At 44.8% G+C, this 121,896-nt stretch overlaps 3 protein-coding genes across 8 annotated transcripts; 2 read left to right on the forward strand and 1 right to left on the reverse strand.

The window, feature by feature from the left end:
* Window positions 1–1,204: 1,204 nt before the first annotated feature.
* Window positions 1,205–7,670, reverse strand: RSPH1 (radial spoke head component 1). Its single transcript, XM_041487941.1, has 9 exons — window positions 7,608–7,670; window positions 7,147–7,260; window positions 6,940–7,045; window positions 5,861–5,951; window positions 5,493–5,628; window positions 5,126–5,197; window positions 3,512–3,680; window positions 3,002–3,097; window positions 1,205–1,268 (listed from the first exon to the last, which is right to left on the reverse strand). The coding sequence occupies exons 1-9, from the start codon at window positions 7,665–7,667 to the stop codon at window positions 1,246–1,248; spliced, it is 867 nt and encodes a 288-aa protein (XP_041343875.1). The 5' UTR covers window positions 7,668–7,670; the 3' UTR covers window positions 1,205–1,245.
* A 9,902-nt stretch (window positions 7,671–17,572) lies between these two features.
* On the forward strand, window positions 17,573–53,729 carry SLC37A1 (solute carrier family 37 member 1). 5 transcript variants are annotated; one of them, XM_041487888.1, is made up of 21 exons: window positions 17,589–17,714; window positions 18,515–18,609; window positions 21,912–22,188; window positions 23,851–23,932; window positions 24,739–24,859; window positions 26,732–26,810; window positions 27,614–27,749; window positions 29,362–29,438; window positions 31,253–31,419; window positions 32,351–32,388; window positions 36,963–37,046; window positions 41,053–41,163; window positions 42,718–42,808; window positions 43,714–43,776; window positions 44,621–44,706; window positions 45,345–45,393; window positions 46,203–46,276; window positions 47,555–47,633; window positions 48,585–48,682; window positions 50,520–50,572; window positions 51,216–53,729. In XM_041487888.1, exons 3-21 carry the CDS (start codon window positions 22,133–22,135, stop codon window positions 51,229–51,231), a joined length of 1,560 nt encoding a protein of 519 aa, XP_041343822.1. In that variant the 5' UTR covers window positions 17,589–17,714; window positions 18,515–18,609; window positions 21,912–22,132; the 3' UTR covers window positions 51,232–53,729. The 5 variants fall into 5 exon arrangements, with proteins under 5 accessions (XP_041343821.1, XP_041343822.1, XP_041343825.1 ...); XM_041487891.1 differs by having other exon boundaries at window positions 21,915–22,188; XM_041487890.1 differs by lacking the exon at window positions 17,589–17,714 and adding an exon at window positions 17,813–17,997.
* Window positions 53,730–65,759: 12,030 nt separating this feature from the next.
* PDE9A (phosphodiesterase 9A) lies at window positions 65,760–117,133 on the forward strand. 2 transcript variants are annotated; one of them, XM_041487954.1, is made up of 18 exons: window positions 65,760–65,887; window positions 79,878–79,948; window positions 81,982–82,059; window positions 82,932–82,975; window positions 89,577–89,631; window positions 90,474–90,544; window positions 94,855–94,939; window positions 99,001–99,082; window positions 101,267–101,341; window positions 104,385–104,471; window positions 107,990–108,094; window positions 109,682–109,764; window positions 110,733–110,889; window positions 112,008–112,121; window positions 112,776–112,880; window positions 113,630–113,758; window positions 114,500–114,595; window positions 116,181–117,133. In XM_041487954.1, the coding sequence occupies exons 1-18, from the start codon at window positions 65,819–65,821 to the stop codon at window positions 116,229–116,231; spliced, it is 1,557 nt and encodes a 518-aa protein (XP_041343888.1). In that variant the 5' UTR covers window positions 65,760–65,818; the 3' UTR covers window positions 116,232–117,133. The 2 variants fall into 2 exon arrangements, with proteins under 2 accessions (XP_041343888.1, XP_041343887.1); XM_041487953.1 differs by lacking the exons at window positions 65,760–65,887; window positions 79,878–79,948; window positions 81,982–82,059; window positions 82,932–82,975; window positions 90,474–90,544 and adding an exon at window positions 87,997–88,014.
* The last annotated feature ends 4,763 nt before the right edge of the window (window positions 117,134–121,896 follow it).

Raw genomic sequence — 121,896 nt, forward strand, 5'->3', positions numbered from 1 at the left:
GAGCAATGCTGTTTGCACATTAAGCAACAACTGCAGAGTTAAATGAACAGCCCCACACATCTTTTCATGCGATAAAGAACCCTGCTAGTGTCACCTCTGGGCACTGGGCTTTGGCTACCAATGGGCCTGGCTTTCTCCTCCAAAATAGAAAGAGCACAGAATCTTTTGTGTCCAGGAGGCCAAGGCCTACTCACCTGGCTTGCGGCAGAATTACAAAGCCCAGTGAATAAAATTGCAGTGCTGCCCCTCAATACCCAACAAATGCAGGAAGGCACCCCTTAAAGTGACCCTTGTGGTTCTGGTATCAGCCTTCACATCCTTGTGGGAACAACTACAGAGATCACGAGACCTTTCCTCCCCCTGCCAGGCATCCTGTTGAAGGGTGAATGCAAGCTGCTCTTTTCTTCCTGCTGCCTCCTCTCCTGAGGATGTCAAAGTAACTGGAAGGAGGAGAAATCCCATTCCATGTTTCATTGTGTCCACAGCCTGCAGCATCAATTCAGAACTAAGGACTTTCTGAAAACTGTGCTGCATGATTGTTGTTATCAGGAGGAGGTTTGTGATAAAGGGAAAATTTGCATAGTAATCCAAAGTTTCAGATTTCTTTATTTCTGTCTCATTCCTTTTCAGGAAGTTCCGCTTTGGATTTCAGAGTGGCACCTTCTCAGCTTAGTGCTATTTGTGTCCTTTCTCTTCTTTCTTTCTTTGCCTGCTCTGTTTCTTTCATACTGTCTGTCTTTACCCAGTACACCTCCCAGTGAAGGACCCTCACCTGATTTTTTTTCCCAATCCACATGCTAAAACAACCCTTGATTAAGTTATGAAAGCTGGTCATGCAATGTCATTACAAGATCTTGCTCCATTTGGCTTTCAACCCCTTCAGAGCTTTGCCTTAAAGGGTAGGAACGTCTTTTCCTTGCTGGAAACTAAAATTCCAGACCATTTCAGTGTGTGCCATGGACCACAGAGGAGAATAACTCTACACTGGATTTGACACCTCATTACTGGCTACATGGAATAAAGGAAGTTGCTGTGAGAATCTGAGAGTATAAAAAGTCCAAAGATACACATTCCAGACAGAACACCGGCAGAAATGCTTATTCAAAGCACCTAGAAATGTTTATTCAAAACATCTTAACATACCCTTTTACAAACAAGAATATTGCAGGCTTACCACACTAAATCATCTACTTAGAAATTTCATTTTTGGGGTCTTTTCCTTTAGTTGTACCCAATTCCTCTGTTTCATCCTCCAAAATCAGTAATTTCTGGGGAGTAGAAGGAAAGACAGAGCATAGAGATGTATTTTATTATAAAACACTGCAAAGTAATCCCAGTAATCTAAAACATAACTCTAGAACTCTGCTGGCCACCTCAGTCCTCCTCACCCACTGCCTTTCAATGCCAGTACTTGAAGCTGTTTACATTGTTTGTCAGCTGGCAGACAGACTCAGTACACCCACACTGACTGCCAGCCAGCCCATATGTAACTCTGAACAGCCAAAAAATGCCTCCTGGTTAGATGACATCACAAGGAATGCAGAACAAAAAAGAGGGAATTACTGTGTGGGAAAAGAATGATGGTAAAGGGGCAGGGAATACCAGGCTGCAAAGAAAACAGATTTTGTTATATCTGCTCTTCACAGGATGCATATTTTCTTCAAATCATTCCCTCTTCCTATAACTTAATCTTGCTAAACCTAAAGACAAGGGGAACAATATGTTGCATCATTAATTATTGATGGAGACCTATGCTGAAAAATGTTTAAAATCATCCAACTCCTTGATTCTGGAAATAAAGAGTTGGAGGGAACTTTGAATCTATCACTTTGCTGTGTTTTCAGGCATTGGCATCTGCCTCTGTGCCATATCTGACAGCCACCTGAGCTCATTTGTTCCAAAAAACACCCTAGAAAAGCCACTGGGAAAACCAGAACTGCTTTGTTGTGGTGGGCCAGAAAATTTATTAGAATCAAGTTCCGTCCAAAGGGTTATTTGAGTCCAAGGGTCTTTGAGACAAACCAGGCTCAATGCACTTTTGCCAAATCCAAAGCAGAGCTATAATCTGCTGAAATTTCTCATGGATTTGACCCAAGCCCAGGAACCCTGTAAGATGTCAGTCCCACACACCAGGTCAGCCAGCTGCCTGTTCTGCCCTGAAGCTGGAGAACACCTTCAGAGCTGGTGCTCAGAAAATTAAAAGCAAATAAACTGAAAACTACAAGAGCTGACCTAAATGTTTCGTGTATACCTCCAGGCATTTTCATATGGTTTAATGTATTTTCTGATCCATACAGGGAGTGGTTGGCTTGGATTTATTGTAAAATGGACTGATTACAAATAGATACATTTATCTGATATTTTCATATCCTATAGGTAAGATTGTAAATTTTAATAATAAATGAAAGAACACAATTGGTTGGAGGCTTATAAGCTAAATATGAGTAAACATGGATGCATCCCTGTTGCTGCTTGTAACTGTGTATTTAAAACAGGCTTCTGAACTGCCTGGAAGAAAACCTGAGCACCTGAATTTCAAATCTCCTTGGTTTGTAGAGGAAACAAACCCTATTCAAACCAGAAGGTATAACAACACCAAAAATCTGTTTCTTCATATTTGTTTCGCCTGCTTTTGAACTGCACTTGGAAGAATTAAGAATACACAGTTGTATTCATGAGAGAAAAGTGAAGTGCTCAAAACTCCCAGACTTCTCAGGGTCTGATATATTTTCTCTCATTTTTGTTAAAAAAAAATAGTTTGGAAATTCAATCTCTTACAAATTGTCAAGTGTATATGCACAGAAGTGTCACTTCTAATTTGTTCTGTTGCAGTATATGAATTTAACTTCTCATAGTTCACTTCTCCAGAGGACTGCCCTCCGTATGAAAGGCAGAGATTCCCATGGTCTCCCAGCAGCAGCATGGCTTCAGCTGATTGACATCCACAATTTCAAACCCTGACTGCTAATTAAAGAATGAGCACACATGCCCCTTTTCTCACCTTGATCCTCCTGATTTTGATTTACTTCTTCTTCTCTCCTTCCCTCACCTTCCTCTCCTGCATCACCTGCTCGGTGATCCCCACCCTCCTCAGTATCTGAAATACAAGAAATTAGAAATACCAAAGAAAACCAATTTTACAAATTGGCATTCAGCCTTTGTTTCTATGTAATAGCTCCTAAGTACTACTAAAGGCTGCAGTTGTTGTTCACATGAGAAATCCCACAAAATCTTCTCTGTTTATAATCAAGTTTGTATAATAAGCCATGACACAGAGTTAAATAACTCACAGGCTTCCCAAGACAGTTGTATCTCATGCTATGTGAAATAAAACACATAAATACATATTGTGCAGTTTATGAATGCACTTGGAAATTCCAAACATTCAATACACAGAAAATCACAGGAAAAACAAAACAAAACACAACACAAAACCCCTCTCACATCACTTGATATTAAACCCATAAAACAATGGTCACCACAGCCAAAACATGAAGTTTCCAGAACAAACCTATAGCTGATAGAATTTTCTCCTCTTCAGCTTCTGCACCTGCTGTTTCTCTGGGGACTAGTAGCTCCTCATCATGGGGAGACCAGGGTGTTAATTTGGTAATTTCTGATGCTTTCCATATTGGTTCAAGAGGCAATGGTGGTTCATCCTCTTCTTCCTCCTCTTTTTCCTAGAAGAGAATTCATGAAATCTCATCCTACAGACAGTAACTAAGATGATGGGTTAGTCTACTAAAACCTCCTTATCTGGAGGAACCTCCTTATCTGGAGGTGGAGGAACTTCAGCAGCTGTAAATCTTGGGCAAGAACAGCACTTTGAACCCTGATCAAGTCAGTTGGCTGTTACTGATGATTGCTACCTGATGCTCTGTCTGGTAGATGCTCCACTGTCTGTCTCACACAGAAATAGACTAAAAAACCAGCTGTTTCTGCCTCAGTCTTTGCCTAGAGAGGACATTTGAAAGGATCTAGGAAGGAGTAAGATTGTGCACAGAGCTTATGGTTTTGAAATGGGAAAATATTTTTAAAATTCAAAAAAATAATGTTTTTTCTACAAATATGAAGGAGTCAATAATTGAATCATTGTCTGTATTATTAGCTAATTTCTTCTTTTTTTTTTAATGGGCTTTGTTCTGTAATTACTTCAACTAAAGCAAAAGAGCAAAATTTAATCTTACTTTAGTGACAGCACTGTCCTTTGCTTTAAAAACTCATCTAAGAATTCCCAACTGAACCAATGAAACACACATTACTCTGGATACTCCTATGAATCTGGCATTTGATTTGAGGATCTCTTGCTTTTAGTGAAGAAAAAAAAAAAAACAAAACAGTCTCCAAGCTTTGCAAATCTCTATCACAATGGATAGGATTTTGATGATTATTTTATCCTTCAGAATGATTGCTGCATCAGAGAGTTTTCAAAGAGTGTGTAACAGGAACTAATGTGTCAGACAACAGAGGTAGCAAACTCTAAGATAAAATGTGACCATTAAAAAAAATCAAACTAATATTAGAATATATTTCTTCTGTAGCGATTTTTGCACCATATCAAACAGATATGTTTCAAAACATTCATGCATAAAGAAGAGAAAACAGACTTTGATCCCAACCACTTCCTACAATTATTAGAAGCTGTGAATATTAAACTCCTAACATGACCAGAACAACAATAGGACATATTTCCCAAACATGACTCTGCTGGAAATTACCATTTGTATGCGTAGCACCAAGCAGTTCAGAAACACAAAAAATACTGCTCGTTGCTTTCTGGTGTTCAGAAGAAAATGCAATAGAGGCTAAATGTGTATACAAATATATCTATATTCCTCTGTGATTTGAAGCTTCAAATGTTTTGGGAAAGTCCTGATTGTTTTTAAGAAGAAAGGATTCACATCTGCAAGCAGTGCAAAATCACACCTTGTATTTTTCAAAGCTTACACAGTAGAAAACATTTAAAAAAAAAGCAAAATGAAACTTCATTTAGTTCTTAAGAATGCAGGAGTTTCCACCCTTTTTGACTCATAAGATCTACTTTCACATCACTTCTGTAAGGAATTTTAGATATTCCTCAACAATAGATTTGATTTACTGAGTGCTCTTGCACTATTTCTTTTACCTGCACTGGTTGTATGTATTCACCATGCTGCTCACATCCGATATCAAAGATGAATTTGCCACGACCTAAAGGCTGCATAAAAACACAAAAACATCAGGAGAACTGAACAGCTAATCCATTCTAAGCACAGAAGTGTAAAATATCCTTTACTACAAATTCCATACAATAATCAGTAACGCTACAGTCTGAAAGCAATGTTGCAAAGAAACTTGGCATTGTGTTTATAGAATAATTCAGTTTCATGTTACACTTATGGTACAGGAAATACTACAAAAGATCAGAAGCCTAGCTTCTTATTTTAAATGGAAATAGGTTATATTAAGGCAATTCCATGCTAACTGTTCAGATTAATACAAAGCACACTTACCTTTCCATTGAGAAATGGGCCCTTAAATCTGTGGTTTAGGTGGATAAGCTCAGCTGGTCCACTCTGGATTCCATTTACCCAACAACCAACATACTTAGATCCTGTGTCTTTATAGACATATGTGCCTTGCCCATGCCTAGGAAGAAAATAATAATTTTGTTTTATACCAGTGAATATTAAGAATTTAGGCTGTTATAATTAAGATATTAAAACTGTATTAATTAAGCAGCTGAAACTACTCAAGCTGGACTAAATTGCCAAGGTCACCCCTGGACCTCATTTGCTGCAGTCAGACATGCTCTGAAAATAATGTTTGCATTTTAATGCCATTGGGTGACCTGAAACATCCCAGTGGGAATGAAACAAACCTCTTGTTGTTAGCCCATTCTCCAGTATAGGTGTCTCCATTTGCATACAGATATTCTCCATAGCCCTGTCTCTGGTCATGCACCCAGTCTCCTTCAAGGACAAAAGGATAAAAGCAGTGTGAGCCGGTTTATCTCACTGTGGCCAGTTTGTAATGTTATCATACAAGTATTAGAGAAGGAAAATAATGCTGTGGCACTGCTGGGATTCCTCACTATTCCTTACACCACTTACTCTGGAGTCCCCTGCTCTTTTTTCATCTGTTCCTCTCCATATGTATTTATGCTGCTGCCTGACCTCCCTTTCCATTTTTCCATAATTACCTGCCTCTGTTATCACTCTCTATTACCATTATGAACACATAACAACCCAGTTCTATCTTTGAATTGGGTAATGTATTACAGTTGCATTAGATAATGTGACATTTCCACATGAATTTAAAGAGGAGCTACTTTAATTTGACTCATTTGATGAAGCTGTCCTGTCAGTATTGGGGCACATCTATTCAGAAGGATGCTAGATGGTTTCTATCTTCATTATTCTTCTAGTCAAACTTAAATTTAAAAAAAAAAAAAATCAGTGCATATGCTCCTGCAAGGCAGGATTGGGCTGCTCTTTTTGTTCTCAGCTTTTAGCCCTCACAATGTGAATGTCTTTTCTTTCCTAGCTTAGAAATGAGGGGGGAAATATTGTCCTTTGAAATTTAACTGATAGAATCTGACTGTTTCAGGTACTCTCCAGCAAGCAGGGGAACTCTAACTTTCATTACGTCTTCAAACTTCAGTTGTCCCAATCCCTAAATAAGGACTCTATTAAGGAATCTATTTTTTTCAATGATAGACCTAATAAATGTCCTGACATAAATCCCCATAAATAAACCCCAAGCTCCTCAGAACTGTTACTGAAAAGAGAAAAAGAGGAACATATCTTGTAGAAATATATATTCTTGGAAAATATCTTGTGTCTTCTTAAAATAAGACATTCTCCAATTCACTCTCTCTTTTCACTTGTGGGGGGAGGTGGAGAGGGGAATGCGTCCTTTTGGCTACAGAAATCCCTGCAATTGTGTTCATTGCTTTACCTGCGTATTTTGATCCATCTGGATAAAAAAAGACACCTTTGCCATGCTTTTTGTTTTCAAGGTAGTTCCCGGTGTAGAGGGCACCGTTTTTAAACCTGTAGGTCCCCTGAGCAGATGAAACATCTGTCAGTTCTCACGCTTGTTTCAACAGAGAGCCCAAATAACCCGACTGCAGAAGCAGAACCACAGCCAGGCTCGGTGTCTTACATGTCCACTCCTCAAACCATGCTCGTATTCCCCTTCGTAGGTGTCACCATTGGGCAGCCGCGCCTTCCCAAAGCCGTGCCGCTGCCCTTCGCCATCGCGACCGCCTTCATACTCCTGGCGGAGGGAAAAGGGTTAAAGGGCTGGGCCTGGCACAGTCCAGCTCATCAGAGGGACACAGCTGCCTAGGAAAGCTGCTCCAGCTCGGCACCCCAGCCTTCTTGGCACACAACTGCACAGCGTGGACGCGTTGTTCGAAACCCGCGTTAGAAGCCGGGCAGGCGGCACAGCCGCGCTCCGAGACCGCCGTGCCCGGGGCTGCCCGCGGCCACCGTGCCCGGCCCGGCCCGGCGGGCACCGAGCGGGGCTGCTCCCTTTCCTTTCCCTTCCCTTTCCTTGCCCTTTCATTTCCCTTTCCCCTTCCCTTCCCCGCTGCCCTCCCGCTCCTCCCGGGCTCCGCGGACCCCAATGTCTCTCCCGGCCTCCCCGGACTCGTCGGCGTCCTCGGAGCCCAGGTCCGACATGGCCGCGGCGTCGCCGTCGCTGTGACAACCGAGCGAGGGTGGCGGGGCCTGCCCGACAGCCCAACCCCGAGTGCCGGGAAACATAAAATAAATAAATACAAATAATAATATAACATAAATAATAATATAATTATATAAATATAATAATATAAATATAATAATATAAATAATAATATAATAATATAATAATATAATTTTATATAATAATATAAATATAAATATAAATATTATATGTATTTATAATAAATATATTCCATTATCTAATATAGTAAATGTAATAATTTATTATTATAGTAATGCATATATTTAATGAATATATTATTTATGATATATAAATATACTATTTATTATTATTTATATTTATAATAAATAAATATAAAAAGTAATATAAAAATAAACTCTCCAAGCTGCTTGTTAGAAAGGCAGCATTCATGATTCGGCTTTGAAGGAACGTGAGGACGGCTCCCCGCAATGTGTGTCAGTCATCAAAATGCTTATTTATTTATACATTTTGGCAAAGAGATTAATGTTAATTAGCTTACAATTCACAGAGTTCTCTTCATTAATTAGTATTCTGTCTTCTATTTGTTATTGATTTCTCGCTTCTCATGCTAATTAGTCCACGTTTTTCAGTCTTTTTATTATCTTTTTCCCAGACAGGGCATCTCTGCTTTATGTAACGTGGTTTATAAATTCTGTTCAGTTCTCAACAATAGGCTCCCAGGCTCTGCTAACTTCTTTCTCCAGGTCTGACAGCACAAAGTATGTCAAGCCCTAAACTCTTAATTGGTTTTTCTAACACATGGACATCACCCAGAGTTTGCCCATCAACTGTTAACTATTTCACAGATTTAAGCTCTTCTGAACATTTCCCCCCACTGCTGCCCAGGCTCATTTCAAAACAGTGCCAGAATCTGTTCAGTGGTGCCCAGCATCGAGATGAGGAGCAATGGCCATGAAATAAAACACAAGAAGTTCCACCTCAACATGGGGAAGAATTTCTTTACGTGGAAGGTGGCAGAACTCTGGAACAGCTGCCCAGGGAGGACACAGAGTTCCCTCTCTGGAGACATTCCAAACCCACCTGGATGTGTTCTGTGTCACTGCTCTGGGTGACTCTGCCTTGGCAGGAGCTGGACTGGGTGATCTCCAGGGGTCACTCCAGCCCTCTGCCTCTTCCCCTCAGCTTTTCCCAGCCAGTGCCTTTTGTGCGTTGAAACTGGTGACATCTGGGATGTGACCTGAGACCCCCTCAGCCTTCTGAGAGCTCCCAGCAGTTCAGCTGGTCTGGCCTGAAAAGAACATTTTAGATTTTAAACCCATTTCTCCACCTAGATCCTTTCTTTTTTGTGTGGGTTTATTGATGTTCAGAAGTACTAGTCCACTTTTTGTTTTCTCTCGTACAGGAGTCAGGCAAATCACCTCACCATCACTTTGCACAGTAACTTAATGGCCAAGGATTCACAAGAGGAGCCAGGCAAGGATATGCTTGGTGAAAAGCTGTGAGCTAGACAAGCACTGGGCAGAGCAGGTGATGCTTCTGAGGTAGACAGGATTGGCAAGTGGCTGGAAAATGGGTGGAGGTCACCTTATGCCCGAAATCAAAGCTCCACCACACAAACCAGAAAAAAACCCAGGGTCATCACTCTACAAAGATACACCATATTCAGGTGGGTTTCTTCCTTTTCATAAGCAGGAATCTAAATAGCCAGTATTTAAATAATGTGTGAATAGTAACAAGGTGTCACTTCTGTGGCAAGTCTCTTTTTGACTTCAGTTGGGTAAAGAAGAAAAAGGAAGATACTATTGCTAAATACCTCTGTGTTCACAGGAACCCTTCCAGCTTCTGAGTTAACGTTCAGTTTCTCATTTGAGAGCACTTTGCCTTTGAAGCAGTTAAGAATGCTGAAATTAACTTTTGTTAGCTGGCAGAGCATTGTACGTGTATTGACTCCAAACTGTACGCTTATTTCTCTTTCCTGCACACTCCCAGCATTTGACTAGGGAAGCCTAATTTGCATAATGTACTGTTAATAAGCAATTGCAGAATATGCAAAACACTGCTCTGCTCACCTCCTGCAGAGCTGACATGAGCGCACATCTCGGTGATGCCTCTGTTTCTCCCTTGCACCTAAGACTGGCTAAATTCTTTTAGCTATGATAAGGTAATGCCTCTAATTATAAAAGTGCTCACTTGGTCTGTCACGGCAAATTAATTCTAAGCAGACACCAAGGCTCAGAGTGACAAGGGAATTAATGTTTGGAATGCATAGGGAGGTGCTCCCTGTTAAACTCGAGGACAAAAATAACCAGACGTGTCTTTTGGCATGGAAGGTGACGTGGCTCAGGGAACAGCTGTGACACAAACAGGAAGCAGTGACAAGACATCAGTGACAAGACATCAGAGCCACTCCCCTGGATGACCACTAATAATGATCATTAACTGCTCTTGCTTACTGTTTCAGAGTTCTGAAGAAGGAAAAGGGTCTGAAGCAGCTCAGTTTTCTTGAGAAGCAGCTAAGAACTCTTTCTTTATAGAAGTTAAAGAGCTCAACACCCAGAAGTGGCAGATAGAATAAATGTCTTTACAACAGGATCATTTTACTTAAATGAGGGAGGCATAATTTAAAGTCTTCTATACCTAGAAACTGTCTTGTGAGGACAGCTACAGCTTCTATATAACTAATGACAAGAAGAATTTATTTTGTAGTTTTTTGTCTTCTAGTTGAATTTGGATGCATTTCAATGTCAGATTAAAGTTAAGCTTCAGCTATGTCACTGTTGAAAGGAGGTCTGCTGTCATCCTTATTCTCCTGTTCTTTTCCCTTTTCTGTCAAAGGAGCAATATTCCTAAGGTCCTGCTGATCTTGTATACAACATTGATTTGTCCAAAGTCCCGAGAGGTAATTTGTGCTGATTACCTGCTCTGCCCCTGCTGGCTGAGCTGGCAGCTGCCAGCACTGCCAGTCACCCTGGCAGGGACAGCAGAAGCTGCCACATCTGTGAGTGACCCTGAGGAAGCTCCTGGTTTGAGTTTGACAGAAGCCCCACAGGGAGCCAGAGCTCCACTAAAAACCAAAGCCATTGCTGCCAGAGGTGCTGGAATGAAGATGTCAGAATACACCTCCTGTGGGAGAGGAGAGCCCTGGATGTCCTTTTCTCCTATTTTGCAGGTCCTCACTTTGATTTTAAGCTCCTCTTTTGGTTTTTCAGCTCTTCTGCAGAGAGAAATGGCCAAAAAGCACTTTTAAGGGCAGTTATGCTCCTGTTTCTCCTTGGAGTTTACTCTCTCTTAGGAGGGGGAGACTTTTGCAGTTCAGGGATTTTGCAGGGAAAATGCTGCTGTGCCAGGCCTGTGAAACAACCTGAACACTTCCTTCCAGCACTGACCAAGCTCTGAAAACACACAATGAACATTCAAAACTACAGGACTATTTGTTGACCTCTGTGTTTCAATCAGCATCCTGCTTCGAAGGGGCGATAAAAATACAGCAGGGTGCACACACAGCCTCTGATATGGTAAAGACAGGATGCTGCTTAATTCCCACTCAGTGCACTTGGGAATTCCTGCCCTCAGGAGCTCACTGATCTCTGCTCCTGTCCTACCATGCATCCTTCTTCCAGGGGCAGTGCCTCTTGGGCCAGCTCTTCCCCACCCTGCCAGCAGTGGGGCTCTAGGAGCTGCCTTTTCATCTGCTGCCACCAAAATTAACAGGATGAGTGGAGATAATTTGCCTGACTCACAGGCTGGTTTCCTCACTTCTGACATTACTCAGTCATTCCTGACAGAGTTGGTGACTCCAGGAGGGCCAGTCCTTGGCACTGAAGTCAGTTTGAGTTTTGCTCTGGGCTCAATTTGAGATGCAGGTGATCCTTCATTGCTTTTGGTAGGGCAGACCTGGGCAGGATTATGTCTCTTGACAAGATTTTAAAGAACAGAAATCTGCAAGGAAATATTTTTTTCCCGCTTAGAAGACAGCAATTTCCATTTTTCTCCTTATGAAAGTATAATGCATGGCTGGTAACAGATATTAGCAAAGTGTCAACAGGAGCTGTCAGGAAAAAACTTAATGAAATGAGATCTGTTCCTCCTGACACTTAAATATAAACCAGATTGTTTTCAACAGCCTTTTTGGAGGAAAAATGTGGGATTGGGGAATTGTAATAATATCCTAAGGGGAGTTCTTGTTTCGGAATATGCATTTCAGGTCTTTTTAATATTCTGCAATGTCATCAGGCACACTTTCAATATTTTCTGAGATAATGGGAACAAACAGTGGACAAAGTGGAATTTACTTTCTCCAAGTTCCACATACTGGGGTTTTTTATCCAACTGAGAATTAAGTAAGATTCTGAAATGTCAAAATCCTTTGCAAAATGGGAACTTCTCTCCACACAGCTCTTTTTAAGCTCTTTACAGGCAAAATGAAATCTGCTTACTCTGTGTGTATGACAAGTAAAGATAGCCTCTTTTTGTGCTCATAACTAAGTCAGAAGAACAAGCAAATGACCTTTCTAGCCACTCAGTTTACAACTGCCTCCTCCAAGTACAATTAATATTGCATATCCTGAAGGCAGAACAATTCAAAAACCTAAGTTTGTGTGAAAGCCATTCTTGAAATAGAGATAATGCTTTTTTTTTGTCTCTTGGCTAAATATGACCTTTCATTTCCCCCCCTGCAGATTATCCAAGGGAAAATGTTCTGTTGTATGTATATCCTGCCTCCCATTTCTCTGACCTCATTGCTCAATTTGAAGTATTCCATTCCATTCTGCATTCCATTCTTCAGACATCTGGGAAAATTGTCAGGTTTTTCCTTTTACCTAAGGGATCTCCCTTTTCACTGAAGTGCAGTGGGGACATACAGAGGTCCCTGTGGTTCTATTTAGGAAATTGTTGCTGATGTCTTTTCTCAAGACTTGGACAACAGTCAACCTTGTTAGTGATACCAAGAAAGCAGTTGGCATTCATGAGATAAAAAAAAAAATCTTATGGTCAGTATAAGAATAAAGCAGCACCAATATTACAATTTTATCTATTTTTCTGTGGAAGTGTTTTTGGGTTTAGTTGGGGGTTTTTTGTTTTGGTGGGGTTTTTTTTGTTTGTTTTTTTTGTTTTGTTTTGTTTTGGTTTTTTTTTTTTTTTTTGGTTGGTTGGTTGGGGTTTTTTGGTTTTTGTTTTTTCTGCATTAAATAAAACCCCAAGCTTAAGCTTCTTTATTCAGGCAGAGCTTGTAATGACATAAAGCTCAAGCAGCCCAATCCTTTTGTCTATACCCCCTGAAGTCCTAATCTGATAATTCAGAATTAATTCAATAGAAATAATGAAATGATTGAGGTAGATGGGATTAATTTGCTGTCTCCTCATGCCTGTCAGCTCCAATACCTTCGAACATCCTCTTCTTATTCATGACCTGCAAGACAATTGCTTTAATGTAAGCTCTGTTCTGGTCTGTTTTTTATTTTACCATGGCTCTGGTATTTGATTTCTGCTACAATATGCCTCAGTGCTCCCTTCTTATCTAAGTACCCTTCAGTGATCAAGTCTGCAAGCAAGGAGAAAGGAAATCTGCCAGCAGCCTACCTGCCCAATTCACTCTGTTTACTCTGTTTACTCCTCAGCAATTGTTTCTGTAGCCATATCTTGCACTTCCACCCAGTTCTCCAGGAAATCTAAGAGTAGAAATAAGGGCAAAATAACAAGAAAAACAATCCCACTTCCTGCAGGAAGTAGAATTAAATTCTTCAAGATAAGTTCCTCAAAATAGATTCACATTTTGTAACAGACCATGGTCTACATGGTGTTTCACAGATTCCATCTATAATAATACAGCTTGGTTGTGTTTTGGCTTTGGTTGTGTTTTTGTTTTAAATTCTGCATTCTCAGAACATTCTTGTTCATTTTTCTTTGAGCAGGTGGCTGAAGGTGTGAGAGCTGCTCCAGGGAACCTCCATCCCTTCTCCAGCAGCCATTGATCCCAGGCCACATGCAGCAGCTCTTCCCAGGGCTCCCTTCAGCAGATCTCCAAAAAACCCCACTGCTGCTACAGCCACTTTTTAAACAGATGCTTCCTTAGACAGCATGAGGTGCTTTAACCATCCCATTCTCTGGAAGGCCTTGGGAAGAGTCAGAGCAGGCAGAGTCCAATAGACAACTCCCAGGTTTCAAATAAATGCTGTCATTTCTAATTGTCTCCTCGAGGCTGACCAGTATATATCTTTATGTAGGCATCTTTTCACAGTTTTACTGCCCCTCCCTGCCTGTGTTCCACATGTTGCAGGGTGTTTTCTTCACAAGTCATCTTTAGTACTCAGGTACTGCCCTGCTCTGCTGGGGAAAAGCCTGTGCTGGCCCAGTGGTCTCTGCTTGATGTCTTTCTGAAAGCTACCAGCTGGTGATTCCCACTGGATTTCTGGCAATGAAAGTACCAGTGTGGAAATTCTGTGGTCACGTTAGTGTGGCACTGAGCCAGCACTAGAATTTCTCAACAGGGAGGACATAATGTGCTAACTCAGCTCGACAGCTTCCAGCCCCTCCAAGTGCCCATCTGCTGCCAAACACACAGGTACAGCCTTCAAAGCCTCTCTTTTTTTTGGCTCCTTTGGATATTTATTTTTTTTGTCTGCCAAAGCTCGATGGCAGGTTGTATCTGGATTGCACCCAGTGCTGATGTCAACAGCTTATACAATATTCCAGCTGCTCTGTTGGGAAAACAAAGCATGCAAAACTAATAAAGGCAACCAAAAATCGTGATTATATCAGTTCTCAGAATCCTGCTACTCATCAGGAATAAAGTCTAAGTAAATATCAATTTTTAGATAGCCAAATACTATTTAACAACCCATTATGATGTAAATAAGTCATGAATTTTTTATTCCCCTAAGACAAAGTGATCACTCTGTGGCCAAACAGATTAGTCTTTTCCAACTGCGCAATTATGAATAATAAAAGGTATTTTTAATGCAATTTACTGGAAAGAAAATAAGTATTTTAATCAGTTAAGGGATGCCATAGTTGGCATCCAGACCTCTGCTCAGCCAGCATCACCTGTTCAGTGAAGGAAAGGCGACGCTGACATCCACTGACTTTAAAATATTTTGCTTTGTCTGGACTTGAGGAGTTGAGCATCACTTATGAAAGTAAAATTTAACTGTCAGCTGGGAAATTAGATTATCTCTTCTGAGAGAAGCACCATCACAAGCACATGAAAGCATCTGCCAACTCATACACCTTACTTCTCTTCTGTTTGCTTTTGCAGACAAGAACTCGTCCTTTTCTATTTCCTCTGGTATGAACATTGCCAGGGCTTAAAAAGCCAAACCGCTGCCACACTTTCAACCCAACACAACAATTTCCTGGACCAAACCCTTCATTTGTGTTTCCTTTGGGGAAGCAACTTGCAAAGCGTGATTTCTGTTTGTTTTTTCTGTGAGGCTCTAGATTACACATGTTATTTTAAACCTTGTGGGTGTGTGTTCTGTTTTTTTAACCATGTAGATCTCCTTTTATCTCTGCCCGACCTCTGGCCCCTCTGTGAGGCTGTTGTGCAACCAGCAGCACGAGCTCCTGCTGCTGCCTCTCCCTGCATTCCTACTTATTTCATGGCTTCTGGCAATTGTAGCTGCTGGTGACCCACGCTGGCATAGCAGAGACAGCAGCTGTGCCAAGTGTGGCAGCCAGCAGTTTCAGAGATGCCAGGGGAATGGATTACAGGAAACATTTATTTGAATGGGAGACGCATTTTCTACTTTAAGTATGAAAAATATCAGGGTTTTCTGGGGCTGTTTTGCTCATGCTTTTTGCAAGCTGCTTGTAACAGAATAGTAAGATACTCAAGCAAGGTTAAACTCTTTAAGGCATTTAAAAAGGGCCAAGGCAACAGCAATTTTAAACAAAATGAGGATTTCACATGATGATGAATAGCTGTTGTGATCATTTGGGCTGGCTAACCATGTATACAGATGCACTGTGATGGGTCTGACCTTTTCTGCTGTAAGAAGACAAATCTTTTTTTCTTGTGTGTGTGTCTGTGCACCAGCCTGAATAGACAGTGCCTGGGTTCCTTCTGGTGCTGGTGCAGAAGTGCAGCCACATGACTCATGCAAATCATCTCCTCAGAAGGTAAGACTGGTGATAATCAAGAGCAGTGCATTAACTTTCCAAGTAGGACATTTGTAGCATTTAAAGAATTTTTTTTTTAATCTGATTCACCACTTACAAATCTCAGCAAGAAAGATGTTATCAGTATTTGCCACCAACAAGCTTTAAAGCAGCAGATTTTACAGCACCCACCTGTGTTTGCAATGGTTCGGGTACAACTCTGAGACCCTGATTCTGCAAATGTGAAAATAAGGGTGAAGGGTTCCTTTACTTCCTGGGAGAAGGAGAAGGAAAGGTGCCCTGGGATCATGGAGCAAAGCTGAGCACATGTCTAAGTGTTTGACATGTGGAGCCTAAGGAACATCACACTGGGAGTCAGAGTTTCTTTTCTTGGTATTCCCAGCACAGGCAGTGCAAGATGAGAGGGAAAAGAGAACAACATCAGACACTTCAGTGAAGCCTTAAGGGGGTCATTTGTCAGGAACGTGGTGCTCTACAAGGGACACACTTACACAGATAAACTTAAACCTGCATGAGGTAACTTTAGCAGCTATTCAGTCTTGGATGAAGGAAATAGCACAGGGGTTTTTGCTCTGGTGAGGTGGCCATGATGAAGAAATACACCTGCAGCAGGAAGTCTGCATTTATATAAATAAATTGACCTTTGATATAGGGTTTCTGAAACACTGAAGGATCAGGAAACCAGGAGACAACTAAAGTAAATGCATTCTTTCTTCATTAATGAAGTCCTGCTGAATGTTTCCCTCGGTTTTCAGATGACCTGTGAACACTTGGCACCAGAAATACCTTCATGTGTGTCTGACAGTGCTGCAGGGAAGCACCTGTGCACACCTGCCCAGGCTGCGGGCTGCCTGCCTGGGGATCCCACTGCAGGGCTGGACAGTGCAGAGGGGTGCAGCCACCACTCTGGAGCACCTGGAGAGGAAGAGGCTGCTGGGGTGACAGATGGGGACAGCAGGGACAAGGGAGCATCTTTTCCCTCTCTGGCAGGACAGGGGTGAGCTGGGGCCCTGCCAGAGGCCAGGGGCAGCAGTTCACAATCACAGAATGGTCAGGCTGGAAGGGACCACAGTGAGTCACAGGTCCAGCCTCCCCGGTGGACACGGCACAGGAATGTGTCTGGATGGTTCTGGAGTATCTCCAGTAAGGGAGGGTCCACACTCTCTCTGGACAGTCTGTCCCAGTGCTCAGTCACCATTCAGGCGGAACTTCCTGGGCATCAGTTCCTGCCTGTTCCTCTTGTCCTGTTGCTCAGCATCAACAGAGTCTAGATCCATCCTCTTGGCACACTTCTTTAGATATTTATACACATTAATGAGGTCCCCATACAGTTATCTCCTTCGAGGCTGAACAGCCCCAGCTCCCACAACCTTTCTTCATCACAGAGATGCTCCAGTCCCTTCATCTACAGCCCCAGATCCCACAGCCTTTCCTCAACACAGAGATGCTCCAGTCCCTTCATCTTCGAGGCTGAACAGCCCCAGTTCCCACAGCCTTTCCTCAACACAAAGACGATCCAGTCCCTTCATCTACAGCCCCAGTTCCCACAGCCTTCCCTCAACACAAAGATGCTCCAGTCCCTTTATCTTCATAGCCTCCGCTAGACCCGCTACAGGAACTCCGTATCTCTCTTGTCCTGAGGAGCCCAGACCTGGACACAGCACACTCGAGGAGCCTCATTGGCTCTAAACAGAGGAACCGGATCACCTCCCTGACCTGCGGGCACGGCGCTTCCTAAAGCCGAGGGCTCGCTCCGCAGGCTCCTCCTCCGCGGCGGGGAGGGGCCGAGGCCGCCGGGTCCCGCCGCGCAGCTCCGGCGGCGGGCGGCGATCCGCGGCCGCGCCCGGCCCGCTCGGCTCGGCAGGCTGGCAGCGAGAGGAGAAGGAAGAAGGAGGCAGCGGCGGCGGCGGGAGCAGCAGCCCGGGGTAGGCTGTGCGGGCGGGGGCGGCCGCGCACCTGCCGAGCCCGCGGCGGGGGCGGAGCGGGGGCGGCTCCTCGGCCGCGGGGCCGCTCGGGAGCGGCGGTCGGGCCGGGCCGGGCCGGGGAGCGGCGGCTGCGGGCTCGGGTGTTCAGTCACCCTGCATGTCACCGGCGCTGCGCCGCCTTTTGTCTCCTTTTCTCCCGTGTATTTTTCCCCGGAGCCCCCATCCTGCTGGACGGGGAGGGTCGTTCGGGAGGCGCTGCTCGGTTTCGGGGGTGGCACCGCAGGTTGGTGCGGTGGGACCTCAGGGACTGAGGTTAGAGAAAGACTCGGTGGGACCCGAGACTGAGCCCGGCCCTGCCGGTGGGTCCCGGGGGAAGGCGGTGCCTGTCCCTTCCCCGGCTCGGCTCCCGCTGCCCTTGACCTTTGGGATGGCCGGAGCCGCCCTGGTCGGTGCTGCGGGTCCCGGGGCACCGTGTGCTCCCGGCGGCTGTGCTCCGCTGTGGCTGAGCACGGGGAGCCCTTTCCCCCTGTATTACACAGAAGGAACGCGGCTGTTTAAGGCGCCGGAGCGATGGATTTGGCAGGTTGTGTCTCAGGTGCAGAGCTGCCGGGTATTAAGCACAATTTGCACTTGATCCGCGTGTGTGCGAAGGCGTTGTGAGCCCTTAAGGACACCCCGGGGAGGGTTTGGTTACCCGCTGTCTGCAGACACAGAATCCATCTCAGCCCCGGGGAGCTGCTCGGTGCCCGGGCAGGACCTTCCCTCCGGCACTGCTGATCCCGGCTGTGCCGTGTTTGCAGGGGGAACAAGCCGCTCCCCGGTGACTGCTTTCCTGGAATAGGGAGGAAGGTATGCTTCAGCCACTGCAGCGAAGGGGCAATACCGAGTTTGAAAGGTAAATACTGTTTCAAAGTAAATACGGGAATGTGGCTTTGTGCGCTGTAGCACAGCAAGGAGGAAGTGGAGGGTTGGTTTCGCTGTCGGCAGAAATAGTTGCTGAAAATGAAAGAACATAGAAAAAAATGAGTGATTAAATGGGACATTGTCCTTGGGCTTCATCAGTAAAATTGAAAAATAAAAAATTTTATTGATGAACTACTGGTTATGTGTTGTAACCTATTAGTGTGATTTCTGAAGTATAGCTTGGTTTTTAAAATCTGCTTTAATCTCCAGTAAAAGGTGAAATTTACAACCTGCTAGTTTTATTGCCACAAATTTCTTTGCTTATGTGTGATGCCTTGAGAGGCTACCTAGAACAGAGGCTAGACAGTGTTAAGGGAATAAAGTAGGGATTTATTAAAAAGGCCTTCAAAGGATGCACCTTGGGCAGTACAAGAGCCTGGCCAGGGCTACACCCAAGATGGACCCCGGGTCACAAGTTTTCACGCTTTTATAAGTTTTGGTCCATTTCAGGTTATGAAGTCCCATCTTCCCAGATTGCTCTCCTCAGTTTGCTGTTGTTTACAGTTTTTGGACCTGAAGCTGCTGTGATTCTTGGGCTGGAAAATAATTTTTTTGTCTCAAAACACTTGCTAACACTTTATATGAAGTTCAGGGTTCTATACTAATGCAGTACAGAATCTGGAAAATATGAAAGTTTAAACTTAAGGCATCGTCTGGAGGAAATTTTTTATGTTTATTAAAATGCACATGAATGTCAGAGGAACTTAGAAATATGTGGAGACAGAAACAAGTTATTGAGATGTAAATGAGAATTCAGGTGTTTCTGCCTGCAGTACATAAAATGAATCAACGCCTGTCAAATAGAGTTAGGCTGCAGTTCTCTCTGTGCTGCTGATAGTCCAGTCGTCTTTGCTGGGAATCACTGGGATCCTTGGGATGGGATTTATCCTGAGGATAGGTGGTGTGAGTACAATCTGTGCTGGGAGGTGGTGTGAGTACAATCTGTGCAGCAGGTGAACAGATGTGCAACCTGGCGTGACCACTGAGCGCTGAAACCTTCTGTAAGACGTGTGAAGTCTTTTCCTGCTTGCACTAGAGCTGTTAAATAGTAACCTGCTAAACAATTGCTTTGCTATAATGATGATTGCCCTGTCCTATTATATTTTAAGAGAACTGTTTAAGGAAGTGTTTGACCTCAGGTGTTTGTTCTTTGCTGGCTTCTCAGGTTTTTTCCCCACTAGGTATTTCTGTCAGCTCACTTGGTGTGGTTGGTGAAATAACTTCGGTGTTTGGAGAGGACTGTGAGAGAGGAGAAGTGGGGTTTGGATCACCCTGAAATATATCTGTTACTGCCGGAGGAAAAATTCACTCCTGCTGTGGTCTTCTTGTGCCAACCTCTTTTTCTCCTTACCTTTTTTCTCCCACTTGGAGCTATCTGCATCTCATTTCAACCAAACACAGACTACTGATGAGAAATAGCTGTTTTGAAATTGGAATTTTGAAATCTGACCTAACTAGCCAGCTGTGGCTGTAAGGGGCAATCCCAGTTTTTAGTCCTTGTCTTTATGCCCCTGCTGCCTTGCATTTATTCTGTGTGGCAGTTTTATGGCCATGGAATGAGTTAATATTCCCTGTTGGATCAGGTGTATTTCAGAGCAGGATTCCTGATGGATCAGGCACCTGAACCATGGCTGTAGGACAACAAGGTCTGACACAAGGGAGGCAGGGATCTTTATCTGGAGCTGGGAGAGGGGAGAACGGGGTAGGGTTGCACTTTCTCTAACCTCAGCAGCCTCAGAGAGGAGATAGGAAACCTGTGTTGGGCGGGAATGATTATGGGGTTTGATTAATTGCACAATCTGATTCAGGGCCAGGGAGGGGGTGGAACATGCCAAACAAGATTAGCAAGTCAATTCACTTTCAGGGTAGGAAGGTGGCAGGCTGAACCAGGACACTGTAGAAAAAGTAGAGGTATGACAAAAATGTGTTAGCATCAAGGAGCAGAGCCTTGATCTTTGGGTGGGATACTCAGTTTTGTAAAGAGGGGGTAATGTTCCTCTCTTCCTGGGGAGAAAGCCTGGGTAGGTGGTGAAGCTTTCAAGTTGCCTGCTTGGACCTGGCAGATCCTCTTTGTTGTCACTTACCTGGCTGAGGATGAGCAGCTTTGATTTCTGTAGTAAGATGGGGCAGTGAAGATGAGAGCAGAGTCTCCCACCTTCACCTGCCCTGTGGCAGCCCCTAGAATTCCCAGGTCAACACCAGCCATGGGTTTGGCAGCTGTGCTTTCATGCTTTCACTCACTTCTCGTTGTTTACCAGAAGAGCTCATCCTGAATCCTGCCAGCTTTCCATCAGGAGCATGGCAGTGGCTTGTGCTGGCATTAAAGAGGGCTGCCAGGAGGGTTGTGGGGTCGTTGCAGACCCTGGAGTGTCCCTGGCATCCTGCTGGGTTTGCGTTTGTGAGTTGTGGTCACGCCTTTTGCCTACAGCTCCTTTGGCCACCTGACTCAGCAGCTGCCAGGTAACAGTGCAGCCAGTTCCTGCTGCAGCACCTGGAATAAAATCTGGGGGTTTTTATTGTCAAGGGGCCTCAGCCCATGCTGGAACAAACAGGAAGAATTTTGTGAGAGTTTAAACCAAACCGCCGCAGTCTCGCTTTTCTCTGTATTCCGAGGACACACGTGGTCCTGCCTTTTGCCTTTTGCAGGTGTAGGGAGCTCAGAGTGGTGAAAGAACTTGGTTTTTCCTTTTCCAAGGCTTTCTGATGATGTGGAGCTTTGTGCAGTGCTGATACTGAGCCAGGGAAATGGAAGGAGGAGTGCTGGTCAAGCCTTGCTGGCAGCATTGTTTAGCAGCACCCACTCTCAAGCTGGAGGAGTCTGTCATTCCAGGCTGGAAACACTACAGCCGTTTTTGAGCAAATTGCAAGCTCATAAATGTTCCTGGTGTGCTCAAACAGATCTTTGTGAGCTGGGGAGTTGCCTGTTCGCAGTCATTCTGGGACAAAAGCTGAGTGTTCTGATATAAGCTGGCTTTGGATCAAGTTCTGAGTGCATCTTTCCTTTGTCTCTCCACTGCTTTGTACCATGCTGAGCTCCCAAAATAAATTATAAAAATCAGAGAAGGCTGAAATTTATATATTAAAATTCTCCACTGCATTTTTGATGTGAAGTTTAGTGATGTTAATTACTTGCCTCTGAAATGGATAATTGCTGATTCAAATGTTATGGTTAGAAAATATCCCAATAACTTGACCAGACTGTTTACTTACCAGCTTCTCTTATTTGAACATCAGCAGTAAACAAAGGCAGACTGAAGAATTTGCCACGTCGTGACTGAAGGTGGAAGAAAAAAAAAACCAAAAAACCTGGAAGGAGATCATCCCAGCAGCAGATACTCCACATTTGTGGAATCCACAGGCTTTGGAGGATCTTTGTTACACTTCCAGAAGAACAAATAACCGTGCCACACGTCCATAATTGTGTCACCTGAAGTCTGGTGGCAGCTGTAGTGTAGATGGCTCAGCTTCCTCCTGGGATCCGTTTCATCACTTCATTCTCACGAGATCAGTGGTAAGTCTGGAGGTGGTGGTGGTGATCCTTGATGGGGACAGTGTGAGTTTGATTCTGTTGCCTTGCTCAGAGTTTTTGCTTTCTCATTGTTTAATACATCCAGGAAGAACATACAGTCAGTTGTATGATAAATAAATATTGCTGACCTGTGAAAAGTGAGATTCTTTGCTGGGAAACCCAGACAAACCCTTACTAGTCAAGCATGCTAGAGAATAAAGCTTTTTTTAGCCTTTTCTGTGCAAGGTATGTATTTGAAAGAATAAATTGCATTTTCAAGATCCTAGGTGGGAGGAGTGCTCAAGATAAGTTTTCTTTTCTTAGCCAGAAGTGTCTTTTCTCCCCAATAATTTGATGTGTGATACAGACTTGTTCAAGTACGGTTTTAGTTTTTGCTACTGCAATATTAAAAAAAATAAAATAAAAAACTACCAAAGCCCCCCAGCAAAACCAAACAAAAATGAAATCCTCCTTGCATTAGGAAAACTTCTCCTGGAAGTTTTATGGCATCAGTTCATGTGGTTCCTGAGATAGAATACTGAGTCAATTGTGTCTGAATAACAAAAAAATAACAAATAAAAAATAGCACTTTCCATCTGAATCATTTTATGACATTTTCACTGGTTGAGCAGCAGGAACAAAGTAATTGCAGTTTTATCCCTTGTGAGGATGTTTTCAGTCATGAGGGTAAATAACTCTGCTTGTGGGATGACTCTTTTTCCTGTGAATATGCCAGAATTATAAAATAAGACTCTGGTTGTGTAAAAGTTCATAAGGCAAAAAATTATTGAAAAAGGTCAATTACAAATCAGGACTGTAGTAGGCAGTGTGATAATCAGATATTTGTATGTATACATGTACTTATATTTACAGATGTTAATTTTAAGATCAAGGTTAGAAAGAGCCAGGAGACACTTTGGGTACTTCTAAAAGCACAAATCCACAAAATGCTCTCCTTAAACAACTGAAACCACAGATAGAGGATAGAATAGATCAGATTATTATCTGTGTTTAATGCTTGCAGTGACAGTGAAATTAAGATGCCCTTTTAATTCAGCTGAACTGTAGAGAAAGACCCAGGATCCCAGTGAGGCACAAAGGAGAATTGCTTCCCAATCCCAAAGCTGCTCAATTCTGTTTGTGTGCTCCAGTGTCAGTCCCATTGTCCATCTCTGGAAATTACTGATTTCTCTTGTTTTAGAGGAAGGCAAAATTAAATCCTAAAAGCAGTAAGAAAAGGAGGAATTCTCCAAACTGACAATTAAGAGAGCCATCACTTATGTCCTAGCAATACCACCAAACCCAATGAGACAGGGAGGTGTGGAATCTGTGTGTTGAGCTGGTGTTTAATAATTTTGAGCTGACATTTAATAGCCCCCAAAGGAGAGTTGCACCCCAGGCATGTCAGTTCTGTGGGCTCAGGGCCCTGCCACGTTGTCCTGCCTGTCCCCATGTGCCACCAGCCTCCCTGCCAAGGCCACATCAGAGCAGATGGGAAGCAGCATAACTGGGAGGGTGGTTCTTCAGGCTGCTGGAGAACGCAAAAAAGTTGTCTTCCACTATTCCAGTATTATCAATGACTTGTGTAATGGTTTTGTGTGGCTTGGTGCTAAAAGAAAATCTAAACAAAATAATTTTCAAATTTTTTTTTCTTTTCTGTCGTAGGTATAGAGCTTTCATTTTCTCTCTCACCTTCCTGCTGTATGCCAGCTTCCATCTCTCAAGGAAACCTATCAGTATAGTGAAGGTAAGAGAGGTGGTGTCCTTGTTCAAACATCCTCCTGCTCCTGTCAGACAAGGATGTTGTTGTCTTTTTCAGTATTTCCTGTTGTGAAAGGCAGGGTTAACCTTTAACTTGAAATGCCTTCAAGATGAAAGACTGATAAAGCTGGCACACAGTGATATTTGCTTGATAAACTTTAGTGAAACCACACCTAGAATATTGCATGTAAGTCTGGGTTTTGGGCTGGAAGCAGCTGTGCCTACACTTAACTCATGTGAATGAATCTTATTAGAGATATTTGAGAGGTTTGCATTCTTATGGTTGAGAAAATTTGCTCATAACTGATGAGCTGAACATTCCACTGGCATTTACAAGACTGTTCCCAGTGCTGTTGAGCCATGTCATCATTTTCTGTACCCTTGTGGCTGTTCCCAGTCAAGCTTGTGACACAAATTCTCTAATTCTGGGTTTGTTACTTTAATCCTCAGTGTTTATAACTTGCTAAACACAAACCAAATCCCCCAGTACTGCATTGCATAAGACTGAGCAGTAACAGTGGGCAAAGTACTTGATGTTACTGCAGAATTTCAAAGCTTTTCGCTGTCAGAAACACCAGTTTACTGTAGAATTTTTTTTTTTCTAACCATGTAATGGTGACTTCCCCCAGCAAAATACCAAGCAATTAATAAGGGCCAACAATTTTACTGATTTTGGTAGGTTTTACACAGGTACATATAAATCTAGAGTGGTTACATTTCTTGCTGTAGGAGAGTCATCAGTCCCCAGTTTGCAAGTGAATTTTCCATTTTCAAATGTCCTTTCTGTTGCAGGGAGAGCTGCATAAGCATTGTGCAAGTCAAGTTGAAATTGACTCCTACAAGGAATATGCTGCCCAGATCCAGCCTGTCAAAAAGCCATTTAATGCCTCTCAGTGTGGATGGGAGCCATTTGGTAAGGCTTGGCTTTTTTGGTTTTGTGTCTTTCTTTCCTAATAATGAGCTGATATTCATAATTATTTTATTAATCATTATATATTCATAATTAGCTAGTTCTTCATGTGTGAAGGATGTGCATGGAAGGAGTGTTTTGTTTTCCATGTCCTCACTGATTTTTCCACAGAAAGTGAAGTTGTGACTTACCTTAGGGTTTTTTTGCTAAAGTCACTTAAATAAGTGATATTATTTGACTTGTTATATCTAAGAGATGGTTTCAGTAGATCAGTTTTCAGTCAGAAAATGGGTTTTCTCTTTAGCATGTCTGCTTAGAAAAAAAGGGTGAAGAATAAAATCAATCATTATTATTTCTTGCTTGTTTAATTCAAGCAATGTTTTAAGTGAAATTACTTGGTGCTTATCTAAATTGGAACTTTGCAGAGTCCTTATCTACCTGAAGGAATATATTTCTCTCCATTTTAATGAAGAAAAAAGGGAGACTTTATTGCAGGAGAGATTTGACAACTCACTGGATAGTTCATGAACCTGGTATTTGACTTGAATAGAAAAAAAATATTTGCCTACCGGACAATTAAATTTTAATTGAATCATATTTGACTTTAAATGAGACTTTGAATCACTCCTTGACACTTTTATTGCCACCAGAAACATCAGTGAAACAGATTAGTCCATTCTGTCAATGTGCCAGTCCACCCCAGTCTGTGTAGCCATACATTCTAATTAGTCTTTAATTAGCAATTTAAAAAAAAGTCCTGCTCTCTTCAAAGATAATTAAAACTCCGAGGTCTGGGGTTTCTGGGGAGAAAATCCAGTGTATTAACTCCTGCTGCAGGGTCTACTGGAAAAATTCAGTCCCCCAGGTGAGATGCACTTATACCTGGGGAGTGTTTCTTGTCCCCTGACCAAGGGGGAATTGAGTTTGTTTGTCTGAAATATTGGCTGACTTTTTTAAATGGAGACTTCTCAGCCCAAATGTCCTTTTTCCATGGATATTATTGCCAAGCTGCCCCTTTGGAATGGCATTCCAGACTTGTTCCTTCAGGTGTTTTCCTGGCAAAGCTGGGAGTTTTACCAGAAAAACACTGGAGGAAGGAATTTGCTTTAGTATCTGTGACTTTGTGCTCAAAGCCAATAGCAATTGTGGCAATTTATTGCAAATAAATGCACAAACTGTCTGGGTGTGAGCTCAGGTCCCTTGAGAGCTGACTTGGTGTTTCCATCAGGGTGGAGCCCCTTTGCTCCCTCTGTCCTGTCTGCAGTTCCCATTTAGGTGTGATGATGGAAGTTTGCTCTGCAGGGCAGAGCTCTGGGGTTTTTTTGAGCAGAACTTCTCTGTGCTTTGTGACTAGCTGGAAAATGAAATACAAAAGGCTTTACCCATATTTAAAAAATAACTTAATATTTTAAATAACTTAATACTTAAAAAAATATTGAGCTGATTGTTTAAAAGCCTCTGTGATTATGGTGTGGTGTTTTTAGACATTTTTACTGTGAGGACCTCATGTTTTTGCAACTTATCTTACCACTTTTAATCAAGTCTGTTAAATTGGATTTTGGATTTTCTTTTGCCTAAGGCCTTTTAAGAAAAGGGCACCTTGCTAATAACTGATGTTTCTTCTCTTCCAAAATGCTGTTTTAAATAAGGTAGAGTTTAGCGTGAGCCTGCCAATATTTTCCTGATATTTTAGAGGCAGAAGCATATTTTTTTGTTAAATAAAACATTGGCAAAATGTTTGCTGAAGTCTGAATGTGCTTATTGGAAATTGAATGTTGGTGCACATTCACTGAGATTTTTCTGGTTATATGTAAAAATGGTTGGGAAGTAATTAGTACATTTAAAGTGACAATTTGTTTCAAAAATTATTCTTAGATAAGAGCAACTACAAACAGCTACTGGGAGCGCTGGATTACTCATTTTTGTGTGCATATGCAGTTGGGATGTATTTAAGGTAAAGCCCCACTCTCTTTGCTGTTTATTTGTGAGGTTGTGTGACTTGTGTGATATTGTGCTTTCCTACTGCAGAGGTTCTGATGGACAGTGAGAAATTGGTTGCTGAGGGTTTCAGCCAACATGAATCTGAGCCCCAGTGGTATCAATCTCTGATACACTGAAAGCTTTTTAGCTGCACCAATCTTGACTGCCTTGTGCAGGAATATTTTCCAGGTTGAAGTTTAGCCTGTCTTTTTTTCATTTAGAATGTAAATCAATCAGTCAGTCAATCTCCAGTCAGTGTCAAAATTGCACTCATTGGGTTAAAATTATTGTCCTGGCTTTCTTTGGTCAAAGAATGGGAGCAGACTCCTCCTAAAAATAATACCAAACTCATCCTGAAGTGTGCAGTCTTAGCTGCTGTTTGGAGATGCTTTTTTTAATTGACTAAAGCCAGAACCTTCATGACTTGAATCGTTAGCAAGGGAGACAAGTCTCACTTTCCGTGGCTGGAGACACATAATTTGGAAATGACTCTGTAAGTAAATGACTTTGAATATGCTCCAGATGAGTATCTCCCTGAAAGATGCTTGTGCAGATGTCAGAACTTAGCAATTAATGAACTTTTTTTGAGGCTTTTTTTCCCCTGTCAAGTGCTAAAAATTGCTCTTCTGCTGCTGCGAAGGCAAGCAGCAGTTACCAGTAGAGTTTCTCCTCAACCAGAGCTAAACAGCACAAAATTTTCTTCATTTGTGAAGGCTTTTGGGGTGTGATCTCACTTTTAATGATGGCTTTTCTCTCTCTTTCCTCCCCAATTCCAAGTGGACTCATTGGAGAGCGGCTGCCCATCCGCTACTACCTGACAGGGGGGATGCTGGCCAGTGGACTCTTCACTGCAATGTTTGGATTGGGTTATTTCTATAATGTGCATAATCTGTGGTTTTACATCATGGCCCAGGTAGGCAGAGTGTGAATTTAGACACTCAGAGTTCCTCCCATGGTGCTGTTTGGGGTAATACTGAGGTTTTTTCACTTGCACACAGTGATGGTTGGGTGGGAGGATGTAAATGCTGGAATATCTTGTTGATGACAGGCAGAAGTGATAGAGTGGGTACCCCCAGGCTTTATTTTTGAAAGTTGGTGGGGTGTTTTTTTAGTGGAAGAAATCTTTGAAAGCAAGTTAATGTGTTTCACTCTGTGTCAAATCAGCAATCAGATCTTTGCAAGCTTAAATAGGGGTGAGTTTTGAAACAAGCATGTTTACTTCTGTCAGTCTGCCAAGACCTGAGTGACACAACCTGGCTTTCTCGGCAGGAAAATTCCATTTACACTGCTGGTGATGAGCAGTCTCCCACACTGGTGTGGCTGGGAGCAGGCAGCTTATGTAACCAGGTTCACTGTGGGAGCTTTTTCAGAACTCTGGTCAGGTGTCACAAGAATTTTTACCATTGGCAAAAATGGAATGTAGGTCAGGACCAGAGTAGGATTGGCACATTTTGAGCAGGTCTGCCCCTTGCACTGCTGCTTTCTGTGCTGTTGCAGTAACACTCTCACCTCTGGCACATCTGCATGGCAGTGAGCAGGGTGCCAGGGAGAGATACTAACCTGGCACAGCACTTCTGTCACCTTGTCACCAGTTAACATGTCACTGCCCCAGCCCTCTGGCATCAGGGGTTTTCCAGGACAGGAAATGCCTCCTCTAGGATTGAGTTACTGTCTCTGCCCTGTGGGATGTGGTCAGTGAGCCCTGAACTCCAGGGGAGTCTCACACCTTCAGCCCTGTTGGTTTTTGTTGGGTGGATTGAGGCTGGTTTTTGTTGGGTGGATTGAGGCTGGTTTTTGTTGGGGGCATTGAGGCTGGTTTTTGTTGGGGGCATTGAGGTTGGTTTTTGTGGGGGGCATTGAGGCTGATTTTTATTGGGTGGATTGAGGCTGGTTTTTGTTGCATGTTCAAATGCTTGCTGTGCACGTGAGGTTTTGTATTGTGATATTTGTGTTATGGTGCAGTTGTAGACAGGGAGCTTTTTAGCAGTTGAGATGAGTTAATGTTCTGTGCAATGTGGAGACTGAAATAGTTCTTACTTCACCCTGAATATATTAAATTAAATTCCTCCTCTCAGTTTATTTACAGATGTCTGTTAAGCATTTTAAAGTTATCCAGTCTCCCCTGAAGTTGGCTTTTTTCTGCTTTATTTGATTGCAAACATGCTTTGCCATATGCTTAAGTTGAGATAAGTGTTATGCTGCTGCTTGACTGTGGGGAATTCACTTCTCTTTTCAGCTCAGATCAGTGTGATTTTTGGTAAATATGTGACTGAATTACAGTATTCTGTGATTTAAATCATAAACTAATTATAGAGATGTAGGTAGAGGGAAGAATCTCTGCAAAACTTCGTAACTTCTTTATTCTTGGGGGGAAAAGAAATGCTTTCAAAACCCCCCCAATAAATTTCTAAATTCAGTGCTTTTGTGTAGACTTCCTTTTCCCAGTGCAGCACTCAGAAGGAATTGTGGAGGAACCTGGTTTATGACAGAAAATGTTTATTTATTATTTTTCTACATACTTTCAGATAGCCAATGGGTTGGTGCAGACCACTGGCTGGCCGAGTGTTGTGACATGCATTGGCAACTGGTTTGGAAAAGGAAGGTAAATGATACAAAATCCACAGCTTTGGAAGTACAGATCAATACATTCTGCCTGTGGTATTATAATATCTATTTAAATATCTTTCTTAGGCTTCTGTGGGTTTGTTGGGTTTTTTTGGTGTTTTTTTGTTGTTTTTTTTTTTTTTTTTGAGAGGAGCTTCCTTTGTTATGCTGTTTAATTTATATATGGGTTTGAAACTGTCTCCCTCATCATGTCAAAACAGTGTTCTGAGGTAGCTCTTTTTCAGATTAATTATTTCAGAATTGTATTAGAATAATTCTTGTAAATATAAACAGTCTAAAACTACTCTTAGTAAAGGCTGTTATTATGCCATTTTAATGTGAAATTTCCTGTGTTTTCATTTGTGTTGCAAAACAGTTGTCAGGGCATAACTGTAAAAAATACCCTTGTATACTGTCCTTTTTTCTAACGCACTTACATAAACTTGAAAATTTAATTTACAAGTCAAAATACATATGGCAACTGATTTAACCTGCCTTTTATCACAGTCTTTAAATCATCAGCTTAGTTTGGTTTTTGTTGTGGTTTTTTTATCTTAATTCTGCACAGTGATCACTCATGATGTTTATTTTGTCACACCATACAGTCATTTTCCATAAATTTTGCAAGAGCTGCATGCCGAACCCACTGGCTCTGATAATGGTTGATGCATGTAGCATATAATAATGCTACTGTGGCACCATCCTTTGTAAATATGGAGCATTATTGTTAATCAGTTCCAGAGAAGGATGTACTGAAATTCAGTATTTGATTTTTATATAAACCACAGGATAGTTAAAAAGATGTAGCCTCAAACTAATTTTCCATTAGGAAATGCAGAGAATGGTAACTGTCATATAATATTGAACAAGACTGGGGAGTCTGTGCAAAATAAATACATTTATTCAGGCTTTGCTTTGTGCAAAAGCAACATCCTTTACTTTTAGGATGCCACACAGTGGGCTGGTGAGTAGGGCTCTGGTTTAAATGTCAGTGACCTGGTCCTTGTTTTCATTCTGCTCTAATTCCATGAAGCATGAGCAGAACTCTTAGATTTTGTCTTCAGGCCATGGAAAAGATTCTGTTTGTTCAAGTTAGGCTGCTCCAGGTAAAATCCTGCGAGGCAGTTTTCCCATGACTTAAAAGGGGAAAAAATCCCTTTTGTCATGACTTGAGTGGGATTTTTGTGCTTTATCTTAGCTCAGATGGAGCTGATGGGCAGCAGCTCTAATCTGGGATTTCCAGGCAGACAGGAGCCTGGTGTGTGCTTATCCAGGCTGGTGCAGGTGTCATCTTCTACCAGAGCCCAGCAAGTCCAGAATGGGATCAGAAAATACTGAATTTGCTCCACATATCCTCTACAGTTTGTTTTCTTCTTCATAGCAAGTCTGACATGTCCTGCAAGCATCAGATTATCAGTGCAATGTGTTTGCAGGAGGATTTTTATTCCCAAAAGCATCAGACTTGGTGTCCACATACTGTAAATATGCTACTCAACATCAGCATATTTGTTTTAATCAAAGAAACTATCCAGAAATATGCAAGCCCTAGTGGTGTTTTTAAATGCCACTAAGTGCAGGATAAATTCTGTCATGCACAGAGTATTTACAACAGTTTTATTAATATTTAGGTGCCTTGAAATTGCCAGGGGGAGATTGTAATATGAATAAATGATCAGTTAAAGATCATGAGATACATTTCACTGACACCACAGCTGCACAGCTATTCTGATACACTTTTCTCAAGAGATTAATGCTTATAATTAATGTTTTTGTGTTTTGGGGGTTTTTTTGTTTTTTTTTTTTTTAATGCAGGAGAGGTTTGATCATGGGAGTCTGGAATTCACACACTTCAGTGGGGAATATCTTGGGATCCTTGATTGCTGCTTACTGGGTGTCCACGTGCTGGGGCCTCTCCTTTGTGGTGCCTGGGGTCATCGTGGCTGTCATGGGGCTCGTTTGTTTCCTGTTCCTCATTGAACGTGAGTGCTTCCCTGGGACACAGCTGTGGAGGGTCCAGCTGTGCCCCTGCTTAGAGAGCTTCTTCCCAGGACACTTGGTGGGGAAGAGCCTGTGTGCCTTCAGAGAGCTTATCCAGTCAGGATCACTGAGATTGGAAAAGCCCTCCAAGGTCACCCAGTCTAGCTTTGACTGATGCCCACCCTGACCCCAGCCTAGGGCACCTCCAGGGATGGGCACTCCAAACCTCCCTGAGCAGCCCCTGCCAGTATTTAACAATCCTTTAGATGGGGAAATTCCTGCTGCTGTCCACCCTGGCCCAGCCTGAGGCCGTTCCCTCTGCTCCTGTCCCTGTTCCTGGGAGCAGAGCCCGACCCCCGCAGCTGTCCCCTCCTGGCAGGGAATTCCAGAGAGCAATAAAACACCCCTGAGCCCCTTTTCTCCAGGTGAGCCCCCTCATCATCAGCTGTTCCTCATCTGGTTTGTGCCCCAGACCCCTCCCCAGCCTCCCTGACAGAGTGACCCTTCAGAACTGAGCCCAGTGTCCTATCACCAGCCCCCTGTGTTGGTAAATGTCCCTTGGCAGAAGGTCCCACCTGGCTGCAGTGCATGTTCTGTGCTGCCATTCAGCCCCCACCATCCTCATCCTCTGTGCCATCAGCTGCAGCAGGCAGCTGAGGGAGCAGCTTTTGGCACTTTAAATTAGAAATTAAAGAGGAATCCTGTCCCTGTGCAGACTCAGAGATGTGAATGCTTGTTTTACTGTAACTGTCCTGTCTCAGGAGGTGAATTTTGGCAGATATAACTAGAATTCTGTAACTAGCTGAACTGCCGGAGTAGCACTTTTTATCTCTGCTGTCAGTTTCTTGTCAGTAAGTTACACTATTTAAAAGTATTTTAAGAGATTTCTTAGGCTTGTTTTCACTATTAGCTATGTGTGGTATTTCATTTCAGATCCTAAAGATGTCAGTTGCTCCTGCACACCATCAAGTGTAAGTAAATGCATTTTCTTTTTTGATTTTTGCCTCCTAATAGACACATTTATTAAGATGGTTCTGTGAATCACATTGTGTGTGTGGCTCTTTCTGCCAGGCTGTTGTAACTGATGCTGTGCTTGAGGCAATTATTGCTCTTCTGTGCTTCACTGGTAAACCAGGAGCTTATTTTCTCTCAAAGTAAATGAATCAAGAGGTGAATTAATTTGTTTTGGAGCAGTTGATCTTACAGTAAGCCGAGTAAAAGCTGTTCATCTCTTTTTCTTTTTTGCTTTTTCTTGGGTTTTCTTACTTTTCTTCAGTCTTCCTGAGCATCTTTGTAGGGTGTTTTGTTTAAGTATTTAGTGTTAAGGTAGGTAAATAAGTAATAAATATTATTTATTTATTAAGTATTTTAGAATGTTGTGTCAGAGGTGGAAAGATTTTCCTAGGAAGTCCCAAGCTACTTTGTGAGATGATTCCTTTTCTGCCTCATGAACCCAAGAGGAGGAAAGCAATCCAAATGGAATTGGAGAAAAGTAAAAAGCAAGGAAAGACAACAAAGAGAGCATTAGGAAGACCAGATGTGTTAACTTCTCGTGACAGAAATGTCATTCCTGGCCCAGTTTTGTTCAGGATTGTGCTCACAGGTTGATGTTGTTTCATGTTCCTCGAGACTCTGCCCTGTGTTTGTCTCTACTGTGGCCAAAATCTGGAGCAGTTCTTGCTCCAGGCTCCCAGGAACCCTTGGGCAATCAGGTCTGCCATATTTCCAGGTATTTTCTTGGAGTAGTAGAGATCTGCCACATTTCCAGGTATTTTTTTGGAGCAGTAGAGGGGATTGGCAGGGCAGGCCATGAGGTTTCCCATGTCTGAGGGCAGTCAGGGCTGTTGGTGAAAGTCCCAAGGGAATCCCACATGGACATTGTCTGTACATGTTGGAGTCATGTGAACCTTGCATTTTCTTTGCCAGTCTCACAGGTAGATGTTTATTGCTCTTTTTTTAGCACCTAATGCTTTTAGATCAATAGAGTTTTACATTTTAAATGCTTTTGAATAGGAACTGAAGGCAACTTTTCTAGTCTGTGTTCTCTCTTCTTTTCCAGTTAATTTTTTTATCTTCATATGAAGCACTTCTGATAAAGCTTCTGAATGCTTTTGATGGTGTGTGGAACTCCTATTCTTATTTTATTCCTGTGAGACAAGGTGGGCTCACACTATGCTCTGTATTTCTTCCTTTTCTTTCTCTTTCATTTCTTAGAAGTAACTTCTGTCAAGCGTGGGAGTATTTTAAGTGACTCTCTTTTAAGTGCCTGCTGTGAGTCCCATTATGTTAAGAGTCCCATTTTCCTTAGCTTTTATGTAGCTCAGAGCATAATTTTTACAGAATATCCTGTTAAGCCTTATGGAAATAAATAATATTTGTTTCAAATACACTTTAACTGGAAAGCATAACTAAAGAGCTCTGCACAGTGTGTTGCTCATATGGCTCAGTGGGCTAGTGTGGAAAATTCTGACATGGAATATCTACTTATCATGATACTTTTAACAAAAAATTTAGTATTTTAGGAGCAAATTTCCTCAGTTGCAGAAAAGGAGGAGCATTTGACTCAGCCTTCACTAGAGCAGCAGCAGGGTCACTGCCCCAGGCTCACTCTCACTGTGTGGGATGCATTTGACCTCCTGTTTCCTTGGAAACCTCACCCTGCAGAGCAAAAGGCATCACTTCTTCCTTCCCTATTCCCATGTCACATCTGGAAATCTGGGAGGAGTTTATCACAGGGCTTCCCCACTTGCCTTGGACCCTCCTCAGATCGAGGTTTGCCTTGTCCTGGGGAGCTTGATGTCATTGGAACTGCCCAAATACTTCACTCCTGAGGGGTCTGCAAGGATTCTAAACCCTTGTGGAAGGGGCTCACAGCTTCTGTTCACCACAGACAGGTGGCCTTAGAAATTAAGGAAATTAATTAGGTAGGAGTTCAAGATGTCCAGATGTAGATGTGGTGATGACAGCTTCTGACTGTAAAGAAAAGTGAGTGCTAATTGAAGGGAGGTTGATGTAGTAAAATAGGGGAAAATATTTTATCTATGTTGTACAAGGGACAGAATTTGGCAGCTGTGAAATACTTGCTGTCCTTTTTTTTTTTTTTATTCAGTCATTCTGTTCAACCTGAACAACCTTATGTGCTTTTGCAACTAGTTAGAAATCCTTTTTTTGAGGCAATAAACATATACACTTGCTTTTCTCCTAAAGCTGTGGCAGGTAATTTTGGCCAGATGTCCTGGGTGGGTGCAGGCAGTTCTGCACTAAAAACTAAATCTCCTTGTGGAAGAATGAGGCCAGTTAAATTTAAGCAGCACTAAAATAAATGCTCAGCACGAGGGAAGGGTTTATATTAAGATTGAGAGATCACAGTCCTCTGTGTGATGTCAGTCTTGGATGAATTTGATCTAATGTTTATTTGCAGCATGGTCGTGAGCCCAATATTTCCCCAGAGTTTGTAGTGGTGAGTAATCTGATTTCATTGAGCTGTCCAAAACCACAGATGGAGAGCCAGGCACAGAGCCTTGAGCGTGTGGTTCTTTCTCTTTATTCTCTGGTTTCCTGGGCTGTGCTTCATTTGCCTGAATTCATCTTGGCTCTGATTTACCCATCTGAAATTTGTTTCCAAATAAATACTTGAGGACAATAAAGTGCTTCTAAATGCTGGCGTTGGAGGCTTAATCTTGACTTTCTGAAGGGCTGTACCTGTGACAAATGCAAGTGAGAAGTCAGTGGGTGTTATTCAGAATTGCTGCACTTCCTTTATGAAACTTAAAGAGGAGATTTAACTTTTTTATTTCCCCTTTGGGAAATGTGATTTAGAACTGGTTTTACTGCTTCTCATCTTTTCTCCCTGTGCCTTTTTTTTCCCCAGTAGTTACATCTTGTTCATACAAACTTGTCTTTGTACTCTTTAAGAACTCCCTTTGTCTCACTTTGCATTCCCAGAAAACTTCCCTCCCTTGAACTCCTGTTGCAAAGTGCTTGTGCATTTAAAAATTACCAGGCTGTAATTTTTATCTCCTGGAAAGGAGGAACAAACCTAAGTATTAAATGTGCAGCCTCTCAGTCTAGTCCTTTTCCCTAGACATTTTCTCCTTACTGTGTAGTAAATCTTATTTTTTGACAGTCAAATGAAAAAGTCATTCATTTTTCCTCTGCTGAGCTGCTGATTAAAAATGTAGATGACTTGTCTCTAGGTGATGGATTTTCTTCCATGTGGATTCTTGTAAATCACATGTTTGACAAGAGTCAGATTTTCTGTAGGATAAAACTTAAAAATCTGTTTTATCAGACCCTGGGGGCTCGAGTGTTGTTGGTTCACTTTAAAGAATGCATGTCCAAAGCTGCTTGTGCCTCAGCTATGAACTGAGCTGCAGAAATACCACAGTTTATCCTCAAAACTGTTTTTTCTTCTTAGAAGGATTTGATTGATGAAGGGCAATTTGTGTAAAAAACACTGAAATACATACTCTTGATTTTTTTGGCAAGGGGGAAGAATTACCCAATGATTGATTTTGAACTGGATTGTTCAGTGAGGATTTGCATTCCTTTTTTATTTGTGGTGGTGAGCTTGAGGAGGGGCTTATTTGGGGCAGAGTTTGTAGGGCTTTTTATTGTTCTGTCTTGATTTTTGTTTTTCAATGTGGCATCCAGAGTGTGATTAGACACTTCAGCATCTCAACCCTGGGGAATACACAGTGCTTCTTTTGGATTTAGCAATAGGTTGTCCATACCTGACTGCAAACCTACTTTAGAGCTGTATATTTAATTCAGCAGACAAATCTGAATTTACCTGTCCTTGGTAAATCTTTTTAGACTAAAGATCTCAGAATGAAGATAAAGATCTCAGGTGTTTTCCAGTGAATGCACTGAATTCCAGTGGTGTTTTCCAGTGAATTTTGGTATGATCTGACACAGGAATGTACTTGTTAATAAGTAAGGATAAAAAGAAAGTCCATCTGGTGCCTAAAATGTAGCTTTTTGTCTCATTTTTTCTTCTGGAACTTGCTGGAGGTTTTCAGACTCCTCATCAATACTCCTGTCCACAAGAACACAAGAATTTATGGGCTAAAAGAATTTAGTGTTCCAGAATATAAGCTAAAGGGATGAACTTTTCTCTTAAAGGGATTAGGAAAGTGAAAAATCAAGGTTTTCATGAAACAAATCAATTCTGTAGCTGCTACTGGAATCATCTGCTTAAGAGCAAAAACTGTTTGCAATGTCAGTAAGTTCAGTAGAGGAAAAAGCAGCTAAAGGTGTTGAGAGGGGCACGACTGTGCTCTGAAATCAGCTCATTCTGTATAAAACCAGTGTGAAATAACCCTTCAGATCAATTGGTGAGTGCATTTTATGTCCATTGCCACAGGTCTGTATAAGCACTTCAAAATCTCAAAACACATGGTCATCAAATTAAAGATGCTCCAGTTGGGGTTATGTTTATGTTACAATGCACAAAAACTTGTTCCAGAGAGATGATTGACACTAATGTAATCCTTAAAAAAAAAAGGCAGAAAACAAAATAGAGTTTATTTGTTTTCTTTTTTAGAGTTCTAAATCCTTCCTGAACGGCGCCTCTCGCTGCAGAATCCAGATGCCAACCTTAAATGCTAAGGAAAATGGCAAACCTCAGGTAAAATAGAAAATAATGCTGTAAAATAGCATAGAAGACTTCTTGAGGCTCACATGAAACCTTTACTGTTTGTAAAGATTGCTGCTCTTTTTATGATGCTGAAATCTGCTTCCATCTTCACACACAAATGTAACTTCAGAGGAGGGAAGTAAGCATTAGCTGCCATAAATAATGCAAACTGAGCTGTGTGAGATGGCAGTGCTAGCTCAGTTGGTCTTTTTTATTTTGTGATCTTGACACAATCCCATCAAAAATAATGTGCTGCAAAATACTTTAAAGGCAGCCCACTTGAAATATTTAAATTATGTGTATTGTGTCCCATCCTCGCGGTCTCATTTCTCTCCCTTTTCCTTTCAGAAGCTGTCTGTACTTAACAAGATTATATGTGGAGATGGAGAGTTCTAAATATACACAATTATTCAAAAAAATCTTGCTTAAAACTCATAGCCATAAGGGCTCCTATTTCTCGCTAGGAAATGAATTCTGGATTTGTCCATTTTGTGAGCAGAATACCATTTTATCTTGTGATGGACATGGACTGAAAATTTCCATTTGAAATTTTGTGTTTGTATTCAGTACACTTGGCACATTGTAATCCTGAGAGGATAACTTTTTTTTTTTAAACTTCTTTCAGACTTTTCCAGGAAAATAGAAACTTCCTGTTCTCTTTATCCTTTGCCCATAGAATAATAATGAGCATTCAGAGGGTGGAATAATCAGTGTTGGTAAAAAAGTTTGAAATTTTTTCTGGGGAAACACTTCAATACAGCTTAAACCCCTCATCTGTACTGAGTTAATTATTTTAGTTTTGAGCTGCCCAACAACAGTGTCCAGCCCAGAAGCCATTTGTCAGTGTTATTTCACAACCAGCTGGAAGGTAAGGGGAGATGTAAGAATATCAGCAGGTGTCTTCAGACAGAATGGAATTCACAGAAGAAATTCTTTTAAATGTATGGAAGAAAGGATGGGGAGCACTGGAAGAAGTAGCCCAGAGAAGCTGTGGCTGTCCCATCCCTGGAAGTGTCCAAGGCCAGGCTGGATGGGGCTTGGAGCAACTGGGGATTGTGGAAGGGGGTTGGAATTGGGTAATCTTCAATTCCTTCCAGCCCCGTCTGATCTGTGATTCCAAATTAGGATGACAAAGTTAAAAAACCACAGTAATCAGCAAATCAGAAGACAGATTTCCTTTTAACTCTGCTCCTGCACCTTGTGAAGGGTCTGCCTAGTAAAGGGTGAGGAAAATGTACCCCTGTCCCACTGGCTGGTGTCCCTTGGGAGCAGGACAGGGGGACAGCACAGACAGTGACCTGGGGGAGCTGCTGGCAATCCTGGGAATATCCTCCCTTCTCTCTCCTCCCTGCCAGCTGGGGTGTGTTTGTAATACAGAGTCTCAACAAGGTTTAAAAAGAAACTAATAAAATCATTACATCCCCTTGTTTGTTGCTCTTTGGGGCTTCCTGATTTTCTGCCAGTGACAGAAGAACAAATTTTTCCTGTCAGAGCCAAGCTGAACAACTTCCCCTTTTCACAGGGGTTGTGGTGCAGTTATTTGGAGCTGATTTTCACAGACAGCTCTTGAGCCTCTGCAAACAGCAGATGTTTTGCATTTATGGGTTGGTCTCCAAGCACACTGGAATAGCAGCTTTTACTGGGTTTTCACTGACCTCTGCAATTACTGTAAAAAGGGAGCAAATACTCAGGATCTGCAGTGACTGAAAGCAGAATGTCGTTTTGGCTGCGTGACCTGAATACCTCTGTGCCTCCATTGCTGCTTGTGTTAGGTTGGCCTCTTAAAAATGACACAAAATTGTGGGATAATGCATCCTTCCCCAGAGATCAAGAGTGTCCCATATGCCAAATCATGCTCTGAGACAAGCTGGCAAGGCTGTACAAGTCATCTCTGCCAAGCACAAACTGCTGGGTTTATTTATCCTTTGGCGGTGTGCAGCATAAAAACCCCCAGATCATTGACAAAAGTTTCCAGCATGAGTTTAAATAAGTTATTTGGACTTTGGTCACCTCTGCTGCAATATTTGCCCATTCTTCTAAAACAAATTGAGAGCTGCTTGTCTGAGGAATGAGCAGCATTGCCTCAGACAGTCCTGGCTGGGTTTGCTGTGCTGGTTGTGCACAGGATACTCAGACACCATCTAGAATCTGGTGGGGAGCTTCACTGCTTAAACCCTTTTTTCCCTCTTTTTCTCCTCTCTCTCTCTCATTAAAAAAAAAGGCTTATGGTTTGAATTTGTTTTGTTAAAATAGTTCAAGTTTTGAAGTTGCTCCAGTAATTCAGAAGAGAAATGTTTTTATGATGATGGAGTGACTCCTGGGCCATGACATACGTTTGCAGGGCCATGTCCAAGGTCCCTAGATGTTTTTTCTGTCTTCTGGTTAATGCTTTATCTCCTGAGCCCAGACACTGGACTCCTGTAAGTCCTGCATCCCATCTAACAATCGTGTCTAGAATTTTGGATGGCAGCTTCTAAAATTATGCTGAGTGTCTGGGCTCAGGTGTCCAGATGGTTCCCTGGTGCCCTCTCCTAAATGATGTTATTTAAAAACAGAATTTATTTAGAATCACTGAATGTAAAATAGCAGAATTGAATTTTTCCAGCACTTATGGTTTTTTCTTCCCCCAACAGCTTAGCAAATATTAATCCAAGTTTTCATCTTTGCAATAAGCACTGGAAATGAAACAGCCTGCTGTTATATCCTTTCTAGCCTACAGTCAAATATATATTTGAGGCTTAATTCTTCACTGAGGCTTTGTTCAGATGCTGAAGAATTAGGAGAAGGAGGACAATGTGTAGACTACATAAACAGGAAAAGTGCACAGCTTGGTAAAGCCTCCCAGCAAGCAGGTGAAAGTGAGGATAGCTGCATCCCATCCATTTTCCAAGTTGTAAAAGAAGTTCTGAGGGCTATTTATACCTGATGGTTTTTTTTCTGTGTACAGCTGTAAGATGTAAATTTCCAGTTCTATTCTGAGAGTTCACTTCAGTCTGGTAGAGGATTAAAAATAACATAAACCCTCCTGGCTACACTGGGATGGCTTGTTCTTGGTGACTTGCTCCACAAGTATTCTTAGCAGCCAGTGGAATTATTGGAATGAAATCCTTCCTAGTACTAGAAAAGAACTCAGAATTCACAAGTGGGGAACGCTGGTGAACTCCAACTTTTATATTTTGGGAATTGCAATGCTCAAACAACAGACTTGAAAAAAATATAAGTGATTGCTTAACATAAAGCTCTCACTGTCTATAATTCATGTGGAAAGGTGGCCTGTACTTCAATGTAAGATGATGTTACAGAGCCTGAAAATCTGACTTAGTATTTGCACAGAAAGAAGATAATGCATTATTTTATACAGAAATGTATCCTTGTAGAAATTTCTTGTATACAATGTTGTAGGACTCAGTAGTTTGTCAGCTTTAATTAGACCACATTTATGTGATGGGGTGAGGGAAGATTGGAAAGTAATTCATGTGGAAAGGTGGTCTGTACTTCAATCAGTCAGTAAGATGATGTTACAGAGCCTGAAAATCTGACTTAGTATTTGCACAGAAAGAAGATAATGCATTATTTTATACAGAAATGTATCCTTGTAGAAATTTCTTGTATACAATGTTGTAGGACTCAGTAGTTTGTCAGCTTTAATTAGACCACATTTATGTGATGGGGTGAGGGAAGATTGGAAACTGTTTTATTCCATTGATTGTATTCTTTATGTGGGGGTTTTGCAACTTGAAATTGTTCTTCAATAGAACAGAAACTTGATTCTGTTATGGACTGCATGCACACAGGTACCACCTGATATTCTGAATATAATCTCTGCTCTCTCTGTATACTCTGTATGTCCACACCAAGATATTTTTAAAGCTGTAGCTTTCTGTGACAAATTAGGTACTTGTTTCTAAAAATTATTTTGGAGCTGTTTGATTTCTTGATGCATGCTTTGTTTCTTTGTTCTCTTCTCTCTGTTACCTGTTGCTGGGGGACGTTGCAGGATGCAGAGATGCAGCATTTACTCCCTGACAGTGAGAACTGCAGCGTGGCCACTGGGGAAGGAAGGCACGGGACATCAGCCATCAGCTTCCTTGGGGCCCTGAGGATACCTGTGAGTGCCTGTGCTGCTCCTTTCAGAATGAAGCTTTGCCTCAGAATTCATGTTTCCATGAAGTGCTGGGTGGGGCAGTAATGGGTGTTAACTTCACATCACAGTCTTGACATGCAGGGGCTTTGGGCTTCATTAATTGGGAGGAAAGGAGGCTGAGATGGGACCTCTGCTCCTTGCAGCTTCCTGAGGAGGGGAGGTGGAGACAGAGCTGCTGATCTCTCTCTGATAATGTTCAAGAGGCCTTTGGATAATTACTTTATCAGGGTGCTTCAGCTTGTGTCAGCCCTGAGGGGGTCTGGCAGTGGGACAGGGTGGCTGCTGTAGGTCCCTTCTGACTGAAATAGTTTATTCTGTCCCAAAGTCTGTTCTAAAAGTAGACTTGTAGTTGTTAAGGGTGGAATAGCAAACTGAGCTATTCTGTGTGTCAAACTTCCTTCTGTGGCTCCCCTTTTTACATTCCTCAGCATTGTTTCAAAAAGCTTTAAAGTCTCTTGTCTGAGAAGTTTCAGGCTGCCCAAACATTTGGACTGCTGGTAAAGGAAAGGAAGTTTCCTCGAGGTCAGAACCTGTCATTTTTGATTTTCCTCTCAACCTGAAGCCTGATTACAGAAGTAGGATTATTTGCAGATTGATTTGGACCATTTGTAGAGTTAAAAAAAAAATCCTGCACCCAACCACTGTATTCCTGCATCTTCTTTATCATGTTCAGTCTGGTCCTCTACTGTTTTTCCTGTAGCAAAGTGGAAGTAGTGGGTGACAAATTGCTGCTGCTGCCGCCTGGGATCTCTGAAAGCCCGTGGGGTTTGTCCTGCCTGTTGCTGGGAAGGGTCACAGCTGCATGTGGAGTGTGTGCTGTTCCTCAGGGGAACTGCAGCCCTCCATACCAGGGATTTAAGAAATCTGCTTTCAAACAAGAAGTTTGGTGAAGGGAATGAAGGTGGGGTAATTTGGCAGTTTAGCTGCAGCTCTGTGCAGTAAATGCACTTTTATGTGCTCAGCAGGAAAGAGGATGGAGCAAGTTGGAGCTTTGAACAGGTCATGGCTCAGTCTGTGATGTGCTCTTACCACGTTCTGATCTGAACTGTCACACTGGTTTACTGGCTTTTTACAGAGCTGAACAATAAGGGAAAAATCTTGAACCCATCTGCAGGAAGGAGATAAAGAGCACAAAAAGATGCCAGTTTCTCTGGAACACACTCCAAACCTGCTATCATGCTGTAGAACAACTTTACTTAAGGGAAATAAGCGATGCAGGTGTTCCCAAACAGGATAAAATCCTTCCCATTCATTTCTGTCTTCTCTGCTCAGGTTATTCAGTACCATTTTAGTGTTCTCTCTTCAGGCAGTTCAGTACAATTGAAAGGAAACATCTAAGTAAAATACCACAGTCTGCTCAGAGTGCAAGCTTTGTGCTCTCAGGGAAAAAATGCTTCTTGGGAATTCATGAGAAAAAAAGAAAAGCCTAAATGCTTCCTAGAAACCATTTTCATAATGGTCTGTGAAAGCTCTAAATAGCTCTAAGATAATAACTCCCCGTTTTCATTGTTCTCTCAGGGAGTTGTGGAGTTCTCCCTTTGTCTCCTGTTTGCAAAGCTGGTGAGCTACACTTTCCTCTTCTGGCTTCCCCTCTACATCACAAATGTGGGTGAGTATTACAGGAAGGGGGTACAGAATTATGGCTGCAGAGTCTTTGCAAATAGGAGCTTGGAATAAATAAGAAAATAAACATTTCTGCTTCTGAAAGAGGCTTTCTCTTTGCAGTAGCAGGGGAGGTGTAAGTCACCAAGCAGGTTTATGAATTCAGTGCTATGAGAGGGCATTTTCAAAACAAACAGAAGTGTCTGGCTTATCTTCAGTAATTCCAGGCATAAACGCTGTCTCTTTGGCTCTTGCAAACAAATCAAAAAGTTTTACTTTCTAACAATATTTTCTTAAGATTGAAGTGTCCTATTAAAACATATAAAAATAATGTAAATGAGTTTCTTTATCTGTTCAGTATTGATTTTTTTATGCTTTTAGAGTGCAAGATGGACCAACTTTTTAGCAAGTCTATTGTGATAGGAGAAGAGGTAATGATTTTAGACTGAAAGAGGGTAGATTTCAACTAAATATAAAGAAGAAATCTTTTGCAGTGAGGGTGGTGAAATGCTACAGCAGGCTGCCCATAGGAGCTGTGGCTGCCCCATCCTTGGGAACATTCCAGCTCAGGCTGGATGGAGCTCTGAGCAGCCTGATCTCAGTGAAGATGTCCCTGCTCATGGCAGAGGGGTTGCCCTGGATGACCTTTGAAGATCCCTTTCAACCCAAATAATTCTGTAATTCTGTGGTTATAAAAGTGGTAAAATGTCTTCCAGTGAGAATTGCATTCGAAAGTCTGTGTTGCTGAATACCTACTTTTTTTTTTATTTAATTTGCACAATGTCACCTTATTGTGGATTATTTGAATGAAGAATTCTGCTGTAAGATGCCTTTCCCTGGCATTACAAGACTGCTGAGATTGCCATGTTTTGTAATCCAGAAATGAGACAAATGTTCTGCTTCTCTCACCAGAGCATCTTGATGCCAAAAGAGCTGGGGACCTTTCTACACTGTTTGATGTGGGTGGGATCTTTGGTAAGTTTTAATGTTATTTCACTCCTGATCACACCAGGAAAGGCTCTGGTATACACAGCTTACATATTTTATAGTTCATATTCATTATTTCTACTGTAGAAGAGTGGCAGTAAAGGTACTGAGCTGATAGTTGTGTTGAAAAGTGAAAATCTAGTAAAACACCTTCACAGCCAATGCTACTCCAGTACAGATCAGAATAGACAAATTATGGAATATTTTATCTCCATCAGCTCTGGCCCATGAATCTTAGTCACCACCCATCAAAATACTTCCTTTTGTCAGTCTAACTCGAGAGAACTGTCCCTGTTTGTTCAGGGTTGTGGATTTCCTGGGCACAAAGGTTAATGGTCACAGGTGTTTTGGTTTGTTTTTTTCTTGATGCCTTATATAACTGTATGTGATAAAATTGGGAGATCATAATAATAATAAGGACTAGGCTATTCCTGAATAATTTTCAAGGTGACCACTGAATAAATTTTCATGCCAATGCAGACAGTTTAGTTTATTTCCTAGGTTGCAGTGGGACATGGACAGAGAACCAAGTTTTCTATTTGCATGTGAGGAATTAAGAGACCAGTGTGTGGACACCAGAGCTCCAGCAGCAGGGCCATGTGGCACCTGATAAAAGGGTTTTTTTCCTTGGATATTTGGCATAAATAATGAGGAGGAACAAGTTCTGGTTCTGTTGTCTTCAGGTCAGAAGTGGTTGGGTTCATGAGGATGTTGCTGTGTGAATTGTGTGATTATGCAGCAAAAACCACTGGGTTGTGTTGCATTAGATTAAACTGATGTCTTGTGAAAAACACACCCTGAATGTTCTCCTCACACCTGTGTGTTGTTTCAGGGGGGATCTTGGCAGGTCTGATTTCAGACAGGCTGGAGAAGAGGGCATCGACCTGCGGAATGATGTTGCTGCTTGCGGCACCCACAGTAAGAGCCTGTCCCTGTCCCTCAGCTGTGACACCATTCCCTGGACACTTCTGCAGGCAGCATCTCCCAGCCTGGGTCTAAAGAGTCAAGGCCAGATTAAAAACTGGCATGAAAAGTTGAGCAAGTATAGACACTGGGGCTAAACAAGCTAACAAGCTTGTTTACTAAACAAGTCTAATGTATTTTTTTTGTTACAGAATATATGGAAAGTTTCACTCTCTTGTAAAATCTGATGTTCAGTTGTTAGCCAGAATTTTAGCTGCTCAAAGGCTAAAATTTCTGGGCTGTAATTTTTGGAAAACCAGCAGATTGACATGAGAGAGACATTTTTATTTGATTTTTTTTTCATGAGTTGTATTCAGTGCTGTGTTGAAGCTGCAGTTGGAGAGTTTAAAATTGAGTGATCCCATAACACAGCCCTTCTTTCTGAAAGGACACAGAGGAATGGGATCCTACCCCTTATCTCCCTTCTGTGTCCAATCAAGCAGTCATTCTACTGTGGCCTAAAAGGGTTTAGTAAAACCTGGAACTTTCATGTAATACCAGCTAAGATATCTTGTAGTTAACATGGGGCAGATGGGGAACCCAGGATTAATCCATGTGTTGGAATTCTGAGTGCTTATTTATTCTCTTTGCAGCTATACATGTTCTCTGCAGTCAGTAAAATGGGCCTTGAGGCTACTGTAGGTGAGTATTTTTAAATTATTCTGCCTAGCTTTCCATGAACTTTGCATTTATGACCTTTGATGCTCCTTCCTTTTTTTTCTTTGTTTTCTATTTTATCTTTTCCTTAGAGGGGGAAGTACGGAATCAAATTCTTTAAATCTGGTCTTTCAGGCTTTTTACAGGTTGAAGTAGGAAGGTAGGAAATGAGTAAGGGGTGGCAAGAGAACAGATCTAATGAATATCATTAGTCTTCCTGGAGCTTGTTGTGTCGGCACAGGCTTTTTAATATCCCTTGTGCCAAATGTCAGAGATGTTTAAATGTTGCCTGTAGTACTTTTGACAGCAGCATTAACTTCACTTGAATAGAAGAATTCACCTGTGGCTTTCTGTGTGTTACCTCCAACCAGAAACAGGACCAGGAGTGAGGCAGTGGTGTCTCACCTGCCTGAAGGCCTCCTTCACTTTTAGGGTGCTCTGCTGCTCTACAAGGAGAGAAGGGACTTGTGGGTGTATCTTGTGAGCAGCCCCTGCCCTCATGGTCAGTTTGGTCAAATATTCCCCTTTCTGTGACCTCCCAGGATCAGTAAAGACCCTGGGAATGCTTTTTGTTTCAGCCCCATCTTCTGGTATGTTTGAGAATTCACATCATGGAGTGAGCACTGGAAAGAGAGAGGAATGGATGTTGGTTTTCTTCCAGTTCTGTATTGGGCCCAGGGAGGCAGAGAAGGATTAAACCACTTGGGAGCCGTGGGCTGTGATGTCTCCTGTTGTTGTGGTGAACAGTTTCTCATGCAAATCACATTTTCCTTTTATTTTTTAACTTGGAACAGTGATGCTGCTTATCAGTGGTGCCCTGGTGAATGGCCCTTATGCCCTGATCACCACTGCTGTCTCTGCTGACTTGGTGAGTTTGGCTTTCCCTGTGACATTTGGCCTCCAGAGAGAGCCTTTTGACTTCTGCAGGGTCACCAGGGAAGGGGCTGCATTGTCCCAAAGCAAAGGAGTAAGGAGCTGGAAAAAGGAAGTGCTGTACTCAGCCACTCAGATTTGTTTTAGAGGTTGTGTTTTAGTATGAGTGAGTGCCATGCTTGTGAGAGGCTTACAAATTATTCCTGACCACTCACAAGACTGTGGGTGACAGCCCAGATTGAATCTGAAGGTTGCCTGCAAAGCCAGGCCTCTGTGCAGGTGCCTTGTCCCCTTCTATATTTTGCATTTTTAAATGACTGGGGGAGCTGTAGCTGTGTGAGACATGAGCTGGTGATTTAATTCCCATCAGAAAGGTATATCTGGCACAGACCTTAACACAAGTAAAGGTGTGTGAAAATAAAAAAGTCCAGGTAATTAAGCTGCCAGCACTTCCAGCAGGATCAGGTCAGCCAAATGCCATGTGAAAACACCAACACTGCTCAGCAGGGAGACCTTGGAAGTTTGTTTTGTAATGTGTTGGTTCTTCAGGGCACCAAGCAAGAGGCAAAAGTCCTCTTATTGTCTTAAATGCAGGAATGTTTTAAATACAGGACAAGGAGCAGGGCAGAAGTCTCCAAGCATCCTGTGGAGCCCTGTCCTTGGCCTGGGGGTGTTGGCAAGACCAAGGTGACCCCCAGGCAGTGCCCATTTCATCCTTGGCCTTGACACTGCAAGGTGCTTGAGGCATCTCCCTGTTGTCTTTGTGGGGTGCCCTCGTGGCAGGAAGGAATGATGAATCTGACTCCATGTTCTCAGAAGGCTAATTTATTATTTTATGATACTATATTATATTAAAGAATACTAAACTATTCTATACTACAGAATACAGAAAGGACAATGCTAAAAAGATAATAATGAAAACTTGTGACTCTCTCCAGAGTCCCGACACAGCTTGGCACTGATTGGCCAATGAGTCAAAATAATTCACAGCAGAAACCAATAGAACAATCACCTGTGGGTAAACAATCTCCAACCACATTCCTAAGCAGCAAAACACAGGAGAAGCAAATGAGATAATTATTGTTTTCCTTTTTTTCTGAGGCTTCTCAGCTTCCCAGGAGAAAAGTCCTGGGTGAAGGGATTTTTCCAGAGAATGTGAATGCCACATCTCCCCAGCACAGAGCCCATGTGGAGGGGTGGGAGATGGCTGCTGTTATCAGGGCTCTTTCAGAGCTCAGCTCAGGATGGCTCTGAGCCATCTCTGTCCCTCCAGGGTACCCATAAAAGCCTGAAGGGGAACTCGAGGGCCTTGTCCACGGTGACGGCGATCATCGACGGGACAGGATCTGTGGGTAAGCCAGGGCTGCCTGCCCCAGCTCTGACAGGTCAAAACAAAGCATTCTGGAGAAACTGGGCTCTTCAGGTCATATTTTGCCAGGACTCAGAACAGTTTTGGAAATGGGCAATAGCACAAACTTCACCTGAAACCTCCAGTGGTCCCACAGCTGAGGGTGGGAGGAAGGGGGGGGATCACTGTGATGCCTTAAGTTTTAGTTTTGGTATTTTCCAGATTCTGTACTGCATTAGTACAGAACTCTGAACTTCATATAAAGTGTTAGCAAGTTCTCTTCACAGTTCAATCAGACAAAATGATCCTTTTCCAGCCTGAGAACCAAAGGCACCATTGCAGCTTCAGGCCCAAAAAGTGTAAACAGGGAATTGAGGAGAGCAGACTGGGAGGATGGGACTGCACAACCTGGAGCTGTAATTGGACAATTAACCCCAACATGGAAATGGACCAAAATTCATAAAAGTGTGAAAACTCATGCCCATCTTGGGTGTAGTCATGGCCAGGCTCTTGTACTGCCCAAGGTGCATCCTTTGAGGGCCTTGTAATAAATCCCTGCTTTACTCCTTTAACTCTGTCCAGCCTCTCAAGGCATCAACTGATACTGGGTACAGACAGCAAAAGGAGATGGCACTGGGCTGTCCTGGGATCAGGGATATTTTATTTATGCCCTCCATGTGGAAGGGAAAACTGAGTAAAATTCAGCTTAATACAGGATGAGCATTTTGTTGAGCCAAAGGCAGATGTTTATCACACATCTTAAGGTCTTCCAGCTTCCCATCTTACCAGTAATGTTTTGCACTTACTGGGACTTTTTAATACTGAGTTAACTAGGTGGAAAAATGGATACTCTAATCCAGAATAACTACATTTCAGTACAGTGAATCTTACATTGCACAGTTCTGACAGTGTGCAATATAAAATACCAAAATATAATACCAATCTCGTATTTCAGGTGCAGCTTTGGGGCCTCTCCTGGCTGGCCTTATTTCCCCTTCTGGTTGGAACAACGTGTTTTACATGCTCATGGTGGCAGATGCATGTGCCTTGCTAGTAAGTCTAAAAATATAGATAATGTGTTTTTCCTCTGTGTTAAACTATCCCAAAATGCAAGTTGTCCTTTTGCCATTTCAATATCCTGTGTTGTATTGGACTTCCAGTGGTATAGGAGATTTTCAGTCTAACAGCAAATTTGCTTGTTTTGAAATTCTCATCTGATTTTAATCAAAAGTGCAGATCAATTCTGATGAACTTCAATTCCTGAGCAAATACCCAGCTGTTAATTGCTGGCTGAGCAGCTTAGAGCAGGCATAATTGCAAGTAAACCTTCACATTTAGACCTAGAAATTGCCTCGGATTCTACTCACAGAAGAATCACTTCTGTTGTCTTTAAAGCCAGTTTGTCAAAGCCATTAAAAAAACGTTTCCCTGCATTGCTGTATCACCAAAATCACCCTGATAATGAAGCTGTTGAAAGTTAATACATCACATTTTCCAGATGGGCCCTGAAACAGCTGTACTAAATTAGATGAAGAACTGGCAATCCTGGCTTTTGACAGTAACAGGAGCAGGTGTTTGGGGAAAGAAGAGCACACAGGTGCTGCCTTGGTCCAAAGCACTGAGCTCTGGGCTCCTGCAGAGGAGCTGAGAGTGTCAGACCATTCCCCTCCTGACACTAGAAAATCAGAAAGCCTTTGAGTTACAGCTGAGGCTTTTTTCTTCTAAATTCATTTTAAACACCGACTTTAAAAGTAATTTTTTCATGTTTAGGAGTGATTCTGTGGAAATTAAATAAATAAATTAGGTGAGTTCATAGCTGAAGTGTGTTGCCACTGGTAGTTAGCAGCTTTATCCACAGCAGCAAATCCTGCTTTGTGCTGGTTTCAGTATTTGGTATTTCATGCTGCAGAGTGAGGCTTGGGAGATGGTCATATTTTTCCTAGATAAAGTTCTCATTGTTTTTCTCTTACAGTTATTGATTAAAATTTAAAAATGTCACATTTCTTTTAGGAATCAATTAAAATGCCTTTGCAAAGCTCTGGTTTTGAGAGGTTTGACTCTGCAGTTGCAATAAATTCTTTTTTGCATAACTGTTCTGCTTCTCCTGCTTTTTGCAGTGCTGTATGAGGATACCTGTGTTCAAATGTTATTTTTCCAAGGGTACCTGGAAGGGGCTTTATCCTCTTGTGTGGTGTTCAGTTCTGTCATTCTTAGCCACTTCTGTGCCTCTGAAAATATTTAACTTCTTAAGACATTCATACTTACAGCAGTGAGAAAACTTATATTTATAATAGTAAGATTCTGAGGATAACATAACCTGAAACAGTGAGGAACCCTGAAAGCTCCAATTCTGTCTTTAATGTACATGAGAACCATCAAATTGTATTTGTAGAATCCTGCTGCTATCTCAATAATCCTTTTAAAGTGCACTTGAAATCCCTGATGCTGCACAGGCAAGCAAATGTGACTGTCTGTACTCACCTTGACTAATTGTGGGATGAAGCTTTTCACACACAGTTGTTTTTGCAAATAGCAGCTAAAATACTCCCGTGCTCCAAAATTTCTTTCTGACACGTTTTCTTGAAGCCTCGGGGTCCCTCTGCTGGTTTCTTTACACATTTCCTGGTAAAGTAAAACCAGAAAACCATTGTGGTTTTTATGAAGAAATGGATCTCTCAGATGCAAAAAGGAAATTATTTTTCTCTTGCCTGATTGCTGTGAAAGCTCCTCTACCAAACATTACTGAGCATCTGTAAATCTTTATTTTTATAGACTCAGTTCAGCATTGCAGGGTAATGTTTCAAATGAGAAACTCTCCAAATGACAATGAATAATTCTGCTTCTTGTTTATCTGGATGATACTAAAGGAGCTTTGTGATTGTTTTTGCAGCTCTTACTCCGTCTTATCCAGAAGGAACTTCAGTGTCATGCAGATCACACCCTGTAAGTGTTTTCTGTGGCTGCTGCTCTTTAATAACACCTTGAAAACACATTTCTAAGTCTTCCATATATAGCCATAAATTATAATTAAGGGTGGAAAAGACCTTCAAGATCAATTCCAGCCTTTGTCCTGTATAACCTAAATGTAGACTGGAGATCTTAAGGTTTGTGTAGATCCATTTCTGTCTGGTTTAATTCTGCTTCAGAAGAGTAACCTCAGTTTGATGTTTTCAAACCATGGACATTTTCCTTCAGAACATCTTCTTGTGGAAAAATACCTGAAAACACACCTCTGTCACAGTCTCTTTGTGGGGGTTTTTTTTTCCCAAATATTTAATCCTCCATGGGTTTCATTGTGCAGGTGGAGAATTACCTGCCCTGTGTTTAATAATAGTTTAAAATGTAACTTTTCCCAAAATTCTCCTTAAAGAAAAGGGTGACTCTGAATTTACAGTATTTCAAATTGAGAAAAAAAAATCCACTGAATCCAGACACAAAATCTAAATTGAGCCCCTTGATTGTAGAATTTTGGAGAAGTAAAATGGAAAAGAACAGAAAAATGCACAGCAGGGGCTGGATCCTGCCTTTTGGTGTCTGTTCTGCCTCACACCTCAGCTTTTCCTGCCTGGTTGCTTTTCTTCCCCAGGTTCAAAGAGCACTGAGCTACCAGAGCTGGGATGAGGAGTGTGCCAGTGGATGGAGCTGCTCCCTGAAAACCCCGTGGGACACCTCATTCTGTATTTAAAGGGTCTCTGTGTGGTGAAGAGCCCTGCAGGTTTGCTGGGAGCAGTGTGAGACGTGGCAAATCCCTGAAGCTCTGATTTTTGCACATGAATAAGTACCTCAGGATGGCCACTGCTCATCAGAGAAGAGATGGGGACTTGGGGAGGGTTTCAGCAGCACGCCTCAGCTGAGCCAAAGAGAAATACCAAGTGCCTTCTTTATTTCTTTTGATAGGATGTTTTTAATTGAAACTATGAACTGTGTATTTGCCAACAACCAAGGCAGAGCTAGAGCAGGAGGAAGGTGAATTTTAACAGTCTGTGAATTACTGTCCCATGGTCAGTGAGCAATGTGTCTCTTACTTCATCTGTGTACACTTAGAGCATCACTTCACAGAGGACAATATCAGCTGGTTGTTAAGATGTGCTACTATTAGGGTTTGAAGCTGCTCAGACAATAATCACCTGGCTGTATTATTAGTTTTTGGCTACAGTTCTACTTCCCAAGGACAGCATCCAGCCTTTTGGTAGGTGATAAGATGGAATTTACTCTCGCTGTGTACTGCAGTTAGTAGTTTTCACAGATCCTCTGGATGGATGTTAGTCCTCCATTAGGATTATGCAAAAAAAAAAAAGAGTCCTAAGCAACAAAAAGCAGTTTATGAGTCAGAATTTCCAGTGGGGGCTCTAATGATTTTTTCAGGGCATTTTAAAATGGTTGTGCATTTTAACTTCCCTGCCAGGCTGGGCTGACATGAGAGGGGTTTCTTTGGGGTGGCAGGGAGCTGTGAGCACCACAGGACTGAGCAAGGGGGAGCTGCTCTGGTGCCCACTGGCACAGGGGTCCCTGTGGGGCTCCAGTGCTGCTGTGTGCACGTGGAAATCCTCATCAGATCTGGGCCTTAATATCCACAAATCTCTCCCAAGTGGCTCTGGATTTCAGATTTGGAGCCAAAATATCAGAGGAGAAAAATTACCTGTGTGGGTGGTAGTTTGTAAGAGAACATTTGAGTACCTAGTGCTACCCAGAAAATAGATAGTTTAATGTCTTCAGAACATATCATTTCTTTGTGCAGCTGTCTGCTTTGCAAACAGAAAGTTTCTGTGATTTTGTTTTGCCTTTTAAGATGTACAAAGTGAAAAGAAAACTTTTTTTTGTATGGGGTGTTTATACTTAGATCACAAAGATTAGGTAATTTAAACTGTGTGTTATCCTGAAGTGTATTTATTAAAGCTCTAGACCTTTGTCTTGCTCTGTGCTCTTTAAGTTTTGTGAGACAGTGCAAGAGTCTTTACACTTGATTAGCAAAACACTTTAAAAGCCCTGCAAAATATTCAGGGATGTCCCATCAGCTGCTGCTAACACTTCATTTCCAGGGCTGTTTGTACCTGCTCAGTCTTTGAGTTGCTTCACTGGTTTGATCCAGCATGTTTGATCATTCTTGACCTGAGCAGTGTCAGAATGGGCTCGTTTTTAGCTGTTTTGCTGGGCAGAGGTGCAGGGATGACCCCGCAGGGACTTGGGGAAGGTGCCAGGTCCTTGCAGGGAGCTCCAGGAGGGTCCTGTCCCTGCACTGACCTCGCACATTTTGAGTAAACCAGGAGAGATTCTCAACAACTGAGCTCAAAAATCTGTGCTGTGCTTGTGCTGTGGTTGAATGTGACAGAATTGTGCAGCAATGTTACTTGGAAGGGCTTCCATCCTCCTGGGATGGGAAACTGCTCCTGGAATGTCCAACTCCTCCTTGCTGAACCTGGGGCACTGCTGAAACAGCATCTGATGGAGCAAAAATAACATTGCAACCCCAAAACAGCTGTCCTGGCACAACTTCAATGCCTGTGTGGGGAGGGAGAGATGGATGGAGGATCACTTCAGCTGGGCATTCCAGTCCCCTTCCCCAAAAGTATGAGTTGAGCTTTATACTAGTTTCCTGAAACAGTTCAAGCTCTGCTGTGCTCAGATTTTGAGAAACTGTCCCCTGTGGGCTGAAGTCTGATGTTAAAAAACTTTTGGCTGTATTTCTGAAGATATTTAAGTGTGTTTTGGGTTTTACTTGTTGGGGCTGCTGCTGTTATTTATTTATTTATTTGAGTAGCTTTTGCACTGCAGTGACTCGGGTAATGACAGATTACATTTCAGTTCCTCCAAGCTACAAATCTGTTGGACAAAAAGATAAAGATTTGGTTTTCTATTTTAAAAAACCCTAAAGGTCCCCCAAATAGTGAATAAACTGTGTGTTTTGTTAGTATCAGGTGTTTATATCTGGAAATGGGCAAGACTGACAAAATTTTCTATGTAAAAATGTGAGTGACCAGTAGGTACAGCCAAATTGAAATGCAACTGCAGGGTTGGTTTCTTTGTTTTCTTTTAATGCTGATTATTGTGAATTTTATCCATTCACCATCCTGTGTTGAATAAAAATAGATTCTGTTCTAAACAGAGAAGTGTTGAGTACTTTATCTTTTACCATCTCCCTGAAGAAATGCTCCATTTATTGGTTGGAAGGACAGACATTCCTGCTGGGACATTGGCCTGACTCAGGGGCTGAGTGTGGCTCCTATGGTACTTATAAGGTGACTTTTTTTGTTGTCTGCTTTGCTTCCTCTTCAGTGTATATGGAATTGACATGGAAAAGCTTCATCCTTTCTCTCTAGCACTGATCATCTCCCACATTTATTGTCTTGATTCTGTTAAAATGTTTGTGGGGGTTTTTGTGCATCTGCCTGACATACAATGTCCAAACCACAGATGCACTGGGGGAAAACTGATTGGAAAGGAGAACAACTCCTGGTTACAGAATTTCTGATTAAAATGTGCCTGAGGTGCCTCCTAGGAATAGGCAAATAATAGCTGGGGGGCCTTATAAAAGAAGGGAGACTCAAATCCCAATTTCTGTTCTGCCTGATGGGGAGCAGGCAGAAAATGTGAAAATCTTCATCAGAGCCCTGGCTGTTGCTGGTCAGGCTGAGGGGGTTTGTCTCTTTGTGTAGGAGGGGTTTATAGGGTGGGAAGAAAGTAAATAATTAGCAGGGACAGCAGTGTTATGTCCATAATTTGCTTTGAGTCTCCTTTTGCCTGTAAATTCTACAAACCCACTCCGTGCACCAAGACTTAATCCTGTGTGTTTTGTAAGGGAAATTCCAGAAGGGATTCTGCCATTCCTTTAAGGAGATGATTGCACATGCTTCTGGCGTAGCATCCTTGGAATAACAGTGGGATTCCCACGTGCTGTGCCAATGCTGTGCTGCCTCAGACTCTGGCTGAACTCGTGTTTAGGCTCGGGTTCTTTGGTTGCTGCTGAAAGGTTTCTGCAGCAGCTGATGCCTGGGGTGGTTTGTGCTGCTCAGGATTAGGCAGGTGTAAGAGGGTGTAAATTAAACCAGAGGGTGTTTAGAGCTTTTGGAGGCTGGTGGTTTTCATACAGAATTAATTTGGGGAGGATTGATCACAATTCCATCAAATGATGAGGCTCAGGATGGGTAATGGTGGCATTGTCTGGTCTGAACTAAATGTATGGCCTGTGTCTTGTGTAAATGTTAGATTAGACTATTTCATGGCTTGTCCCAACCTCTGACAGGATGTTCTGATTGCTGACCTACACCCTTTTCACCTTGGAGCGAGGCTGGCTGGGTTTTGTTTTGCTCTCTGCTGAGCCAGCCAGGGGATGGTGGGGACACGTCCTGATGGTGGGGACACGTCCTGCCCTGCTGTCACAGCCTGCAGGGGATGGTGGGGACACGTCCTGCCCTGCTGTCACAGCCTGCAGGGGATGGTGGGGACACGTCCTGCCCGGCTGTCACAGCCTGCAGGGACTGCAGACACTCCTGGGGGTTGTGTCTGCTGCTCTGGGGCTCTGGGGACCTTGAACTACTTTTGCTGAGTTAAAAATGTGCCTGTCACCCTTGTGGCTGGGGAGAGCGAAGGGGAGGGTTTAGCTGCTGGTAGAATTCAGCCTCAGGTCCAGTGACCTGAAGTGCTGGGCTGTGTCTCACTGCCCAAGAGTTGAACAAACTGGTTTGTTATAAATTGTTAGTTTTTTCCTCCTTTGTTTCCCTTCTTTTGGTTATTTTCCAGTTTGGAATAAGGAGATAATTGTTGATGCTTGGGGTGGTTTTTTGGGGTTTTTTTTCCACTGTAATTCCTTTGTCTACCAGTTCCCCTTTGGCTGCAGTGAAACATTGGCTGCTCTGTAAACTGGGAATACAGGAGCCAAACTTTCTTCAGCATATTTCAGGATCCTGCTCAACTCCTGCATCAGGATATCAGCTATGAACATGTGTGCCAAGTCTCTTGATGCTGTACCTAAGGTTGAGGATTTTAAGGATGTTTTCTTCACCTCATGATGATACTGGGGTAGGGTTTCTCTCCCTCCTTCTCTTACAAAGCAGCTGACAAATACCCACATTTCCACACTATTCCCTTTGGTCCAGTTTGTTTCAGCAGAGGAGAACACTAAACCAACTTCACATGTGCTGCCATGTAGGAATGAACTTTGGAATGCTGTTACAAGGCTGGAGTTATTCTCAGTTTATCTGGTACCTAAACCCTGAACAGGTGCTCTGAATTTCATGGGTTATTCAGAAACCAGCAGCTGCTTCCAGCCTTGGGGCCAGAACTGGAAGCAGCAGGCTGAGTTTGCATGTTGGAACAAAGGGATCAATAATAATAATGTCAGAGTTCTCCCCTTCTGCTCCCTGTGATGTGAAGGGTGGTTGGTGTGGGCAGCCCCTCACAGCTGAATGACACAGGCAAAACCTTTGGAAGGGGTGAGTTCCCTCTGAATCTTCCACCAAACACACTGCTGTTCTTTCTGCTGCAAGGACACAGTATATTATTATAGTATATCTTACATTCCAGTCTGAGTCACCCAATTTCACCACAGGCCACATGAGGCTTCAGCTTAGTAAGTACAGCAGGTTCTGAATTTTATTCTTCAATTGCTCAGATCATCTGGTTGGAAGCAGCTGAATGCTGTGTCCTTCTGTGACAGAATCTGCAGGTTTGGTTTTATACTGAGAGGTAATGGGATTCAATTTAGCCATTGCTGTTAAAAGTCTTTATAAAATCTTCCTCCCCCTCTCCCTCTGGCTGCAGCTTTTCAGTTACATGAAAGGAAGACAATATGGTAAAAAAAAAAAGAACAAAAGAGGTAAAAAAAATCTCAAAAGCCTACTCTTTCTTCCAAATTTTGGTCACTTGCTTGCCACCAAGGGAGATCCACTGTCACAGCTGGTTTGTGTGTCTGCCTGTGTAAATCTGTGCAGTTGCTGAAAGCACAGAAAAATAGAAACCTTTGGGTTTCCTTGCTCTGATTTTCACAGTGGCAGTTCTCAAAATAGATGTCCCCAGCCCAAAATGGCAGAGCCAGGGTGACTGACAAATCTGGGGTGCGGGCAAAGAAGCCCAAGAATGTTTGGTTTAGGACAGATACCTGTGTTAGACCTAAATTAGATAAATTCCCATACAAATCCCTGTCAGGCATATCATGAAGCTCTAAACTTACCCCAGGTGTCAGCAAATAATCTTCTGAGGAGGGTGAAATCCATGACCAGCAAAGCACCTAGAAATGGAGCTGGGGTGGATGAAATCCCGTGGACATCTGAAGCAGAACTAACACATGCATTTCTCACAACAATACTCACTGTCATTTGAAATGAGACCTCCTGGTAGAAAGGTTGCAGATGATGTAAGCCTTACAGTAACAGGGAAAACAAAGCTCCCCTGTTTGCCTGCTTGAAATCCTCTAATGAAATAATGCATCTGTCAAAGCAGCATCTAAATCTGTGTCATCAAAGGGGAAATATTATTCCAAAAAGCAGACTGGTTCCCATACACAGGGTTTTTTCAGGCTTCCCAGACCCATAAAAGCAGTCAGAAGGTATGATTAGCAGCTCTGGTACATTCACCTTGTGCATCTCTGTAAACATCAGGAGCTGCCTTCTGCATTGTTTTTGCTGTCTCTGTTTTTCAAGCACAATTGGAATTGTCCACTTTAATGGGTTCCGGTTGGAACAACAGCAAAAAAAAAAAAAACACCCCCATGATAAACTGTCTTGCTGGTCTTATTTTTGAGGAAATAAATTAAATAAATAAATAAAGATGTAGTGCTGTGTGCCTTCCATGCAAGTTTAGTATTCTGTGGCATGAGTCTGTTTTCAAGCAGGTTTGCCCAAGCAATTACTTTGTGAATTACAGTTTGATTCACCCAGAGTCACATCCTGGGTTGTTTTGGAGCAGCCTTTGCTGGGCTCTGCCTGTGCAGATGTCTGAGCTGCCTTGAGCAGCTCCTGCTTGTGCTGGAGGCTGGGCTGGCATGCCAAGGGCAGGATGCTTTCACAAAGTGATCCTGAGTGATGGCTTCAGGAGGATTTGGTGGAGTTTAAACCTCCTCAGCTTTGGAGTGAGAGGCAGGGCTGGTTTCTGAAGCCAGCAGGCTCCCAAGGGACCACGGATGCACCCAGGGAGCAGCAGAGGCAGCACTGGGGAGAAACTGGATCCCAAAGACACGAGGAGAGCGTGGGGCTCCTCATGGGTAGTGCTGGGATGTCTTAATCTCGTTGGAGGTTTGTGTATCCTTGCAGAGGACTCAGTGGGAATTCCTAAAATTAACATTCAGCAATGCTAATGGGGATGTTTGTTGCAATGTGATGCTGTAACACGCTGGCAGTATTGAATTCATGGAGCCACCAGCAGTCTCAGAGTGTGTGTGTGTGTTTGAGGGGGAAGGAAGCCTGCTCATGGTGCAGGTTATGCCTTCAAGCTTTGCAGAGCCTCTGCCAGGCATGGCTGTGCTCACAGACCTGCACACAACCCCAGCAGCTCCCATCCTCCAAATGCTCCCCCAGCCTCAGTCACTCGCCCTGGGAGTGTGATGTGCTCGGGTGGGAGGAGGGGAGAGCAGTGTGGAGAAATAAACCAGACCAAAAGCACCATTTTAGCGAGAGAAACAAAGTGGGGTGTGTTGCCTTTGGCTTTCTCCCCAGCGCCAGCGCCAGGCGCTGACACGCTCCAAGGGAAGCAGGGCTGGGGTTCCTCTGCAGGAATTCTGAGTGATTCTGGGCTTTGCTGCTGCCCCTGGGCACAATTCCTTGGGCAGAGGGAGGCAGAGAACTGGTAGTTCTGCTGGCAGAAGGGCTGGATGGCAGATTGAAGGGAGTGAAGTGGGGCAGGGGAGGAGTGCGGAGCCAGGCAGAGAGAGGGGAGCAGAGCACTGGCCCGAGGAGATGATGGTGATGCTGCAACAGCAGCAGGGGAAAACAAATGAGAAAAAGTGCAGGAAAAAGTGTGGGGTTGTAGAAAAGAGCAGGCACAACGTTGTGTCCTTTTTAGTGGAGGGCTCCTGGGTTTTAATTTTATTTCTGTGTGTTTATTTCTGTACGTCCTTGATCTCAGTTCCTTGATCTCCGTTTCTTGTTCCTGATCTCAGTTTCTTGTCTGAAAACCTCCTTCCTGTCTACTGGAGTCCTTCAGGCAGGGGCTAAGGTCCAAGCAGAGGAAAGCCTTCACATCCAGTGTCCAGCTTGTGAGCTGAAGGTGAGAGGATGGAATCTAGAGAGTAAAAAATGAATTTGTGTGAATCCAGTGAAATCCATTCCAAATGAAGGAAAAGGAGAAAGAGGAGGATGAAGGACCAGGAAGGAGTCATGGCTTCAGCTGTGTTGTGACTGGAGAGGGTCCAGCCTCTAACAAAGCCCCTCAGGAAGAAGCTTCTCACTAAAAGGTTTGCCTGGGGCCACCTCTAAGAAAAGGAGGGTGCAGGAGGGAAGGGGAGGCATGGGCTGAAACCCAGCACTGGGGTGAAAATCTGGGCTGTGTCCAATCAAATGGAGGCTGGAGAAAGCAGAGTGAAAAGTAATCCAAAAATAAAATAAAATTCAAGTTCTGTATGAGGCACTCCCTCCCCCCATAAGCTACTTCCCTTTCATTTTCTGCATTACTTCAGCGCTGCCCTCTCTCCTGACCACACCATTAATCCATGATGTTTACTGTTTCCTCAGGAAATTGGATTGTCTTACTGCAAGAAAATCTCAGTTCAATTTTCCTCAGTGAGGGTTTCTGGCTCCAAAGTTCTAGAGGGAATCTGATGTGCCTGACATGGATGAACAGTGAGGTTCAGTGAAGAGGAGACAACCAAAAAAAAGAGGCACAAATGTGTTATTTGAAGGCAGACAGTAATGATTTGCCATCCAATCTTTTAAGTTCCTTTGATTGTCATGACCTGGGACTTTTGGAGATGGTGGGAACGCTCTGGAAAGTTGTGTGACTCCCAGGAAAAGTGACACTCAAGTACTCGTAATTTTGGGAATTAGTTAAAAATGTCCCCATTTCATGTTGGCTTCCAATGTTCTGGCAGAGCAGATCAGACAGTTTCAGTGCTACTGGAGGCTTTTGTCATCTTGTTCACATGGATTCTGTGACGGTTTTTTGGCCTCCCTCCCTAAAAGCTGAGAGACTCTTTCATCTCTTCTATTGAGAAAATGTTCTTCTGCCCGTTAATGGAAATAGCCCTGCACAAACAGAACAAAAAAGAGAAAATGCCTACATCACAGAAAAAAATGTCATCTATCTGAGAGATTATCTAGCTATTTATGAAGACTGCTATTTTGAAAATGTTAATGGAAAGTCTAATTTTCAATGTACTGCAAAGAACTGTGCAAAGTCTGCTTGACCCTCCAGGAATGACTGGCTTGACCCTCCAGGAATTCCACATGGCTGGCTCTGAAGTGATGCAGCTGAGGGACAATGTCCCACCCACTGAAAAGCAGCCCCAAGCAGTGAAACCCTTTGCAGACATCCCTGCTGCTGTGCTGGTGTTGTGGGAGGGGTGGTCAGCAGGCAAGGAGGCTCCCAGGGGTGAGGCAGGCAAGGATCTCCTCGTGCTCTGCCCATGCCAGGTCTCTGGCACAGACACCCCCTGTCCCCAGCTCTGTGAGCTGTGGGGCAGATTGCATCAGGCTGGCAGCAGGATCAGCAGCCCTCAGCCTTTGGGTTAATCTTTCGCTTGCCAGGATTTGGGGATGTCTGAGATCTGCTTGTCGGGGAGATGGAGGAGCTGATTTACAGTGAGTCACTGCACAGCTCCGAGCTGCTCACATGGCAGCCTCCCAAAAAGAGGCATCTGAAGAAACTTCACTTTCCTGCACCACATAAAATGCCAGGCAGCTTTCTTCAAGTGGAGCCATCTATCCCTTCCCTCCAGTCTGGGATCATGGGCTGCAGCCCCTGCTCAGACTTTGCTGCCAAGAGCACAAGCCAACCTTGCCCAGTGGAGGGAATTGATTTTTCCACTTCTTGGCCATCATCCCTCTAAATGATCTACTGGGTGACTCCAGGCACACTTAATTTCATTTATTTTTTTCTCATCAGCTCTTGAAAGTTCCAGTTGGGTCTTTTAATTTCTTCCATAACCTTATGAAAACAGAGCTCTGGGAGCTGGGCTTTCCCAGCAGCTCTGCTCCAGGGATGCAGCAGGGTCATTACAGCCAGCTGGGGCCCCTGTGTGTGTGTGTGTGTGTGTTTGCTCTGCCCTGCAAGCTCCACATGCTACAGAGATGCCTGGGACAGGATTCCTGGCTCTCTCCTGCTTGAAATGAAAGCCTAGGAACAGACAGCTGGATTGAGGAGATGGCAGTGGGAAACAAAGAGGTAGTAAATGGAAAGCAGAGAGGGAAGGGAGGCTGGAAATAAAGCAGAGAGGATGCAATGGAAAGGAGGGTGGCCAAGGCTCTCTGCAGGCACAGCATGGCACGGGGCATGGAGATTCCTGGGGTCCTGTGGCTCCTGGAGGTGAAATTGGAACTGAATTCCACTGGAAAGTGGAACCAGGATGGAGGGTGGGCTGTGCCAAGGACCTGGTGCCTCTGCTCTAGTGGAAGGAAATGCTTGTGGAGAGTGAGCTCCTTCCACACCCAGCAGGGAAAGGCAGTGGGTCTGCACCACTGGGAGACCTTCAGGAAACCAGCCTGGCACCTGGCAGGAACTGCAAGTGGTGTAGAAAACAGATCACTGAAAAAGCTGCTAACACAGAGCAGGAGAAAAAAGGGTTTTTCCCTCAATAGACAAAAGAGAAAAGCCAAGAAATGCCAGATGTTGTGTTGGACATGTGCTTTATAAAATGGAAGGATTGCCCATGGCTTAAGTCTGCTCTTCTCCAAGCCAGCACTGCACACACAGATATTTATGTGAGGTACCAGGGATGGCTGCTCTCACTTCCATGGGATTTGAGCCCATTAACTGGCTCTGAGTGTTGAGACACAGCAAGAATTACTGCTAGGCACCAGAATTTTCCCTACAGCTGTAAAGAGAAAGAAGGCAGCGCTATCACCGGGGTGGCCAAGGCTGCTGGAGTGAAGAGCAAAGCTGGTTCCTGGGTGAGTAATCCCACATCTCCCACCCACAGAGCTCTGCTCCTGCACCCCGGTGCCCCGGACCAGCCACGTCAGATGTCACAGCTCCCTCCAGCCCACGTTCCTGGGGTTTTGCCATGGAAACCAGCATGATGGCTGCGCTGTGTGGACTGCGAGTGGGGCTGGGGTGAGCAACAGGACCCAAAAATGGGGCTGGAGGCAGGAGTGAGGTGGAGAGCTGTGCTGCTGAGTGGGGAGGGGCCAAACGCCACTTCCAGGGTGTTCAGGGCATGTGTGGACAAATCCTATAAAGGTCCTAATATTAATAATCAGTCATTCTCTAATTAAGGTTCAATATGATCACTTCCAGGACTGGGCCTGTGGAAATCTGGCAGAGTGTAAAAGAAATGTGCAAAGAAATGAGGTAAAATTTCCATGTGCAGCACGCCATGTTCTTTCCGTGGGTTTATGGAGAGGAGGGAAAGCTGGGCTGGAAAGGTCAGGGGTGCTCTGCATGGGGGAGCTCCCACAGCCACAGCCATCATTTGGCTGTTAACAGCATAAATCAGAAAGTTCATTCCTGCAGAAAGCCTGCATGACTTCAGGTCTGTGGGAAAAAAAAAAAAAAAAAAAAAAAAACCAAAAACAAACCTAGAAGCAAAAATGGCAAAACACCAAAAAGGGTGAAAAGAGGGAGAGAGGACTGAGTGAAGCAGGGAGAAGAGGAGCTGTGGGAGGGAAAGGAAAACCTTCCCAGCTCCAGGGGCAATCTGGCTTTTTGGCAGGTTGGAGCATGGGGAGGTGAAGCAGCAGCTCAGGGTCTGTGGGGACCTGGAGACAGACAGACAGACACCAGGGACCTGCAGCAGAAGGGGTTAATGGGCAAAGAAAGCACTTGAAGGCTTGGATATGGAAATGGTAAGGAAAAAAGTTGATTTCAAAGAAATGCAGTTCTCTGTTTTTAATTCTAGGCAAACTTTTTTTCAAAGCAGAAAATCTTTTACTGGAAGCTTTCCATTTTCTGGCTCTTTTCCCCCCATTTCAACCCCTCTGAAGATCCCTGCTGTGCAGTCCCCAGGTCTGGATGTGCACACAGCAGGTTGCAAGCGTTGCAAACTGAATTTCTTGACTGCAGCAAGAAAACCAGGTTTGAGAGGGGCTGAGGGCTGTGCCAGCACAGTGACCTCAGGGCTGGGCAAAGACACAGACGGGAGGGGACAGGAATGAGCCACCCCTCGCCAGGCCTGCATGGAGAGCGACTTGAGCAGCTCTTTTCATCCCTAAAGCTTCTCCCTCGCCCTCTGAGCAGGGTTTGCAGCAGGGGGAGATCTCAGCCCGTGCAAAGCCAGCCTGGCTGAGCTGTGCCTCGACAGCAGCGAGTCCCAGGGCAATGTGGGATCTGAACATCCTCTGGTTACTCCTTGCAAACCCTACAAAGCTGCCTCTGCACCACCCACGCGGAGCTGACACCAGGGCTGGGAGACAGAAGCGCCTTTGTCACCCCTTGGGATCACCCCCGGGGTAAGTGACACATCTGGGGCACTGCCACATCCCCGGGCCAAGGCTTGACCCTGCAGCTCTCCAAAAGGCACATTCCAGGCTGGGAATGACAGAGTGAAGAGTGTTGGCCTCAGTAAAAAAACATAGGGAAGGCAAAGTAGAGCTGTGAAACACCTGATGTGGTCAGGGACACAAGAGCCTGGTACTGCCCTGAGCTGGGCAAAACATTCCTCTAAGGCAAGTGATGGAAAATCATTGTCTGGCAATGTACTGCTTGGATTTGGTCTTGGATTTGAAGGATTTTATGAGATAGGATAATGCTTCCCAATAGTTTTTGCCCCATGTTGCCCAGTGTATACTGAAATAAGGAGACTCTGGAAGGTTAAACCAGCTCAAGGCAGTGATCTGCTGCAGCTGCACGCTCTCTTTGATGAATGTTATCTTTTGTCTTCTTTCAGGCTTGGTCTTAAACTGGACCTTTGATTGCACCAGGCTTTTGTCATCATTTCTGAGTGCTCAGCTTTTGAAGATTCACTTCTGCATGAAGTTCTTGAAAAGAGCAATAGTCAGCACTTGTACAGCAAAGCAGTTTTTCCAATAAGTATTAATGTAATTAGGGAGAGGGGGATGTGTGCTGGAGCTTAAGAAACACAATTTTAAATACACAGGGAGAGTAGATAGGACAAGGACAGTGGAGAGGCACACTAGGATCATCACCTGGATTTCAGAGCTTGTCCTTTTGCTGACTGGAGAAGCTGGTCACATTTTAAAAAAAAAAAATCAAAAAGTAGATTCTCACCAGTATGAGACTCTGGTCATTGGATATCTCAGTGAGGTGTGATCAAATCCTGAAATGCACCAGTGATGTCTGACCACTCTTGGAATGGGTGATCACAGTGGGAGAGCTCAGTATCCTGCCTACAATCCCAAATGTCCCACGTGCATCCCCCAGAGTGAGTGTTCTTGTTGTCTCTTTCCAAATGGCTGCATTTTTGTCATCGTGGCCATCTTCCTCAGGAGCCTGCTGGGTCAGTGAAGTCACTCAGCAAAACAAGGATCAAGGCAGTGCTTGGCAGAGCAGGGTATGGGATGGTGGGTCCCAGAGGTCCTGACTGGTGTGCAGAAGCAGTGGGGTTGCTGTGGAAGGGCTGTTGAGGTGGGAGAAGCTGTAGCCATGGGGATCACCTGTGGAGTAATCTGAGGGATTAGCATCTGGCAGAGTTTAGAGGATAGGCTGTGGGACAGACTGCAGTACAGCCCAGAGGAGAATGAGTCGAGTGGGCAGTGGGGTGTGGGACAGGCTGTGGCACAGCTGAGGGGACAGCCCACAGGACAAGCCCCAGGATACCCCTGCAGTCTCCTGAGAGACTCCCAGTGCCTGCTCCAAGCTGGCAGGGGAAGGATGTGAAGCAAAGGCTTGCACTTCCCAAAAGAACAGCCTTGCTGCTGCCTCTGGGAGCTTTAGAAGCACCACTGCCTTCAGCCTGAAGGGTCAGCCCAGCTCTGGGACCCACTCAGCCCTCTGGCCCTACAAATCCCCTTTGCAGGGCAGCAGAGCCCTGTCTGCATTTCCAGGGGCAGCCAAGGAAAAGCCACAGCCAAGGACAAGCCACAGCCCAGCCCCTGGCCTTTGCTGGGGTCAGTTTTGTCTCTCTCTGTCCACACAGAGGGCTCGGGGTGGGCAGGGTGAGCATCACCGACCGCGCTGCCCCAAGCCCTGCTCTCCCAGCCCAAACAGCTCAAAAGAGGCCACGAAACGCTTTTGTGCTTTTGCAGCCCCTCCATCAAAAGCCCCAGAAAGCCCAGAGAGCTCCTGCTGGCAGAAGGGGCAGCGTGCTGGCTGTGCAGCCTCTGCTGCCCCGAGCTCCGTGCCCGCCGTGCCCCGGGCACTGCAGATGGCATTAAATAACAAATTCCTTCACTCCGGGGGTGGCATGGATGGCGGTGGGCGAGAGCACGGGGTTTGTGCTTTCTTTGCGCTGCTGGTGCCTACAGGGAGGGAAAAAGCCTCTGCTTTTTCCTTCTGGCCTTGTAATGATAACGGGAGGGATGTGGAAATGGAGCTGCTGAGTTTGGATTGAGACGGTCCAAGCCGTGGATGGCAGTGGGTGTCTGAAAGGACACTTCCAGCACAGGGCACTTCCAGACGGGAGCCTGTCACTGTGCAAGCAGCTCACCAGGAGAGGCACTAACTAATAATTACGATCCTATTTCAGCGTAAAATCAAATTATATCTCTCGCCACCCCGATGAAGGGGGTTTTTCCTCCTCCGCAGCCCCCCGGGGGATAAATGCGGACTGATCTTGTGCCGGTCAGTGCCAGGGTCAGAGCCCGAATGCGGATGCCGGGCAACTCTCAGCCTTAAAGCCACGAGGGGCTGTTGCTATGGGAATGGAGAGGGGGCTTGCAGGCAGCATCTGGAGCCTGTGCCTTTCCCCGTCCGAGGCAGCTGGATTCGGAGGGAAGCAAAACTAAAAGGAGGTGGCAGAGAGAGACAGAGGCACAGCAAAATGCATGCATGTTAGAGGAGGGACCTTCCCAGAATGAGAGTACAGTGGGATACAGAAGAGCGGGGACACCAAACTGTCAGGCAGCGGTGGCTCGGCTGGGCAGGATAGACCCGATTTTCCGCTCTGATTGACACTGGAAACAAGTCCGGTGAGAGCCCAGCTGTAGCAAGATGGGATCTGCCTCCTCCACTTACCGGCCCAAATGTATTTATTTGGACATTGATGGAAGAATTCAAAAGGTACTTTTGCTGTTTTTCACCAAGTGGCGTCTCCGGACGCGGCGGCTGCGGGCGGCGTTCGCTGCACGGCCGATCCCGACGCGCACCCAGCGGGCTCCGCATCCCTTTTCCAGGGGAAGGGGGGGGGATCCTGCGTGCCTTCTGCTTCCTACACGGATGTTTATTTAAAGGGGAAGGGGAGGCTGGCAGAGGGGAGGGCTGGGCGCTGCCAACAGCAAGTGGCTGCCAGCTCTCCCTGCCGGCGCGGGGATCCTGGGCTTCGCAGCCGCGCTGGCTTCCGCTCCCGGAGCGGCGTCGCGCCGTGTTTACAAAGTTTAGCCCGGGGCCAGGTTTCCCCCCCAGGCAGTGGGAGCAGGGAATACAGCGTGCCGAGCTCCTGGGAGACTGCCTGCCCCAGGGCTCTGCCCCTGAGCATCCCGCTTCGGCCGGGATGAAGGTCAGGCAGGTGCCCGGCTCTCGGTGCGGTGCCGGGGGCTGCGGGGACCCCGCTGCCTCTGCCAAAGTTGCTGGTAAATGCCGATAATTAAAACTTTCATTGCCGTCCGCCTGCCTTGTTTGGTTAGGCACGGTTCACAGCGCAGGGAGGGCTGCGGGAGAAATGTGTCCTGGCTAAAAGGGAGAGCTCGCACGCTGCCGAGCTGACAGCGCACTGCTTTTAAACAGAAACGATGCCGACGCCTTTCTGCAAGGCTTTTTTTCCCCCCCTTCTCTTTGTCAGCAGTTCTTTGGCCGCAAACCAAGTGCCTTTTCTGTTACAGAGAGCTGCTGAGAGGCTCCAGAGCAAGTAAACTCTGATTTGCAAAATTCACATCACTCTCGTCTAGCTGCTCTAAATTTTCGGTTCACCCGATCTCGCCTTTTGTTTTTAATTCTGTAAAGAAACAGCAACGGTGCCCTGTCCCCTCCTTCCCCTCTGCTGTGTGAGTGAGTGGAGAGCTGGTACTCCCGGTCCCATCCCACCACACACGCCTGCAATCCCCTCCACCACTGCCCTGGAGACCCACGGCGACCGCTTAAAGTCGTGTCCTCAGCAACAAGAGCCTGGAGAATCCAGATCTGTGCCGGATTCCCCAGAGAAAGCTGCTCCTCTTGATGCACCTTAGACGTAGCTCAGTCGTGGTGATGGTCCCTGTGCTGCCGTGAGATTGTCCCTGCCGGCTCTGCTGAGCTGAGGGCACTGATTCTGTTTTTCCAGGGTTTAATAAATTGGTTGTCTGGTGGTCCCCCGAAGCATGGATGGAATGGAGCCTGCTGGTACCTGTACAGTTCAGTACAAAAAAATGTTTTGGCATTTCGAAAGGGTGGTGAGTGTTTCCATAGATGTCGGTAATGCACAGTGTTTGTCATCTATGCCGGATTTAAAAAAAAAAAAAAAAAACCAAAAAACTACAGCATTTCTCCAACCAGCCTCTGGAGAGTACTTTTAACACTAAAGGCACAGGAGAGGCACAGTCACATGAGCAAGCAAATGCAAACTCAGGCAGCATTAAGGGTGTTTAATCTCGGTAAATGTTAAGTGTTTCTTTTGTCGGATGTAAAATCCCACCCGTGTAATGTTTGGAAGGATTCCTGAAGTAAAAACGCCGTGTAAATGGGGTTCATCCAGCGGTAAGCAGGGCATAGCTCAGATTCTCCTGCCTTCTCAGTAACATCATTAGAAAGAAGCAGAAAGGAGGGGGGAAAAAAAGCAGCAGCCCTTAATCTTCCGAGGAATGCAGCAGTGGAGGCTTCTGAAGGGAACTCATTAAATCAATGCTAAGCTTCTTGTCAACCAATAACGAGGAACGAGCTTCATTATAACAGCACTTGTTGAGTTTGAAAGGGCTCAGCTCCAGCGCCAATTGGCCCTGCTGGGCATCGTGAGCATCCTACCCCAGCATTGCTTGTGGTTGCAGCTGTTCAGATGCAATTTTTGTGTTTCCATGGCCTCATCCTGAATTTCCAGCGGTGCATAGGGTGTGCTGTTGACTTTGGGAGGAGTTGTTTCACCTCGGCGCCGGGGTGAAGGAAGGGACAAGCCTGGCCCCGGGAGCCGCACAGCATCTCCCCCGGGACCCTGCAGATGAGCACGGCAAAGCGCTCTGCAGCAGGAGAGCGGAGTTAAACTGAGTGGGTTTGTGTGCTGGCAGCTCCAGAGGGAGGGCAGAGGGACCTGGTGGTTATGAAAGAAGAGTTGGCTGGCTTTGAAACCCTTCCCAGGAGTTATCAAAATAAAGGAGGCACCATCAGCCCCGTTGAAAGCAGGACCGCGCACGTCCCAGAGGAAGGGCTGAAATCCGTATCTGTCTCTCACAATATCCTTCTGGACAAAATGTCCAGCCCAAAATGTCCAGCCCACAGCTGGATAACCGTGTGGAGTGGTGGATAAGCAACTGGCTCACAGGCCAGGCACAAAGGGTTGTAGTGAAGGGGATGACATCAGGCTGGTGTCCAGCCACCAGCGGGGCTCTGAAGGGCTCCTGTGCTTTTCAGCTCCCTCATCAACAACCTGGACACAGGATTCTAATGAATACTAAATAAGTTTGTTGATCACACTAAACTGGGAGGAGCTGTTGGCTCTCTCAAGGCCAGGGAGGCCCTGCAGAGAGACCTTGACAAGTTTGAGGGCTGGGCAATCACCAACTGGATGAAGCTCAACAAGGGAAAATGAAGGATTCTGCACCTGGGATGGGGTAACCCTGGATGTGTTCATCAGCTGGAGAGTGAGATGCTGAAGATCAGCACCCAGGGAGTCCTGGTTGAGAGAAATTTGAATATGAATCAGCAGTGCCCTGGCAGCCAGGAGGGGACATCCCAGTCCCAGAGCCATCAGACCCAGCATGGCCAGCCAGGCAAGGGAGGGGATTGTCCTGTGTTGGTGTTTTTGGGGCCCTAGGATGAGGAAAGAGATGAATTTGACTATATTTTTCAGAAGGTTGATTTATTATATTATGATATTATATTAAAAGAAATTATATACTAAAACTATACTAAATTAGAGAACAATTTTCCAAATCACATTCTAAAGCAGCAAAACAGGGAGACGCTGAAGCTTCCCAGCTTCCCAGGAGAAATCCTAGGCAAGGGAATTTTTCCAGAAAATATCATGGTGACAGTCCTGCTCTGCTCTGGGCTGGGGCAGCCTCACCTCGAGTGCTGGGGACAGTTTTGGGCACCACAATATAAAAAAGTCATTAAACTAATTAGACAGTGTCCCAAGGAGGGCCATGAGGATGGTCAAGGCCTTGAGGGGAAGCTGTATGAGGAGCAGCTGAGGTCACTTGGTCTATTCAGACTGGAGAAGAAGGGTCTGACCTTCCAGAGGCACAGCCAAAATTGTCTTCAGCAAAGCTGACCACTGTGTTGGGCTCTCCTCCAGTGGGCAGAGCTGGCTGAACTCCTCTCCAAGCTGGGGCAGCTTTAGGAACAACCTGAGGTGCCCAGCCCAGCAGACTCCACCCATGGAACCCCAGGCTGGCAGAGGTGTGGTCATGCCGGGCTTTGGAAGGGGGAAGACCGAAGGCTCTGGGATGAGATGATAGCCATGCTCCAGATGCAGGGCTCTGCACAAACCAGCTTCAAAGAGGTCACTTGTTCTTGGAGCTGGGTGAAAAATGAAATTCCAGTGTAACCCTCTTCCTATCCAGCACCAGGTGAAGGGATGCACACCTGGGGGAAAGAAGGGATGCACACCTGGGGGAAAGAAGTGCTGCTCAGTTTATTTATTTGTAAAGGATCTTCTCAACCAGCAGTCCATCACCCACTTGCTTGGACACACACAGTTCCCTGTGCACTTCTCAGGAGCACCTGGGGCTGAGCACACAGGGAATCAGCTCCGTGTGCCAGCCCTGCCACAGCTCCCAGGCACAGGAGAGGACAGCAGGGCAAGGGGAAGCCCTGATTGTGATTCATGTAGGATAAGGTGATTTCCACAAACCCCCATGGGCTGGGATTTCTCCTACCTCCTGGAGTGCCACTAGATGGGGTCAAGCACCCAAACCCCCAATATCTGTGGAGAGGTGCCAAATTTAAGCCAGATCTGGAGTCTTATTTTCCTTCATGCTGTTATTAACCCTTTGGCTGTGTTTTGAAGAAAAATTCCTGTTGAGTCTGTTTTGAATTAAAAATCCACCAGGAAAAAAAACCCAACTTTCCCCAGCTCATGCCCAATCTTTTTTTTTTTTTTTTTTCCATGGAGAAACTACTAGGAACATTTTCTTTTGACCTTTGAGATTTAAATGGTAGCAGAGCAGAACCAGCCAGTGGCCTTATTCCCAGCAGGATGGCTTCATGGCTCTCCTTTTTAAATGTCACAGGCTAGTGGCTTTGCTTGCAGAGTTTTAAGGAGTTCATCTGAGAAAAATGCTTGTTTCAAGAGGATTTCTCTTTCCAGTGTCTTAATCAACATCATATTTGTAACAAGTATGGAAAATCAGAGAGCTACAGAGCCTGAAGTAACTGGAAAAAAAGAAGATGACTGTTGCCTTTGTCAAGGATTCTATGAAATCACTCAGTGGTATTTTCCTCAGAAAGCAAGTAAAGAATTTTGGAGTCATTTGCTGGTTTATTGAGTCATTCTGGATGTTAAGCAGAAAATTTGCCTTTTTTTATTTTTTTTTTTTTTCCTCAAAGAAATGCATTGAGTTCAAGCTTTCTGGGTGTCTACTGGTCTGGCTTGTGTTGCAGGACACTGAGCCACCCACAGCCGTTGTTCCTCTTGGCCTGAGGTCCCCGAAGAACAGGACAAGGCTCAGACTGAGCTTTGGTGCCGTGGTTGTTGCATCGAAACATCAGCGCGCAGGAATCGCTTCTGTCACGTGAGCTTTTCCTTTCAATTACAGCAGCAGCATCTGTGGTATAAATGCCCAGATTCTAGCAAAGCCAACAGATTTTTCCAAGGCTCACCAGGCTATTTATAACCTGCAAAACTGGATTCAGATGAAAAACAAAACACAGCAGAAAAAATAATGGCGTGATGGTCCCTTTGAGGCGATGAAATATTTTTGCATCCCCATGACTCTTTCAACACAGCAAGGCAAGCCCATGGACCCCACGCTGGGTCTGTTTGGACTGAGGATTTAGGGGAACACCCTTTCAGCTGCCAAACACCAAAGGGGTGCACAGGATGGGTGCTCATGGCAGTCAGGACATGGGCGCCTCTGAGGGCTGCTCTGTGCCACATCCTGCTTTAGCACGGGGAGCCATAGGAATGGTTTTGTGGGATCAAGGCCATTTTCTTTAACGCTGGCAGAGCTCTGTGGGTGTGGGAGGGAAAAGGTGGAACAGCCTGAGTCTGGCCAGGTCTTGGCTAAGCTTGGCTTTCTCACTGTAGCTGGCCCTGGTGAACTCGAGGTGGTTGCTTGTTCTTTTTGTAAAGAGCAGCAGGCACCTTGAACTCTGTCACATTGCAGCAGGTAAACATTTTAAAGAGTAAAAATGGCTTCAGCCCATGCTTTTAAAGACAGGGAAGATAATGTCACACATGGGCCTCTCTCTCCTCTACTCCCCCTTCTCCTTCCTCCTCAGTGGGGGCTCCTCAGAGCATTTAGGGGATCAAACCATAATCCCAGCACAGCTCTGTAATTCCAGCACAGCTCCAAAATTCTTCCACAGCCATCACCCAGCAAGGCTTGTTTACTGCTGTTTATCTTTGTGAAGTCACACTCAGTATATTGTATTTATTGCAGTTTATGTTCACACTAGTCCAGACGAAGTGTAAGTTTAACACTCTCAGTCTAACACTTTTCTCATAGGTAACTGCGGTGTTACCTACGGGTTCAGACCAGCCAAATATAGCTTATTCTCCTCATAAACAACTCTTCTGGCTCCTCACAAACAAGACAAAATCATTCTGTTTCTAGAACTGATGTTTTAACTTTCATATTTTCCAGATTCTGTACTGCATTAGCACAGAACTCTGAACTTCATATAAAGTGTTAGCAAGTTCTCCTCACAGTGTAGTCAGTCACAATCCTTTTCCAGCCCCAGAACCAAGGACACCATTGCAGCTTCAGGCCCAAAAAGTGCAAACAACAGAGAACTGAGGAGAGCAATCTGGGAGGATGGGACTGCATAACCTGGAGCTGTAATTGGACAATTAACTCCAATATGGAAATGGACCAAAATTTATAAAAGTGTGAAAAGTTGTGACCCATCATCCATCTTGGGTGTAGCCATGGCCAGGCTCTTGTACTGCCCAAGGTGTATCCTTTGAAAGCCTTTTCAATAAATCCCTACTTTATTCCTTTAACTCTGTCCAGCCTCTGTTCCAGGTTGCCTCTCAAGGCATCAGAACCTTCCTCTCCTTAAACCTGCTTTTCCTCACTACATTAATTAACATTTTCCTCCTAACAGTCCTCTATTACCAAGCCAGTTCCAATGTCAGACTTTAATTGTGTGAGCAGCTTGGAAACAAGCAGCTTCACTCACCACAACTGAGAACATTTGGTGCTAAAGCATCCCTATTATCCGGTTTACAAAACATTTCAAGCCTCCTGCATTCGTGTGCTGCAGGGTTAATTGCACTTACTACTCCATTAGCAGCAAATGTGTGCCCTCCTTGTGTTAAGAAAAGCCAGAATATAGACATTGGTGTTGTTTGTTGAAATACTTTTAGGAAATGTTTTTATCTCTGCTGCAGAAGATAGGAAACTTTCAGCCTGGCCCCTCACAATCAGCCTTGCTGGCTCCTGGTTGTGTTCTGCCATTAATAATTAGTACTGACAGATGCAATATTTGCAATATGCCCCTTAGTGTAGTCAGTAGATTGCCCAGGTCTCTCTTGAATGTAATCTCCCTTTCTCTTTGAGCCGTAATGACTAAAAATGACTGAGATCCATCTTTGCTCATAGTGGGACAGCCAACCTCTGCCATGCTGCCCCTCTCAGTGACAATCTGCAAGACTGTCCTGGGCTCACACACCTATGAGTGCATCGTAGACATTTTTCTTTCCTAAAAAGAGGAAAATCTCTTCTCCCAGAGCTCTCTTTTCAGGGATGTTACAGGGGTGGGAATTGTGACTTACCACATGCCACATGCCTCGGGATCCTGGTACATCAGCTCTCTCTGGCAGCTCCTGTTTCTTAATTTAGGGCAATGTGTAGGGAAACGAATGGGATTCACCCCAGTGAGCCACAGTGAACCCAACGTGAGGGATGCTGCTCCAGGAGTCCTGCAGGTTCCCCCCTAGTCACTGGGGAGGCAGGTGGCATCTCCAGGGATGATTCATCCCATCCTAAAGGGGGTTTTGGAGGCATGTGGGCTGATTTGGAGATTGTCCTCCTTTTCTGCTGGCAGCAGAGGGCACCTGGCAGAGAGGCACTCGAGAGATGCTGAGCCTGTGGATGGTTAAAATTACGTCAGGCAAACCCCACACGGACACTTCGTGTTGAAATGAACATTCTCAAGCCACGTCCCTACCCAAAACTGTGTGAATCAGCAGGATTACAGAGCTTTTGGGATGAAGTATCTGCCACACTTCTCATCCTCTGTCAGAGTCAGTGTTTGAAGAGCTCGGGGGAGTTTTCATTTTTGCTCAGACCCTCAGCTGAGGGCTCTCGTGTTTTCTCCTCCACACATGGACATGCACACATGCTCTGGTTTTCTGTTCTTCTCTTAGAGAAGCTCCCACTGTATCAAACAGATGGCAAATCTGGCAGACTATTTTTAATGCTCCTAACATTCGAAGCTCAGATAAATGAGTGGTTTTCTGAATATCAGCTGTTAATTAGTGCCAGAAATAAAAAAGGAGATTGAGAGTTTGGGTATAGTTGGGCTGATGCTATGCTTGAATCTGAGTTTAAAGAATGAGAATTCTTTAATTGAATGTTTTTAAATATGGGATTTTAAGTAAAGCTTCTTTTGGATATTGGGGACTATGACAGAGAGGAATTTATGGATATTTTTTGAGGGATACCTAAAACTTCTGGATTGTTCTTCATTTTGTTATGGATGACAAACACCTCTGGAAAGACAGGGAAAATCACAATGAAAAATTTCACATGAATCTTCTGCCCTAATAGTTCAGAAATCCTCCATGAAAGTTGCTCTTACAGTAGCAGGAGCAATTTTCACAGTCCATGCAAGATACATAACTGAGTTTTACTAGAATCTTTTCTGACATAGTATCCCCCATTCTCACTAGTGAAAGACTGTAAATTAGGTTGTTTAAAGCCTGCAATTTCAGCCCTGACTCTGACCATTGCTCACTGAGCTGAATGAAAGACATGACCAAGTGCTAAAGTATTGAAGACAGCAGGTTGAAACCAGAAGAAAAGAAGTAGAACTGGAAACTGAGGGTACACTGGCTTCAAAAATATTTTTACATTATCTATTTAGGAATTTTACTAGGGTAAAATAAAAGTAATCAAACAGAAATTAAATTCTTGGAAGAATACCCAATTACAGACAGGAGATCAGAACATGATAACGTTCTGGACAGAGTTTGCTGTTTACAGAGAGGATTAGCTGTTCTGAGGATCAAATATAGAACAGAAATTGGATTTGTAAGCTGTGTTTTTACCTATCCTATTGGAAAGAAAAATATAATGTGATTAGTTGTAAACTGGTAGGCTGCAGAGTCCGTGCACAAAGGTCCTTGGGTAAAATCTCCATCACAGTCCTTAATCTGAGCTGCTCTCCAAGAGGGAAAGCCAGCCCAGAGCACCAGGGCTCTTAATCCCTGCTCTTCCCAAGAGGGGTTTTTAAATCCTTGTCCTAGACCAGAGGTGGATACTGTGGATTAAGAGACAATGGCTCCTTATTTTAGAAGAAAATGTTTAAAAAACAAAATGCAGAACTGTTTCCAGGAAAGGAACCAGTCCCACAGGATTGAGGGCCAGGCCAGGAACCAGGCATCCCCACAGAACCACGCTGTCCTACTTTGCAGTCCCTGCATGCCTCATCAAAATGTTATTTCCACTCCAAAAAGCCTCAGCTATTATTCATTTTGCTTTTCCCCCAGTTGCATCACGTTGCTCTCCAAGGCACACAGAGCATTGCCCACTTAAATGGAATGGCTGCTCCTTGATCTTGATGGAAACTCCTTCGCACAAACAACTTAAACACTCAGAGAAGGCTGCTTTTCCTGTCTTTTTTTTTCCTACACATATTAGAATCATAGAATTGGGTTGGAAGGGACCCTTAAGGGTCTAGTTCGAGCCCCTGCAATAAGCAGGGGCATTTTCAGGTTCCTCAGAGACCCATCCAACCCATCCCAGGGATGGGATATCCACCATCTCAGGGGATTTTGTAACAACATCAAGGACAGAAATATCAAATCATGTTAACTCTCAGGAGTGGAAAAAAAGCCTGTTTCCAGATGCTGCATGACTTTCCAGGAATACAGCCTTTTCCTCCTGGCACAAACCCAAGGGAAATGCAGTTAACAGGGTTTATATGTGGCTGATTTTCTTCTTGGCAATTAGCCATCAATGTGCAAGCTGAAGCAGAGGCCTCCGTTTCCCTTTCCCACGTGGTTTGTCACTGCTGTCACTCTGCTCAGACCTGATTTCAGTTCTGCCTTTGCTTTCAGAAGCTGAGTGTCTTGTGTGCTGACTGGTCTTGCAGGAGACTTTCATGCTACCAGCCAATATCAGAGTCCCTGTATCCTCTTTTTCTTCATCCCTGGAGGTTCATCCCTGGATTTTTTGGGCTGACTTGCATGACTATGCACTTTTAAAATGTGTACTATGAGGAAACCTGGAATTTTGTTACAGAAAATCCTGTGCATGATCTTAGCCCACTGCAAGAGCTGGAGGAGCTGCTGTGGTCTCTCAATTTTGTTCTCTGTTAAGCAGGATCTCAATCTTCTCCTAAGCAAGGATATCTTCCAGCACCAGGCATTAATGTAGGGAATGAGGTCCTTTGAGACATCTCAGCAGTGGCTTGTCACCCACAGGGACCTAAGCAAGATGTGGGTCAGAGACAGCTGAGACAGGTGTGAAGGGAGGCAAAATTTAGGGATCAGACCCCCAGACAGTGCCAGAAATGTATGATCATGGAGACTCAGGCTGAGCAGCAAGGTCTGGGGACACCTGCCCGAGCAGGGACATGTCCACTGGGCTGGGGGAGATGTTCTGAGCCCCAATGCCAGGGCTGCCTGTCCTCAAAGCTGCAGGTCAACCCTGCAGCTCACGGGAGAGCCCATGTGCCCCACGTGGGTGCCACCAGCCAAGTGTCCCCACATTGCCTTCCTGCTGCTGATGTCCCCCCAGGATAATGGACTCCAGGCACACAGGATTCCTGATCTGTGCTGGAGCCATCAATAGCAGCCAGGGCTGTCCTCCCCTGCTCCAAACCACGTTCCAATTGTGTTCCATCAGCACAACTGGCATCGACTCTGCTGGGAGCATGAACCTGGGGACAATAACAGGAACAATTGCATGTCCTTACAGAACATCTGAGGCTGACTGCTGTCTTTTGGAGCAGAAGGGAGATGCCCAGAAAAGCTCAGCAGGCTGCAAAAGATGGAAATTTTAATAGCACGTGCTTTTTGATTAAAAAAAACCAACCAGCTGAGGACAAGCATCCTGAGATGAGTACTAAACTGCAGTGGGTGATTCACAAATCCAGTTTTAGCAAACCTAAGTAAAAATGCCAAGTATGGAATACTGAAAAGTGTGTTTGGAGATAGCTCATTATCTAGTATCACAGCCTTTGTTTTGCTTCCCACTCTTTCACTACTGCATGGAGTAAAAGGAAACATTAAAATTCATCCTTAGTGTGTTGAAAGCTTCTACTGCTTTCTATGAGTCAGGCCAACTTTCTTACCTTTAATGTTCCCTTATAATTTTTTTATCTATTCCTCTCTTGCCTGTCCTGGTCAATAATAATTGATTTCCAGAATAAGAAACCTCAATACCTGAAATAGCAGTCCTGGCACATCACAAGCCTTTGGCCTCTGTTCAGCCACAATTGACATCATCTGCCCAGTTACTGCATGTACCAGTTGTACTCCAATATTCTGCCAGTCAATCTCAGCAGCTATCAGTCTGCCAGGATGCTGGGTTCTGCTAGGAGCAGGATTTCAGCTCTATCTGAGCTCCATTGGCTATGTTTTATTGCTTTGATTGCTTCTGTGCTTTAATAACCAAGGGTCAATCTTGACTTTCAAAACACACCCATTTCCCCAGAAGCAGTTACTCCTTGCCTCAGCAATCAAATGCCTGCAGATTCTGTGAAGATATTGCCTGGAGTAATTTCACTGGGGCAGAGCACAGGGAAGGTGGGTGTGAGGGTAGGTGTGGGTCACACCCACCTCTAGAAGTGACCACCATCATCCTCCTCTGTGCCACAAAACCCTTGGTGCTTTGCTCAGGAGTAAGAGGGCTCCTCAGCACCAGTGAAAACTGAAGGCTGGAGCTTTGCTGAAGTGTCTGTGCACCACCAGGGCAAGCCAGGCCTTGCTGTGCTGTCCAGACTGTCCTGGTACTTCAGGCTGGCATGCCTTGATCCCTGAGGAGGAATTAGCAGCAGAGCACACCCTGGCATCTCCCAAAACTTCCCCATTTCCATTGGCAGAGCTCTGGTTGGCACTGTGTGACACCCCCAGGTGAGGGACATCCCCTCCAGTCTGAAAGGCACCTTGGAGGAGCAGGGGAACCGTGTCACACCAGTGCTGTGACAGTTTAGGAATTAAAGCACCTGAAAATCAAGGCTGACAAGGTGAAGCTGCAGGCTTAATTACCTCCTGGCACCTACACCTTTCAGAGGAGGCTTTAATTAGAAGATGACTTGTTATTTTTCCAGCATGGTCCTCACCTCACTGAACACACAGGGCCTGCTCAATCTGGGAGGGCGGCTGCAGCCCCCTGTTCCCTCCCAGCTGTCATCCCAGGTGACACTTTCCTTACTTCCTGGGTCACCAGCCTCCAGGATGATCTGTGGACATGCACAGCCCTCATGCCTGTTGTGGGTGAGAACAGACACTGTGCCTGAGAGTAGGGGATGGTTGTGCGGGTGGAAAATCGCATTTCCAACACTCACAGGGAGAGGAGAACTTTAACCTTCATGTCCTTGTTCAACTGCAAAATGCAAGTTTCTTGTTCCTCCTGAGTTTTGCCATTAGGTCAATGTGCACAAGTGCCTTTGAGCTGCTGCATCCTGAGCCCAGAGGCTCTGTGGCTCTGCTGTGGGATGTGAGGAGAGAGGGCTGCAGCACTGGGCAGGGAAGCTGCCCCTGCCCACACCACTGCTGCCCCTGCAGCCATCCCATCAACACCAGCAGCCTCTGGACAAACCACCCCCACTGGATAAACCACCCCCACTGGACAAACCATCCCCACTGGATAAACCATCCCCACTGGACAAACCATCCCCACTGGATAAACCATCCCTACTGGATAAACCACCCCCTACTGGATAAACCACCCCCACTGGATAAACCACCCCCACTGGATAAACCATCCCCACTGGATAAACCACCCCCACTGGATAAACCATCCCCACTGGATAAACCATCCCTACTGGATAAACCATCCCCACTGGATAAACCACCCCCACTGGATAAACCATCCCCACTGGATAAACCATCCCCACTGGATAAACCACCCCCACTGGATAAACCATCCCTACTGGATAAACAACTGCCAGTGGACAAACCATCCCCACTGCTTGTTGCTGTTCCTGGCTTTAAGGAGAGTCTGGCTGCAATGAGACATTTAATTTCCATGGCAGGTTCAAAGCCTCCACCATAGTCACTCAGAGGAACTCAGAGTTGCTCTGAGGAAAGGATCGCAACGCTGGCAGGAGCATTCAAACCCCATCCTTCATTCTCAAGTCTACACTTTCTTTTTATTCCACCCACGCTTGCTTCTTTTCACTGGCAGCAGAGATCCTTTTCAATGGCTGTTTCCCCCAATAAGTCCACTAGGAACAAGATTTTGATTTAGAGCACTGGAAGATTCAATAGTGCAACATGCACCCAACAGAGGAGATGTGGGTTTGGATTGGAAGCAACCTCAGGGACTTCAGTCACAAGGAAAGACATCCTATAAATACACATTTATTGAAATGGGACACTCCTCATGCAGAGTGCTGCTGTTAAATTCTTGAGTGTTTTTCTTTCAGAGGCAGTGTGCTGTCTCTGGATCCAACAAGACATCAAATTAGGACTCCTGGGTTCTGTTTCTGGCCTGCCACTCACCCATGATAAGATACAGGGCAAGTAATATAACATAAACAAGCTTCAGATTTCAGAGTTTAAATATTGCACTGTGGCGTAGTGAGACTGATGGGAAGTACTATAATGGCATCATTAAAGTGTTTTCTGACTGCAGAAGAAGCTGGGAAAACCATGACCTACAAGTCCTGATGGACACAGGAGTCTTGGGGAAAATTGTGGCTGGGATTGTGTCACTAAAGGCACAGGAATAGAAAAATGGGACTGGGGGATGTGCTGCTCAGCCTTCTCTGCACTGGGGCTGCCTGGTGTCTGTGGAAGGATGGGGGGGTGAAGAGGTGTTTGGGGAGATGGGAAGGTAACAGTGGCAAATTTTGTAATTCCAGGTCTGGCTCTGACCTAACAACAAGAACATCTGACAGTCAGTAGGAATTTTGAATTTTGGCACAAGCTCTGCTCACTTTCAACCTAGTATAAGCTGGTGTGGCCAAAAAAGCAGTGCCCTTTTATACCATCCCATGACCTGCTCAAATCTGGGCAGTTTTCTTCCTAAATCCAGGCTCTTACGCTCTTTAATTTACAGTTGTTATCATCCCACAGCAGCACTTCATTTTGGGGAACCCCCTGCTCTCAGCTCACACACGTTACTGCTCCACTTCTGAACAGCACTTGGGTCTCCAGAGCTTGCTTGCTTTATCAACAAAGACACAGGTATTACACAGGAGCAGAGAAATATTCCAGCTCACAAATCAAATCAGATAATTGAAATCACAGACTGTGCCTTAAAATTAGCCCACTGCATGCCTGAACAGGATTCATATCTCTGTGGGAACTAACCATCTTTTCTCTTTTTCTTTATTTTTTTCCCATTGCTGCTGTTTCCTTTGGAAGGTGATCTTCAGTAAATACTGCAATTCCAAAGATATTATGGACCTTTTCTGCATTGCAACAGGCTTGCCGAGGTAGGTCTGTCATTTGTGACATTCATTTCACTTTTGTTTCCTTCCTTTGGGAACAATTTAAAGACAGGCCCCAAATGATTTATTTAGCTGCTATTCAGGCTTGCCTCTCGTTCCAGTCTGCTGGAAGAAGAAACTGGGGCAATCAAGAGCTGGAAAATGTGGAGGCAGGGAATTGAGCCACGGTGTTGGCTGCACATGAGGAACAGAGTGGAATAGAGTAGAACAGAGGAGAAATAATCTAAAATAAAAGCAAGTGAAGAAGCTCAGCACTGAGTACACACAGGTTGGGCACACCTACCACTTATATCTCAGCACTATACATTTTTTGCCCATATTGAGTGAAATGCAGGCACATGTTTAGAACCTGGTTTTTAGGGAAAAAATTTGGGCTGACAAGAAGTATTACCATCAGGTAAGGAGCTTTCTCTTTAGGTGTTTTAAAATCTAATCCCAGATATGGGATAGTAAAACACAAAGCACCCCAGCTGAGCCATTTTAGAGCATAAATATCTCCAAATCCATTGCCCAGGCCACGTATTTCCTAATTTATGTTGTCTCACAAAGTCCCTGTATCCCTCCTGCTGTAATTTTCATTTGGGGAAAATCCAAATAGGATTTGTTCCCTTCAACCTTAAGAGCAGTATCCAGCTGAAACCTCAGTGCTGACAGGGGTCCAGGGTCAGGGGAGGGTGTGTGGGAAAGGCTGGGATGTGGTGGAGGGTGGCATGGTGTAATATCCATCCATCCATCCATCCATCCATCCATCCATCCATCCATCCATCCATCCATCCATCCATCCATCCATCCATCCATCCATCCATCCATCCATCCATCCATCCATCCATCCATCCATCCATCCATCCATCCATCCATCCATCCATCCATCATCCATCCATCCTGGTCCATCCATCATCCATCCATCCATCCATCCATCCATCCATCTCCATCCATCCATCCATCCTGATCCATCCATCCATCCATCCCTCCATCCATCCATCCATCCTGATCCATCCATCCACCTTTGCAGCACCTCCAGGCAGTGGAGCAGGGGAGGGAAGCCCCTAAATCATCTCCAGAACCCTTCATCACCTCGAGAAGGGGAATCTGCTGCCTGCATAAGGCCCTTGAGCAGCACAGGCTGCATGCAGCAAGGGAAAGTCTTTACCTCTGGACACACAACTTTACAGTACAGGAAAAGTGCAGGAGAAAAATAAGCCAGTCTTGTAATCATGGTTTTATTGCATGACTCCAGCTCTGGGGATTGAAAGATAAAATTGAATTTGCATAAGCTGCTGGACAGAATTAATGCCCTTTGCTGTTTGTTCTATTCCCTCCCATTTGACATTAGAGAGGTTAATAACTCTCATTTTCCTATGATGTCAAAGACTTCCACTCCATCACCCAGGAAACTTTGTTCAGCAGTTTTAATCATTCACAGACAGGGTGTTCACTGCATATTTGGCATTTTATTTTCATCAGAAGGTTTTCAAAGGAAAATTGCATTTCAACCAGGATCCTGGAGCTAAAGTAAACCTCCAAGGTTTACATCTGAGCCTACGAGATCACCCTTAGCATAGTAATTTAAAAAAAAAAAGGGGCCACATTCAGCAAGATATTTGTTTTGTTTGTTTTGGTAAATGAGTAACTAAATAATTTCAAGACATTCACAGCACCAAAAGTCATTCATATGGTATGAGTCAATACATAGCTGTTGAGTCAATGTATCACAAAATATAGCATTTTAACAGAAAATATTATTCAGTGAGTCAAAAGAATAAATGAATTAGCAGGGAGCAAGGTCTTCTCTGAGGTCAAAAATTATCACACTTCACATTTTACATGGCTGAAGCATGGAGCCTACCCTGTCCTGGGCTTTGACTCTTTCTGCTCTGAGGTAACAGAGGTGCCAGGCCAGGAGCAAGGAGAAAAGATGCATCTGCAGGAGGGAAAATGGCTCTGCATCACATGCAGCAGCACAGAATTCCAGCTGGCATTTCTAGGTCAAATAACCCTCTTTGGAACTTGCTTTTCAGGAACACGACCATCTCCCTTCTGACAGCAGACAACTGCATGGTGTCCATTGATCCCACGATGCCTGCCAACACAGAGAGGTGAGCCCTGCTGCCAGCTGCTCCTGCAGAACAGGCTCAGGCCCCGGGGAAGGGAGGGGGTTTTCCAGCAGAAGCCTTTTGTGTGCAGTGGGAGGTGAGCAGAGGGAGGGGGGTGGCAGAAGAAATGTGTGCTGGCCTGTAGCACCTGTGCTGGTTGGGGAGATTTTTACTTGTTAAAGCAGGAGTAATTGTCTGAGAGGAAAAAAAATACTTTTAGGTGTTTAATGTAGAACATCTGTTCCCATCCCTCTCTGTTTGCTGTCACAGCTCTGTTGTTCCCCCACTCCTGACTGCTCTGCTAGGGCACAACCAGCAGATTACTTGAAAAGCAAACTCAAAGCCTGTGATGAGTAATGAGTTTAGGTCTCTTCATTGCTGGCTTTGGCCCATGTTTCATGATGATTTTTCACTGCCATTGCCTTTATTGATCCTGAGTGGTGCAGCCCCAGCAGCTGGGAGGGGGCTCCTGCACAGGACACAGAGCAAAAAGAAGTTGTGGTTGCCCCATCCCTGGAAGTGTCCAAGGCCAGGCTGGACAGGGCTCTGAGCAGCCTGGGGTGCTGGAATGTGTCCCTGCCCATGGCAAGAAGCTGGAACTGGGTGATTTCTAAAGTCCCTTCCAACTCAAACCATTCTATGGTTCTATGATTCTGCTTCTAAATCAGAGAATCTAATCATTCTGTTTCTAAATTCTCTGTAAATCAGAGAGTTGTGTGTTCAGAAAAAAGTGCCCATTGCTTATTCAGACTCACAGGTTTTAAGAGATCTTGGAATATCTTCAGATACTTCTTTGTACTTCTCAGGGAGCACAGATGTGAAATACAAGCTGCATTTTGAGTGTTGCTAACACCAACCCTCTGTGGCTCTTCCAGGTCTCCATACAAAGTGATACCAGTTATGACTGAGCAGCTCTCAGGTAAAATTACCCTTTTGAACTGAATCTGCTAAAGCTGAATTAAGTAAAGGTGAATTTGCAAACATTTGCATGTGGAAATTATGTGGCCATGAGGCAAAAACCTGAAGATGTCATGGTTGTAGCTGCAGCAGAATAAGAAGTGTTTGATCACAGTGTTCTGCAAGAAAGCTTAAAAAATGTGCCTGAATTTCAATGAATTTGAGGATCAGGTGAGTGGCTGAGTCCAGGGAACTTTCCCAGTGCCTTGCTCTGGTCTGACTCAGCACTCCTGGTGCCCTGGGGAAAGCCTTGCATGGAGCAGTGGGGGTTTTTCAGGCAAGAAAAATGAAAGCGTGTCCTGCAGTGTTTTGTTAAACCTGCCCATTCCTCTGCTGGAAAGCTGAGCACAACATTTGAGCCTCATGTTATTTCCAAATGGCTGAGGAGACAACATAATTTCTGTTGTGGGCATGGTAGCTCCAAGTGTGATAAATATTTAAATTCACCTGACAAGATTAAAGAGGGCCTGGATGAAAGAACACATCTGGAGCACATTCCCCAGCCCAGACAGGGCTGGAGTGCCACTGCTCCACTTCTCTTTGCTGTCAGTATCATGCTCTCAGACACTGGAGCACAACTTTGGCTTGGGGCAATTCCTGTGAGCATGTGGTTCGTGGTTTCTCTCATCTGTGCAGCTGCAGAGTCTCCTGCCACTCACATCAGGGCAGCCTGGACACTCTGGAGCCACAGGGAGAGGCTGGCAGGGCTGCAGCAGCAGAGGAGACATCAGCTGGGGACACTCCTTGGAGCAGTCAAATGGGAAGAGAGGAGAGACAAAGGGCAAGGGGTTGTGATTGTCCTGGAAACACAGAACAGGAGTGAGACAGGAAGCCTGGGGCTGGAAAAAGTGGTGTGCAGGAGCAGGTGAGTTTGGTGGGACAGGAGAGATGATGTTTTGGTGGTCCCACCTCATCTTCTGGCTTAGGGTCCTGAATTATGGATGGAAACAGAGTGTCTGACAGCACTGTGTCTTCTAGAAGGGGAGGCACAGGGGACTGAGGCTGTTCTCTGAGGTGTCTGCCTTGGCAGAAACATCTGGAAAGGAGGATGTGGGGAAGGACAGAGAGGCACCAGCTGGGACATTGTGCAGGGAGCAAAGGTGAGCAGAGAAAGCACAGAGGGTAGGGAACAGGGAAGATTTGTAACAAGCCATAAACAAATCCCATGGCAGTGATTGCCAGAAGGAGGTAGTGACAGCCAAGGGACACGTGTGACTGCAAAGGGGAAGAATCTGTCTTCCAGACTGTTTCCTTGTTGTGACAAACCCTGCTGCAGCAGCATCACTCTCCTGGTCTGGGAGTACAGTTTGCACGATCTCACCACAAAAGGTGGGGTGGGCACGTGGCTCTGTGTCCCAGCTGCTGTAAGTAACCAGTCTCCAACTGCCCCACGGCAGAGAAGTGGGGCCAGCATGGCTCCAGTAAGGAATGCCACTGAGTTAGACCAGCTGGGAAGCTGACTGAGGGGCTTTCTAGAAAATATACTCCTTTTTGAATGTAATTTTTTTATTCCCCTAGCATGAAGCTAACAGTATATTTTTATAGGACTGTGGATGACTTTTCACACTCTCCCAAGGCCCTCATTTTTCATCCCCAGCTGACAGCACATGGCTCTGCTTTGTGCAGAGCACAGCTCACTGTGTCAGCAAGATCTCTCTTCACTCCCTGCATTTCATAAAACAAGGATTTCCAAAGATCTGAGCTGAAAAGGGCAAGAAAAATTCTGGCCATAGATTGTCAAAACATAAGACAGAGTCTGCTATGGAAAGAGGAAGAAAGTTGAGCTGAGTGTGATGGAACTAATGTTCCTTGGTATCTTTTTCTCTTTTACATGGCTTGTCATTAATCTTAAGCATTCCTGACATTTTGCTGACAGTAGGAAGAATAAACAGAGTGGGAAATTGTTCCTTTCATTAAAAAAAAAAAAAAAAAAAACAGCTCTGTTCTGTTCTTCACTTCTCACACAACTCTGCCTGCATCATTCTGCTTCCCAAAGCAGCTCATCCAAATAGGTGCCAAAAAGGGGGTCACCCCAATTTTCACAGTGGTGGGAGGTAATGCATCTCTTTCAGCAGTCTCCCAGGCAGCTGCAGGAGAATGACACAGGGAACAGAGGCTGTAAAAGGTGGGAAAGGGAAATATAATCCTTCAGGAGGAAAAACATAAGCAGTGGCTGCTATCCAGCAGAGGAGATATCCACTGGAGTCCTGCTAAGAGACAGTTCTTCATTTCCTGGCCATGGTCAGGAGAGAGGGTTGGAAATAAATAAAAATTATTATTCCAGAGAGTGCTGGATGCAGCAGCCATCAATGTGTCAGAGGTCAGCTGTCTGCAAGTGTTAGGATTAGGGTGAGGGTTAGGGTCAGGATCAGGATCAGGGTCAGGGGCAGGATTAGGGTCAGGATCAGGATGAGGGTCAGGGTCAGGGTCAGGGTCAAGGTTAGAGGAGGCCTGAGCTGGCTGGCTCTGAGCCTGTGAGGCTGCTGGATCACACTCTGTCCCTCCTCTATGGCCCTGGACCAGAAGACACATGACTATCCATGCAGAGCATCAAAAACCCCTCTGGCAAATCCTTTTCTCTGTGGTATTTTAATTTCCCATTGAGTGAGCCTCGTCTCCCTCCCACCAGCAGAAGGGCTCTGGTGTGTGTCCTCCTGGTGAAACTGGCTCACAACTCACAAACTGATGTCTGTGTTGTTGCTCTAATTAGTAGGATTCAGGCACTTATAGATTTGACAGGGGTGACAATTAAATGAACAGACCCTATTAGCAGCACCCTCTTGAGGGATAAAATTGAAATCTGTGTCATTTCTGATAGTGCAGAAAAAGGAGCTGTTGTGGAGTCAAAAATGAGCCTGACCCACTGTGGTCCTGACAGGACAGGAGAGCATTCTCAGGGACTTTTCTACTGCTCCAAAGTTAGGGCAGCAAAGCACAGCAGTGGCTGCACTGGATATTTGAAGGGACTATTTTTCCCCTGGATGATTCAATACCTGAGATCATGTGTGGTTTGGTATGGTAAAACAACAGAAGCTTGTCACTGTGTCTAAATCTTCTTATTCTGCATCTCTCTCTTCTCCTTTCAGAGCCTTGTTCATGCTCTCAGCTCAGGCAAGACTGAGGAGGCAGAGACTGGGAGAGAAAAATCCTCCTCCCACTGCTGCTCCTTACGTGCATCCCACATGGATGCGTGCATTGGGATGAGGCCAGCTCCTTTGGGATTGCTCACCTGATGGGGAATTTGCATGCAACAGCCCAAATTAACCTGAGCTGTGAATTACATGAATCTGGGGCTCCATATGACAGATTCATGGATGTGGGCTTGGGCTTGAAATTCACCCCTTCCTGAGGCTTTTGTCCACCTGGCTGCTTGTGGTTTTTTTTTAATTATTCTGACTGCCCTGATCCAAGCAAACCACAGAAAGTGAAATGCAGGCAGAAGCCTGAGCCAGAGGCTGAAGCATTTGTGAGAAACAGGGCAGGAATTCACCAGCCTGATGCTGGCAAGGAAAGGGAGATGCTCATACCCTCCTAGCCTTGCTTGGCCAAAGCAGAAAAGCCGGGGGGAAGCCAAGCTACCCCCCCAACCCCGGGGACTCCTTGCTCACAGCCTGGTGAGGCTGGCAGGGTGGCAGAGGCTGGCAGGGTGCAAAGGGAGCCACAAGAGTGGGAGGATGGAGGTGGCTCCCTGGCCATGATCCTAGAGGGTGAGAGGGTAGAGGAAGAGGTGCTGCTGAGCAGGGTGGTGCGAGGCAGAGGGTGCCTGCCAGTGGGTAATAAACCGTCTGTGCCAGGGCAGCTCAGCTGAGCTGCTCAGCGTGCCCCTGGTGCCAGTCTGGCAGGGAAGGTGGGCTCTCCCTGCCAGCCTCCCACGCGGCCACGGTGGGGGTCACAGGAAAAAAGGCTGCTGCCATATTCCCCCACACCTGCTTTCTTTCCAGAAGCTGCTGGAGATGAGGCAGACCAGCTCCTTTCTCCACGGTGTCCTGGCCAAGCTGCCTGCTGAGCTTGGCAGAGGCCACAGGGCAAAGAGCAGGAGTGCCTGTGCCCGCAGCCAGCAGGGCAATGAGCCCTGGGCAGCCTGGGGAAGCCTGAGCTGGCCTGGCCCTGCCCAGCATTAACCATTGCAGCATCTTCTGGGGGCTTCTAATTGTCATTTGTCAGCTGCAAAACACCCGGGGTGTTGTGCAAAAACCTGACTTGCTGTACACCTGCATTTGTAAATATTGCTCGTTTGCAGTGAGGGTAGGAGGTGAGGGGAGAAGAAAGGGGTTTTTTTTGGGGATGCTGCAACAGGACCCTCAGCAAAGCACCCAGAGCTGCTGCCAGTGCTGCTTGCAGCCGGATTTCCTTTTCAGAGAGGGAATTGCAGCAAAGCAAAGGAAGCAATCCGAGGGAAAAGGTATCTGTGTGAACCTGGGGCTTCAGCCCTGCCCAGAGGTATAAAAAAAAAAAAAAAAGGCAGAGGGTAATGAAGGGAGCAAAAGCACACTTAGCCCTCCTGTTTTACAAAGGAGGGGACAAACAAGACTAAATTATGTCAGAGCAATGTCTCATTTTCTTCAGAACCCGGGGTTACCAGAGGTCTTCCCCTTGGAAAGAAGCAGGGCAGAGAAATGGATCTTTGTCTCTTTAAGATGAGGCGAACTGCCACTCTTAGTCATATATCTTTACTGCACCCTAGGGTTATAAAAACATACATCTTCATTTTGAAAGTCTTTTATTACATCCATAAACATCAGATTGCAGCTGAGTGTTCCCTGGATGGGAATTTCTTAGTACTCCAAGTGAGTTTTGACAGGGGGAGGGAGTGAAAGTAAGATTGTTGGGGTTTTTTTTTTTTTTTACTGGAACAGTGTTTATAGGGAACTTGTCAGTCTCTGGCATGCTCCAGCCACTGTCAGAGGGCTGAGCAGCATCGAAGGGAGAGGACACGGGTTTCTCTGCTTTCTCTGCTTGTTTTCCTTGTTGGACTCTGTGCCATCCCAGGTGCTGCCCACGGTAAGTTTTGCTCCTCTCTTAAATAGGACGCGGCATTTGCTTTTGTTTCAGCGCTTGGTTTTTGTGAGAAAACTGGAAAATGGGTCTCTGTGAGAAGAACCAATCTGTTTTCTCTGCTAGCCAGTCTGCTGGGAGCTGGGGGGGGAAAAGGAGAAAAAAAAGAGGGAATTAGATCTGAGACTTTCAGAGCACAGAATGCTTGCTCCAGTTTTGAGACACAGGGGGGAACAGGCAAATTGTTTGGACCGGTGATGTGAATGCTCTTGACAAGTATTGCTGACGTCTCTAATACCCGAGGAATTGCAAATCCTTTCAACAGGTACAAGAGCTATCATTTAGAAATAAATGGTAAATGCTGGGCTGTATTTCTGTCTGATGTGTTTTGCCTGGGTGATTGCACTTGTGAGTGTTGTGTTCCCTGGGGGAAGGACAAGAAGTATCTGCAGAAATGCCATCGGGTGTTTCTGTGCGGGGTATAAATAGGTGCTCTGTAATCTGCAGTGTGTTTGTGAGTGCACTCAATGCTTCCCTTCCTTGAGCATATCCCCAGTGCAGGAATCACTGCAGCACTTAGCTGGTGGGGGAAAGAGGAAACAATCCCAAAACAAGATCTCAGGACTCAGCAAAGGTGATTTGTGCTTCCCCTTTCTGTGTGGACATGCTAAAATATTGCTATCATACTTCTTCCTTCGTAAAGTGTGCTGTCCCCTGAAATCCAGGGTCCTGTTTTGAGGGATTGTTTGCTTTTCCTGTGTTGGGAATTGCAATCCTCTAATTATCTTGAGAAGAGACTGGGGCTTCATCAGGCTGACTTTCCTGAGCCAGCAGAAGATCCTGAGAGCCCACGAGGGCTCCCAGTGTGGCCACTGCTGCAGGAATTCAGGGAACAATGGGATCTTGACAGGATCCCTGTGGCAGCTCCATCCAAGCTGTGTTCTCAAGGGAAAAGGGGCTGGGAAACTTGTACCCTGCTGTGTCCATCCCACAAACCAGGAAGGGCAGACCTCATTCTGCAGGGACAGCACTTTGTCATCTCATGTTTGCCTGGAGTTTATGCAAGGCAGCACAATCCTTAGGCATTTGCACCAGAAAGAAAAAAAAAAAAATGGTCTCCAGGATAAAACTGAAAGGCAGGCTGGGTTATATTTAGTGTTCATGAGCTGTGGTGTTCATGGGCACTCTCTCACAGAGTGCTGGTGGTGTAGAGACACCAGCTGTGAGCAGGAACTTTCAGAAGCCAGGTGGGATTCTGGGTGTCCCACCCAAGGTCTGTGGAAAGGTCTCCTCCCCAGGAAATTCTGCCTTAAAACAAGCCACCTCTCAGAGACCCAGCCTCCCAAAAATAAATCTTCTGGGAAACCCTGGCTGTAATCTGCAGGAAGAGGAAGGCAGGTGAGACAAGGGGTCATTCCCAAACCCTGTCACTCTTCAAAGGACCAAAACAATTTTTTGGCCTCACCACTAGAACTGGAAGCCTGGGGACACCACTCTGCAGAAGGGCTGAGTATGTCTTGTTTCCTTTCTTTTTTTTCCTATCATGTCTTCCTTCTGGTTTTTTTCAGAGAAAGAAGAATTGTTCCAGAATTTATTGGGACAGATTGCTGAGCAGTTCTCGAGGTAAGAAACTGAACATCATTATTAATTTAAAATGCTATTTCTTTTATCAGCCTGAAGTGAAATTTTCACAGAAGGCAGAGGGGCATTTAAGACATCTTTCAAATCCCACTCTGCCTGCCAAATTTAGGTCTGGGACACATTATTTCCTGCTGACAGCAATACAGTAGCTCAAACCAAAAGCAATTTCAGTGATTATCTTTGATCTAAAAAGGAGATCAAGTAGTAAATGCTCCTTCCCTCTTAGGAAGCAAAAGAAATGCTTCTTCGTTGAGCAGTCAAATCATCAGATTTGTTTCATTTTCCCCTTTATCACCCAAAAATGTCTCTCCTCAGAGAGGATTTCTCAACATCTGTGTAGCTGCTTATTTAATCCCAGCTGGTTTCAATAAGACAGATCAGTCCCACCACAGCCCAGCAAATCAGCAGCGTAACTCGGCAGGAGGGGAGGAGGTTTCAGAGTGTGCAGACACCAAGACGCTGCTCTTGGACAATTATGAATTACCAATTTAACAATTATCGATTTAACTTTGCTTCCCTGGGGGGGTACAGTAGCAAGTCACTGCTGAGAGAGGGGGAGATGAAGTGTTGTAGAGCCACGGGACATTGCCAGGGCCATAAAAAAAATAAATCTCTTGTTAATTTTTCTGAAAATTAAACCCAGGTGTATTTTCTGCCCCAATGTTAGCATTTCCGTGGAAAATTTGCTTTTCCTTATGACAAACGTGGGCTGGGCAGATCAATCATAGAGACACAAATATGGCATTTCTAGCAGCAGTTCTTAGCACCTAGGGTAGATAGAGCATTAAATGTATGACATTAATACATGAGGGTTTTCTTTCCAGGGTTTTTAAAATCAATGAACTGAAAACGGAAGTAGCTAATCACTTGGCAATGCTGGAGAAAAAGGTTGAATGTGAGTGTCCCTTTATTCCTATCACAGTGGGAACTGGTGCCTTGTGACCTCTGACCTGTCCTGCTCCTCCACTTTCTCTAATCCCTTGTAATTTGGCCAACTCTGAGCTCCAAAGGCCCCAGGTCAGCCCGTGGGGATGGTGGGAGCCTGTGGTGGCACTGGTGTGGGGACGAGGGTGGGCTGGCTGGTGCTGCCAGCATCCAGAGCTCCTCCTGCCCTCCCTTTGAGGGGCTGCTGGGCCCTCCACTGAGCTTTGGGGTTGGGGCCATGTCCTGCTGTTCCCATGCCCCTGTGGCAGAGGGTCTTCACCACCCACCTCCCCATCTCCACCTCCCAGCCCCTGGGCAGCCCTCCGGTGTCCCCATGGCCCAGGTGTCTGTCACCTCCTGCCCCCAGCAGTGACCTCCCCATCCCTCTGCACTCCCTGATCCTCTAACTCTGAGGAACCTGATCCCACCTTCCCTGGGGCTGTTTGGTCTGTAATTCCAGGGGTAACACCCTCCTTCTGCTGTCAGTCCCATTCCCCACAGAATTCCCAGGATCACTGGGTTGGAAGAGACCTTCAAGACCATGGAGTCCAACCCAGCCCCAAGAGCTCAACTAAACCCTGGCCCCCAGTGCCACATCCAGGCTTTGTTAAACACCCCCAGGGATGGTGACTGCAGCACCTCCCCGGGCAGCCATTCCAGAACTTTATCACCCTTTCTGGAAAAAGCTTTTTCGTGCTATCCAGCCTGTATTTCCCTTGGTGCAGCTGGAGGCTGTGTGCTCTGGTTGTGTCAGTGCTGCCTGGAGAAAGAGCCCAGCCCAGCTGAGCACAGGCACCTTTCAGGAGCTGTGCAGAGTGATGAGGGCACCCCTGAGTCTCCTTTTCTCCAGGCTCAGCACCCCCAGCTCCCTCAGTCATTCCTTGCACTGTAACACGACCCTATGGTTACAGTGCAACAGCCAAATTCAATTCACCCTGTCAATGAGCTCCTTTCCTGGGTTTTTGGGTTGTTTTGTTTCCCCTTGTACAGCCTCTGAGTTGTTTCAGTACATTAGGCAGAACACAGGTCCCAGAGAGGCAGGGAAGGGGCATGAATAAGGTGCTGCCATCCAATTTTGACTTCAAACCCCACATCCTTGAGAATGCTCAGCATTGAAGTCAGGAACAGGGAGAGCCTTTCCCAGCACTACAGCTGCAGAAAGAACTTTTCCACTAGGACTGTCTGAGAAAAAAAAAAAGAGTTTCTGGTTCCTGAAACTTCCCCTGACCAGAAGCTACCTTGACCCTGCAGCTGCTCAGGGAGAGTGATCCCTTTGTCAGCAGAGAGAGGAAGAAATGTCCTTATTTGCAGAGCAGCTGCAGGGAAGCCTCTCCCTGTGGCCACCCCAGCCTCAGGCTCCTGGTGCTGAGGATTTCCATGGAGGGGGCAACCTGCAGCTTGCCTACCCCCAGAAAGGAACCCAGCTATGAATTCCTCCTTGTCTGTTTGGCTGGTGCTTCTCCCAAGGCTTTGCTGGTTTATTCTTTGCCCCCCAAAAAAAAAAAAAAAGAGAAAAGAAAAATGAGTTCAGTCACTCAGCATTTTCAGTAAAACTTCTGACCAGCTCCACTCCTCAAGGCTAAATGCCTTGGATTAGAGTAAATGAGGTAAGCTGTGGGTCTTTGTATCCCCTTGGCAGCCCAAGAAAGCAATGATCCCAGCCAGCTAGGGGCTGCTTTTGGGATCCCTGGCACACACTCTGCCTCTCAACACTGGCAACTCATGGCACAGGAGGGAGGTAACCAAGGCATTCATGCCATTCCTGGCAGGAAAAACTGAGCACCTGCCCACTCCAGCACTTTATTGCTGGTTTAGGGAAGGCAGCATGCCCAGAGCTGCTGGGCCATGCAGGTGGACTGAATTCCCTGCTTCCCAAAGGAGGATTCTCTCCCTGAGTGGGTCCCACTGCTGATGGAACCAGCAGCTGATGGAGCAATCTGTGGGAAGGAGCTCCCTGGGCTGCCTGTCTGCTCCAAGTCAGACTTCCAGAGTTTGCAACAGAGCCCAGTCTGCAGCATTCTGAAATAATTCCCTGGGCTGTCATGTTTAAGAAACAAAAACGTGGGAGAGAGGGAGTGTCCAACCTCCCTGCTTGAGCTGGGCTCCCAGAGGTTGCTCTGAGAGCCATGTTTCACTGCTGGATTCAGCCCAAGGATTTCTTTAGACAGCACAGGGTCTTTTCAGAAGGTATTTCTCGCTGCAGAATAATGTAATGGGCCCTTAATCAGTGCACATGACATGGCCATTTATCATTTGCAAGCCAAATGTGGAAAGAATTGTGTTTTTATTTTGCCTTTTCTCCTGCCTCCTTCAGAGATTCCTTTTCCACCACTTTCACATGTGCTCTCCAGGATTTGTTCCCCAGAGGGGACGTGTGTGTGGGGATAAATGCTCATGACAGCACCACATCTGCACCTCACATGAAATGTTCTCAGCTTCCTTCCAATTCCTGCCTAGAGACCTCACCAGAGATGTGTTTTCAGGGAGCCAAATCTTTAGATGATTTTTAAATCCCAGCTAAAGCTTGTCAGTTCCCCTTGGAAAATGAGCCCATGCAGAGCAAGCACTGGGAATGCTTTGTCCTGTGGCTTGTCTTACTCTGCACAGCAGCCCACACAAGAATAAAGAAGCTGGCAAAAAACCCTTTGCAATTTGTAATCACTTCGTATCTACCTTAAGAAAATAATTATGTAAATTTTCTGCTCCCCCAGAGAGATTTGGGTTGAAAACCAAAGAGATGCAACATGAAAAAACGCTCAGGGCTGCTATTTTGCACCAGAACTTCTCTTCTCCCTGCAGTTGCCTGCCCCACTTCCCTGTCACTGATAACTCTGCTTGGCTCCCACTGCTTCAAATAGGCACTGGCCACCAATTAGACATCTTGGCAAATGGAATTTCTCCCAGGTGAATGCATCAGTGTGGTACAGATCAGCACAGGGCCTGCAGGTCAGCTAAAGCTGACCATCAGCAGTTGAACAAAGCCCCCAAAAAAGTGCAGGCAGGTATCCAGAACAAAGATATCCAATGAGCAGGACAGCAGCTTGTTGCATCAGCGCGTTGTGATCACCCAAAGAAATTGCCTGCAACAATGACAGACAAAAAAATAGAAATGTTTAAATGGGATTTTAAAGAGAGCATCCCTATAAACAAAAATAAACTAACCCCCTTGCCCTTTCCTCTCCTAATATGTGGCATTCTGGGCTTAGTTCAGACACATCTCTTTCCTTTTTCCCAGTCCCAGCTGCAATATTTGTTGTTACTCTCATAAAGGTAAACAAAACCGAGGTCTCTGCTTATCTCCAGAGCTGTGCCCTTCAAGGCAGGGTTTTATCACTTGCTCTCCCGATAAGTGTGATCCAGACTGTGATTTTCTAAGAAAGTTGCTGAATACTGATTTTCCTCCATGCAAACAACGAGTTCAGTAAACAAATGAGCTGTGAAATGATTGCATGTGAATGACATGGAGTTATAAATGGTGCTGTGTCCTTGATCACACTGACAGTTCAACGAGGGGGAAAGAAAAGGGAGAATTATTCTCACACTCTCACTGCGTTGGGCTCTCTCAGCTATAGGGAATAAAGTGCCCTGCTGCATAAAAAGGCAATCAAACTTTTTGCCTCATGGCTCTCACAATTGCATGCAGAAGGGAAATATAGGATTTTCTGTGCTGCATGTAGAAATAACCTTTGATTACAGAATTGATTGGCAAAAAGAAGTGACAGAATTTCAATAGTTAAAAAAAAAATCTATCATTAGAATTTTCAACATTTTTTCTCTCCCTCCTGCATTCTCACTTTGGTTTTTCTGTATCCAGCAATGCCTCTCCGAGCTCCTTAATGCTCTGCATGAACTTCCGAATTAAAACCTTTTATCTTAATGGGAATTCTAATCCTACCGGGCGTGTTTGCATAGCCCTGCTTATCATCCCATCACGGGAGTGGGGCTTTTTCCTGCTCAGGATTTCCTCTGATTCCTGCTCTGCAGCCGAGGAGTGAAGGCACCAGAAGAGCTGCCTGCTGCTGTGGAGAAGCCGAGCTGTTATAGCCACTGAGTGAATGAAGGCTGTTATCTGCATTGGCAGCAGAGAATTCCTGTGGCTTTCCAAGATCCCATCTCGCTTTGGCAGCACCTGCACGTGGGAGAGCCCAGGCAGCCTGTGGGAGCTGCTGCCTCGCTGGATAACCCCACTGGCAGAGCTCCCTGAAGTTTTGCACCATTGTGAAACGAGGCCCTGCGACTTCTCGCCATGGTAACACCCCTGTTGTTTCCCTTTGTTGACAGTGGAAGGCCTGAAAGTGGTGGAGATTGAGAAATGCAAGCGTGACATTAAAAAGATGAGGGAGGAAATGGCAGCAAGAAGCAGCAGGTAAGTTCTGCTTGGCACCCAACCACAGGAGCGTCTGGTTTCAAACCCTAATGCAACATTTCCACAGAATTATCTCCTGGGCTTAGAAGTAAAAGAGCAAGGAAACCAATAACCATCAAGGACAGGGGCTTTAATTTACCATTTGAAGATTTATAGCCATTCACCAGTTAAATTAGCTTGGGCCATGGGAATAGAGAAGAAGGTCTTGGGAGCTATTTGTCACCATACAGAATGGGAATTCTTCATCCAGATTTACTGGGAGAGAGAGAGAATGAGAAAAGAACTTCTGCACTTCCAGCCTTTGGTTGGGAACCAGTTAGCCCTCGAATCAGCTCCAATATATTCTGGGAAATTACCAAATAAATATGTTGCAGCTCCTCTAATTATGATCTCATGCTATTATAAATCATCCGTTTCAAATTCAATGAGAAATTGGGAATTTACATTCTAATGCAAGGGCTTATTGTGATGGTTTTGCTGTAATTAAAACAGCAGCAGAAAAAATTGCATTTCCTACGGTGCGTGGTCGCAGCTGGAAAACGCCCCCTGTGTCACTGAAGTGCCCCACTAGGACAAACAAATCATCACTGTGAGATTGGGAATACTCCTGGGAAGGTTGCTGGACAGGAATATACCCTGCTGCTCAAAATGTGGGTGAAGGGAATTTTTCTCAGCAAATGTAACTATGCTGTCTTGACAGTATCGGGGTCAAATTGTCTGACCCTTAATCAAAACTGTTTCCTACTGAGGGCAGTGGGAGATGTGCTAAAAGATTCAGGCTTTATAATCACTCATTTTTATAAATGTTGCCATCCAGATATGTCAGGAGGCACAATGATAATTCCTTCCCGTGAAGTCCAAGGCCAAATTCAGCTGTCATATTAGCATAAATGCAGAATAACATTATTAACCTCAGATGTGCCTCAGATTTATCCCAGCAGGGTGGAATGCAGTCTGCCCTGTGACTTGCATAATTTCTTTTTGGGGTGTGTGGAGAAATCTCATTAGAAAAATCCAAGCCCAGGTTGGCAGCAAATGCAAGAGCATGTGTGCTGATTTGTGCTGGGTGTGATGTGAGAAACGTGTGTGCCCATGTGTCTTTGCCTCAGCTGTGGTAGGGAGCTGGCAGAGCTGAACAGTGATGCAGAGTGATGATGATGAACAGTGATGCACAGGTGGACAGGGAATTAGGTCCAAAAAAAGAAGTTATGGCAAGTTCGCGTTCACTCAGTCACCACCACGCCACATCAGGCAGTACGAGACTGTCCCAGCAGCCATGACTAATTCCCATCCCAGATCCTGTCACCTTCCAATCTATATTTTGTGGTCTAAACAACAAGCTGTTAACAAGAAAAGCTGGAATGGGGGGGTGTTCCATCTGCTCAGTGCAGCCAGCTCCAGCTGGGGTGTCACCTTCACCGAGGGCTCGTGGTGAGATGTGACAGGCTCCTACAGCCAGAGACCAGCAGGGGTGTGAGGCTGGAAGGCTGTGGTAAAGATGGGCTCAGCTGGGCACAGACACCCACCCTGGCTTGCTCTGAGCTCACACTCACAGCTGCTCTCTCTGAAGCAGGAGCAGGGCTCCTGTGTCCACGTGGCTCTGTCACAGCTCCTCTTGGTTACCCTGAGCTGCATCTCCCTCCTCCCAGCTGTTCAAAGGCTCCTCCTGCTCATGCAGAATTCTGCACCCTGTGGGTGTGGGAGCCAAAGCAGCAGCTAGATGTGGATACAGGTCTGAGGAGATGATGCTCCTTGGTGCTGCTGAGGAATGGGCTGAGGTTCCTTATTCCCAAGCCACTACAGCCCCACAGCAGCCAGGTCACCAGCCTGTGGTGACCCCAGCCTAGGGATGCTTGACCCCAGGGTGGCTGAGCAAACCCTCTCCTGCTGGCATGAGATGAGAGGCATCCCAGGGAAGTGGAAATGTTATTTGCTCTCATTTAGACCTGTCGTCACTTGTGCAGTGTCATTTGCTAGATAATGCATTGTGGTTGCAATTAGGGATCCCATCTAAATTTAATTAATGTATATAAATATTTGTGAGTGCCTGTATTCCTTCAAAAAGATCACGGTGTACACAGCTGTATGGGTGTTTACCTTTTCTTATATTTGCTGTTACATTACCAAATGAGAGAGTAAGGCTGGGCAGCCAGGTTTATAAAAGCACAGTGAATTGTGCATCTCTCTGTTCAGAAGAGCAAAGCAGCTCCATTTGCATCCTCCTCAAATTGCTTTTTTTTTTGCTTGTCTGCTTTTTGCACTCACCACTGGCAGATGCTAATAGCATTATGGTGTCATTTAAAATCATGATGATTTGCAGATCCAGTTTTGCATTTGTGAAGGTTTGATGCATCCTGGCTCTGGTGTGTTCCCCAGTGTGCTGGGATGAAGGCTTCAATATCCTACTACAGCTGGGAATTAGAGATAGCTGGCTGACCTTCAGCTAACCCTGGCAGTCAGCTCCAATTAGGGCAAGGAATGCCCCAATCTCACTATTTTTATCCTACTAATACCCCACACAGTGGAGTTTTGAGGAAACGGCTTTAGAAATGATTAAGACAGCTTTTCATCAAGTGAGAATCTCCTTAAACAGGGCAGGAAAAGGCAGCTGGTTGAAGTCAGCTGACCACCATGAGCTGTGAAATGACATAACTTTCACAGGATTCAGACACTGACACCAGAAATGACAGCAGACATCAATGTTAAGAGGCGAAAAGAGACCTGGACTAATTCCCAACAGAGAAGAGAATCACTCAAAAGAGATACAATGCAAAATATAATAATCAAAAATGCAAAAACCAAGTTAACGGAATGCTTTGCTTGGCTTCTTTGGGGAGGTTTATTTTTGCTTCCTTTGGCAGGGGGCTTGAAAACTGCGAGAGGATAATCCAAATGTTAGGACTCCAGGGATAAATCCCTGGAAGTGCTCAAGGCCGGATTGGATGGGGCTCTGAGCAGCCTGACCTAGTGAGCAGCACCCCTGGCCACAGCAGGGTGGGTGGAGCTGGATGATTTCTAAGGTCCCTTCCAACCCAAACCATTTCATTACTCTATAAATGCAAAATGCAGGAAGATCAGCCTCACACAAGAATTAATAAAGTCCATGTGGACAGCTAGCTGGGAAAAGCCCTGCAAGGCCATCGAGTCCAAGCTGTGCCTGATCCCCACTTTGTCCCTGGCCCAGAGCTCTGAGTGCCACCTCCAGGCCCTCCTTGGACACCTCCAGGGATGGGGACTCCAAACCACCCTGGACAGCCCCTGACGATGCTTGACCACCTTTTCAATGAAGGAATTCTCCCTGATGTCCAGCCTGTCCCTCCCCTGGCACAGTTTGAGGTCATTTGGGAGAAGGGCCCAAGCCTCGCCTGGCTGCAGCCTCATCAGGGAATTGTTGATAAGGCCCCTCCTGGGCCTCTGCCCAGATGGGAAAGCATCAGCTCGGCTTTTCCATATGCAGAGGAAAGAAGAGTAGATAACTGGCAGTGTTAATAACCAGGCAAGTGTTAATTACCTGTAATTGCTGGCAGGGGCTCCCTTTCTCCAGGATCAGGGAGCCAAGCAGAGGTGTCTGCCAAGTCCATGCCTCTCTGCTCTTGTCCCACACGAGGGGCAGCAGCCAAGGAGGTCACACCATCCAAGTGGAAGTTCTCCTGGGCTGCAGCGAGGCTCAGTGGGTGCCCTCAGCAGTAAATCAACACAGGTGTGCCCACAGCCAGCGTGGTCCCTGGCAGCCCTGGAGAAGGATGCCTGCCATGGACAGCAAGCTGCTCACTGGAAGTTTAAGGAGAAGTGGTTGGGTATCCATGGATACATGCCTGAACTCAGATGCTTCTCTCTTGAATGCAAATAGACCGAGAAAGGGCAGCAGGGGTGTTGCACAAGGGGAGAAAATCCTGAGGAGGATCACACTTTCAAAGCATTTTGAACAGCACTGCTTTAGAAAGGGAGAGGCTGTGGGGTGGGGTGCTTCTCTGAGGGGTGGCCACTGGGAGACCAGAGCACTTCTGGCACTTTTTGAGGCACTGTTCCCTCAGTGTTAAGAGATGAATATTTCATTTCAGGACTAACTGTCCCTGCAAGTACAGCTTTTTGGATGAAAACAAGAGGCCAGCTCCCCGGCGGGATGTACCATCCTACCCAAAGGTACCACACAACCCTTGCTCTTCCCATATTCCTGCTGCAGGGCTGCCATCCTCACAAGTGCTGCTTTACAATGTGTGACTCCTTAGCCATTAATTCCCTGTTATTCTAAATCCAAGGTCTGATCCAAAATGCCAATGGAAAAAGCCAACAGTTGCCCGTGGTGACTTAAAGTTTAATTCTCAGTAGTCTTTAATACTTGAAAGCTCATTAGTGTTTGAAATGTTAATGAACATTGTGCATTCATCAACATTTAATGCTCTTTTGTCTAGGTATATTTGTTTATTCTCCACGCTCATAGCAACAATCAAAAACACCCTGTAATGCTGTGTTCTGATTGAAAGTAGTGCTGCTGCCTGCTTTCTCCTAATAGATTATTTTTTAATTTAAAAAGTAATTTATGGGGATGCTTCACCTAGGGAAACAAAGAGAAAATGCGACATTGGATTCTCTCCAAAATGATTCATTGTCCCTGTGAAAATGAGTTAGTGTATTTGCTAGAGAAAACAGTAATGCTGGAAGAAAAAATGTCTCCTGGGCAAGCACAAGTACAAATCCACAGTGATGAATGAGGCTGAAACCATGAAGAGCGCAGGGTCTTGAATCCCAGAACCAGCAGTCTTTGCCCACAAGAATTATTAAAAGCTGCCTGGTTATGCCTGCCCAGTGCCCAGCTCAGACCTTGACAAAACACCAGCTCACACATTTGCAGATCATGGTTTAACCATGAGCATCTCCTCACACACACCAAAGCTGGCTCAGCCACCCTGAATCCTCACAGTCCTGTGTGATGCAGATCTATGACATGGACCTGGCTCTGTGCACATTTGTCTTCAGAGCCCAGCAGAGCAATAAATTCTGCTCTTTGTTCTGCTCTGCTTGCTAAAGTGACCTCCACTGAAGCAGAGACTCTGGGACTTCTATTTCTTTTAGTTAACTGTTGCCCAGGAGGCTTGTGCTCCTGACACTAACACATGATTTCACAGAACACATCAGTTCTAAGCCAGTTTTTTTCCCTTGATAAGTATATATGTCAGATTAAACTTTGATGGACTGCTGCATTAGGATCTTGAATTAAGAATAAAGGCTACGAAGAGTTGAACTGCCCCACTGCAGAGTAAACTTTTGTATTTCTGCATTTTTCCTAGCCCAAAACTCATGGGAGTTTGGGGTTTTAGAGATTTGCAAAATTTGTCAGGTGCTGGATTTGTCCAGTGTCAGTGAGGCTGAAGGAAGTTGTCATTGCAACTCCAAGTCTGTACTGCTAATTTGCAGTTTCCTTGCAGAAAGTCACACTAAATGTGCATTGTGTATGCAAATGCAAAACTCCTTGCCTTCTGAAGAAGAAAAATTAATCTTTTGTGTTGGATACTAAGTCCAAGTCCTCCTTGGACTTAGTATCAAACAATTTGATGGCTCAGAAATTGTCATTCACCTGCTCAGGAGAGTAAACCCAGACTAGAGACAGCCATGGTAAATGGACCAGTTGAAGCCACAAGGGTTTTGAGTCCCCAAACCACTGATGCATAGGATCCTGAAAAGATGAATCCATAGAGTCCTGATATCCCCATGTCTTTTAACCCTGCACATTCCTTTTCTTTTCATTTTGTATACAACCATAACTGGTGAATGAGCTTGATTTTGTTTTAGGCTTCTGAGCGTAATGATAAAAAATCACTTGAATCTTGCAGGCTGACAACCAATTTGAAACTGTGGGCACTCTTGAAAAAACACTTGAAATGAGAGCATAAATCATCTGAAAATAAACATATCATCCCCAGCAGCTAATTTAGCACTGTAAGCAGAGACACTTCACACCACCCCTCCCTAACTGGCAGCTTCGAGTGCTGCTGATGCTCTGCAGGCAGCAGAACCAGTGCAGGGATGGGTCTGTGCCCTGTGCCTTTGATTTTCTGTGCTGGATTTAGCCATGACCCTCTCCTTAACACCTCCACTCTCCCTTTTCTCCCAAGTTCTGCTCCACAAGGATCTGCCCCAATGAGCAGCTGCCAGCTGGCAGGAAGGGTGAGGAGGGTTGGGTGGCCAGAGGGAGAGATCATTTGCTCTCTCCTTGGGCAATGTGGCTAAATCCCTCATGAATGGAACCCTGGGAGCCCCAAGGACATGCCAACAGCATTCCCATGGCAGAGACACCCTTGTTTACACCTCCTGCCTTTCTGTCTGCAGTACATGCTGTCCCAGGAGACCATCGAGGCTCTGCGGAAACCAACTTTTGACGTCTGGCTGTGGGAGCCCAACGAGGTGAGGATGCCAGGTTGGCAGGGCTGGCACTTTCTGAGAGCCAATAAGGCCAAAAGAGCCCTTTGAGACAGTCTGCAGGATTTTCCCCCTTTTCTGCACCTTACTTTCTATATTTTTTTCATTTCCATACCACACCAGAAATGCAGTGCTTCTTCCTAGCAGATGCCAGGTAGATTATGCTGCTTATCATATCCTGGCTCCTCTTCATTTGCTCTTTAATCTCTTCCTGGTAAAGTCCCTCAACTGGTGCACTGTCATTACTGTCACATGAGTTCTCCCATACCATTTTATCTGAACAAATCAATCCCCAGTGAAGTGTGTGCTTAAGCACATCATCAATAACTCCACTCAAATCAATAAAGCAGCAGGCAGAGGTGCAGACATTGATTCACACCCCTTCAGCTGAGGGTTTTTTCTGCAGTTTGTTCTGAAGAGGTTGCAAGGCTGCATTCAAAGCCAATTTTCATCTTTTTTTACTTAATTTTCTTCCTTTTTTACTGCTATTAGTGTTATTCATGGTTCATCACTTGTACTGCAGAAGGTTCTGGAAGGTCTCTATGTAAACCTCCAGAAGCATAAAGGAGAAGGATGTTAAGAGTGAACAGCTTATAATGTAATGTAAAACCAGATTTAGCAAGCACTAGCAAATCTCACTCAATAAAAACATGATGGAGGACAGGACTAAACCAGGAGTTTAGTGCTGGTTTTTTTTTTCCCAGGGGAAGGCTTGGGTAGCTCTGGCAGCATCCCCAGCAGCAATCACCCAAATTACCTTCTCAGAGGTTCTGCACAGAGTGATTCTGGCTCAGCATGACAAGGAAAAACATCCCATACCCCATCCACAGGAACAGCACATTCCCTTCAGGGTATTTCCTGTGTCTGGAAGAACAACAGAAGGGCTCTCTGGTGGCTTTATGTCCATCTCCCATTTGCTGAGAGCTTCCCTTGTGTGGTCAGAGGTGCTCTGCAGCCACTGCTCCCTCTCTGTACCATAAATGCCTGTGAGGTCTTTGCAGCAAGAGAGAATATGCCTGACAGGTGCACCATAACCCTGCTGGATTATTGTTCTGACTATTGTTGTTCTGACTATTAAGAAAGAATGAGGAGAGACAAAACCCATTATCCACAGTTTCCTGTGGGCTGGGGGACAGTGCTTTAGCACAGTAACTGGTTCAGAGGGCTAGGAAACATTATCAGGTGGCAAGAAGAAGGCAAACAGGAGAGTGTGGAGATTTAACTTGCCCTGCAAGGAGGAGTGTGCTCAGAAATGAGATTCCCCACAAGCTGTGAGCACCATATGGGTTTATCTCTCCCTCTTAGCTCTGCTTTATGTTTACAGAGAACATTTCAATTCTGTCAGTGCTTGTTTAGCAGTGAGTGTTTGCCCATGTGCTCCAAGCAGGACAGGCAGGTCATAAACCTCGGTCAGCTGTTAGCAAATGAATAATGTGCCCTGCTGCATCTCAGTAAACACAGCTTTGCAGCAAGCCTGGCTCCTCCTTCTCAAATGCCCTCTCACTTTTCAAGCCTTACAAGAGTCCCATTTTCCAGCTTTTGCTGCTGACCAAGAAAGCTAAACATGAAAACTGAGATTCCCCTGTGTTCAGGGGCAGGAGTTTTGGGACTGAGAGTCGCCTCCTCAATCACCCAAAGCTCTCTTGGCAACAGCTGCATTTCTAAGGGCAATTCAGCACTTCTGGATAAAGTTTCTTGTCTTGGAAAGTCTTTTATGGAACTATTGCAAAACATGTATTCTACCAGGACAAGGGGATTTTCAGCAAAATGCTGTACATGTGATTTGAGCAGCATTCAGCTCATGGCATTGTCCCTCAGGTCTTGCAGGACATTTTCTTCCTGTTTGGATTACTCAAAATCAGCCCTGTTGTTACTCCATGACTTACATTTATATTTCCCTGGATAAATATAAAGTTTCATTAGATTAAATCATTTTTTCTGGTGAGTTTCTAAGAGCCTAAATAACAGAAAACTAACTAGAAATGCCCCCAGGGTTGTATTTGTGATATTTTACCCCTCATGTTGAAACCCCTGGTGTGCTTTACAGGCTAAAAACTGCATTTTCTAACACAATGACCAACCACATTCCGTCCCCTGCAGATTGGGCCTTCAGAAATGGGAATGCATATACACAAAAACTCCTGAACTCCCGGGAACCTGTTCATTTCTGACTGGTGGAAGCTGTTAGATTGAGATTTTCAATATATTTTGTTTTCAATTATTTGAGATTTTATCAATATCTTTTGTTTTCAATATCTTGAGATTGTCAATATCTTTTGTTTTCAATTCTTTCAAGCCCAGATGTGGGGCTTGATGATTAAATGTGAGGGGTGGTGCTAAATTACCTGAATCCCCCTTGCTGCTGCAGAGCAGATGTCTCTAAAGAGCTGCCTGTCCTTGCATTTCAGCTATAGGGATTCATAGTTACAGTCTCCATGAGGGGATAATCACAAAATTGCTGCAATTTTGTAGGGTTATAATGGGAAATCTTTTAAACAAGAAATGTGAGGTAAGATAGTAGAGTTAGGAGCTCACAAGAAGTCATAAAGAAAGAAGGTATTGACAAATGTCTGAAATAAGTTTCTTCAGGGATCTCTTATTTTTCTGCTGTCATTTTCTATTCAGCTAGAGCCTGATCCATTTCTGTACAGCCAGGGAGAAGCTCCCACTGGTTTCACTGAGCAATAGGACACATCCCAGCTGAACTAGAAAAATGGCAATGCTTTTTTTGTGAGCAGGAATTGCTGTGATACACACAAATCACAGTAACTGAAGAGTGCTGGTGTGATATTCAAAGCCCTGCACAAAACCTGTGAAGTCAAGAGCAGCGTGTCTGCTTCAAAAAGCTTTCAGACCCTCTCTGTCTCCCCTCTTGCACTGACTTTAATCATGCAATCTTTGAACATCTTTCTTTCATCTAAAGAGGGCTCTGCAATTATTTGATGCTTGCAAGGGGGGAATTCGCTTCACAGGGTGTCCTCAAGGGATATTTAAAGAGCCAAAATAACCTTCCTGTTCCTGGCTGCAGATGCTGAGCTGTTTGGAGCACATGTACCACGACCTTGGGCTGGTAAAAGACTTCAACATCAATCCTATCACCCTGAAGAGGTGGTTGGTGAGTGTTTCAAGTGTTTGCAATTTTTCACATTCAAAAATCAATAAACAAGGCATTTAGTCATGGAATTAACATGACTGGCGTGAGTAATCCCAATGAAAGCAGTCAGTCTATACAAATTTTTAAAATTTAAGTACTTCAGAAAATGTTTGCATTCTTGTGGTCACAAATGACTCTTTTGTAACTGTTTTGCATTCATTTGCTGAGGTTTCCTTTACTGAAAGCAGTTCATTTCTGCTGAATGCTCTTGATACCTACTGCAAATGGAGGCAAGACAAGTGCCTTCAGATATAGCTAGAAAGTGCAATAATCATTCAATGTACTAAATCACAGGGAGCAGAGGAAGGAACAAGTCAGGAAGGAAAAGGAATTGCTGAGAAGGTAACTTTCTTTGCTTCAGTCTTTGATGTGAGAATGTTGCAGAGATGCAAAATGTGAGAAAGATGAGATCATACCAAAAGTGAGGTGGCTGAGGGAGAAACACTGGAATATTTAAAAAGCAATGAATTTTCAGGTCCAAGGGAGAGCAAAAGAAAGTGTTTGCTAAAAAGCTGAAGAATATATTGGCTTTCTTAGAAAAAACCCATCATGTTCTTAGAGAACTGTAGACCAATAAATATTTTAACCATTGTTTAAAAAGCATCCAGGGATAGCCTGAGGAATTACAACTAGTAAAAACTTACCTCTGTGTCTCACAAATTGATTGAGACAATAATTAAAAACATCATGGTGTGAATTCATCATGCAGCTGTTTCATAGGATTCCTGTACTAAAGACTTACACCTCATTAATCTCTTCTAATTCCCTGAGGAGCTCACAGAGAGCAGAGGGCAGTGTTTTAGATGGATGTAGACTCCTAAAAAAGTTCACAAAATCAGGAGGCAGCTGGAAAAGACAAAGGAAAGAGTGGGTCCATCACATGTTACAGGAGGCACGTGGGGCTGTCACTGCTGGGTGTCCTGCTGCAGGAGGGACACAACGAGGCACAAGGCTGAGCAGGGCCTGGAATAAGGGATCAAATGCCACCACAGAAGGCAGGAGGCTCACCTGCAATTTATTCCCAGCACTGGTGAAGCCTTTTTAGAAAAATAATATGCCTGCATTAAAGGAGAAACCAAAAAAATATCAAAAGCTGGTAAATCTCTCTGTCTGAAGAAGGAAAATGAAAAGCTGGGTGGTGTTGACCTTATGAAGCAGCTGAAGACAAGGGGTGGGATGAAACCCAACACAAACAAGGGTAACACGGAGTAGATGAACCAAAAGATCTCCTCCTCCTGTTTCACAGCCCAAAAACATGGGAAGCAAGGTGATATGTCAACACACACCAACAGCCCACCCACACACACTGCTGCAGGCAGCTTCCCCTACTCGTGTCTCCAGGCAATTTGTCACCACTAGAATTTAAGACAGCTTCACTCTGAGCACAAAAGGGGAGTTTGTTGTGTATTTTCTACAAAGGTAAGGCAGGGCGAGGTCTCCTATCTTTTTGAAGAAATAAAAATGATTTCTAAAAGCCTCAAGGGCTCTGCTGCAAAGTGGCACAGTGTGGGCATCACTTTGAACTCAAGGGGGACAGAAAAAGCCACCCCACGCTTATCCCAAATCCACTGGCTACAGAAGTCTTCCAGAAAGGGGAGGAAAGAGTGATTAATGCAACCTAGTCACTCCTTCCCTCCTGAGCCAGGAGTGCCCTGGGATGCTCTGGGCTCCAGTGCTGGATGTGCACATTACATCCATGCAGCTTTGTGCAGTGCCATGTGTAGGCTGTGAGATACCACTTGTGAGCCTGGCTGGCAACCATATCATGCCATTCCTAAGTCATTTTAAAGTAATGAAATGTGTTTCTATAATCCTTGCTGCAGAATAATCTGTGCAGCTTTTGTAATGAAGCCCACAAATACTGAATAAGCATTGAAATACCACACTTCTCTTGACCTCATCCAGAGCTTTGAGGTTCCCTAGAAGTCAGGTGATGGGTTGAAGTGTTTGATCCTGATGGGGTGTGAGGACTCCTGAGGTAAATTCCTGATTTAGCTGGGGAAGGGGACAAATGCTGTCCATGTCATTAATTCAGGCTCAGTAACTGAAGCATGAGGGCTCTCTGGGCTCCAGCTTTGGAGGAGGATTCAGCAGAGGGGTCCAGCAGCGCTGCTGACTCTTGGCTGCTTTGTGAGGGACAGGAAACCAGAGCAGCACTGGAATAATGACCGTGGCATGTGCCAACCCAGCTGTGCCAGCCTCCCTCTGCCAGCCTGGCTGGCACTAGCCAGGACACAGGGACACACAGGCTTTATCCTGCCTGTGCAACGAGGGCAACCAAGCCAGGATCTGTAGAAATTTAAAGCAAACAATGGCTCCTGTGAGCCCATGACAGCTCAATCTCTCCCGGGCTGACAGGCATAGAAAACCCACCCAGGTGTGCTCCAGCCTGGTGTGCATTCACATCCTCCCTTTGCCAAGCAACACGTCCCAAAGTGCCACCTCTGAGCACTGGCAAATGAAATGACAGCCACATTTCAGCTTCAAGGTATCAGAGCTGCAGTTTGTATTCAGCAGGAGAGGGGGCCAGGGGTGGGCTCTGAGCCCTTTACAGTTCCCCCTTTAGCCACTGCAAGGTTTGAAATACAAATTCAAGATGAGAGCAGAGTGTCCTCTCTTGAGGACTGAGATGCAGCTGTGCTGGGATGTTTGCCCATTGCTGGCTGGTGAGAGGGGATTTTCTGTGAACTTTACCTGCTGGTGAATTCTTGGAACACACAAATGTGAAAAACACCTTCACTCTCCTGTGAAAATTTAAAAGTTTAATTGAGGACAATAGGAGACAAGGACCATAGAGCAAAGGGTGTTACAGGTGCCTCTTGGCACTTATCCAAAAGCATCCTGTTATCTTTTGGTATACTCCTTAAATACCTTTTCTCTTACATCAGCTTATTGCATATTCATAGACCCTTATGCATAGTAAACTTTTCCCCAAACTAGTTTACATGTTCCACGAATTGTTTAGCACATCTCCTCCTTGGGATCCACCTTTTTAGAGCATGCACATTCCTTGGCTGTGGTTTTAGTCCTTTTTTATCACCTCCAGTTTTTGGGCCTCAGTCACACTGTCTTCAGACAGTGAGTGTTGATAGCTGGCAGATCTGTAGCAGGGTCCTCATCCTGTGTTCATCGGGTGTTATCCCATCCAAGCAGGAATTTTAACACAAGCATGCTTATATCAGCTATTTCACTACTATGCCAAAGCTTAATTAACAACAGAAATAAAAACTATGTCTTTATAACAAAGTTACTTTAACACCACACATATAGAATACATTTTAATATTTGCAAAAAGACAACATTTTAATATGTATCTATTACACAAATCTCACACAGGAAGGCGGAAAGTGTCAGAAGCCCTGTGCTGTCACTCTGTCCTAGCAGAGACTAATCCTGGGCCCCATAGGACTCTTTAAGGATTTCCAGTGCTTGGCAAACAGCTCTGCCACCTCTGACAGCTCCATTCCCTCTCTCTGCAGCTGTGTATCCACGACAATTACAGGAACAACCCCTTCCACAATTTCCGGCACTGCTTCTGCGTCACCCAGATGATGTACAGCATGATCTCGCTCTGCAGCCTCCAGGTACCACCCCCTCCATGGCACCACTCCATTTCCACCTCAAACCTGAGCCACTTCTCCTGCAAAACGAGCCACCAGCCTGCTGGCAAGCGGTGGCCTTTGAGGAGGCTGTACTTGCTCAGTCCCCGGGTGTGGGAAGTGGATTTGTAGGGAATTTTCCAAGCCTGACAGAAGGCTCACACAGTGCATCCCTGTGCAAACCTGGAGACAAGAAATGCTGACTCAGAAATGCCATGAAATAGGACAGACATTGTTGAGAGAGAAATGGAACTAGAAATAAGTTTCAAAGGATGGCCTCTGGATACCTTAGGGAAATAGAACTATGAAAGGTGTATTGTATTAAGACTCACAAAGAGTAATTTTTGATGATTAGCTTTAAGGTATTTACTGTATTAATTGCATTATTATTACATTATTAATTACAGTATTATTTATAAATAGCATGGCAATAACTGATAGGCCAAGAAACACAGTGTATTATAACTAAGAAATATCTGACTTCTCATTCATGGCATGAATTATAACATCTGTATTGTCTCACCCTTCATATGAAACTGCAAATAGAATAAAAGTTTTTTAAACACCTCTCAGGTGTTTAAAATCAGATCAGATCTCTACATCAGAAAAAACTTAATCTGACACCTGGGCACACAAGGAGAGGTGTTGCATTTCCACCTCAGCCATCCCATTCCTGACCCCCAGCACCTGCACAGCTTTCTGAGGCTGTTGGGAGGTAACTTCAGCTCCTGGATGTCCGCAGTTTGTACTGTGATGGAGTGAAACATTCAGGAATGACAGCCAAACCCCTGCTGAGTTATGGTCTGTGGGTTTGTTCTTTGTTTGGGACACAAAATGTTCCCACAAGAGGTTTCCTCCAAATGTGTGTTTTTACCTGTGCTTGTCCTGTAGCCTGACATGTGCAGGGCACACATTTCACCTTTATTTTGTCCAAAACTATAGGCATCAATTAATTTCATGTCTGGATAACCTGCACTCATATATTAGTTTCATTTCTTTACAAAACTGCTTTTTTTAACAGTAAAAACCCCTTTTTTCTCTGTAGTTACACATATCAGTTACTGGCCTAAGACTGTTTTCTTGCCAGTAGCAAAATGAAGAAGAATTTGCTTTAATGTAAGTCCATGCTATTCAAAAGCTGTGGGAACACAACATTTAATTTTTCTTGCTCTTTTCATAACTTTATTTAATGCAGTATGCAGTGGCAACAGAGCCATCTTCCAGCCCTCCCTTTACCTAATCAGGGTGCTCAAATGACTCGTAAGAGACTCTATACTAGTGTCTCAGTGCTTTTATATCATCTCTGCAGTAATAGCAAGTTTCAAGGAAATTGCCTCCTCTGAGCTGCTGTTATTTCATGGAACAAAGGCAAATCTGAGTCATTTTTACTGGAAGGAAAGGCAGATTTCTCTTTCTTGACTGAAGTAAATTCATCCAAGGAAAAATGCTTCATTTTGCTCAGATTTGCATTTCTCTGAAACGCAAATGTGTCTGGTTTCTTTATTTCTTTTGATTTACAGGGACAGGGGAAGTAGAAACCATAATACTACATTCATGTTTTGTATTTTACAGGAGAAATTTTCCCAAATTGACATTTTGATTCTCATGACTGCAGCAGTGTGCCATGACTTGGACCATCCAGGCTATAACAATACGTGAGTCTGGTCTCTTTTTTTCTCTTCCCTTAGAATCTGTTGGGAAGGTAACCCTGGTTGGCATTTTTTGGTAGATCAGGTTTTCCTTCTCACAGCCTGACCTTTTCCCAAGGCCCTGCTGGTCACTCACATGAGCCAAAGCAGAGCTGAGGTCTGGGTTGGGGTTTGCCAGCTGTCCTTGGTTCTGTAAGGAAAATGGGTTTTTTCAGATTTCTATTCAAACACTTTCCTCCCAAACTCCTGAGAAAATAAGGTGAAATACTTTACAGCTGGTAACAGAGCTATAAATTATTATAATGGAATAATTACACTAACATTCAAAGGGGGATTCAGCTTACACTTTATTTCATAATTATAAATCATGAAGTATACTTTACTCTGTTTATTTTCATGTGAGGAAATTATTGCTGTTGACCCACAGACACTTTTGTGTGCATGTGAAAGAGAGAGAATCTGATTTATTTGTAACCACTCATTAAATAAGGGCAGAGCCCAGTTCTGACTGGGATCAGTGAGAATCTCTGCATTTGCCATTAGTAGGGGTTAAATGAAACAGTTCAGGTCTGGGTTTGTTCTACGTCAAAACAAAAAAAAAAGTTTAGATTTTTCTTTTAGAGGTAGAAAAAACATCAAAACAGTTTTTGATTTGTTCAAAATCAAAAAAACCAAAACCAGTTCCTTCTGGTTTTGTTCTACATAATTTTAAACTAGAAATGTGGCAAAATGTAAAGAAGGAATAAAAACCTTTTGGGTGAATATTCACCCACTGAGGGGAATCAACGCCTGAGATGATATTAAATATCTCTTTTCTGTGAAAATCTGATTCAATACCAACAACCAAAAAAACCCCAAAGCTGCAGCTAACTGAATAAGCATTGAAAAGAATGCAAGCAGGAGGAAGCAGCGTGGTTTGGAGCAGCTGGAGGGTGTCTGAGGAGCTTTTTCCTCACGGCTTTCCCTGCCCTCAGCTACCAGATCAACGCGCGGACGGAGCTGGCCGTGCGCTACAACGACATCTCGCCGCTGGAGAACCACCACTGCGCCGTGGCCTTCCAGATCATCTCCCAGCCTGAATTCAACATCTTCTCCAACGTGGACCAGGACCAGTTCAAGCAGATAAGACAGGTAGGAATGCTGCTCCTGCACGCGGTTATAAATGCGCACAGAATTCCCTGCTCCGCGATGGGAGTGGTTCATCCTCCCTGGAGGGCAGGGCTGAAAAAGCCCCTCACACTGGAAGGGTCCAAGAGAAATTCTTGGAAAATTTCCACAGCAGCACTCCCTGGAATGCATTGCTGAGGAATAATGAGTACATCCTGATTATTAAAGCCTATGACATTTTGGGGTAGATGTTTATACTGCTGGAGGAGCCAATTAGCTCTGACTGGGGAAGGATTAAGCTCTCAGGGCAGAAGTTTGTGCTTTACAGGAACACTATATTCATTTTAAGAGGGGCTTAAAAAGTGGAAAATATTTGCAACAGCAGAGCACTTGTACTGTTGGAAGAGGCCCTAGTGCACTGGGAGTCATCACAGTTATCTCTGAGGCACTGAACAATGTTACAATTCCCATCAGGCCTCTAAGGGCCAAAATTCAGTCTTAATTTCCACATTACACCTTCCTTACACACCGAGTGAAGAAGCAGTATAAAGGCTGGTTGGAGTTCCTGATTCTGCCAGTGTGTGGGCAACTGGCACGGGCCCAAAATGGACTGTTCTGTATGAAAACCCACAACTTTGAATTAACCACATGTTTTCCCATCATAAGCTCTGCACAAAAGGAGGAAACAGAGCTCCTTGTCCACATCCAAGTGTTTCAAAGCTCTTAATCCAAAGAGGATGGGCACAGCTGGCATCCACATCATGATTTTTGTCTCAGGGCCTCTAAGAGTCAGCAGCAAAACCCACAGTGCCTTCCAAGGAGGGGAAAGTGGATCTTGGCAGCCAGAGTGTGGCTTTTAACATCCTGTTGTACAGTTTGCTTTTCTACAATTAGTCAATGAGAAAGGAAAAACCTCAGTGTCTCTGGAATATCACATAAAACCATGATCCTCATGTACCACGAACTCTTTATAACCCTCTTCCCATTTCCTTGGCAGTTCCAAGTCAGAAACTTCCCCTTCCAGCATGAGCAATTCAGTGCATCTGAGGCATTTTGTGTGCAAGACAGACCCTACTTGGCTTTGCAATAGCAGACCTTGTAAGGAATGTCAAGTTAATATGTGAACATGTTTTCTTTGCTAGGGGATAATTACATTAATCCTGGCTACAGACATGGCGAGACATGCAGAAATACTGGATTCTTTCAAGGAAAAAATGGAAAACTTTGATTACACAAATGAAGAACACATGACCTGTGTAAGGAGGTTTTGTGGATTGTTATTTTTCTGTGCATGGAGTGAAAGCTTGTAGATTAACTTTTGTTTGTTGAAAAACTGAGATTCAATATATATTATAAAAAAATAAGCCATCCTACACCAAAAAATAATTACAATTGGGAAGTGCTCTATATTAAATAGATTTTTCCAACTTTTGAAATCCTGGAATCCCATCAGGAAAATAAAAAATTTTACTCTATTAGGCCACAAATTCTTATAATCCTTTACTGTGGGGCAAAAAAAATCCGTAAGAGTAAAACCCGTAGTCTTCTCTATTCCCCAGTGCAGTTGTGTTTGATTCCCAGGGAAATCTTTTCCCAGCTGCCTCTGAGTGTTCCACAAAAACCTTAATGGTCACTGGTGACTGAGTCTCTTCCTGCAGCAGATAAGTGCACATCCCACTGTGACACATGCCAGAGGGGGAAACCAAGGCAGAGAGGGGATAAGTGATTTACACAGAGCAGCTGAGAGAGGGAAAAAGGATCCAGATCATTGAAGACCTCTGGTTAAATCCTGAAATTGTCCTTTCTGGTTGAAAGCATTGCCTCCCAGTGCATTGCAAGGACAGGGGTTGTGGAAAGGGGGAAAAGGGCTGGCTTTGGGAGTGCAGCATTGAAGTGTTATCCTCTTTCAGCTGAAGATGGTACTGATAAAATGCTGTGATATCTCCAATGAAGTCCGCCCGATGGAGGTAGCAGAGCCCTGGGTAGATTGCCTGCTGGAGGAGTATTTTATGCAGGTAAGAGTGAGGAAGAGATGCAATTGCACAATTTCACAATTTTCTGCTATTTCCAAATCCCACAGGTGCTTCACTGACAGCCCAGTCTGGTTCTAGCTCTGAGCTACCTGGTTTAGTGGAAGTTTCCCTGCCCATGGCAGGGGGTTGGAACTGGATGATCTTTAAGGTCCTTTCCAACCCAAACCATTCTTTGATTCCATGGAAAGCTTCTTTTCCAAAAAGTCAGAGAAGGAGGCCAGCAAAAGATCCTGCACAGCAAGCAAATGGATGCAACTCATTTTCTCTTTTAATCATTAGTAAAGAATGATATATAATTTCTGTTTGAATACCAGAAAATAATCACTCTCTGGAGAACAATGAACAATCACAGAACTATTCCATCTCTTTCAGAGCAGCAAGAGCATTAGCAGCTTTCTGAATGCTCTGAAATATTTTACCTCACAAGTCCAGTGGGTTTGGAAAGGCAGTCAGCAGCCCTGCAAGCCTGGAGGTGAACACTTTGATGCTGGTGCTGAGCAGAAATAACTGAACAGAAATCTCTTTATTCAGATGTTGCTCTCCACAAAGCAGAGACATTGGCCTGAGGGAAGCACATCACTATTCCGTGCTATCTACAGACACCTCTGTGATCTGCATCTGAGGGCTGCTCATCTGCTTGGTGCATCGCTCTCCCCACAGCCTGCTAGACAGGATTAATATTTGTTATCTCTGCCTTTGTTATCTCTGGGTTGTTCCTCTGGTTGTTCCAGAGTGACCGAGAAAAGTCCGAGGGGCTCCCGGTGGCGCCGTTCATGGACCGCGACAAAGTGACCAAACCCACGGCACAGATCGGATTCCTCAAGTTCGTCCTCATCCCCATGTTCGAAACAGTGACAAAGGTAAAGTCACCCAGGGCCAGAAACCAGAGAGGGGGACAGCAGAGCTTCAGTGTTTGCCCCCACCTATTGTATTTGCGGGGTTCCCAGAGGAAGGAAGGAATGATGAATCTGACTCCGTATTCTTAGAAGGCTAATTTATTATTTTATGATCTATATTATATTAATGAATATTATACTAAACTATACTAAAGAATACAGAAAGGATACTTACAGAAGACTAAAAGATACTAGTGAATCTTGTGGCTCTCTCTCTAGAGTCCAACACAGCTTGGCACTGATTGGCCAATGTAATATTATGCTAAACTATACTAAAGAATACAGAAAGGATACTTACAGAAGGCTAAAAGATACTGATGAATCTTGTGTCTCTCTCTCCAGAGTCCAACACAGCTTGGCACTGATTGGCCAATGAGTCAAAACAATTCACATGAAACCAATAAAACAATCACTGGTTAGATAAACAATCTCCAACCACATTCCAAAGCAGCAAAACACAGGAGCAGCAAATGAGATAATTGTTGTTTTCCTTTTTCTCTGAGGCTTCTCAGCTTCCCAGGAGCAAAATCCTGGGTGAAGGGATTTTTCAGAAAATATGACTGTGACACCCATCAGGTGTTTAGTGTCCCAGGGAAATGGGGATGTACCTTCCACACCCCGTTTTCAGCATGTACAGTTAAATAATGCAGCAAGTAGAGGAATGCAAAAAGAAATGCTGATAGTCTTTCTCTTGTTCCCACCCAGCTGTTCCCAGAAGTGGAGGAGGTGATGCTCCAGCCTCTGTGGGAATCCAGGGACCACTACGAGGGATTAAAACAGATAGATGATGCTATGAAAGAGGTAAACTCCAATTATCTCCTTGATACAGCAAACATTATAATTGAATAAGCCAAAGATTATAATTAAGCAGCAGCTTAATTCTGAAACAGTGGGAATGCTTGTGGCATAATCATTATCCTGAGAAACACATTCATTACACCTGCCTGGAGAGAGGTGTGTGCCACAAGCAGTAAAAACACGTCCTTGCAGAGTCTACCAGGAACCACACAAGTATGGGCAGGAGACAGGAGCTGCTTGCAAGGCACAGACCCCAGGGATAACCCCTGAAGGGAGCACAGCTCTCCCTGGAGGGATCTGCCCTCCCTTGGGAAGGAGTTTGCCTGGGTTACACTGCAGCAAAATGTTCTGGGGTTGGGCAGTTCAAGGCTCTGCAGCACCAGTGCATGAGTTTATTTTCTGGGAAGGAACTTCCAGTCACGTGTGTGTCATCGAGGATGGGCTTGGCATTTTATGAGGAGTCACTCAGTCATGCAAAGCACCCAGGAGGATTAAACACACAACCAGTGAAGTCCTTTAATTGCCCATTGGGGACTTTAATGTACAGAGCATCTCTCATTTTGTAAGGCTCAGGGGAGGTGGGAATTCCAGGTAACCACATTTGCTGTCTCTCAGCAGGTCTGCATTGCCTCAGGAGCCTGGCAGGGCAGAGAGCAGTGCCCAGGGCAGCAGTCAGAGTGCTGGTCCAGCTCCCTGCAGCCTGTGACAATGGCCCTGCACTCCTTTCTTGCACACCTCTTCCAGTGCCTCTTTTCCCTGCCAAGATCCACAACAAAACCTGCCCTAATGGCATCACAGAATAAGGAGTTTCTGACATTAAAAAAATCACCATGTGGGCAGGCTACTATCAGCCACTCCATCATTGAAAATAAGTTGGGAAGTGCCCTGGAGCACCAGTTGTGCTGGTATTGTTTGGTATGTGGGTAATGAAGGTCCCTCCACTTGATCATCCATGAGTGGAACAGTGGCTTTGCTGTAGCTCCCCTCTCCTCCCATGTGCTTTGGAGAAAAAGCCCCTCAGCAGTTCAAATACTGAGGCTTGTTGATCAAAGAGCACAGGCTCTGAGGGCACTAAATTTTAAAGGAGAACAAAGCCTTTTAGGCATTTTTTGATTTAGACAGGAGCATTTGTCAAACAAGGGCAAAAGAACTCAAATACGACTGCCAGACTTTCTGAGTTTTATTCATCTTTCAAGTTGAGCTGAGATTTTACTTCTGGTTTACAGAAGCTGTCAAAACAGCATTTTTATACAAACTGATGGAGCTTTAATTACAGTGTATTGGCACAAGAGGCCTTAAAAACTAGGAGCTGCTTGAATTCAGAAATATTCTGAAACAAGAGAACTTAATTAATAATCTGAGAGCCTAGTACAATAGCTGATGAGAAAAACTAGAAACTGAGTTCTGTTTACCCAGGACATTCATCCAGAGCAGTTTGGATGAAACAATGCCTGTGATATTCCAAGCTGCTGCCCATTATTTCCCAGGAAATGTTGCACATGCCTTGTAGAGAGCTGAGCGTGGGACTCACAGCAGCACTGTGAGTATGATTCAGGGGGAATTAATCCTGCTCTGCTCTTCATTCCAGCTGCAGAAACAGAAAAGTGAAGGTTTGACCCCCGGCAGCACTGAAAAGTGAGAGGAAACAGCCTTTGAACAAATAAACCACGAGCCTTGAGGCTACTCTGGTTTGAGAAATGCTGTATTAGCCAAGCAGAGGTGGTGGCTATGTCAAAACCCAAGTGGGACCATGCAGGGAGAGATGGATCCACAGCCTGCAGCCTCCCCACAGAGCTGCTGCTGCCGTCGGACACCGCGTGCTCCCCAGACTCTGGCATTCACTCCACAGCCTCCTGGCAGGATTGCCCAGGCTCCTGAATTGTCACCACAGCCCTCCTGGCAGGATTCCCCAGGCTCCAGCATTCCCACAACAGCCTCCCAGTAGGATTCTCCCTGTGCACAGCTCCACCCTTCAGCAGATCTGCCTTTCTGGCAACCCAGCTGCCCGCAGTCTGTAGAGACAAATCAGAGTTTAGCTGAGGAGCCTTTTCTGGGACATGGTCTGTTTTAGTCAAGATACTCTCTATATGTGTACAGCAGTTGCTAATTGCAGCGTAGCTCACCAGATGCTTACACACTGACAAGGGTCCAGGCATACATTTTTATTTGCCTGGTAGGCCCTAGTGACACATTTCTGCTCATTATTCTCTGAATTTTATAACGTTCACAGTACATGCAGAAGCCCAGCACAGTGGATGCAATTTTCTTTTTTTTTTTTCCTACACTAGAAGAAATCAGAAGAAACCTTAGTGAGTTTGCAGGGTCGCTTTGTGGCCTGGTACAGCTGGACACCATGGGATCCTTCAGCACGAGCAAAGAAGGGAGAACAAAGCTGAAAAAACCACGGTGCAAACACATTTTTATCCTTGTTGATGCAAAAAAAAAAAAAAAACGCCAACAAGAGACACCTTCAAAGATGTACAGATTTTTTTTTTTTAACTTTTAAACCAATCTGCTAAATAATATATTCTTCTACAGAAATGGGTGTTATTGTTTCATTTTGTGTATGTGTTCACATGAGAACAGTCCATGTTCCTAACGACCAAGAATGAATACAAGGGAAGGGGCTGTACAGGAGAGGAGAGAGATGGTTTTCCTTGGAGCTGAAGCCTTAGAATTATTCCTGTGGTACAGCATGGAAAGCTTCAATTCCATTGATGGTTTAGTGATGGTTGGGAGCCAAGCTCTGCCCAGGTGTTGGAACAGTGAGAACAGACAGTGCTGGGATTGATTCCTGTGTACGCCCTCACCAAAGGGAAGGCTGGAATAAATCCCCCACAAGAATCAAGCCACAGCCATGCTGCTCACCTGGTTTCTCCCAGCTGGGAAAGGTTGTCCTTGCTGGGGGTTTCAGGCCTCCCAGGTGTGGCTGCTGGGAGCAGGGATTCCACTCACCCAGTGCTGGCATCTCCCACAGTGGCAGTCACAGGCATGGACACTGCTCAGGTTCCCCCTGGCTCCCCAGCCCTGTAAATCCCAAAGCTGCAGCTGGTTTGTCAGGGGGATGAGCAGAAAGAGGACAATCTTTCCCCCCATGGCCCAGGAAACACTTGAGGCAGCTCAGCCTCTCTGGCAGGTCTCGGGTACCAGCCCTGAACAGCAAATCCTGTCTCCTGCTCTGGAAATTCAGATTGTTCTCCTGTTGTTTCTGCACATTAATCCTGAGTTTAACTCTCGTTTCTCCCCCAGTGCCATTTCCTGTGTTTGGTCTCTTTCATTGGCACACAAACTGTGTTATTTCAGTTACTCTCCAATCTCTCAGGGAGATCCCAAAACTTCCATCCCTCTACTCTGTTCCTACCTGGAAGTTTCCAGAGACCCAGGACAGACTCACAGCCAGTTCTGTCTGCTGGTGCCTCCTCCTTTAAACAGCCTTTTCTGTGTGGTTTTGGATTTTCTGCTGCAAACTGGAAAGGGCTCTGATCCCTGGATTTGAACAGATCCCAAGGGAAATGGAAAGATCCAAGCCCAGGGTCAGCTCCAACTCACACAGACATCTTCATGAATGGATGAACTACACCCTAGTTTTGATTAAACCCAAACTTCTGATGCTTGAAGGTCAAATCTGAATTGTGTAGTTTGTGCCCTTTTTCTTTCCTAAATCTTATAATCCAAAGTACATTCCCAGATTGTTCCTCTGTGGAATTCTTCACCACTTTTTGCACAAGTAAATGGAATTTACCATCTCCATTTGGGCGGATTTCCGTCCCAAATCAGCTCCCAGAGCAGATGAGCTGTGCAGGAGCCATGAACAATGGCTCAGGCCTTGCCAGCTCTGCACTGAGCTACTCACACCAGATGAGAAAACCTGCTGTACAAACTTCACTGCCCCCTCCTCCTACTAAAACTCCCCAAGAGTTAGATCCTTATAGGAAGTTTTGTTTCAGATGGAAGGGTTTTCTCTGACCACAAACCCAAATCCAGCAGTTATTTATCCATGTGCTTAGCTCCCCCCAGCCTAGCCATGGACCCTGGCACAAAGGAGCCTCAGGCTTCTTGGCTTTCTCTGACTGAAGGATTTGTGGGAATTGATGGCTTGTTTTGGCCTCCACCATTTTTAGGAGCAACCAAAAAAACTGTTTACTGCAGAGAGATGAACAAAAGACGTTGATGAAATCCTGCTGAATATTTTGGAGCTGCATCAGAAATGTGGACAAAGGGAATGCAACCCATCCTCAGGGCTGCAGTAGTGACTGTGCTGATGCTGTAATGTGCTGTGAGGATTATTGAAAAAACAGGCAACACCCAGGCTGCTTTCACAGGCAGCTGTAAAATTAAAAAAAAAAACCCCATGCAATCACAACCAGCTGATGGTATAAATGGAAATACCCAGTATTTTTTTTAATCTCATTTGTCTTTGTAATATTAGATTTCTATGAGACAGTCCTCCCAAGATATGTTTAACCAAGGGAAATGCACAGCATTCTCTCATAATTCTAGTTTCTTATGCTTTTCCCACAATATTTAACATTGTGATTCATATGCTAATTAAAGGATTTGAGAATCCCAGGCAATCAGCCCATTAAAATGTCACACATTTTCAAGGTGACATTTTAAAACCAGACTTAGCATGAGAATGAAGTTTTTTGAGGCAGGGAGACAGATGTCTGAGTGTGATTTAATCTTTTCTCCCCCGATTCCAATGACTAAGAGTGGGTATTGTGTCTCAGTGTTGTTTCTGTTTACAGTAGGTGTCTTACAGAGAATTTTCTATGACCTGTTGCAGCTTTCAGCATCATGACAGTGCCAGGTGCACCCCAGCCTTGCATTGCTGTCCTAGACTTGTGATCAAAGCTGAACATGAAATGGGTTATAACAATTCCACACCACTTAGCCTGGGAAACTAATGATGAGCTCTGGGATTTTACTTCTTCTTTTCATTTTTTTTAAAGATGTGAGATCCCACAGCCCATTACTCTGTGTTTTAGTATGGTTTGATAACCAGATCAAACTGAGCCTGCATGTCTTGGGAGGGAAACAGCTTTTTAAAAATGTGAGTGCCCCCACAGCAGCCAATTTACAATGGAAATTTAGTGTCTGTTAATACAGGAGTCATGTAATGCCACAGGAGTATCTGCACATGGAAATTGTTCATCTCAGAGCTGCCTCTGAGCAGCAACAACAGCATCTGCCCCATGTGGGAGTTTGAGCCTGTCAGGAGAAGCACTGTCATGCACTGTCCAATTTTCCCATTTTGAACAGCAGTTTTTTGCTGCAAACTTCTCTCTAAAAACATCTGAAGAGCAAGTTTACCTTCATGCCTGGTCTGTGGGATTAAGAGCCACACTCTGCTTTTATTCTCCTGTCATACTGTAAAAATTTCTGTGAGAGAGCAAACAGAGTGGGCAAATCACCTACCCCACTAACACAGAATCTCCTCTCTTTGTCTGTTTCCCATCTCCTTGGCTTACCTGTGGCTGTAAAACAAAGGATCAAGCCTGTCAGGGATGAGGAGCAAACAACCCCCAGCCCACAGGAAGAGTTTATAGGAAAGGAGCCTCATGCAGGGCCATCCAGCTGCTGCTCTGACTCCCAGCTCAAAGAAATTACTGTCCAAGAGGCTGTTCTGGGGCCTCCTGAGCCCCCTTCTGTATGCACCACCCTCTTCCACACAGCACCCTTGTCAAGAGGATTGTTTAGTACCAGAAAAATGCAGCAAAAACTTCCTGAAGTGTGTTTAAAATGGAAGAGCTTGGATGCTCCTTTTCTAGGCAAGATGGGAGAGCAGCAGGTGATCTCTCCTTTCTCTCAGAGCACTCCAGGGCAGTGCCTAGGCAGAGATGTAGTTTGGACTCTGAAGAAATGGGGCATTGGAGGTCTGTGTGTAAATGCTGTGATGACACAGAACACCAGTAAGTCATAATAATAAATTTAATAATCTGTCACTGGCTTCAAATCCCTTCTGGAGTGAGTGAGTGAGCAAGCCAGGGCTCCCCTCTCCTTTCCAACAGGGAGAGCCACATTTGTAAAGCACCTTGTGGTTTTTTGGATGCAAAAACCAACAGTTCCCATTATCAAAAAATAAAAACTTCTGGCCAAACCCACTTTTTGGATGTCCTGATAAAGGAAGGAGCTGTAACCAACAGGTCAGACATGGTGGTGTAGCAAATCTGGCTCTTGGCTAGTGAGAAGTCAAACTCGCACACACAAAAAAAGCTTTCTGGCTATTTTGGCAGGTAGTCAGGAATCACAGGTGTACTCAGGCACAAGCACACACATAAAGCAGCTATCTGTAGACAATTTTGTAACACCACTCTTGGCTCTGTTGCAAGACAAACTTAGAACCAGGAGGGTTTGGAAAGTGCAAACCGGGGTTGTCACAGCCAACGTTTGCTGTAAAGTCTCTGAGGAAAAATCTGTTTTCCAAACTGTGTGGAAGCACAGTTACAGCCTGGCTGGCAGACCCAGCAGATCCTCTGCCCTAAAGCTCCAAACTGACAGGGACTTAGAGCAGCTCTGTCATTTTATAAAAAAAAAAAAAAAGGTTGTTCTCAGCCCACTGATGGTGCTCTGGGCTCAGGACAGCTGGGACGCATTCCAGGCTGGAAAATGGCATGAGAAAATCAACAGAAAACCACATAAATCCTCCTCAAATTTGTGTGCCCAAGCCATGCCTTCTGGATTGCCCAGCTAGCAGCTGCCCTGGGTAAGCCCTGGAAGCCAATTTGTCCCTCAGCCCTGCTGCTACCCTTTCAGGGCTGGCCAAAATTACAGCTTGTTATTCAGGGCACCGGCAAAACATGCCTTGAGCACCAACAGGCTTGGGGCACTAACCACCTCTCTAGGAAGGTGGAAAGATTTCCTTTTTGATGAGCAAATTCCCCACCAAAAAACCCCAAAAGCCCAAAAACCAGTTCGAACTTGAAAGCTGGAAACTTCATTTTCTTTACTGAGCAAGCCCCAGCTAAATGAAATGAGTATTCAGAGCAGTGCTTATGAGTTTGAGTTATTATTTCTCTTCCAAAAAAAAAAAATTCATTTCAGGCAGAGTTCTATTGCTTACACTGGGAATTTGGTGTTCCCCCAGTGGCAGCTGCCCTCCCACCACTCCCCAGTGCTGCCCAGGGCAACTGGACCCACTGGTGCCTCCTGGACTGGCTGCAGGGAGGTGATTTCTTATCATGGGAAGAGCTGAAAAAATATGTTCCTAAATGTTACGGGGTCACAGGTTGAAAAGATATATTCCTAAGTGTTATGGGGTCACAGGTCTAAACCACCATGTCCTCCTGACAGTTTGCTGGGGT

Source organism: Pyrgilauda ruficollis, unplaced genomic scaffold (genome assembly GCF_017590135.1).
Source record: "Pyrgilauda ruficollis isolate IOZ18807 unplaced genomic scaffold, ASM1759013v1 scaffold85, whole genome shotgun sequence".
NCBI lineage: Eukaryota > Metazoa > Chordata > Aves > Passeriformes > Passeridae > Pyrgilauda > Pyrgilauda ruficollis.

Bases quoted from the DNA above. Each gene is read 5' to 3' on its own strand.
- RSPH1 (XM_041487941.1), bottom strand. From the start codon at position 7,667: ATGTCGGACCTGGGCTCCGAGGACGCCGACGAGTCCGGGGAGGCCGGG. The intron at 7,046-7,146 runs GTAAGACACCGA...TCATCTGCTCAG, and splicing joins ATGGTTTGAGGAGTGGACAT to GGGACCTACAGGTTTAAAAA. The intron at 5,198-5,492 runs GTAAGTGTGCTT...GTTTTTATGCAG, and splicing joins GCCCATTTCTCAATGGAAAG to CCTTTAGGTCGTGGCAAATT.
- SLC37A1 (XM_041487887.1), top strand. From the start codon at position 22,133: ATGGCTCAGCTTCCTCCTGGGATCCGTTTCATCACTTCATTCTCACGA. The intron at 23,933-24,738 runs GTAAGAGAGGTG...TTTCTGTTGCAG, and splicing joins AACCTATCAGTATAGTGAAG to GGAGAGCTGCATAAGCATTG. The intron at 48,683-50,519 runs GTAAGTCTAAAA...TTGTTTTTGCAG, and splicing joins CAGATGCATGTGCCTTGCTA to CTCTTACTCCGTCTTATCCA.
- PDE9A (XM_041487954.1), top strand. From the start codon at position 65,819: ATGGGATCTGCCTCCTCCACTTACCGGCCCAAATGTATTTATTTGGAC. The intron at 82,060-82,931 runs GTGAGCCCTGCT...TGGCTCTTCCAG, and splicing joins ATGCCTGCCAACACAGAGAG to GTCTCCATACAAAGTGATAC. The intron at 101,342-104,384 runs GTGAGGATGCCA...TCCTGGCTGCAG, and splicing joins GGCTGTGGGAGCCCAACGAG to ATGCTGAGCTGTTTGGAGCA.